Source organism: Protopterus annectens, chromosome 9.part0, assembly GCF_019279795.1.
Source record: "Protopterus annectens isolate FY-2018-M chromosome 9.part0, PAN1.0, whole genome shotgun sequence".
Lineage (NCBI taxonomy): Eukaryota > Metazoa > Chordata > Ceratodontiformes > Protopteridae > Protopterus > Protopterus annectens.
Window position 1 is genome coordinate 1,707,789,513 of NC_056743.1, and position 144,179 is coordinate 1,707,933,691.

Genomic DNA, 144,179 nt, shown 5'->3' on the forward strand with positions numbered 1-144,179 from the left:
ATTGTTAGCATTTATCCCCAGTTGCTTTGTAACCTCTCCTACTCTTATTTAAACCTTTCACCCCCTGTGGAATGACAGTCAACCATGGGAGGCCATTGTGCAGGTAGTAATCGTTTTTTTTTTTTTTTTTTTTCTTATTTAATCCTAGCTCCTCCCCAAGCAGCTAATTTGCATTCTTATAAATGTGAGAGATTGTAGCAATTTTTTTCTGTGGGAAGCATGTCTTTGCACATGTCTCATGAGTGCCAGATACACACATCCTAGCCTCTCTGCTACATGCCATGCATATTTCTATCCCATAGATACTGGTATTGCAGTGACCTAGACCACCGCCCTCCTTCCAAGGTAGACAAGCTGATTTTGGCCACTCAGTGCCATCTTCCTTTTCCTGGCTCATCTAGAAGCCAGTCCACCAAGGTATCTCAGTTGTAGTGTCAGAGTTTCATCCCTTTATGTTACAGAGACAGGGATTATATGGCTTCTTATTTTTAGCTAAATGCTCCTAAGGATATTCAAAAATGTATAAACCTTTTAGAAAACAAACAGAGCTAGGCTACCATGGAGAAACATGTATTAACTAATAAAACTGCATAAAAACAGCACAGATATAGAAACAGGGATAAGCACTTTTAACTCATGGAGCCTTCATCATATCTGAGCTCTGCTTCTTTTCTAAATATTTTTGTTTGGTTGAGCAGCCTTTAGTGATCTGGAGTTTATATATTTCTACAGTTCCACTATTTTTCTACAAGTCTGTAAATCTGCCCAGGACAAGCCAGAGGTGCCTAAGTGGTTAAGTGAATTTCCCCAGCTGATGAGTTCCATAGGTTAAGTTACAATAGGAAAAAGGGTTACTGATCTTTAAAATCACCAGTAACCCACCATCAACCCCCTTTTTCCATTTTTCATGTGGTCAGGGTATCATGTCATTTGTTGCCACCTGTCTTGATTCAGAGCCATTCTCCTACCTTCTTTGAAAGTCAGTTGATTAAATTCCATAGTGTGCCTTGACATCAGAGGTGTAGTGAGTGTGGGACAAAGAGGGCCATTGCCCTGGGTGTAAATTTATATGGGTCTCGACCAGCAGATGCTGATTGGTCTTAAACATAATATTAGCATTCAGAAATCAATGCCAGTTTTGCATTTGCAGTCATAAATGAAACACTTTAACACTCTGTGACATAAACTGTAGCAACTGTTTATTAGAATTGTGTCAACATAAGAGTTTTGCATCTCAACTCTGGAGCACAAGTGTAAATGGATAAGAACGGATCTATAAGGAGCCTGGCTAATGGACCTTTTTTGCGGGGGGGGGCTCTTCATTGATGGGTGGCACCAGATCAAGGTACAGCACTGAGCTCCAGAACAGCTAGGTATACCTCTGCTGGTCATCCCTTACTTTGCCGTGTTTTGAAGCTTGAAAACATTGTTTTGCATCTTTTTTCTTCTGTAGGGTTTATTGCTGCAATATGTGTTACGTCTTAATACCTTCTTTTTTACCTTGTTATTATGGGTATGAATGTAACATTTCTTAACTGTTAATTTTAAAGCATCTGTTCAGAAGTTGGGTTTGAGATCCATTCCATGTTTGCAGGATCATTCCCTTGTATCACTCATTTGTATTCTTCAGAGCAGTCAGACCTGTCTGACCTACAGCCTTAAATATCAAGTAGGGTCTGTTGAAACTAACATGTACTTTAAACAATTTTTTCCTTGTAAGTACAGTGTGAAACAATGTGTTTGTAGTTTATCATTCTGAATGAAGGAAGTAACAACTCATGTTTCTTATCTTCTTTCTCTGCAGATTTATACATTGATGAAAAGTTGTTGGGAGAATGAAGCTTTCTGTCGGCCTAAGTTTCAGAACCTCATTCCACTACTGAAGTCCTTGTATAACAGGTTTCAGCCTGTCTGTGCTCCTCCTGTGGTCAGTGTATGTTAGGACATCCAGCACTACTCGGTTTCCATTCGTACCTTATTCTTATTGGCTAACAGAGTGAGGACCATGTATCTGAACATGCACAGGCTGCGTCAGTGGTAGCAGAGCTACCAAAAACTTGGTTAATTTTGTCAAATTACAGTTGTTTCTCTGGCTGCTATGCTAAATTTGAGCCAAGTAAATCTGAATGTAATTATGGACAGTACAAACTTGGAGCAGAACGTGCAGATCTTTTACCTTTTTGAGAGAACCATTCATTACTAAAGGGAATGATGAAAAGATTGTCCCTTGTAGACATCTGAACAACAGAACTGCTGCTAATGGAAGAGTGTAGGATTTTTAAAATCCCTGTTTCTTGACAAGTATTAACTCTTGAAGCGTTTTGTACAGTGCTGCTTCAGTCCTTCCAAAGAAAACGGTTACTTTGTCATGTGCGAATATCTTTTGTATATCGTCCAGCAGTGATAGTTGTTTGAAACGTGGTGGTAGCAGCCATCTTGGAACTTTTTAAATTTTCCAGTCCAGTTAAACGTTTCGGTGTAGTTTGCCAAATTTGATTGTGGAAATCACACACTGGAGTTTTGGCTTGATGAGAGTTCTTTCTTAAAACTGCCTCAAGTCATTAATTTTCCATGAAAAGAAACATCTTGGCATTGACTTTGAAGATAATTGCCGATTTTAATATAGTGTAATATGCCTTACAGTGATAAAACTGCACATTACTTTAGACTCCTTCAGTGCTGTTTCATTTTGGGGCAGCACTATTTTCTGTTATTACAGTGCTTAATAATTGTAAAAATGTAAAATAAAATTGGGATAGTTTGGTGCCAGTGCCTTGTCCTGCAGCATTTACAGTTGACCAAGAAGGAACCTTGTACCTGTGAACTTTGAAGGAAAGTTTTTCATTTAAACGAGTTGGCACATGCATTTAAAATGGTTGTACAGAAAAAAAGCATTATAATGTTCACTTTTTTGTATTTTATTTTTTATTGTTTGTTATTCATGTCATTTTTGTTAAATATTTCTGACCTTTAAAGCATCTTTAGACCTGTAGCTCAGGTGTCTGCAGTCAGTTTTACTTTTTGGCACCTGGCAGCACAGCATGCACATGTTGCTTCATTTGATGATACTAGTAACTGTAAATGGTGTGTGACCATAGCCAGCAATAGTACTGTGTGTGTTTTTTTTTTGTTTCTTTTGTTACTGATGTCAACAGTTGTGTGTGGTTTGTTTTGGTGCTTGCATGAGCTACTTCACAAGTGAAAAGGGCTTAGTCTGAGTATCTGAATCACTTTCTGAATTGTATACCACACAGACAGTACCATCCTTCAAGGAAATCTGATGCCTGAAAAAGATATGCCATACTAGCAGCATAGCTGTTTAATTTTTACAGCAACTTTAATAGACGTTGCACAGCTTGGTACCATGGCACTTGAAGAGTGAATTAATCTTACTTCTAGGAGTGTCATTGTAATAGTCAAACATTACTTTTCAGTTTACTTTCAGCTGAGCTGTGTTTGTCCATCTGTTTTTCCACCCATATGCCTCCATACCTGCAAAGAATAATTTCAGACGTATGTCAACAAAGGTACTGATGTAGTTGTAGGCAGCTTCTTGCAAAATAGCACCACCATGCAGGCTTTTCAGTTCTCTTTACATGAGACACTGCTGATCAAACAGATGTGAGTCAAACAATATTTTGTGGTGTAGTAGTCATGCAGGTAACTATGCTATGTCCACTTTTTGATGATTTTGTGCTTATGGTGGACAGACTCTCCACAAAGATTACCCAACTTGTTGCTTATTTTGTGTTGAGCCTAACCACAGATTAATCCTGCTGTGTTGAAATTTTTTTTTTAAACACCCTGTCTTCCTACTTAACCGAGAGCCTTACAAATTTAGGAAAAATGGTCCAAAAAGAACCATTAAAACTCAAAACATCTTCTGAAATGATGAGAAAAGAGAAAGGAACCAGAGGCATGTTCCATAAAAGTGCCAGCTTCTGGTAAGTCAAAAAATGTTAAGTCCTACTTAAGTTTGGGAAAAGGTGCTTGACTTTAATGGCTGCCAGTACAGGCAATTATGAAGGCCAGTCTTGTAATCATCAAAACACAACTCTTCTATTCTGCTGCTACAGCTGGTAAAAATTAAAGCAACACTGATAATGGAAACTACAGTAAATAATAATACAAATACAGGAACTTCATTGAGACAAAAATGTGCCATTTTATAATTTCCTAAATCTTTTCACTTTTGAGTACAGTCTAGAGGAGAATTCTGAATTTCACCTCTGCAGATTTACGTGCATCTTCCAGCTTAACCCTGGTACTTATTGCTTGTAAGTTGCTTAACAAGGTACATCGGTCATGAAATGTGACTTCTGTCTGTTTAGAATAGAAACTAGGGCACATTTACCATTGCCAGTAAATGTAATTGAGGCGAAAAAAAAAAAAAAGATTATAATTAAGACATGTGTTTTCATAATCTTTGGGCTTCCCAGAGAGAACATAAGGTTATCTGTAACTGTAAGCATATGTGAACTCATTTTTATCTGGCTTATAGAGGACCTTCATCAAAAATAATGCAAAAGCTGAATCTTAAATAGTATTATTTGCTTATCTTTATGATGAACTATCCCTCCTTCACTTTTTCTTGACTTCTAAGGATGTCATCTAAATACTCACCCATTTCCCAAAAAAATACTAGACAGTCTAACAGGATTTATATAGTAGTCATTAAGCTTAATCCTGGACTCTCTTTTCTTCTCTTTCTAGGTTTTTTTTCTCTTCATTTAAAGATAATCCCTTTGGTAAGAATTCAAGGTGTTGGATAAGCATGGCAAAAAACTTTTCTGCGTCAATTACTTTGTCAGTGAAGCCCCTTAGTTGCTTTGTACATAAGATAAACTGTCAGAGCTTTATTCTTAATACGTCAGTTGTAAGTAATTTCATCAGCCTTTAACTTATACTGTCAGAAAAGGTTTCTTCACATCAAAGTCTGAAGGAAATGAAAGCAGTTTCCAGACCTCTGTTAGCTTTCCTGGACAGTGTTTTTCCAGTTTATTTACAGCAACATAACATCATGGTGTTGTGGCATATCAAAAAGCAAGGGGGCATGACATTTTTCAATTTTGAAGAGACCCTTTTGATTTAGGGTTCAGCTATTCAGCATAATTTTAGCAAGCAGGTATGTTCAGCTGTTGAGTGGGGTCTTTATTCTGTGAGCTGATATTGAACAGGTCCATCTGTAATAATCAGAATGATACCCCAGCTTTTAAGTTGAAAGATCTAGACCACCTGCTGCACACATTCATATCAGACAAGCTATTTGAGAAGAGCATGTACAAAGTGAAGTGCAGGAAACCATGGGGTTCAGTTGGCTGTACAGGCAGTTTAGTAAAATGCCTGTGCTGTTTGCCTCTTGTTTTGCAGTTTGTTTACTGACCAAATACCAAAGACAAACAAAGGCCACAGAAACTGTAATCACTTTGAAATGGGACTACTGAAAACATTAAACATTTAAAACTAAGAAAACTGTAGGGAAAAAAAGCTGTTCCATTCTTGACTTCTTGTTCAGATGGCCTTCCAATAACCTTGTTTCATTCCGTATTCCAAGCTGACAACATTACAAGTCTATGCCATATGTATTTTATTGTGACCCCCCCCCCCCTTAGCCTGTTGCTGTCAGACTGTGCTCAGTTACTAAGCCAGAACTGCATCCTTTACTCCAGTATCTTACAAATACAACTCAAGAACAGTTGGAAAAAAAAAAAAAAAAACGAAACGTTGAGTAAGTAAATCAGTTTCTTACCTAAGCACAAGGCAGATGTTCCAGACATCCTTGCATAGCTGTATTGCTGCTAACTTTTAAAGTGCTGCTTGTTGCAAAGAGATGTGATGCATGTGAGTTTGACCTTAGGCATGTTGCATAAATGAATAATACTTCCTGTGGTGATTAATGCACCATAGCTAGATTGCAGCAATACAGATGCTGGAAAAGTTGTAGGAAAATAAACTTTTATTATTTGGATGTCCATTTCACGGTGGCAAACAGATTGGCAAGTACTAGCCTAGATTCTTCATCGGTACTACAACTTGTGTCCCGTCTACAGTAACAATCTATAGCTCCTTTTGGGGGATACCAAGGCTTTCTCAAGTCAGCAGAGAAAAAGTCTTTCCAGTGTGTTCTAGGTTGTCCTAGTAGGTTGAATATAATGTACCTACTGTGGAAGGCAAGATTCCTAGACCACACTGGTTTACTCCAAGATCCTCCCAGGTTGTTGAAGTCCCCACTTTGTAGCACAGCAACAAAACAAAGGTACCTCATTTCTGTTGCTTGTGTTCATGATGTCATTCTTTCAGTCATCACCCATAGTTTATGACCATAGATGATGATGATATTGACTAGTAAATTGCTGAGCTTCCACCTAACTGCTACAGTTCAGTACAATGCATGTAATACTGTCACAATTGCATCTCTCTGCTGCTTTCTCAGCAGGACCAGCTTTAGACTGATTGGACCAATTTGGTACAGTAAGCCCCATACTTGCCAGAACTGTAGTTAAAAAATGTAGAAGACAAAAAAAAGGACTTTGCTATGTAAAATGTAGCAAGCTGCTTGTTACAGATGTAAAAAGTACCTGGTTACAGTTGGTCTACCACACACTGAGTGCTTTAGTGCTTCAGATGTGACCATGTATGCAATATCCATATTTGCTAAAGTATCAGTATTGTATTAAGAAATGTACTACATACCATACCTCTCAACTGTCCATAATTTTGCAGAGAATTTTGCCTCTTATTTTTGGTCTGTTTCTTAGAAAATATTTGGTTTTCTGGCAGATCATTGAGGACTGAAGTCACTAAATAATGAAAGACATTTCAATGTTAGATTTCAAAATTTTCAGAAAATACATGAGAAGTACGATACATTCCCACATCGGAATTTACTCACTGTAACCCCGGATAGCTTCAGGTGCAAGGAAAATAAAACCTTAAAGACTACAGGGAGTTAAATTTACCGTCAGTAATGCCAGGCTCTTTAGAGCTTCATACTTATTGTTCAGATAATGCGTGTTGATGAAAAACCTGTTATTCTGTTAACTTTTTAAATGAATTAGAAGAGTAATTAAAACAAATCTCTAATTTTGGACATTTGTTCCCTCATTATTTTTGTCTTTGTCAAAAAATCTTGACAAAGGTAAGAGGTATGGTTGTGGTTCTGGGACAACCAAACAGAAGTGTAGCTAAGGTAGTATGGAAGGGGATAGGCATGAGGTGTTAAGGGGCATGATTGGCAAATACAAATTGGTTGGTAGTGCTGTACATTTGTTTCTGTACTGGCATTTCTGAATGCCAGTAAGGAAATGAACCATGATACCCTTGCAGTGTGTGGTACAAGTTGTTGCAAATGGTTTGCCACCATTTTTAAAAGTATAAGACTATTTGTTTTTTGCTTCTCATCTTTGAGTTTAGTGGTGCTAGGTCATGGTCATGGAGCAGCACATACTGGGCTTCACGGTTTCTAAGGTCAACCTTGTATAGGAATCAGTATAGCATTCCCTTAATAGGAAATAGAAATATTCCCTTGCCCGTCCCCCCCCATGAAAGTTTAAATATGTATTATAGGCAAGATACATTTTCTTTATTCTAGTTTTGTTCACACACTCATTTTACTCCTGCAACTATTTTTATATTCTTCTGAAAAATTGGTTATTCCCGTGTTATTCTTTTACTTGTTTTTGGATGCCTTGGCATGTGGTATTCTGTCAAGTTTCTAACTTGTAATGGCACATGTCTTGGAATATGCCATTATTAGAAACTTGACACAGAATTTCAGTTTTTATCTTTGACAGACTCAGATGTCCTCCTTTCCATTTTATTCATATTGAGCTTTAATTTCTCTCTTTTCCGTAGCAGAGCAAGTAAGCAGTGATTTTGACAGTCAGCTACCATAAGTAGTTTTCTCCTTTAGGTAGCACCAGGCACACTAAGATATTTCCTTCATTTTCTAAATTGATAAACTAGTTTTCTTTTTCCTCCATACTTCCCTATTTGACTTAATATTATTTGGTCAATTTTGGTTTCCTTAGAATTTTTTCCTTTATGCAGTCAGTTTCAGTTGCCATTTTACCTTCAGACCAACCATTACAGGCCTCTGTACTTAACACTGCTATTAACTGTGCAGCCTTTCATTAATTTTATTATGAGTTCTTATGGTTTTAAAGCCAATGGTGTTAGTTATTTCAAGTTTTGTTGTAGTAGAGCAGTGATGCAACTACTTTCTTACTGCTTAGTGTTTTCTATGTAGTCTTTTTGTTGTCACCCCTACTTGCTTTTTGGCCATCCTGATGCACTATTCCAATTTGTAATGTAGTTTATACTGCATTTCTGCTGCTGTTCTGGCAATAGGAAGTCATACCACCCCCTTCTTCTACATGTTAAGTAATTTAATACTGCTTCCTTGCATCCACTGTTGCTATCTGTTTGAAGTCTGTAGTTATCCTGTCCATTTTAGTAAATTTGTATTGCTGTTTAGAACTTGGGTTTTGCAGAGTTAACTAACTCTGAATTACAGATCCATATTTTTTTTATTGCTGATTGGAATGTTGGTTGAGCTTACTTGGTTACTTTATAGTGTTAATCAAAGCTGGGATGTTTTCTGTTCTGTAGTTAGATGATGAGTCCAGGCACATGAATAGCTGATCAAGACTTTTTTCAGGAGACCGAGCCAAACATCTGTTTCTCTACAAGGACATCTCTTAGCTAGTGTCCCAGAAGGCAGGTGCCATCACCTGAATCACTGATGTGTCAAATGAATAGTCAGTTTTTGTGGAGAGCAGGTTCAGGTGCTTGCATCAGTAATGACCTTAGTTACATAATTTTCATAGTGGGAAGCAGACACAAATGCCTGGGGTTCAGGCACCTAGGTAGCGAGACATTTCCCTGTGGTACATTTGACTGGGGACATGGCTGAAGTGACATTCAGCTGCAGAGAAATATGGCTGTTTGCAAATTCCATGGGCAAAGAGAAAAATATGTTGCCATACCCACAACTTCACTAACCAAATACACAGGAGGAAAACAATATCCATGGTCCCCAAGGGAACATGAGCCAGCAGGCAATATGGAAGGCATCAGCAGCAGGCTGGCCAGAGGGCATGTCAGTGGCAGTAAAAATGCAGTGCACAATGGGCAGTGTCATTATAATTGGTGTATGTGGACCACTGCTCCCTTCACAGTGTCTAGGGAACATTACCTAAAATGCATACTGAAACATAAATGTGACTGCAGTAGCCTGCAGGATTTCCTCCATGCTGTATTACACTTAGTTACATAAGCATGTACTGTACACTGAGCACGACTCTCATTACTTCTTCTTCCTCCATGCATTTGGTTATTAAAGATGTGAGCATGGCAGTGTGGGCTTCTCTTTTCCCACAGGGAATTTGTAAACAGCCATATTTCTCTGCAGCTGAATGTCACTTCATCCATGTGTTCCCAGTCAAATGTGCCACAGGGAAATGTCTTGCTGCCTAGGTGCCTGAACCCAAATGCCTGCATATGGAAGGAGGTAGGTACAGATGGCCTGCATCACTGATGATCCCCATTATGCTGGACAAGCAATCACATTTTCCTGGAGAGAGAACTTGGAGGCAAGTGCAGCTGCATGCATTACTGATGACCTTGGTTCTCAGTCCTCATACTGTGAAGCAGGTAGATGGGCTGGCATCCCTGACAATCTTGGTGTCTGTTCCTCCTAATAGAAGACACACAGACAAGTTAGCTCCAAATCTGTATTACATTGGCTGGTCGAAGGTGGAGCTGCTCTCTTCAGTATCCTTTCACATATGCAGATCCAGGTTGTTGGGTTAAACTTTGAGGGTTACCCTCAGTCTGGAGTTTGAGCTTGACATCTGCCTCATTGGACGAAAACCCTTTCACTTATGGTTTTAGACCAAGCAACACTGTTAGTAGTGATCCTGCTACTTCTGTTAGTTTCTCCTGGTAATTAGATGGTCACCTAACTGGATCACAGTGCTGAAGCATTTCATTGCCAGATAACAGTTCCTGGCATTAGCCACTAGTCATAACTTGCTTCTGAATAAGTAGAATCTGTCCTTCATTTTTAATGAAAGGTCTGCTTATGTTAATGTCAACCAGACTAAAATGTAGGGCACATTTTGAACTGAATAGCATTTGCAAGACTATCACACATTGCAGCCATGTCCAACATTTCAGACCTTAACCAGTAATGATGTCTGCCAAACTAATCCAGGGAACTTCTCTGTATTTTTATTACCTCTGTCAGTTTTCCTTACATACCATCATATCTCTCAACTGTCCAGACTTTTACCTTATATTCTTGGTCGGTTCTTCATAAAACTTGTGTTTTTTTTGGGTAATCTTTCAGGACTGACATCACTAAATAACAGTCATTTGAGTTTCAGACTTCATATGCTTCAAAAATGCATACTAATGCAAAACTTGTTTTTTCTAGAAGCTTTCTAAGTTTATACAAGCAGTAATTAAAATCTGTCCCTATTTTTGAGCCTTTGGTCCCCCAAGTAGAGGCCATGGATGTAAGGACATATAGTCCATAATACCACTGTACCCCATGCTGGGATTACTGGCAAACTCTTCCAACTGAACATTAAGCTATAAGTAGTCTGCCAGACAAGCTAAATAGCTGTTTTATAGAACTCATACCATAAACGTTTGGGGATTTTTGCTCTAGACAGAAAAAAATGCCACAGTCATGTCCCCAGAGCTGTGCCCTGACCCCTTCTTGTATGGTTTCCCAAGTTTGATGATGATGATGTTACAGAATCTTGTTCTTTTACTCAAGTTCTACATCAAGGCTAGATCAAACAAATGATTGACTTGTTTATTGTGGGCTAACCCTCAATGCCATGAAAGGCAGCATTGTTAACTGTGGTAAATCTAACATAGCATCATCCCACCATATACTGTATAGGTGGCATTCTACTTAAATCTGACCCAGGGACTTTGATTTTCTGATGATGACAGAGATTAATCATTCCGCCTTGGACATCTTTCTTTATGGTATCCCTTTAAGGTCAAGAGAAGTTATGGATAGTCCCGCTTTATTCCTTCCATATTAAGCCCATCATTGAATGTAGTACCCTTCTGCATATGCTTTAAGCCCCTAAACCAACTAAACAAACCTCATCATTTCCTCATCAGAAGCAGCTCTGGCAGGGTAGAGGGATCAAGCCCTCACTACATCCCAGCCGAACCAGGTTCAAATAGTGGCCCAGGCAGCTAACAAAATAGTGGGGAGAGGGATAGTTGGTTACGGTGGTGTTTTATTGCTGTGCTCCCTTGTGGAATCTGGGGATATTGCTCTGAATGGGCATTGTCCAAGGAGGGGAAAGTTGAGCTGCCATAAAGGAAGGATAATACACCATATGTCCCCACTGCATGCATGCCTGTTGGACGCAACCACAAAAAACACAATGGGAGTGGAGGAATGACAAGGTAGGCCTAAGTGTTAAAAAAAATAAATAAATAAAATTCGGATTGTAATGACCAAGACCCCCAGGACACGCTTAGGTTCCCTGACTGTTCACAGCTTTATCGGAGTAAATCCAAGAGGATGGAGAAGCTGGCAAACCCAGCATGGGCATTAGGCACTGGGTAGAAATGCCATAGGATAATGAAGGGGGTCAAAAAGTGCTCAAAAAATCATTTTCAGAAAAATCTCAGGTCCCTGATGGACTGAAAGCCATGTCCTTCCACTCACGTTTGTAGGCTGCTGAGAGGGTTATCTCTGCTTAGCTGTCTTTGCTTTAAATTATCCTTTTTTCTTTGAATTCCTTCACCTAAACAGAATCTGTGAGAAAGCAGACTGTGCCTCTTAGTTGTACTACATTAACAAGACCAAACAGCAATACAGGTTCCTTTGTTCTGGAATAGGTTTCTCTTACATGTCTAGCTAAGTACTCCTCCCCCCAAGCCTACCCCCATCTCCCTTCTGCATTGAAACACCTTTTTCCAGGGCTACTGTTAGTGTGTGTATGGATGTGTGGCTAGCTTCACCCCCCCCCCCCAAGGATAGGCCTGCCCATCTGCCCTGCCAGTTTTGTCAAGAGCCCAAGCTGCTATCTGAAAACAGGTTGCTTGAGCCATAGTCAGGACTTTATCACTTTCTGCCTCTGGTGCTTGGCATATCAAGCAGAGCATTTCTCTTTGTAACCTTTTAAGCCTGTCTGGATGACTGGATGGGTGATCATAAGCTATCACCTGTAGTATGTAGGAAAAGTTTTCTTATAGGTTTATAGGTAAGGACTAGGCTAGCTGCCCTGCAGGACATTTTGAACCTATTCAGTTTTCGTTTTTCTGCTGGATTAAACCTTTCCATTTAGAGATTGGCTTTACCCGTCCCATGGTCTTACAGAGCTCATAACATTAAGGTTTGGTAGTATTTGATGTAGATAGGAAAAATGGCATCAGTCATGTCCCCAGGGCTGTATCTGACCCCTTCTTTATGGTCACTAACTATATATAACTGGGATCTTTCATGGATAATTTGAGGGTTCCAATACATGGGATAAAGCATTTAGGAGCTGCTTCTGTCCATTAGTAGTACAGGGGGCACTCCTGTGATATTTTTCCCCCCTCCATAGATCCAAGTTCGCTTAAATATGAACAAGGATGAACTTTGTTTTATGTGGATGAGGAGTCCATCCCAGCGCAGCAGCAGTAACCTCTGTGAGATATACCTGTCTCTCCAGACCTTTCTGTTGATGTTGCAGAAGAGGTTTAGATTCACAGGCTGAGTATATCTCATACCGCTTGACTTGCTGATGTGCAGTAAATCCATCAATATTGGATCGGAGGCTGGCTTCTAAGCACAGGTTGCCTCTTAGCAATCAATATGGTCTTGAGTATAGTGACAGGGCTTTGAGTCTGTCCATATAGGACATGTTGTTTAGGCCTTGTTTCCTTTTAGTAAAGTATCTCAGTTGTTGCGTGTGTCTGGCCAGATACATGGCAAATGGGGAATTATATTTCAGTGAGTCGCCTACTGAGGCCTGGGTAAAGGGAGATAATGACGGCCCTTGATCTAGACACAGTGCTATTGTTTATAACCTGTGCAGTATAGAGGGACTTACAACAGTAGACACAAGTTGGTCAAAAGTTAGGTCACTGTCCATGCAAGCTCCCAAATCCTGAACAACTGGGTCAACTCTTTGAGCCATCATTTTTTTTAAACACCTTTATTGAATTATCACTTGTGACGCAGGCAGACTTATATAATGTAATCAAACCATATTAACAGGTTCACATTTGCAAACATTGTATATCATATATATTTTTATATATTCTATACTCCTTATATTGCATAAATTATTCACTTCCCTCCTTCTCTTAAACCTCATTCCTCCTCCAAAACAACATGTATTGTTCCCACAGTTTCCCTTTCTATATAATTTGCTTCTTCCTCTTTCCAAAGATCCCACTTCCTATTCTCATGTCTGTGTTGTAATATTCACTACTTCAATTATAGTTGGTTTAGATTTCGATTTCCATGTTCTAGTAATTGCTTTTTGACAACAACCAGAATTAAACTTAAGGCCTTACTTACATGTAGGCATTACAGATCCTGTATCCCAGCTCAAAAAAAAATATTTTTCCTTAGTTACACTCATTTGCTCGACTAATATTCCTGACAGAGTACTGTGGAGGGAAATTTTAAAGTCTGCCAGGTGATTGCCAGCTGATTGCACCCCCAAAGCACATGTTCACAGTTATCAACTCTTAGGGACTTGTCACTGTGGTAGTTTTGTAGGGTAAATGTGTTCCCAAAGGAAATAGTAATGCATTTTTTGGTATTTAGTTTCAGTACATGATTCTGGTACCAGATACTTATTTGGACAAACCTTCCTGTAGGATGGCTAAGTCATTTGGGGATTCAATGACTGCCCCTAGTATGCAGTCATCTGCAAAATTGTTAATTTCCTGCCTTCGCTTAAACCTCATTCCGTTCCAAAACATTTTCTGCATGTATTGTTCCCAAAATCTTCATTTTCTTGTATGTAATTTACTCCAATCTTTTCCCTCCATCCACTGCTGTGGTGGCATTTTTTCAGAAAAATCCACCACGCTGAGTATGCATGTCATGCTCTTGACTAATCCAAACTGAAACGGATCCAGTGTTTGAGATTCCCTATATCCTGATTGATTAGTTCTGTGACATGTCTTTCTGTGGCTTTGCATATGAGGCTAGTCAGACGTATGGCTCTGTGGAGAGTCCTTCCTTATGCAGAGGAATGACTGTAGCTGTTCTCCATTTGCTTTACACAAAACCTGTTTAGAGGCTGGGATTGAACAGTGCTGTTAGGGGTGTGGCTTAATCATGATTCATACTATTTAAGATGCATCCAGAGATATTCGTATTTTAGCTTTTGAGAGCACTTTTATGACTTAGTCTTGTGTGATAGCTGGAGGTGAGCCAGTTTGAGGTACATCTTAAGGGACAGACAGAGGGGTAGAGTTATAGCTAAATGTATCAGCTGTTAGGTTCACTGTATCTTCAGCTTCAGTGTAAGTTACATTGTTCACAATCAGCTCAGCAGAGTTCTGTGTTGTATTTCTGAGATTACAGACATAACTAAAAATGCCTTGTGATTGCTTTGGCTTGGGTAGCTATTTTGGTGTCAAATTTGGCTTTGATGGATTTTATTAAGCTTCTGAGTTTGTTTCAGTGACAGGGACTCTAACATTCTGGGAATTACTCTTCTAACTTTAGGTAAAAATTATTTTCCTTTTATTATAAAACTTGTTAATGTTATGGTTCCACTGTGTGGCTTTGTTTCTGGGGTTTGCCTGAACTTATTACAGGTTACAGCTGCATCAATGCAGTTGCTTACCTGGTAATATAGTGTGGTGGTGTTTGTGTATTCATTGGAGTTCACTAGGTTTTTTGGAGTGATTTGCACCTTGCCAGTTTATCATTTAAGAGTAAGTAATTTGTCTGAAATAAATTTCTGAAGGTACCTTGGGTGGAAGGGATCTCTGGTTTCAGTTTTATTCCAGAGGAGATTGCTTTATGGTCAGACCTAACAAGTGCTGAAGATATGCAAGGGACAGTGCAAGATGCTCCCACATTACTAAGGACAAGATCCAAGATATTCCTCCAAAGTGGGTACTGAGACTAATTGCTCCAGGGCATTTGTATTGCCAAAGACCAGGAATCTCTGTGTTTGTGCACTAGTGGTGATTTAGGTTTCCCAGGCTATAGTTTGATAGCTTAGATCACCTAGGAAAATGGTATTGGGTTTAATACTGAGTGAATCTAGTTCCTTTAGATAGATGATGTGGCTTTCTTGTGACAGAGGGTGTTCTGAAGCTAGCTAATATATGATACAGAACTTTTCTGATGGACATAGTCTCCCGTCAGTACTGGGTAATATGACTAAGCTTCTAAATGGTTGTGGCTGTAAACCTAATTAGAACCATTAAACTATGTCTAATGTGACAGGTACCTTTTAGGCAGTTTTCATATCTTCCCTATTCCAGATTCTGCCTTTTTGTATTTGTCACACCTCGTGGTATTTATGCCTGGAGAATAATTTGTATTTCTTTTCTTCATCAAGCCTCAGTTTATACTTTTGTCAAGCATTTGCAATTAGGGCGTTAAGACAATGCTACTGCACAGGTATTCTTTTAAGAACTAGAGAAATGAACATAAAAGATGAATTTTTGGGGGGGTATGGCCTTATTTCTTTAGCAGGCCTGTACTTTATCACCAGCAATCTCATAAATCATGTGTTCCTATAAACTGTAGTATGTGCTAACCTATGTATTTACTTACTTGTTTGACATTTGTTTACCAGGAAAATACGACTGGGTAAGTGCCCATTTTCAGCGGAGGCCTAGGGAAAAAAGCACCAAAAGGACATTAGCGAAATTACAAATTTACATTGATTACAGAGTGTTTCACCACAACAAAAAGTGCAATATATGTGTACATGAGATATAAACAGTAAAGTTAGATTACAAATTTATATTACTTATAGTGACTATTGCCTGTACAAATAAAAGTATAGTATATGGATACAGGGTGGAAATAGAATAAATTTATAACATGCTATATACATGCATGCTGAAGCATTTTTCAGTACATACAGTGGATTTTAAAAATGTACACACCCCTGTTAAAATGCCAGTTTTTTATATAAAAAAAGAGACCACAGTAAATAATTTTAAAACTTTTCCTACCTTTAATGTGACCTATAACTTGTACAATTCAATTGAAAAAACAAATCTGTTAGGGAAAAAATATAAAACATGTACAATACACTGGTTGCATAAGTGTGCACACCCTTAAACTAATACTTTGTTGAAGCACCTTTTGATTTAATTACAGCATTCAGTCTTCTTTGGTATGAGTCTATCAGCATGACATATCTTGACTTCACAATATTTGCCAACCCTTCCTTGCAAAAGCACTCCAAATCTGTCAGATTGCGAGGGCATCTCTTGTGCACAGCCCTCTTCAAGTCACCCCATAGATTTTCTATTGGATTTAGGTCTGGGCTCTAGCTGGGCCATTCCAAAACTTTCATTTTCTTCTGATGAAGCCATTTTTTTGTTGATTTGGATGTATGCTTGGGGTCATTGTTGTGGTGATAGGTGAAATTCCTCTTCAGCTTTCTAGCAGATGCATGAAGGTTTTGGGCCAAAAGTGACTGGTATTTGGAACTCCTCATAATTCCCTCTACCTTGAATAAGCCCCAGTTCCAGCTGAAGATAACTGCAAAGCTTGATACTGCCACCACCATGCTTCACTGTGGGGATGGTGTTCTTTGGATGGATTGAAGTGTTTTTGCGCCAAATGTACCTTTTGGAATTGTAGCCAAAAAGTTCAACCATTGTCTCATCAGACCAAAACCCATTTTCCCACATGCTTTTGGGAAACTTGATATACTGTTTTGCAAATTATAGCAGAGCCTGGATGTTTTTCTGTTTAAGAAAAGGCTTCTGTCATGCAACCCTACCCCATAGACCAGACATATGGAGAATATGGGATTATTGTCACATTTAGTACACAACCAGTACTTGCCAGAAATTCCTGCAGCGCTTCAGTGTTGCTGTAGGTCTCTTGGCAGCCTCCCTGACCAGTTTTTGACTGGTCTTTTCATCAGATTTGTAGGGATGACCATTTCTTTGCAATGTCACTGTTGTCCCAAGTTTCTACACATTTTGATGACGGTCTTCACTTTGTTCCATGGTATATCCAATGCTGTGGAAAATTTTCTGTACCCTTCTCCTGACTGACACCTTTCAACAATGAGATCCCTTTGATGCTTTGTAAGCTTTCTGTGAACCATGGCTTTTGCTGTAGCAGGCAACTAAGTAAATGTCAAGAAAATCCTACTAGGACAGCTGAACTTTATTTGGGGTTAATCAGTCTCTTTAATTGATGGCAGGTTAAGAAGAAGACTGAATGTTGTAATTAAATCAAAAGGTGCATCAACAAAGTATTAGTTTAAGGGTATGCACACTTATGCAACCAGCTTATTGTACTTTATTTTTTATATTTTTCCTCCTAACAGATTTATTTGTTTTTCAATTGAATTGTACAGGTTATAGGTCACATTAAAGGTGGGAAAGTTTTGAAATGATTTATTGTGGTCTCATTTTTTTATATCACAAAAACCTGGCATTTTAACAGGGCTGTGTACACTTTTTATATCCACTGTACAGTCAAGATTTCTGGAAAGAGACAGGGTAGAGTAAGAAAGAAAAAGGCAGGAATACTTGATAGATGAGGTTTACTGATGCAAATCCTTGCAAGAGAAAGGGAAAGCATGAGGGGGGTGGTAGGAAGGGTCTAGAGAAATTGCCATAATATAACTTCAGAAATAAGAAAAAAAGCCAGATGGGAAGTTAGGTCAACAGTAAGTTAAATATATAAAATTAGAAATGGGTGCTAAGTTGGCATGGAGCATTGGTGGATCCATTTGTTGTACAGATGTTCTTTTAGCTGAGATTTGAAGGAGCAGTAGTGAGTTATTAGTCTGATGGATTCTGGCATACTATTCCAGGTGTTTGCAACACAGTTTGAGTACAGACTAACTCCATTAGATCTTTGAAGTTTGCAAATAGATAGTAGATGCTTATGAGAGGAACATAAGTTGTGAGATGGAATAGAACATTGAAGTAATGTTGAGGTTTTTTGTGAGAATGAGGAGTTGTACAGTATTTTGTGCATTAAGATTAGTTGATTAAATGTCAACAAGTGGGGTAGCTCAAGCCAGTGTAAGGTTTTGAGAGCATAGTGAGAATTGAGAGGCTGACTGGGAGCAAATTTAGCTACTTTGTTGTAGCATTGACTACGTTTTGCTTTTAGTGAAGATGTAGGATAGGGTAAGTGTATAGAAGGGATGGTAAGAGAGAAGCTGAAGCAAGAGTTACTTTTGTGGAGTTGATGAATTTTTTAACTCTATACAGCATGCCTAGTTTTTGATTGGATATGCAGGTCAAATGTAAGGTTATTGTCTATTGTTATACCTACTAGTTTAGTATGTGAAGCAACGTTGAATGTAGTATTAAGAGAATTAATTGTAAAGTTAGATTAATTAAGGAGAAGTTGTTTGGGTAAGAATAGCAAGAGTTTAGTTTTATTGGGATTTAGTAGGAGATGGTTGTTAGCCATAACTCAGTGGAACTGAATGCCTTTTGAGTTGTGTTTTGAAGATGGGTATGGTTGTTAGAGGAGCAGATTAAAGTAGAGTCGTCAGCATATTGAATAAGTGTTGCTTGTTTAGTGGTGGTATGAAGATGGTTAATAATAATGTTGAAGAGGAGTTGTACCCAGAATTGAAGCTTGAGGTACCCCAGTGTTAACTGGGTAGATAGGAAGAAAAACTGGAATTCCATCTGACTGATTGATATCTGTTGGAGAGGTAACTGGTGAGCCATTGTAAGGTTGTTTATGTCATTCCAAGTAGGGGTTGCTGGGACAGGAGTTTGGAGTGGGAGATAGTGCCAAAAGCTTTTGATAGATCTAAAAATAGAGATAAGGCTGTGTTACCTGCATCACAAGCTTTATTTAGTGTCTCAGTGAAGGATAGAATAGCAGTGGTAGGACTGTGCACAGGTCTGAATCCGTGTTGTGTAAGAGAAAAAAGATTATTGTCAAGTAGATATTAAAGAAATTATGGATGCATTTCTCAAGAATTTTGGAAAGAGGAAAAAGGATGGCAATAAGTTTATAGTTGGATATGTCTGTGGAGGTCCCACCTTTGTGAAGAGGAAGGATAAAATACTTTTTCACAGGGTGGGGACATGGGCTTCCCTAACAAGTCCCGTTAATATGTATAGTGTCAGCTGCCATTCTTAGTTACTCATTAGGAAGAGTATCAGCAGAGGAGGAGCAAGGTTTGAGTTCCCTTAGCAGGGACTTAAAGGAAGTGGGTACTGGTTGCATGGAGAAAGTGGAGGGGCAGCTAGTAGGAGGATGAGAGAAAGTAGAAGGTGATGTTAGGAAGTTGTTGGAAATGGAAGCTATGGTATTGATGAATTAGGTGTTAAATTGGGATGCTATATCAGAAAAAGTACTGTTACTGGAGGTGTTAGGGGAAGAATTATTTTCTGGATGTATAATTCTTTTGAATGCTTTCCAGAAAGTCATTGGAGTGGTTTTATGCAGATCTTGAGGCTTTGCGTAAATTTTTTGTAACTAGGTTCACGTTTTTACTATGTTACGCAGTGTTCTAAAGTGTTGTAGATTGTTGTTTTTTTCTGTTTTGAGTAGCATATTCAGGTCTTATCTCTTTTTCCCATGAGAGATCTGGTATTTATAGAAAGACAGGGAGAGTAGTTATTATTGGCTGTTTTCTTTCTGGCAGGAGCTAATCTGTTTAATGAGTCTAGGAATGAAGACTTGCATTTGTCTACTGCTTCATCAAGGGGTAAGTATTTAAGGAAAGACCAATTAATAGTATTTAGTATATCTGTAAAGGTCTGCTGGTTAAAGTGTGTTAGGTTGCATACTGTTTTGTAAGTATGTTGTTTCTATGGGTGTAGTTGTGCAGATAGGGTGGAAATTACTAATAGAGTTTGGTAGAATTTTAGATTCTATTTAGTTACTAGGGTGGGAGACTAGAATCCAATCAGTAATTGATCCCCTTTGCTATGATGAGTTGGTGTAAGTTGAGTGGGTTATGAGTTGTGAAAAACAGAGAGGTTGATGCTGTCTGTAGGGAATTGGGAATTACGTTTCCCCCAGTCAGTATTGATGTCCCATAGTATTATGGTTTCTATAGAAATATTACTTGACACCCAGGCTAAGGTATTTTCAAGAGCTGATAGATTTTTGCCAGATGGTAAGTACATTGCAATAATGCAGAGGCTTTTTTTTAATTGTTTAGGTTAAGATAGCTGATGATTAGTTTGCTTTGTCACAGGAAAGTATAGGATGGTTTTAGGACTTAAGGAGATGGAGTTTGGATATGGTATGACTACACCACCTCCTTTTCTTTTGAGGTGGTCAGCTCTAATCATGTTGATCCCGGGGGAAGTACTTTGGAATCTTTGTGAGATTTGAGCCAAGTTTCAGCAATTACTAATATGTAGGAGTTGTAGAGTTATCCAAACATGTAGTTTGTTTACTTTGTTGCAAATGCTAGGTATGTCTACTGAGACAAATTTGAGTTTATTGAGTGAATCTGGAGTTTGCTAGGGATGGGGATGGTGTGAAATTGGGACTTGGGTTAGAGTGAATGTCACCACAGAGTAGTAGAAATTTATTAACAATACAGGAAAAAATGCTTTAATTTTGGATGTATAGTAAGTCTGTCTGATGTTGGACAAGTAAAGTGGTGTTTGATAAAGTTTAGGTTTAACTAGAGTCGAAAAATAACTGGACCACACCAAAAACAAGCTCACATATAATTCTTTATTACTAGTAATCAATTTTGTGGAACTACCGCTTCATCAGACCATAAAAACACATTAAAAATGTACCTTATATAAAAAAAAGCATTAACATATTCTACACTGCCATTGATGAGTACCAAACATAATTAGCTGTGTAATAATTGATGCTCCTTAAGAATAGGTTTTTAAGGGAAAGTGATGTTAAGATCCAGGTGTTCTGTGCACCTGTAGTGCAGTAATCCATTTAGTTTCAGCTTTCTCTATCCTGTTATTAAAATCTCCACCTCTAACATTCTCATGGATAATTTGTAAAACCGAAAAAGAAAACTTATGACCTGCAAAAGTAATAGCATGCTTCGCTAAAGCATTGGAATCAGACTTTCTATGTATATCATGTTCCAAAATATGCTCTCTTAGTTTTCTGCTGGTTTTCCCAACATAAAAATGTGAGAAATCCTAACATAATGCTGAGTAAATCATAGCTGAACTTCTGTAGTCTGCATAAAACCATGGTTCAAATTTATGTCTGGTTACAGGTTGAATAAACTATTTCTGCTGTCTGATAAAATTACAAACCTTTCAATTCTGACATGAAAAGGTTCCTAGTCTATCAGAAGTGGGGCTATATATCACAGCTGAACTTCTGCAGTCTGCATAAAACTGTGGTTCAAATTTATGTCCAGTTACAGGATGAATAAGCTATTTCTGCTCTCTGATAAAGTTATAAACCAAAGGTTCCTAAGTCTATCAGAAGTGGGGCTATGTCTACATTTCTGACTCCCATAACATAGAAGACTTTTTAAGGACAAATTATTCCTGAAGATAAAACTAGGCTTGGAACCCACTACAACTTTCGCGTTATCATCGGATAGGAGAACGTGTCAATTCCTCCTTATAACATCACACAATAAACTAACTTTGTTAGAATATCTAAAAATAAGTTTAGGGGCAGAGGTGGTAGCTGCTTTAGCAGGCATACTAGGTTTCCTCCTCTGAGATGAATAGTAAGGGGCAGCTGTAGCCTTCTTATCCTTTCTAATAACATCTGCATGCTCATGCAAATTATTGGCGGTATAACCTCTGTTAGCGAAGTTACTAAAAAGGTTTCAAAGTTCTGTTTCAAACATTTCATCATCATTGTGTAAACTAAAAACATGCATAGACTGACCCTTCACTGTGTTGGCAAAGATATGCCTGGGATGCATGCTACCACAATGTAGCAGCTCATTCTTCCAACAAGGTTTCCTGAATAGCATTGTATTCAGGTCTCCAGTGCCATTTTCAGAAAGTCAGTCCTTTCCAAAGAGTAATTCAAGGTGAATTTCAGGAAGCTTGAACTACTCTCCAGATAACATAAAAAATCATATAGGTCTCTCCAAGGACCATGCCATACTATAAACAAAAACAAATCTACCATTAATATTTTATATATGCAATATATATATATATATACACCAGTGAAAATGGTATCCTCTTCCCACTGTGCCAAAACCAAATTAGTGTAGTTGTTGGCACAGGGTGTCCACAGTGCTTCACCAAGTTTCTGTAGGTAGAATTCACCTTCAAAAATAACCAAGAAAATCTTTGCACAAGCAGTATGCAGACAATGAGAGCCAGTGAGCCCTAAAATATTCCAGTGTGTGCTTTAAATCAAGCTAACACGTCCAGTTCAGTACAAGGATGCTTTTTTTATTTGTCTTTTACTACCTTCAAAAATAAGCACATTGAACTCAAGTATTAATTCCAAGAGAGAGAGAGCAAATAATAGTGTTCTGAGATTAATTACTATGATGTATCAAAACCAATCTTAAGTCAACACCTTCTCCATTAGGTATGACTGTAAATAACGTTTGAACATCTAAAGTAACAAGAAGATAATGAAATGCATGAAGTCCTGCCATACTGTCATACATCATAGTAAGAAAATGCTCAGCATCTTTTAAGACAGCTGGTGCATGAGTTAAATAGGTTTAAGTTTGCTCTCAACATATGATGAAAGGGGCTCAGTTAGCTAGCCACACCCAGAGACTATGGGGTGCATAGCAGGTCTTAGAGAGTCTTTGTGAATTTTTGGCAGGCCATGTATAACTGGAATCACAAGTTCAGCAAACTAGCAGGCCATAGAAAATAAGTCCACACATCAGATGGTCATACAAATCATTATGCACTCTGTTAATAATAGTGAGCACCTTTGTCTTATTAATTTTACAATCAAGTCAGAGTGACTGAGAAAAGTTCTTTCATGCTAGAAATGTAGGCACTGTTGTCCATAACAACATCTCCTCTGCCTTTATTAGTTGGCTGGATACATATGTTACTTTGATTTCTTAATTCTTGTAAAGCTCTATAGTCAGAATATGACACATAAAAGTTATGAACAGTTGGTTCATTAAAGAAGGAGTAAATATGTTCACATGCCTTCAAAAAAGCCTCCAATGTTGAGTTCAAAGGGGGTGTTAAAAGTACTAACCTTTCTTGGATAATTAACAGAGGCCCCTAGGCTAAAAGAACTGCAATTGAACAAGCAGCCCAACATAACCTGGTGAGCAAGCAGCCTGAGATCCATGATGACATTCATAAGTTCAGATTCTGTCGCAGAAACAAAGGATAAGCCATTATTCAAAAGACATTTCTGTTCATCAGTTGGAGTATAAGATGTAATACTGTGGAGTAAGCCGTCAGTTTCACCTGAGTCTTCTCTCTGTGCAGAGAAGTGCAGTCATTGGACACCTTTCTTATTTTCCTTCCTGTGCTGGTTGAGCAACTCCCTGTGGTGGGCACTAATATCTTTCCAGGCAGCGATAGAGAAGTAAGGCTTAAACTGGAGACTGTGGTCCATGTGAAATAAATGAGGAGTGATGGGTAGGAAGTAGTGATGTGTGAAAATGGAGTAAGAGGCAGTGCCTATAGTAGGGAAGAGTGCAGATGGAATTAGTACTAAGATGAAAGAGGAGATGGGGAAAAAAGCATAAATGCAAGGAGGTTAAGGAGAAGCATGGTAGAATTAGGACTGGAAGAACTGAGAAATTGAAGGAAAAGAAATGAGTAATGGATATTGAAGAGTATATTGTGTGTAGTAGGAGGGAAGGGTATGGATAGATTAGAAGTAGTAAATTGGCTGTAGAAGTAGAAATGGTGTATGGAGATTGAATAAAAAATAGTGAGATAGTTATTTTCTGTGATGGTAGTAAGGCAAGTAGACATAGTGGTAGTGAGCGTGTGTGTGTGTAGTAGAGTATGTGGGCAATATAGGTGATAGCCTAGATGGGAGAGGAGTTAATGGAGAAAGGAAGTTGATAGGAAAGTAGAAGTGTATTATAAGGTAAAGAGGGGAGGGTTTGTACAATTTGGTGGTAAGAAGAGATGTTCTGATTGGATGGAGTACAGTGAGACGGTGGAGTAAATAGACTATAGGTTTAGGTGTTGTGGGGGTGAGTGGGATTTGGGGGCAGGGTAGGGAAGCAGACTGAGTGCGAGTGGAGCAGGCTGAGCCATGACATACTGAGCAGCCAAAAGCAGACTATCTTTTATCAGTGCCAGAGTTTGAGGTGTTATCTAAGTATGATAAGCTAAGCACTTTGTCAGGTACAAGGTTTCTGAGCTGCAGGTACAATATTTCTCTTGACTTCATATGGCAGCAGACAGTTTATAGTGGTAACAGCTTACAAATATGCAGAAAATAATGAGTGATGGTAAAGTGGAAGGAGATGGGAGGGCTAATTATATGTGAGCCGGTAAGTGTGCACACCACTACCCTCGTTACACAATTGCAGAAGTTAAAAAAATAGCAAAAGCAATGCAAGAGTAGAGGGGGTAGACATACGCTTGGTACTGCTTAAATTGAGGCAAGGTTAAGAGACAATCATGCTGTACACAGGGTTTTTTCAGAGGCAGCCATTTTCACCCAAGTGGGAAAAACAGTCTTGACCATTGTATTTCTAGGGTAACTGTGTGTGTGTATATATATATATATATATATATATATATATATATATATATAAAAGTAGTAAGAGTATTCAGGAACAAACTTGTTATAAATATCAATTAGATTGAGAAACGGAGAGGAGCTAAGGTGAGGAAGGCAGTTATAAACTATGCGTTACTAGGATGTGAATCAAGTCAGTGAACAGTATCAATTAATAGGACCTGAAGTAAGTTCAGTGAACAGTATTCAGCAGGAATATTTGATGAACAAGTTGTATATTGCAGCTAGTTATAAAATAAATTCTATGATAAAGTCTATAGTAGCTATGTTTCTTATCAAACAAGTGAGATAGCACTATGAGTACAAGTATCCAAGTTCAAACATAAAATTGTTGTATTACAATGCAGTCTGTAACCATATCATCAAACACAGACAACAGAACTATAATGTGAGCAAACAGCTATTTTAACTTTGTCAGTGATAATTTCCATGCTAGATGTGGATGCAGAAGCACCAATGTACTACAATCAACAGAATTTAGAATATCACCAATGAGACCAATGACAGGTCTGCTCTCTATTGCATGAATCGGTGCTTTAAATGTTTTACATATGCTTGTGTGTACTTTGTAAAATGGGCTCATACTTGGCATTACTTTTTTCCTTCAAGCTTTATGCTGTCAGTTTTTTTTTTCTCTTTGTGTACATACCTATCTTTGCATAGTGATGTATTTATATGAGAATATCTGTAAAAGTGCACACACACACTATATATATATATATATGGGTCTAGGACTATTCACTGAAACACATTTGACTGTGCGCAATTCACTGAAAGCTATATATGCCCTTTTCCCCACTGTAGTGTGACCCTGGAGTTGGTATATATAGTAAGGGGGTGTGGGGAGCACTACCCCCCACCTATTTTAAATAATTTGAACTATATACATGGATACTTGCAATTCCTATAAGTTACTCTTTTCTGAACATAATATATATATATATATATCCAAACTATGTGAGGAGCAGTGCCCCCCCTTCCTATATATACTAACTCCAGATTTGCACTACAGTGGGGAAAAGGCCATATATAACTTTCAGTGAAATGTGTTTCAGTGAATTGAGCTTTCAGTGATATGTGCACAATCATTTGACTTTCAGTGAAATGTGCTTTCAGTGAATAGTCCTAGACCCATATATATATATATATATATATATATATATATATATATATATATATATATATATATAAAATATGGTATGCCTTCCCTGTGTTTATACTGAACTGCACTGTAGTACTTAAGTTGGTGTGTCTGTGTGAGACATTTCTTTCACAGACACGCTGATTTATGTTCATGGATTTGATGAACAAATACAAAGCTTGTTTTGCAGTCAAGGAGCTTGATATCACAGATACAATTTGGAAGTTATAAGTGTCCAACATAATCATCTAGTTCCTTTTGTAAAGACAAAGTTGTGGGATGGAAGTCTGAGAAGTTGCAGCATTTGATGGTATGGCTGCTAATACGTTTTATTGCAGTTGAATGCCCTCTTTTGTTTAGATCACCAGTGTTATTTAGGCATGGGTCTCCTCTAAAAAGTTAGGATCACACAGGTAAGAGAGAGAGAGAATTATAGTTTTTGGGTATAAGACAAATTTTTAAACCCTTCAGTTTGTTAGGAAACTTTATACCTTCTCCAACTGTACTGCTTTATTTGAATAGGTTGCAGAATGTCATGCAGTATTCTATAATTGGTCCGATAAAAGCTGTATACAGGTGGGGAGTGAGCTCCTTTGCACAGATCTTGAATCCATAAAGGATCAGGTGGGCAACTCCATATGCTTTCCATCTACAACATCTCAGGGTAATTTATTTTGTCAACTCTTATCTGTTGCCCATCAGTACCAGTTAAATTCAGCTGACTGGGGAGTGGTTTCTGAATACAAGAATGCTGCATTTTATCAATTTTGAAGGCAAAGTCATTTTGGGGCAAATTCATACTACACCTTTCATGTGTAATGTTAAGTGCCATTTAAAGGGAGGAGATGTCAGTAGTGGCCAGAACAATGTCCCTAGAGTAACAGTCATCTGTTGATCCAAAACTGGAGAACACTTTGACATCTGAGAAAAAGATACCAAAAAGAACTGCCTGCATGGGATAACCTTTGTAGACTCCACTTAAACAAGGTGATGGCTTATGGGATAACCTCTGTCGACTCCATTTAAACATGGTAATGGCTTAGAATGGATTCCTGCTATTTCTTCCTGCTCTGTATGATCCTGTAACACGTTCTGAACCCAAGTTACTTCAGCTTTGTGTACCTTTAGATCCCTGACTTTGTATCATTTTCGTATCAGGTGTACTGCTGAGTGCTTTAGTCAAATCATTGTAAGCTGGCTGCAGGGACAGATAGAACTTCAGAAAGGCAGTGGTTAACTGTCAAGAAAACTTGAAATTATGCACATATCTACCTTTGACAACACTATATTGGAGTAGGTCATGGAGAATGTTCCTTAGTCCATGATTCCCTCCATGGCCTTGCTCAATATGTTTGTGAGGTTAACCAATCTGCAATCACCTAGGTATGCGAGATAAAGCTTTTCTTGTGGATTGGGACTACAATGGCTTGCCTCAAATACCAAAGAAATATACATTTCTATTACCTTAGGAGTGTATATAACTGTTAATACTGGGCTATTTTTGTCCAGTTTAGGCTACTATCTCATCTGGTCCCATAGCAATAGTGTTTCTGATCTTACTGAGGAGGTTCATGGGTTTTTACTAGGCTAATGACCACCTGGCCCCTTACAAACCTAGCCCATGCCCCAAACCACTTGGGTCCCAAGCACCTATCATACATGGGATCATGTTAGTAGGCAGGTAGCTAAGGATTTCTGTGGGGAGGTGTTAGGATAAGACTTTTCTTACTGATGGTCTCTGTCCTTAAGGGACATGGGGGCCAGACAAGGGATAAATTGACGATTTCCCATCCAATTCTCAAGGTTTTGTCTGAATAGGGTCAGTGGTGAACTCTGTTTTACATGGATCGGGAGTCTGTTCATAGTCATTGACCATTTTGGCTGTAATTCATCATCCAGACATAATCTAAAAGGTAGGTGTATGACTTTAAAGAGAACAGATAGGACTTCCCCTTTTTGTTTTTCAACTTAATGTTGGAATAAAGACCCTTAACTTGTATGCTAAATGTGCACAGATTCATAGGCATTGCTTTTCCTGTTTCTCCCCATAAAAACTTATAGGATGCCCATGATAGTGCAGGAATTCCACAGTGGTACAGGTAGAACCAGCCATTGGACTCAACTTTGATAAGTTTCCTTCACTGACCTTGCTACTACATCCTCATTAAACACTAGTGTCATTTATTTATCCTTTTTACACTATATCTCCTCCAAAACATACTGCTGTTCTTATCTTCTGAAGAATGACCCCCCCCCAATTCCAGTTAATATTTGCTTGCTCCCTTTTCCAGGGATACAAAGGTATGTGTTCGTTCCTGGGATTGCAAAGCATATGAGCTTAACCTTTTCCTACTTCATGTCTTGATTGTTATACCAGTGTTAGATGTCCTAGTAGTTTTTACTTTTTTTTTGTATTCATGCCCTTTCCTCCTCTTCATTTTCCACTACTCCTTATGCTAGGGAGGATTATGTCAGACTGCACAGCTTTCTTTCTATCTATATCTTGTAAACCCTGTAGGAAAGAAATCTTTTTCACCTTTCTCAGTTATTCCAGCACGAGTTGAGTTTATATACTGTAGCAGGCATCCTACTCATAGTCCTTGTGTCCTTCAAAGGATGGTAGGATTTTCTTAGGTGAGTTGTGTAATAGAGCTCCAACACCTCCTTAACAGTTGCAGTTGGAGGACTCTTCTTTTCAAATATTACAAAAAAAAGTGATATTTCTCGGGGCTCCTTTCTTTTTCTTCTAATTTTGCATACTGTTGTCTAATTGCTTCTGCTTCAGTTCTTTTTTTTTTCCCTTTTAAGGGTTTTTTATATCCCTTTTGTCCTATTTCCTTTTGTAGTTATCCCATTAGGATTCTAACTGCAGTGTAACAGTGTCTCCCTTTCAGTACTTCAGTTAGCTTCCTGATAGACAGTTTATTCACAAATTACTTAAAACATTTGTATTCATTTAACTATCAATTTGTCCTGCTTTAAGGGTGGGATACCATATTCCTGCATTCCCTTATTTAAAACTTAACCTTTTTAGGTGTGACAATCCCTTAAGCCATTTTAAGGCATTTTGCCCCTAGTGGGCTTTTTTGGTCTCATCCTATCAGTTTTGATTTACTACAGTGTTTACAGTTACCTTCTGGCACAATTTGCCGAGTCACATTAGAATGTTTGTTTTATGTCACCTTCTTAGCATGTTGATAGGAGAAAATTATATTTATGGCTTTCATTTTTTCCAACCTAGGATAGCTACTTGTGTAACCGAACCAGTTTGATTTCCTGTATTATTGAACAGCTATGCTGTCCAACATGAATTATTCTAGTCTTATTTTGCTATATTTCAAATAATGTAGCTTTTGCCACAATACCAGTGGCATATGTTAGTCTGTCCAAGGGCATATTCTTTAAGGGTTTTCTGTATTTGTACAGTATTCTGTAGAACTTCTACCCTAGACTGAGGCTGTTGCAGAGCAGCTACATCAGTGTTTCTACCTATGTAAGATTTCTATGTTTGACGTACTTTTCTATATGTAGATCTTCCAAGGTGCCTCAGTAATAGTTGTTTTCATAATGATAGCCACACAGAGGTGTAAGCTCTCTCATAGTAATTTCTGCAGCCAGAGAGCTACAGTATAGGACATGAAAGTTCAGAAAGCTTAGATCAGTGAGTAGAGGTTTGTCTGCAGGAACCAACTCTGTTGCCTGCATTTTTTCCCTTTAGAGCATGCATTTCACTTGATCCAAACTGGAGACAAGGGGCAGTGTGGTGGAATAACTTAATGTGATGGGGCCTGGGGGTAGAATTTGAATCCTAGGAAAAATTGGATGTGCCTACTGGAATAAATCCTTGTAGTTCCTGCAGCTAGAGTTCAATTCACAAATGTATCATTATGGCAAGTGCCTGTAATTTTCACTTACTGTATGTATACCCACACAGTTGTACTTTTGCTGCTTACCCAGAATGTATTAGTGTTGGAAGAAGTCCAATCTGTAAATAAATACAAATGCAAATTTCAGCTACGCTATATCGTCATTAAAAGAATGTAATCTAAAAATTGTGATGTTTATTAAAGCTGATGTATGTCAGATATTTTTTTTAATCTCTTGCAGAGCTAAAGTCTCACAAAACAAGTGTATGTTTGCTCTTGAACTCCATTACATCATAGGGAAGACTTTGAGCTCCTTGGATACTCAATAGATATTCTGGGCCTCCTCACCCATACAAAAGGCTTGTATTTGGAAAACACCCACCTCAATAAACTCACATACTTGATATGGTCAGGATTTGTTTAGTACATCATTAATTTTTTAATGGATTGCAGTCAAATGGACATCTCATTATCCTTGCTTCATGACATTGAGGGATAAAGCTCTGACTATAACTCAAGCAACCAGAAATCAGTTAGAGGCTTGTTTGCTGGAGTAACTGGGCTAGGTAACAGACACCATCATTAGCTGACCTGTCCTTTGGGAATGGAGGTAATCTGGCCCTCTGCAGTGTAGTACCTGCTGGAGCAGAGGTGTATGGCATGTGGTATATGGGCTAGGAAGTATGCTTCATTCTGCCAAGTCATGTTTGTGTCAGTGTCTTCTAGGGGCATGGGTGAAACAGGTTGATTTCAATTGGTCGACAAATGATGTTGAAATCCACGTGGTTGAGACTCCATGAGTGACAAGTTTGTTAACCATTGTGACTAAGATTGAGGTACAGTGGGGATTGGGAAATGTACCTTTTTCCTCCACTGTAGTGTGATCTTGACGTTGGCTTGTATAATTAGCAGGGGGGTGTAGGGATGTAGGGGGGGGGCTTGCCTCCTTGCAGAAACATTGTTTTTATGTTGCTCCCATTGATCGATGAATTGCATTGTTGATTATGTTGTCTCAACCATGTGGGTTTCGACAGTCTCATTTGTTAATCAACTGAAGTAGATCTGGGTTGAATATGCATAACCAGCGAGGAAGTCGTACCAGCCCATTATGTGTTTAAGTGCACACATCAGCCACTAGGGGATGAGTTAGGCCATACAAAGAAAAATCATGATGGCTGCCCAGATGCCAGCCTTCCAAGATAGTTGCGCATAGCATGAGAAAAGAATGCAATGATCATGTATATAAGAAATGCCAGTAATATTTGGAATCTTTCTTGATGGTTCCTTGTTTAGGTATATCTTTTTCACCATCCAGAATTTAGCAGTTTTGCATTACAAAATCCTGCATTTTAGGATGTCTGGGAGTCCTGACTATGTCATGGTATGCATCAGTGTACCAGCTGAAGAAGCACATATTTTCAGAGCTTATCAGTTCTTTTGTACCACTGACATATTTCAGTACTTACTATCATCTGTAAAGTCTTGTCTGAACATGGCTAAACAGCACAGTTGTCCAACATTGCCTTTTCCTTTCATGGGGAAGAGTAGAAAACAGCTGTAAGCACCAGGAATTCATCCTGGCTGTTCTGTGCTAAAGGTGGAAAATGTTTCTGTTTTACTTTATGATTAGGGAAATGTTAGCAATTGGCAGCATGGGAGTTTTCTTCTCATAGCCATAGGTATATGTCGGAGCACTGATACAAGGAAAAAACTTGGAGAAAATCAAGGCCTGAGCCTCCTCAAGCTAAGTCTACTGCCCATTTGGACTTTGGCCTGTACACGTGGCAAGTTTGCCCTCACTGTTGAAGCCTGATCATTACTCAGTCCTCTGTTTTGGTTGAGGAAGAAAAGAACAGGATGTGTTCTCTTGGCTCCCAGTCTAGTATCCTGCACTGTTCTTTCTCCAGGTATGACTGGTTTGAACCAATGGTCAACCACTCTGATCCCAAGGATTGATCTCATGTGTCCCCTAGTTATGAGTAGGTGTATTGCACAACAGCTATCTTCCAGAGACTGGCTTCTAGGCCTGCATGGGTCAGCCGGCCTCAGTCAAGAAAAGAAAGTTTCATAGGTTGCTACTACATGATAGACCAGTTAAGCATTTTTAACCATGCCACTGAAATCTGTCTGATACACCCAACTAGTAACTTCCTCTGACCACAAGGGACAAGGAGCTAAGCCTGCAGTAAATTTATGATCTTCCATTCATTTGTGTGTTATATTTGAAGATCGGGCCATGCTTTACAGAAACTGGGATTTTGTTCTACAGGTGAGGAATTATTTGATAGACATATTTATTATGCCAACAAATCCTTTTTATGTTATAATATAGATGCAGATCTCTTGATCTTGTAATTGTGTTAATACCAGTATTATTTACTTTGTAGACCAAGAATAGCTTGCCATTTAGGGGTCTGTAGGAAGGAAACAGGACATTTAGGCATGCTGGATAAGTTAGGGAGCTCATACCCATGGTTTTGTAATAAGGAACCACTATTTTTTTCCACTTTGGATTAGTTATTTCAACAAGTACATGCCAAAAAGAACACTATTCTGAAATGGATCTGGTGATGGAACAGCAGGGGGGGGGGGGGTGCTGACCTTTTTTGACCAAAATGAGATACCCTTGGTAATCAGTTGGGTGAGGAAAAGGCTTTCCTAATGTGGAAGGTACATAGTGGTTAAAAAGAGAGTTAAGTATCCCAGGTAAGTTAATCAAGGTGTGTTAGGAAACTGAACTGCAGTGTTATTATTTTTTTATTTTACATTTGTTGATCGGGATAGTCCAACTGGATACATGTCCATTTTCAGCGGAGGCCCAGGGAGAAAAGCTCCAACATAGAATACATTAGAAAAATGTTACATATAGTAAAATATTTATGAGAAAAAATTTACAGACTTGTTCAAACATGCTAGATATAGCTATAACAAATACAGAAATTCTATTACAGACTTGTTCAAATATGCTAGCTTAAGATACAACAAATACAGATTATGAGTTTAGTTTCTATCCATAGATCCTGTAGGGATTACAGGCCCCATACCTCAGGTAAACATTTACAAAATGATATAAAGGCATCTATTTATAGTCAGATTATGTCAAACAAGTATAGAGTTAGATCATTTCCATAATTAAAAGGTTTAGATCTGAAGTAGTTAACTTCATTTGTGCAGCAACCTTTGGGAATCGGATCCGACAATTTTCAACAGCTTTAGATCCGAGCTCCAAGCTCCTCCCCCTACCCATAATCCCCTGCCAACCCTGACTGACCTCAGATCTAGTTTTCCGCGGTTTCGTTCAGCAGCTTGATCCTGAGTCTCCTGGTGTTCTTGTCTCTTCGTGAGAAAAAAAATTTAACTTTTTCAAATCTTTTTCTTTAATTTTTGGTGTGTGTGTGTGTTTAACCCCCTTATAGTCTAAACTCTCTTAGTTTACCTTATTAGTTTTCCTTCCCCTACCTTCGTGGTTCTGTCAGTGTTGTGTGTGTGTGTTGGGGTGTTGTGTGTGTGGGTTACTTTCTCAGTATGTCTGAGGCCCCAAAGTTGATGTTCTCTAAGTGCACCGAGTGCGGCCATAAGCTGTCCCCAGCGGATGGCCACACTCTGTGTGTATTGTGCCTTGGGGTTGAACACCTGTCCTCTGGTTGTACCATTTGTGCAGCATTCAACCCCAGGGCACTTAAGGACCGGAGGTCTAAGCTGATTCTGGCGGGTCTTCTGCCTCCGGATTCGGCTTCTACCTCCGGTCCTTCCGTGGCTCCCACAGCGGCTGCCACTCCTGCTTCCCTCCCCCCGGCCGGGACTCAACTTCCCGCCTTAGGCTCAGAGGAGAGGGAGGCTAGGAAAGAAAGGAAGAGGGAGAAGCACCACAAGCAGTGGGCCAAGGCCTCCGCTTCGCCCCCCAGCTAAGCGGTCTTCTCCCTCTAGGTCTTCTGGTTCTCCTCCTTCTCGGATCCGGTCCCCGTGCTTTTCACTGGGTCCTGAGGAGGAGGAGACCCAATCTCTGTCGAGGTCATCAAGGCGACAAACCCGCCCCGCCTCGGTGGCCTCGTCAAGATCCACAAGAAGTCTCACTGATACAGATTTGGACCGGATGATGAGAAGATTCCTCCAGGCCCAACTGCAGAAGGGAGTGCTTCTGCCTCACCCCCCCCCCTCCAGGGGGGGAGCTCGACCCCCTTCTTTGCCTCGTTAGCTCCTTCTCTGACCCATTTCCCGGGTTTGGAGTCTTCGGAGCCGGGCAGCCTTGGAGCCGGGGGTGTGTCGGCGCCGATAGTCTCGGGTACTTCGGTGCCAACACGTCCCTCTAGTCTGTTGGGTCCATTTTCTTTGGATCCAAGCTCTCGGAGCCGAGGGCTGAGCTTTGGATCCAGCAGTATCGGTATGCCTTCGGCTCCATCCGGGTCGGACCATGCTGGTCTGTCGGATCTGATCGCTTCGGCGCCGGCCCCGTTGGATCCGAGGGAGAGTCTGCTTTCAGATCCCAGAGAGAGCAGCTCTCCCTCAGCATTCGACGTGGTGGAGAGGGTTCTGTCGAGGAATTCCAGGCCCCCGACCCTTGCCACGGCTCCACCCTGCACTCCTTCTCAGTTGGGCCCGGCTTCCATCACCCAGCCCCAGGGACAGCCTGCTTTGATGTCCCAGGTAGTTCCGGTGGAACAAGACATTGCTGGTGAGACCTCCTCGGACAGCCCCCCCCGAGGAGGTCCCTCACAAGCGAAGGTGCAAGAGGAGGCACCTGGACTCCCGCGAGTTCTTGACTGAGGACACGGATTTGGAGGAAGGGGAAGGCTCCCCAAGATTACCCCCCAAAGATGTCTCATTTGGTGACATCATGGAGATGCTTAGAATAAAGGGTGGTGGTCTGCCCCAAAGCCTACCTCGGACAAATCTGTGTTCCTGGAGGCATTTGAAGCAGGCCTGAATACCTCTTGGGTGTCCCCTCCGGCTTACCCCCTGGTAGATTTGATCACTACCAGGGCGTGGAAGGAGCCGGACACTGTGGAGCCAGTCTCCAAGCGCCCAGACAAGATCCTTAGCCCACCCCCTGACAAGTCACACTGGAGTAAGGGTCCCCCTGTAGATGCCATGTTGGTGGTGGCGGCCACCAAGAGGGAACTTGCTCAGGAGAGCCCCTCAGTTCATCCCCCGAGCAAGGAGTCTCGATCGATGGACCGCCTAGGGAAGTGGGTGTTTAGTTCAGCGACCTTCTCAGTGAGGTCACTGAACTACATGGCACATGTGCTCCGACTGCAGCGGGACCTTATTAAAGAGTATGCTACGTCGCCCCCTGAGTCCATTTCGGCGGAGGACAAACAGTTGCACTCCACCCAGATGGCCAGTCTACGATTCATATCTAACACCTCTATGCGGCTTCTGTCTCATGCCATGGAAGGAGCCGCTAGAGCCGGCAGAGTGGGCCTCGTTATGAGACGTCAGGCCTGGCTCTGACACTGTGATTTCGCAGAGCCCTTCAAGGCATCGTTTGCTAATGCCCCTTTTGATGGTTCTGCCCTCTTTGGCAAAACCGTATGAGATACCTTGGTCCAGAGCGAAAAGGACGGGAAGACGTCTGCTGTCGGGGTCCGCTTCTCTGCTCCCCAGAGGTCCTTTTCTGAGAACTAAAAGAGACAGAAGAAGATGTGGTTCCAGAAGTCGCAACAGTCCCGTTCCGCTCCGGACTCCCAGCCCTTCCGCGGCAGAGGAGGGCAGGGTGGATGCCGCCCTAGAGGCAGAGGGGGCCTGCGGAACTTTGGATCCAGAGTACCCTTCTCGGACCAACCCACACAACACCCCTGAGGGGTTGCCCGACTGCTCCACTCTGGAGGCAGTCGGGGGCATTTCTCGAAGCACCCAGCAGCTTGGGAGTCCATCACGTCTGACCGCTGGATGCTTCACATCATATCCAGAGGATATCAGATTCCCTTCTCTTGTTACCCACGCAGCCCCAGATACCTCCCCGATGTCCCACCCGATCAGAGGGAGACCGCAGCAATGGAAATCCAACATTTGCTGGGAAAAAGAGCCATCCAACATGTCCCCCCAGACCAGTGTGGGTCCGGGTTTTACTCCAGGTTCTTCTTGGTGCCAAAAAAGACGGGGGACTTAAGACCAATCCTCGACCTTTCTTCCCTGAATCTGTCAGTAACCAAAGAGAAGTTCCACATGGTCACTCTTCAATCCATTCTCCCCCTCTTACAGGAGAACAATTGGATGTGCTCTATAGTCCTCAAAGATGCGTACTACCACATTCTGATGGACAGGCGATCCAGGAGGTTCCTCCACTTCCGGCTAGGAGCCAGTCATTACCAATTCAGGGTCCTCCCCTTTGGTCTCACCACAGCCCCCAGGGTGTTCACCAAAGTGTTAGCAGTAATAGCGGCCCACCTGAGGCTCCAGGGAATTCAGGTCTTCCCGTACCTGGATGGCTGGCTCCAGACCACCCCAACAAGGCATCTACCCTGTTCAGCCAGAAACTACTTTCTCCGTCTAGCTCCCTGGCTGGGGATCACTATCAACATAGAGAAGTCGTCTCTTACTCCAACTCAGATTATAGACTTCATAGGGGCCAGATTGGACACAAACAAGCTCCTAGCTTTCTTGACCACAGACCGGCTACTATCCCTGAGGCTACATGCGCAGGCCATTCTACAATCTCCAGCTTCCCTGGCGGAATTGGTCCTGAGGGCTCTCGGCTCTATGGCGGCAGCGATCAACCTACTGCCAATGGCACATTTGAACATGAGGGTCTTACAATGGACCCTCCATGTCCAGTGGTTCCTTCTTCACTACCCTCTGAGCCATCCCATCCCCTTCAGCAGGGCCTGCAATACGGCCCTCCTATGGTGGCTCCAATCTCCAGACCTTCAGCAAGGACGCCCCTTTTCTACGACCCCTCCTGTAGCCACGGTGACCACGGATGCCTCCCGCCTAGGGTGGGGGGGGCATTGTTCGGGCAGGACAGTACAAGGCACGTGGGACCTCATGGAGACCTCACTGTATATCAATGTCCTAGAGATGAGGGCAGTGCTGTTAGCGTTGCAAGCACTTCAGGACCTTCTTCCCGTAGGAACGATTGTGATTCAGATGGACAACATGTCGGTTGTCTGGTGCATCAACAAACAAGGGGGAACCAGGTCTTACCCACTCTGTCGAGAGGCCATGAGAGTGTGGGAATGGGCTGTCTCCACCAACCGCTTTCTCATAGCAACGCACATTCCGGGATGGTCCAACATCCCAGCAGACAAACTAAGTCGCACCATCCTGTTACCATACGAGTGGTCTCTGAATCCCGAGATAGCGAATTGGATCTTTGCCAAATGGGGTCAACCCTGTTGCGATCTCTTTGCCTCTCCCTTGAACACAAAATGTTACGACTACTTCGCTCTCATTTCCCCCTCCGGGGAAACCCCGACAGATGCTCTGGTGCATGCTTGGCCTCCCGGTTTTCTTTATGCTTACCCTCCTCTTCCTCTAATGCTGAAGTTTCTTCAGAAAGCCAGTCAGTTGGGGAGCAGGATAATCCTCATTGCCCCAATTTGGCCTCGTCAAACCTGGTTCCCTTACCTTTGGTCTCATCTCTTGAATCCTCCTTGGATTCTGGATGCCCGTCTGGATCTAATATCCCACCCCCTAGATCTCCCAGTCCTAAACCTGGACAACCTCAAGCTCACGGCTTGGCTGCTCCAGTTCCACTCATAGCTAGGACTCTCGGTATCTCTTCCCCAGTTAAAACCATTCTAGTAGCTGCACACAAGCCTTCTACTAGAAAGATCTATAGCAGCAAATGGAAACGTTTCTCTATTTGGGTGGAACGCAAAAATTTGGATCCTTTTACAGCTCCTCTGCCAGCTGTATTAGACTTTCTGTCAGTACTGTTTCATCAAGGAGCTAGTTCCTCCACAGTCAAGGTCCAACTAGCAGCTAACTCTCATTATCACGTTGGAAATGAATTGGGCCCTTTCATCACCATGAAATTGTGTAAGACCTTTTTGAAGGGCACCTTTTTGCTCAGACCCCCAGTGAAGGAGGTGGTCCCTCCTTGGGATTTAACGTTGGATTAACAGCTCCCCCTTTTGAGCCTGCAGCCTCCATAGATCTTAAATTCTTATCATGGAAAACGGCCTTTCTTGTCGCTATCACCTCGGCTCAAAGGGTCTCTGAACTACAGGCCCTATGTGTAAAACCTCCTTACTTGACCTTTCACAAGGATAGAGTTTACCTCAGGACCAATCCCTCCTTTCTTCCCAAGGTTGCCTCTGAGTCAAATATTAACCAGTCCATCAAATTGCTGGTCTTTTTTCCTAACTATCATAACAAAGGGGAATACAAATTACATTCATTGGATGTGCATATACAACTTCGCTTCTACATCCACAGGACATCTGGTCATAGGAAATCCGACCAGTTGTTTGTCTCCTTTGCCAAATTTAACTTGGGTAAACCTGTATCAAAAGTCACACTCTCTACATGGATTTCACAATGCATCCTTTTAGCATACAACAGTTCGGGCAGGCCCGCACCTCAAGGAGTCCATGCCCACTCTACTCGATCTATGTCTACCTCTGCGGCTTTCAAAGCTAGAGTTTCTTTGGATGATATTTGCTTGGCAGCCACTTGGGCTTCATCTCATACTTTTATCAGTCACTACAAATTGGACATTATCTCTAGAGGGAGAGCATCCTTTGGCTCTGCAGTGCTCCGGAACATCCTTCCATAAAGGCCGCCCAAGGTTCAGGTAGCTGGGGACTCTGTCCCAAAGGTTGCTGCACAAATTAAGTTAACTACTTCAGATTAAGAAGTTATATACTCACCATAACGTTCCATCTGAGTAGGTAAACTTCATTTGTCAGCAACCGTCCCTCCCTCCTGCCCCCTCACTTGCAAATGTTCTCATACTTAGGTCCATGGGTTTTACCCATTTATCTTGGGATTAGTCATTGCTAGCAGTTTTCTGCTGTTGGGCAAACTTGATCTGAGGTCAGTCAGGGTTAGCAGGGGATTATAGGTAGGGGGAGGAGCTTGGAGCTCGGATCTAAAGCTGTTGAAAACTGCCAGCTCGGATCCGAGGTTGGATCCGATTCCCAAAGGTTGCTGACAAATGAAGTTTACCTACTCAGATGGAACGTTATGGTGAGTACATAGCTTCTTATTTCTCTACTAGAGTGAGCCAGAGGATGTTTGGCAGACATCCTGTCAGAAAAGAGTCCTCAGAAAACTAAACGTTGCTTTCCCCCACCTCCTGCTTGCTCTTCTAGGGAGAAAGAATGGATGGATTATCTTGTAAATGATACTAGTGAGGCCAAGTCTATAGGTGTCAGGATCTATGGTGGGACCTTCATTGTGTAGGGAAACTATTATGGCTGTTCTGTGGGCTATCCAGTGCACAGGCTATGATTAAATTTAAGGTTAGATGGGAGTGTTTCATATTTTCCAGGAAACAGACCAGTATGTTATCTAGACCCTTAGTGCTGGTCAAATGTTTTTAACATCTGTACAGAGGTAATTTCTGGGGAAATGACTGGGTATTTTATATTGGGAGGCTTGGATTTGACAGAAGGGAGAAGTTGGAGCTGAATTTATCTGCAAGGATATTTAACTATATCCTAATGGTTTGAATGGATAATGCCATTAGGGGTAAGTATTATTACTTTTGGTGTTCTTTAAATAAAGAATACCTTATGGTTATACTTTGACAAATTTTTGTTCACAATTAGTCCTGCAGGACAGTCTTGCTCCTGAGTTATGTGTTAACCATTTTAAGTTTGATTATAACATGCTGACTTTTTGAACTATTCTTTATCAATGTGAGCTTCTTTTCTTTTCTTGTAGAGTTTTTTTTATAATTTCCCAAAAGGTTTGTTTCTAAATTTAGCACTATATTTGCAGTTAATAGGAACATGGACTTCTGTGTAAGAGTTGAGATGAGAAGTATACACATTCTGAATATGTTGCTGCATTTTATGCAGTCATCAGAAGGTGGGAACTGTTGAACTGCCTCAAGTCATCATTGAGCATGAGGAGCTTGACCTTGGAGAAGTCCCTACAGATGGCTGGGTTGGTTGTTGACCTGTACTGGGACTTGTATGATAAATAAAACCATAGTGATCAATGAAGGTATGCCAGAGAGTGTGGAGAAGGCAGGAGTTATGTTTATTAGAACAAGATCAGAGTATTTTGGTGCTGCTAGTGGAGTAGGGCACTGTTTGACTTGAGTTTGCAATTATAAAGTCAAGGAAGCACTGAGTTTATTTATTGTTAGAGATTTAGGTGTGCCGAAATATGGAGAGAGAGTCCTCTAGAAGAATGGCATTTGGGTTAATGGAGAGAGACATTTGTTTAGTAAACTGTTTCCTGATTTGCAGGTGTCAATAACAGGGTTGTGTATTTGACCAGGATGTGGTTTGTCTAGTGATAGCATATAAAGGAGATTAAGGTTATTGCTTGTCAGTTATCCTAGAGGGTGAAGGTGTTTTGGATAAAGACAGGCAATTGTTGGCCTAAACAAATAGTTGTCAGAAAAGCCAGATGTCACTGGTCTTGAGCTAGGTTTCATTGACACAAAAATTACCCATGTTTTCCAGAGTTTAGAAGGCCTTGAGGGAGTGCATTTTCTTATGTATACTTTTAGCATTAAACAGCACTACAGAGATATTTTTACAATTTTAATTTGTACTTACTAGGATGTTAGCTTGCATAGACTGGTGTTGTCTAGAAAAGGTGTTTTGGAGACTGATAATGTCTTAGCTGGTATTTAAAAGTACCAAAGAGATAGGTGCTGTCCTCTTGCAAAACAGGTGAGGCAGTTTTCCATCACCCTCCAGTCTAACATTCAGCCTTTCAGAATGGCACAAGTAAGCAAGTCAGTTATCCTTTGATTATTAGGTGGCATCACTCTCAGTGACAGTAGCAGTTCTGCTCTTTCCATCTTTAAAGACATACTCAGACAGCTCCATCATCCCCATCTTAAGAGTCCACAATGGAGTGCAAGTCTTATCTCTGTGTTTGGATATAAAACAGATGTTTGTTTTGGTGGGTGCTTGAATTACAAGTGTGGCAGTAGTACTTTAGGGCACTCTGTATGAAGCCAATCTCAAACCAGGCACAGGCTACTGTCTACTGTGTGTCACATGTCAGCATTGGCTAGTGTGTGTAATCAAGTATCAGTTCTTAATCTTGCACCTTGTTCTGATCTTTTGGTCACTCCTTTATGGTTTTGCAAAAGAACTTGCATCTCTGGTTAGTAAGGGCATACTTCTGCTTCATGCACCAGATCCTGGGGATACAGGGGATTGGGTGCCTGCTGTTTCTGAAAAGGATATGGATAGTGTTTTCTTCTTCCATATGCCTCCCCATTAGACAATCCCTTCTTTTTAGATGCAGCAAAGCTTATGAGGAATGACTTAAACAGGCTTACCCCACAGAAGCCCTTGGTGGAATTTATAAGGAAGAAGCTGGAGGAGGACCATTTATCTTCCCTTTGGAGCCAGTAATTCAGGATGCCATCAGTATAGCCTTGCTGCATCTCAACTCTGTCCCATTGGTCCCAAGAAATCAGGTGCTTAGTGAGTTGTGCAACTTTCTAAGTATCCTTATTTTGCAGACTGTGATCTATTTGGTCTGTCACCAGTCCCAGAGACCGCCTCATTTTGCTAACTTACAGTCAAACAAGAAGTCTGAGATGTTGGACTAGGTGTGTTAAAAGAGGTTGTTCATCTTGTGGGTTGTGACTTGAGGCCATCAGTTGCTTACCTCACTTGTCTCAGATTCATACCTACTTAGTGGGATGGCTCTTTTTTCCCCAATAAACATTTTATTAAAGTATCACGTATGAGACAGGCATATTTATATAAATGAAAACCAAACAACATTGACACTACTTTAGTTGCAAACATTATACATCATAGACACCAGTGAAACTGTAGTTGCAAACATTATGCATTGCTTATAATCTAGCCAGTCATTGTCAGTTAAGTATTACATGGCTCACTCAAATCCTGCCTCTTAAACCTTGTTCTTTCTCTGCATATGTTGTGCCCATAATTCCCTTTTTTCTCTATGTAGTTTGCTCCGTCCCTTTTCTAAAGATCCCAATTCCAGTTTTATCTCTGCTACTATAGTCACTACTTTTAGTAAAGGTGGTCTAGACTTTGATTTACAGTTTCTAGTTATTGCTTTTTTGGCAGCCACCATAATCAGACTCATCAAGGCTTTACTATATCTAGGCAATTCAGATTCTGTATCATAGCTCAAAAAAATTTTCCCCAGTCAATCCAATCCACTCATCCAGAGCAGAGCAGTTTGCAGGGAATCCCTAAAGTCTGCCAGCTCACTACACCCAAAAAATATGTTCCCAGCCACATCTTTCTTGCCCACCACACCTCCAACATTTGCTATCCAGCTATCCACGCGCCAATTCTTTGGAGTCTACTTAGGGTATAAAAATACCTATGTAAACACTTCCAGTCCTAGATCCTAAATCTTCTTGACTTTGTTGTATATTTGGGAGATATACATTTATTTTCCCATTGTCTCTCTCTGAATTGCTTATCCAATCTCACTTCCTAATCCTTTCTAAGCTCCTCTGATTGATTCTTTTAATAACCATGCAATATTTTATATGCTCTACTAATTATTCCTTTTTTAATGGCAGCTTCTGTTCTATAGTCTAGTAAAAACTCTACCAGTGCCGGTCATTCATTTAGAATCCCCTATTTCTTTCTCTTTGCCTATACTCTATCAATCCTTGATAGGAAAGGCAATCTCTAACTTGCTGTCCAAAAAATTCATGACATCTTCCCATTCTGTTACATTTCCCTTTCTAGTTATTTGCTCCCAATACCTTGGTTCCTTTGCCAGATTTCTCCAATAAATTCCAGCCCCCTCTTGACTATTATCTGTATCCCTGACCTCAGTTATCCCTATCAGCAACACTGTAATGTCCCTTTCTGGTTTTGTCATGCACAAAATAATATCTGCACTCCTACTCCTAATCAACCTTATAACTGTATCAAGGAAAGCAAATGCTTCAATTGCCCTGCTCATAAAGTCCTAGTGTACTCTGTCAAATACTTTCTATGCATCAAGACCCACCAAAAACAGTGGCATTTTCTTACATCTGCTTCCCTCTAGATCATCAATGATCTGTTAATATTGTCGAGTTTGCCTCTCCTCCACAAAACCACATTGATTCATATCTATCAATTTTTGGTATCACGTTTGCCATTCTTTTAGCCATTATAGGCATAAACACTTCATAATCATGGTTTATTATTGAAATGGGCCTGTATGAAGCTGGATCTGATGGATCTTTACCTTCTTTACATATTACCATTACCACCACCTTCTTCCAGGATGCTGGTACTTCTTCTCCTCTTAAAATACTGTTAAACAAAACCTTCCAGATCTTTATCACTTTTTTCTCTCCTAGCCTTCAAACTTCTACAGCAATACCATCCATTCCTGGGGACTTTCCTGTAGATTGGTTATACATAGCCATTTTTATCTCATCTCTTCCTATCCTGTTAGAAATTGAGCCTCATCTACCTTTAACCTTGGCATATATTTAATTCTTTCATAAACATTCCCATCTGTACCTTTTCTTGATTTCCTTATTTCTCTGCTTTATACAAACTTTCATAAAATTTTCAAAATATTTCTAATGGTTCTACAGGATCTCTTGTTGTCTTCCTTGTTATAGGCTCTCTAAGCTTGGTGACAGCCCTTTCCACGTTCTGTTGCCCAAGTCATTATGCTACCAGTTTTTCTGCTCTAGAATTATTATAAAAAAGCAGTTGCTTAATTGCAGTCTTTCTAAACTCATGCATATTATCAAGGAAATTCCTTATTTTCTGTTTATCATTCTGCAGTTGCTCATTTTCTTGTTTTGGGAGATTTCTCTATTTTTCAATACTTTAACATCTGACAGTCCCTCTAAATAATTCTTGTTACTTCTTAGCCATATCTCCCTTTCCTTTATTTCCAACCTAGTTTTAAACTCCACTTTAATTTTATTTCACTTCCTAGCTATATTTTCAGAAGAAATTTCTATCTTTTCTAGTAGTGCATGAATTAATTCCAAAACCCATTCCTTAAATTCCTTTCTTTTCAGTAGATAGGTGGGAAAGTGCCAGGATCTCATTTTTATTTCATTACCTGGCATTTTTTTATTTTAGTTATTATTGATACATAATCAGAAATAGTAATTGGGTGCGTTTTAAGACCTTCAATGAAATGCACATGTTCCTGTGAGATATAAATTCTATCTAGCCTAGCCCAGTTTTTGCATCTTGGAGAATAATATTTACATTCACTCCAAACTCCTAGTACTGAATTCACATCTTCCATGCCAAACACGTTCATACAATTCTTCAAACAATCTGCCCTTCTTTGATATATTTTCTCTTCTAGGCCCCCCAGATAAATATTCACTGTTACAAACCAAATTCCATTCTCCACCTATAAGTAATATTCCTTGCTGAAAGATGGTTATTTCTCCCAGAATTTTTTTAAGCCTTATTATAGCAGTTTCAGGTGGAATACAAATGCATGCTAGTATAATCCTCCTTCCCTTGCCAGCAGCCCTTTAGTACTATATATCTTCCATTAACATTTTTCCCCTTCTATCACTATTGGAGTTTCTCTTGCAATTAATATACGTACTCCTCTTTTTCTTTGCCCCAGATATTCTGCTGAATAACCATCCTGAAAACCTTTCTTTATCAAATTCACATTTTCAGTTCTTTCCAGGTGTGTCTCCTGTAGCATGGCTATTTGCAGTCTACATTTTTAATACAGTTGACTATTCTTTCTTTTTTATATTTATCTGTAAGACCATTCAGATTGAAAGAAATTACAAAAAGCATCATTTTCTTATATAGTTATCATTACCACCTTTTATGTATAACTGTTTTTTGTTAAATGTCTAGTTCCATCTTTTATGTTAAATGCATATACTGTTCAGCAGGTTGGTCTTTTGTACAATTGTTTCTTGTCATATCTATTTGAGCCTATGTCACATCTTGCATAACTTTTTTTTTTGGAAGCACTCAAACAGAACAAACAACCCCCCTCTAAAACCTAGTAACTTAATAATAACACACAAAACTATGTACATCTTCAAATGTTGCAGTTTTTGCTTCCTAATAAGAACAAAAGTTCTAAGTTGATAGCCACACAGACAGGCCAGAGTTAAGCAAAAAAAAGAAAGAAGAAAGAAGGACACATGGTACAGCCTGTGTTATTAGATTTTGTCTATCTTTATAGCTCTCCCAGCTGAGAAAACATTTGAATACTTTCAGTAAACCATTTCTCTTTATCAAATTATCTTCTAGTGACATGGAAACCAGACACAAAACTGCTAAAGGTACCTTGTTTACCAGAAAAAAAAGCCTTATAATATTTAATATTCTTTTTTATTTGCATGCTTTGTAATAAACTTGTTACTGGATAACACCTAGGGTCTTAACCCAGTAATTTCCCTATACAAGCATGGAAAAAAGCACACAGATTTTTATTTTGTCATACTGTCTTAACCAGACCTTTCTTCTCTCCCCCACTTCTCCTCCGCCTTTTTTTACAATATAGTGCCTACATTTCTTAAAACTGAACAAAGAAAAAGAAAGAAGGGAGAAAAAACACCTGTTTATATTAGTATCCCCATTGGATTTAAAAAACTGAGAAAACTTTACTTCAAGTCTAATTGGTTTTGTCTTTTCTTTAAAGCCCTCTCAGCTGGGAAAAACCCTGATTGCTTTCACAGAACATTATGTCCTAGCCAACTTCTCTTTTTTTATTTTCCCTCAGCCTATCCCCTTCTACCAGACTGTCTCCAGTTTCTCTTTATCAGAGAACCAGACAGCCAGTTTCTCTTTAACAGATTATTTCCATGGAAACATGAAGGCCAGCTGCAGAATTGCTACTATGTATGCATGCATTTGCTAGAAAAAAACTCAAAATATTCAGTATTCTTTTTCATTTACTTGCTCTCTCTTAAAACTAATCAATCTGAGGTCCCTAATACAGTCATTTCTCATTGCAAGAATGAAAAAAAAACATTAATTTTAACTTTGTTATGCCTTTTAACCATGCTTTTTTACACATTGCATTGCCTATGTCTCAAAACTATACAAGAATAAAAAGAGAAGGGGAAGAAAAAAACAGCACCTGTTTGCAATCCATCAGACTTACAAATAGGATGCAAAGAAAACTGTACACCAGAAATACAGTACTATTAAGAAAAGAAAATGATTTCTTTACGTATTAGCTTTCGGCCCTCTCTTTCCCTCCCCAAAGCATTTTTAAAACATTAATGACATGAAGTAGGGAATATGCTTTAGAGTTCCCCACAAATCCGAAAAATTTTGAAAAAGTCCAATATTTCCAGATTTTCTTGTTCTGACATATTTCACAAATATAATTATTGCATTGTAATCCCACATCGAGTTACTGGTTTTATTACTACTGTTCTCCATTGCCCAAATCCTGTCTCTGCTTCATTTCCAATCTATTCTCAGTTCTTCTAGTCAACTCTTGTGGTTCTTTTCTTCTCTCCAACATTTTCCATTGAAATACTGAAAAGGTTTCAAAGGTACAGTATCTCTGTGGTCTTTCTTACTAGAAGAACAAGAAGCAAAATCTCCTTCTGTTTCACAGCTTTTTGTTGGACAACCTTTTGTATTTCCTCATTAGCATGCACTTCATCAAAAAAATGATTTTGCCCCTCCGGAGAAGAATACTTTAACGACAGCTGGGTATAGCAGTTTGAATCTCACACCTGTGTCTTGACATTCCCTGAATAGTGGAATGAATTTACTAATCTTCTGACTGGTGTACAGTGAGTAATCATTCTCCACAAATACTCTGCTGTCTCCCACTTTTAGTATTTTGTCCTTCTGCCACAGTTTTGTCAGAATCAACTCCTTCAGCTGGTAGGATTGCATCTTTACTATTAAAGGTCTAGATTGCTTTCTTATAGCTAGGTTCACGGCATACACATGATGTGCCCTTTCAACTAACAACTCCTGCTGTGGAATACCAGTCTAGTTGCTTATTTGTGCTTTCATAAAATTATTTATTTCCAGTTTGATGACCGAGGAAGTCCACTGGGCCCAAGGAGTGTGTTTTCAGTGGAGGTCCGGGGAGAAAGCTCCAAACTATACAAAATACACTAAGTATTCAAAATCCAAGTAGTAATACAGAAGAAACATAACAGGTGTAAAATACAAATATAAGCTTATTTACAAATCAACAAATACAAGCATAGTTACAAATCAAAAGAAGAGTATTTACAATATTGATCTAGGATAATTAATTGTAGTTATATGTTGTTGACACTAGTAAATTTGAAGCCATATTACAAAATCTGTTCTAGTCTGTTCCTTCCAGCTTTTATGGTATAGCTGAAAATCTCGGGGTTTCCCTACGTGCTATCCCCTCTAATTCTATTATTTTGTTAAACATCTCTACCTGAGCAGTCTCATATTCAGCCAGCCTTTTCATTTAAACTTCTGATTTTTGCAGCTTTATCATCTCATCTGAATATCTATTTAAAGCTTCTTCCATTTTTCCACTCTTTTGTTTGTGTTGATATACATCAGTGTTTTGTTTAGTTTAACCAGATAGGTATGCAGTCTTATGTCTTCCTGTAGGTTATTGGAAGTCATGTCTGAAGATTGCATTGCTTTTTGCTGAACAGATGCAGAACTTAACCCAGTCAGTGTTTCTTCCTCACTTTTTGTAGATGATTTTTTCCCCAGGTCTTCTGTATTTCTTTATTCCTGTCATACAGGCAGTGCACTTACTAGACAGTGACTGAAGTTTACCCATAAACACAAGTCTACTGGCCTTCTCTGCTCAGTTTCTGTTTTCACACTGGGAGATTTAGAAACAAGCAGTTACCCTGTGGGCAACCATCTTAGATTTCCTTAGTGAAATGGCTGTTGATGTGCTTGAGGACCTTCCTCATTCAGGGGTTAGAGAGAAGCTTTATGAGTTCCATATTTTTGAGTTACCATTTGTTTTCTTGTAACTTCGACTATGTTAATGCTTTGGTCACAGCACCAAGCAACATTGTGTGCCTTTGCAATGTGTCATAGCAGAGATGGCCCACCTTGAAGGAAGAACTCAGTAGCGGAATCTTGAATGCACATTTCTTGGGCAAGCTGCATTCCAGTCAGAATTCTAAGGACTTAATAATTGACCTCTTGGGAAGGATGCATGCTCTCACCTCTGAAGGCCTGTACAAATTCTCTTGCTACTTCTAGTCCTCCTTCATCTAGGCCTTGCAAACACTGAAAGAGGAAAAAAAATTCTTTCCACTTGAGGAAGGATACCCAAGAATTACATTGTCTTGCACCTTTGCTATTGCTTAAGGCACAAGATGATGACTCTACCTGCTAACCCACTACAGTCTTGACACTGCCTGTGTAGAGGAGAGTTTCCTGAGTTCACCCCAGCTTAGAGAACTTTCTTGCAAGACCATAAGGCACTAGATGTGGTTATCCTTGGACATGTTTTTCAACTCACCTGTCTAGAAACAGCTCAAGGAGTGTACAAGTCCTCTTCAACAGAACTGTAAGCTACTCAAACAGTGCTGCTCATTTTTTTTTGAGGGTCATTTTAATCTTGGCTCTTGCTAATCTCAGAAAGAACAGTTTGTCTCATAAGTTCAGTTCATAGGAGATTACTAGGCCAATGGCTTAAGGGCCCTTACATGCCTAGCCAGGATAACCCAATTTTATCCAATGTATGTCTCCTAGGGGCAAGAGGATGGCATGTATTTGTGCCTGTGCATTGACTATTTTAAAGATTGCTCCTGTCCATAAGTGACATAGGCATTACTCCAGGTGTGAATTTGCAATTCCTCATCCATTGATCCAAATTGCATTTGAATAGGGCCAGGGAAAGGCTCTGCTTAATGTGAGTAGGAAGCCTGCTCCTATGAAGGGGCAACCTCTGAGATGCATAGCTGTCTCTCCAGCATCTTTTGTTTGAGTTGCTAAGTTTAGATCCTAGATCAGATGACTCTCATGCTCTTTGACTTGCGGATATGTAGCAGCTCCAGCAGGGCTGGATTTGTGAGTGTCTTGTAGTCAGGCATAGGTCATTCCTTAACAGTTGGTAGGAGAGAGAGTAAAGGGATAGCTCTTTTAGTCTATCCATATAGTTCATGTAGTTTACACCCTGCATTTTCTTTATGAGGAACCTCTGCTGTCACTCCAGCTGCTGCAAGTGCCTTGTCAAGTATATGCCAAATGGCGCACTGCACTTTATTATTGGTCTGATAAGGGCTGAGTACAGTGGGACTATAATTTCTTTCAATCTGTTTGCCATACCTTTACTTATAAGTTGTGCTACAAAAAAAAGTATTTCCTCACCACTGTGGACATATGGCTGTCAAAGTTCAGGCTACTATCTGTGTACCTAGATCTCTCACCTCTGAGCCTATTCTAAGGGATGTGCTGTTGATGTTGTAATTTGCAGGTGTATTTGACTTCCCAAAGGGTAAGATAATGTATGTTTTGCATTTAGTCTTAGATCATGGTTCTGACACCAAACATGTGTCTACACGAGACCCTCCTGAAGGATATCTACATTGTTGGGGAATTCAGGGATTGCTCCCAGCTTGCAGTCATTGGCAACCTTTGTCATCCAGATGCCTTCCACATTTCCCTTGACTTCAGAGAAGTATATTCCAAACAGGAGTGGTCCCAGTAATGAGCCCTGTGGCACACCACTAGTAACTGGCCTCTTGCTGGATCTGGATTCACCCACTTTAACCACGTGTCCTGTCAGTGAGACAATTGGCTATCCACCTGGTGACAAAGGAATTCATGCCCAGTTTTATGAGTTTATTTATAATACCTGAGTGAGGAATTGTGTCATATCCCTTAGCCTGGTCGAGGTAGGCAGTATGCAATATTTTACTCTCATCCATGGCCTTAGTGACTTTCTCAAATCCACCAGATTCAGAAGGCATGACCCACCCTTGACAAAGTCAAATTGGGTCGGGCCCAGTGTTTGGTGGTCTCCTATGTCATTATTTGTCAGGTAGATGATTATTCTTTCCATGGCCTTACATGTAAGACCATTCAAACGTATGGGTCTGTAATTTCCGGGTCAGTAGATGGTCCCCCTTTATTCAGAGGGATGACTGTTGCTGTCCTCCACTCTATCTGTTCGACTGTTGCTGTCCTCCACTCTATCTGGACAAAGCCAATCTGGAGGCTGTGGTTAAATAGAGATCATAATAGGCCTGATAAGTCCTGACTTAAGCTGTTTAAGAGGCAACCTGGGTATATTGACAGGCCCCACTGAAGCCATGTTTTTAGCTTTAGAGAACACAGTGGCAACTTGTTCTTTGGTGATGATTGGAGATGGAGATGTGGAGGGTATTTTTTGGGAAAACTAGGGGTGATGAGGAGGTGAAATTTGAGCTGAATTTGTCCTCCAGCAAATTTTCTATGTCTTCTGGCTAAGTATAGGTAATGCCATCTACAACTAATTCCACACATTGTTGGGTGTTCCCCTTAAGACTGCAGACATAACTGAAAAATGCCCTATGGTTATCCTTAGCTTTGACTGTTTTTACTTCAAAGTCTGCTTTCAGAGACTTGACTAGTTCCCTGATTTGCTTGTTTAGCCTAATGAGGGACTTATTTATCTGTTGTGCACATTCCCTCAGTTCTTGACGGGATTTTCTTTCTTTTGTTGTACAACCTATTAATACTAGGGGTCCACCAAGATGACTTGTTTTTGTAGTTTGACCTGGGTTTATTTCAGTCTGGTACTGCATTTTTATGCAGTTGTTTATATGGTCATACAGGGCTTTTATGTATACCTCTGCATAGGTTTCTATGTTTTCTGATTTTGGAGGAGCTTGGAAACTAGCTATGCTGTCCCTTAATAGGCGGTAATTTACCTTAGAGAAGTTCTTAACATTTTTGGGGTTCAGTGTGGGTATTAGTTTTACCTTTCTTTCGAGACAGACCTCTTTGTCATATGATCTTACTAGTGAGGACATAACATTGGGGGGGGGGTTAAGCACTTTCCCATACTTGTGAGCACCACATCTAGGATATTTGTTACCCTAGTGGGAGTGCAGACTAGCTGTTCCAGGGCATTTGAATTTAAAAAGTCAAGAAATCTTTGGTGCTACATATTAGTGGCCATGTATGCCTCCCAATTAATAGAGGGGTACTTAAAATCATCAGTGAGACCAGTGAGTATGGTATTCAGCTTAATAGTAAGTGATTCCAGTAACTTCAGGTAGGATGTATGAGTTTCCTGGTTTATAGTGGGGGACCTGCAACTAGCAAGAATATGGTAATGGATTTTTCCCGTGGTTAGTTGGACATAGGAGTAGCTCACGCATGTCATATTGTTTGACCAGCCTTGAAGTGTGCTTATGCTTTATGTAGATAGCTATACCTCCCTTATTTAGGGAGGTCTTGTTGACTTCATCCAACACACTTCATGCACTTATTTTCCAATAGTCACCCTGATGGCTAACCTATCAGGGTGCCTGAATGGCATCATTTAGACATGATTGATGCCTTTTGGCACATCTGTATTTAGTACTCACAGATATTCTGATTAACTGTATCATTTCTCTTACAAATTGTTACAGTATGGGTTTCCTTCAGTAACCACAGTCTTCATCAGAGTATTGTTTTTGGTGGCTGACGTTTTGTGAGAGTAGAATTTCCAAGTATTCCCATGCCTATCAGACTGGCTTCTGGGAATACCATCCATTGACTTTATGGAGTATTTAATGTACTTTTTGCTTGCTTTAATGCAGTCCATAATGATAATGATGATGATGTCCATATGTTGAAGTAAGTCCTTAGATGGTCTGAATTTGATCTTAATTGCTAGTTATTTCTGCCCTTGATGACTTGGCTTTGCCCATGGCCAGCTGAATGATGATAGTGCAAAGAACACAGGCTTTGGACTCTGATGTATCTTTTTGGCTTGATGGCTGCCTTAATATTCAGTGTGCTGTTTGCACATTCAAGGATGCAGGTGTTGCAGTTTACTGTGAGGTATCAATTACTTCTAAGCCATTTTACACTCATACACCTTCTTTTGATATTGGACCCTTGTTTTCAAACCTAATAATAATGGATCATTCTTGAAAGAATAATAGTAACTGTTGCTAGCATTATTATGAGTTTGAATAAAAAGCTGCAAGAATTATATGAAATATAAAGGGTTAATTTAGAAATAGTATACAATGCTGAAAAATAAGAAGTAGTAACTGTGCTGGCATAGATATTGGCATCCATGTAAAGGAGTATGCTATTGAGAAACAAAGTCTGTAAAAATAAACTGCACAGATGGCAGCTGGAAGGACATCAACAAAGTAAAGAGATGTAACATCAAGCAAGATAAAATTGGAACATCAAGCTTCAGATAGTGCTAGAACACCATGTTTCAGATAATGCAAGACTGAACATGGACAAAGAACCAAGGACAAGGGAACAAAGGAAAACTGTTACATCAGATTTTGAAAAAAAAATAGAGTTTTTGGTATAAATATGAGTGTGTATAAACAAGCTTTGGGGAATTTGCCATAGAGAGCTGACAGCATCTGTGTTGCATGCTTGTAGATCTGAGAGGAGAATATAACAGTAAAGCATATTAACTGAAGTGGTGTTTCTGTGTATTTATTGTACTCAGTACAATACAGTAATAAGACTAGTTAATTACAATAAATAGTTAAATACTGTGGTATGCATGCATGTAAATGCAAGTAACAGCAAGAAACCAACAGAAGGCAAAATATACTTTTTCAATTCTCATTAATCTTTTGTAACTACAGCCGAGCACATCAGTTTCTGACAATAGATGTGTTGCTAATAAGATGGAGAGCTCATCTAGATTTCCACACTGTGCAAGGATTATGGTCCTCCAACAAAGGGGGCTCCCACACCATGCAAGGATTATGGATCTCAAAGGAGGGGTTGTAGATCAGTGCTTCTAGCCCCAAAGCCTTGAAAAGCTACCTCTTGGGCTTCTCTTCATGTGGTGAGAAAATCAGTCTCTCTTGTGTTTCCTAGACATCCATTGAGGTGTAAGGTCATACATCATCTTCAACTTGTAGCTGTTCAACTGGGATAGTAACATAATCAAGGGAATCACTTTCTCATTATTTCATATTCCTGAAGAAATAAATAAGCTGACTTGTTGTTAGCCATCCGGTCATATCTTAAAGTTGCAGATCCAGAGGTTGTGGCTGATCATGGTCTTCTGAAAGTGGCACACTTCAGAAACTGACCTATCTTCTTTTCAGGTGAGTGTTCTTCCCGATAATGCTTATTTCAGCAGCACTAGTAGAAGTAATGGCAGGTGTGTTGTGCATCTTGTAGTACACTAGATTCAGCATTTACTCTTTTTTTTTTTTTTTTGGTCATTCCACTGTTCATCACAAAGTCATTTACTTCTGCTGACTTGGCTAGTGAAACTTGATATATAATCTATTTTAGGGGATACCTAAATATATATATATATATATATATATATATATATATATATATATATATATATATATATATATATATATATATATATATATATAGCGAGAGAGAGATAGAGGAGAGCTGGTAGAAACTACCAATTTTTTTTAATATGTACAATGAAATCTTTAACATGTAGCTAAGCTATTGCCAAATCATGCTGGTGGGACCTCAGTTTAATGTCTCATCCAAAAGTCAGCACACCCTAATGCTACACTGTAGCCATTAGTACTGGAACATAAATCCAATCAATTTGAACATAGAGATAAGTCTCAGCTTCCAAGCAACAAAGACTCCTCCCTGGTAAGCCAGTAGGTGGCAGAGCTGTTATTTTTGTATGTTTTTTAAATCACATTTATATTTTTAACAAGTATATATATATATATATATATATATATATATATATATATATATATATATTTTTTTTTTTTTTTAACAGGTTATGGTTAGAGGAAAATTGCTAGATGTTACCCATTTTAAGTACTGGTTTTATAATCCATTTTTTTTAAGTTTTGAAAGACAAAAATGTACTCTCTTTTGAATACTTGGTTTATGCCCTCAGGCTTGTACTCCTTAGGAAAGGTGATTTACTGTTCACGTGACTCTAAAAGAGTTCTTTAAAAACTGTTTTGTATGTAATTATTTATCTGATGAATTCTTGGGGTAACTAAGACAAACGTGTGCATCTTTTAAATTTTTGTTTTACACTGGAACTTAATAAATGGTTGAACTGTTTATTGCTTTCTGTCTTCTTTCCTTCTGTTCAGTTCTTCCGGGTGGCAGAGCTATACTAACAAGTATCAAAGTGTGCAAGCTGAAGAAAGTCAGTTTCATTATCCTTTGTTGGTCAAGAATGGTCTGGTGTCAGATATTAAAGTCAATGGGAATGCAGAAAACTACCATTCCTGGCCAAAGATGTCCCCATGGTTGGTACAACATCTCGCTCCAGTTTGGGATCTGCTGATGTAGATCCCTGATCTATTCAGCATTGCTAGCTTGAGTATAATAGATTATTTGGGTGGTTAGCAAATCCCCTGTTCAGAAGGCTTATACTTCCAAGTGCAAATGGTCCTCAGTTTTAATGGAGTGGTACTCTGTACTACATTAGTCATTGAGCTTGAATGTATTTTGTTTTTTTTGTCTGCCTTTATTATTCCATGGTTAAGATGCATCTGTCAGCTATTTCTAAACATCTTGATCTTGTTGAGTACAGAAATAAGGCCCTAAATGGCTGCTGAAGCACACATACCTAACCCGCACCCTAACTCTAACTACCCTAATCCGCACTCAATCACACACTTACCTGAACCCGACTCGTAACTTTCCACCACAGCGCTGAAAATATTGAAGCAACAGAAACGGACAACCAAATTCTTTCCCTCGGAAAAAAATTGATTTTCTGTTGCTTCGATATTTTCAGCTTTTACTGAATAGGGTTCGATATTAGAACATTCAAAGTTTTGAAACTATGATGTTCTAATATAGACCCTAGCCTATTATATGACCCTGAGACAATCCATATTTCAGATTTGGGAAAAATATTTATCCAGTTTTAACAGTCATGGATTTCATCCGTATAAGAGCTGCAGATCAACCCCATCTCTTTTATAATACTGAAAAATGCCAGTATAGGATGTAACCTTAACTATGCCAACTGCTAGACAGCAACTTTCCAGCTCAGCAACTAGTCTTCCTACTGTGCCCCCCCCAAAAAAAAAAACTAGTCTCATCAACTTATGAAAAAAGTACTTGAAGATCTTATATCCTGTTCCAGTTATCTTTTGTAAACCTCCTGTACACACCAACCTTACACTAGTTAGGAGGATCAAATACAAACCAACTCTTAGTACCATGACACGCAAAAAAAGATAGCCACACAAAACTAAAAAATCAGTCAGAACAGCAGAAAAAGCTTCAACTGGAAACAACTTGAAAAAATCACAGTAATAGCGTATAATGAATTTAATATCCGCTTTCGTTAGTAAAACTTCATCAGAAAACATTAAACGTGAACAAACAAACCATTTAAATACATTAATCAATCAATACATCACTTAATTAATTAAACAAATCATTAAAATTTAAAAGAAAATGACCATAATTCTGAAATGGTGTTAAACCATTTAAAAGCACAGTTATAACAATAACTTTAATAAACTGCTTCTGTCCGTATGTCTAGAAATAGTTAACTTACGATGTTTTAAAAAACATTTTAGATTAACTGATTCATTTAGTCCTGGTGGGTGGTCTGAAAACAGTCTGATCTGCCATAAAGATTCTCGTTGCTCTACATAATTCCTAAAATCCCCAGCTCTCCCATCATGTTTATAAATTTCCAAAACAGTGAACATAAATTTTTAAAAATTTGCACAAGATGTTGAATGCTTGTATAAAGCGTTATTGAAATTTTTTGTCTTGATAGCATATAAATGCTCCTTAATACGTTTCCCCAAGCTTCTAGTTGTCATACCCACGTAAAAAGCTGGGCAAACGGAGCATAACGCAATATATACAAGCCCACTACTGGTGCAATTAACATAACCTGGCACCTCTAAAATTCTTTCAGAGGTAACAACATTAATGCAGGGACCTTCAAAGATAAAACGACATACTGTACAGTTGTTACATCTAAACATGCCGTTTTTACTACTAGTAGTGGACATCGTATTATAAGTGTTAGTTCTCTCTAAAATCATTTTCAGTGTGTTATTTTTTCGAAACACAAAGTTAGGTTTAGAACCAACAAATTTAATAATGTCTTGATTTCCTTGAATGACTTTCCAATTCTCTTCTAAAATCTTCCTGATCCGAAAACAATCGGAACTCATTTCAAAAGAACAATAATGTTCAAAATTAGCTGAATTACTAGACTGAATGTCCACTTCGTTATCTTTTTTGTGATTTTTAATAATACCTTTTGTCAGTATTGGTGGAAAAAATAATGACCGCTTGTTAAAAATCTCAGAACCAGTGTCCATTAAAAACTTCTCTTCGTATCCCCTATGAATAAATAAATGCACAATATGATGAAATTCATGTATAACATCAATTTCCCTAGTGGTCATGCGGCTGGCTCTTATGAATTGTCCCCTAGGGATATTTTTAATAATATATTTCGGATGACCACTGGTAAAATGTAAATATCCGTTTGTAAAAGTTCTTTTCCTATGTATTTGACTATGAAAACAATTGTCAATAAAGTCCCACCAAATGTGAACGTCCAAATAATTGACAGATAGTCCTACATCCCCCAATGTGAATTTTAGAAAACCTGACAAAAAGTTGATTTCATGTACCATAGCGTCCACAGTCTCACTGCTTCCCTCAATGACAAAAATTAAATCATCAATGTATCTACCAAAAAAAATAATGTTAAAGTTAGTTTGTAAAGTGGGTAGAAATTCCCCCTCCCACCAGGCCATAACTATGTTGGCATAAGCCGGAGCCGCTGGGGACCCCATAGCAACTCCCCGTCTCTGCCTATAATATGTGTTTTTAAATAAGAAAAAATTGTTTTCCAATATGATATCCAAAAACCTGCAAATTAAAGAAATCTGAGAATTATTAAAGAGTTTTCTTTTTACCAAAAAACTCCGTACCGCTTCTACTCCCTCCTCGTGGGGGATACAGGTGTACAAAGAATTAACGTCTAAGGTAAAAATAATATGTTTTAAAGGATCAAAAATCCTTTCTTCCTGAAAAGTTCTTACTTTGTCCAAGAAATGCCAGGAATCTTTAATATAAGACGACTGGTTTTCCAATAAAGGACCTAACAGGGCATCAATAATTAAAGAAATACCTTCAGTGACTGAGTGAGGGGATGAAACAATTGGACGTAATGGTGGATTTATAATGTCTTTGTGGGTTTTAGGAATCCCAAAAATAACACCTATTTTTGGATTTTCAACAATACAGAAATTGTACAGACTAAAACTGATTTCACCACACATTAAGGCGTCATATACGTGTGAGTGCACATCACCAAAATGTTTCAATATTTCAAAAAACGCAATAGGTTCATACTCACAAGTGTTCCCTAGAAGTTCTAGCATTTTCTGATCATAACTGTCATGCTCCATAACTACAATGTTCGAACCTTTATCACTTTTCATAAATCTAAGTGTTGCAGTTAACTCTTTTAAATGTTTTAACGCTTTTCTTTCTAAATAATCTAAATTATCATGATAAAGATTTTTTAAAACATCGTAAGTTAACTATTTCTAGACATACGGACAGAAGTAGTTTATTAAAGTTATTGTTATAACTGTGCTTTTAAATGGTTTAACACCATTTCAGAATTATGGTCATTTTCTTTTAAATTTTAATGATTTGTTTAATTAATTAAGTGACATATTGATTGATTAATGTATTTAAATGGTTTGTTTGTTCACGTTTAATGTTTTCTGATGAAGTTTTACTAACGAAAGCGGATATTAAATTCATTATACGCTATTACTGTGATTTTTTCAAGTTGTTTCCAGTTGAAGCTTTTTCTGCCGTTCTGACTGATTTCTTAGTACCATGACTTAAATTTGGAAGCAGCCTTCTACATCTTGTTAGCTTGTCCAATTTTCCATGTATCAAACTTATATTAAGGTTAGGGCAGCACAGTAGTGCATAAGTTAGTGTTGTCACCTCACAGCAAGAGGTTCTCCGGTTCGATTTTTGGCTGTGGTGCCTTCTGTGGGTTTCCTCTGAGTGCTCCAGCTTCCTCCCACATTCCTAAGACAAGCTACATGTGGCTTGGACATTCTAAATTGACCCTAGGTGTGAGTGGGTGCATATGTGTGCATTCTGAGGAAGGTTGGGCACCGGGCCAGCAACTTGACACTGTAAAACTCTACTACCACTTGTTCTGCAGACCTGTGTTCCGCTGTGGCAAGCCCTAATGGGAGAAGCCAAAAGGAGAAGAAGAAACAACATACATTAAGGGGCCAGCAAGTCAGTAACTATTCCAGTATCTTTATCAGTTAACAACTTAGGCTCCCATTGAACTCAGCAACAGGTAACACAGTTGATAAAATAGCCATTCCACTTTAAACAAATATCTTGTAAATCCCCACAGGAAGTATATTTATTAAACTGCAAAAAAAGTTAAGAAAAAAAGTACTTCAACACCTTACTCGTTCTTCCAAAAATAGACAAACTGATACAGAAACTGTCATATAGAACAACTTAATCTAATAATGGATCCTGAATAATGCACATCATAATGTCACTTCACATAGCTCTCCCAGTCTCAGCCAAGCGAAATATCTAAGAGGTAATAAATAAGATGTCCAGAAATGGAACATATTCATATATACTAAAAGGCTAAAACAGAAAATCACATATTTTTTTTAAACAACATGCATCTTTATTAAATTATGACATAACACAGGCAATCATATATTTATATAAATGAAAACTAATTATATTGACATAATCTTAGTTGCAAGCATTATACATCACAAACTATACTGACATAATTTTAATCGCAAACATTATACATCACTTATAATGTACCCGATAATTTTCAAACATTACTTAGCTCATTCAAATCTTGCCTTCTTTTAAACCTCATTCCTCCCCTGTATGTGTTCTTCCCACAACTCCCATTTTTTCTACCTAACTTACATTTCTAAAGATCCCTATTCCAGTTATTTTATCTGTGTTGCTATATTCACTACTTCTAGTACACTTGGTTTAGACTTTGACTTCCATTTTCTACTAAGTGCTTTTTTTTGGCAGCCAGCGTAATTAGACACTGCAAGGCTTTACTATGTATAAGCAATTCCGATTCTGTATAGCTCAGAAAAATCATTTCCCTAGATACAGCAATTTGCTCACCAAGTATCTCTGATAGAGTAGTCTGCAGGGTATCATTAAAGTCTACCAACTCATTACACTCCCAGAAAATATGTTCCCAATTACCTGTTTCTTTCTTATCACTCCTGCAAAATTTATTGTCGAACTGAGGAAAAAAATCTCTGGAGTCTAAACATTTCAAAATGAAAATCCTAAATATTCTAGATTTTGTTATATATATATATATATATATATATATATATATATATATATATATATATATATATATATATATATATATATATATATATATATATATATATATATATATATATATATATATATACACACATATACACACACATATATATATATATACATACACACACACATATATATATATATATTTATATATACACATACATATATATATATATATATATATATATATATATAATCCCATTGTTTCTTTGTGAATTGCTTATCCAATCTCTCTCCCCAATTCTTTCGAACCTATCCTGATTGATTTTTATAGTTATCATGCAATAGTTTATATCCTCTACTAATTATTCCTTTTTTAACAGAAGCTTCTGTTCTAGATTATACTAAAAAAACTCTACCAGTGCTGGTCTTTCATTTAGAACCCCCTATTTCTTTCTCTTTGCCTATACTCTGATATCAGCCCATGATAGGGAAGACAAGCTCTAACCTGCAGTCCAAATTCTTGACATCTTCCCATTCTATCATCTTTCCCTCTCTAGTTATTTGCTCCCAATACCTTGGTTCCTTTGCCAGTTTTCTCCAATAAATTCCAGCCTCCTCTCACCTATTGTCTGTATCCCTAATTGCAGTCATCTCTATCAGCAGAATCTCTTTTCTCTCTTCTTGTGTTGGCTTAGTTCTTAGAATACTTTCTGCTACTTTATGAATATAATATTCTGTATGATTATTGTTATTCTCCTCAAAGATTCACCCAAAACCCCCATCTCTACTTGTTTCTTGAGCTTCTCCTTATTTAATCATCATCCTTCAAATTTTGATTCTGGTATGTATAGAAGCCTTAACTGTGTAGCTCTGAAATACCCTTCAAATCAGGTAATCCCAATCTGACTTGTTTTATTGGAAGAATCAGTTTATCTCACTTGACTCGTGCCATCTTCCCCTCCCAGATAACATATTTCTGCTTATTAATTGTTATCCACAACTTCTCCTCTGGTTAATGAAAATATGACTGACCTGCATATAAGACTAAAGGGACTAAAAACATTTTAACTGCTTGTATCTTATTATCCATATCCATATCACAGAGCTTCTAATTTCTCGTTTTTTGTTATCTTTGTTTAGTCTCTTCCCACATATCCTTAGCTGCCACACTGGAATTATTTTTAATCCATACTCCTAACTACTTCATGTTATCATGTCCCCATAAATATGGATATTCCTGAACCAATTCATATATGGGCACATCATTTACAGCTACTGCCTTTGTTTTAGCTTCATTAATTTTGCATCTCAAAAAGATACGAAACTGTCTCAAAATGTTCCACAACACTGTAATGTCCTTTTCTGGTTTTGTCAGGTATAAAATAATATATCATCTGTAAACAGAGCCACTTTTTCTGACTACCATACCAATTGTATCTTAAATTTCTAAGTCCCTTATTTTATTTGCCAATGGTTCTAAATGTAACACAAATAAACAATGGGTTAAGAAGGCACCCCTGCCTGGTACCTCTGCTCAAGCAGAAATTATCAGAGATGAACCCACCCACTTTAATTTTCACCGTCAGTCCCTCATATATCCTTCTAATCAACCTTATAATTTTATCAGGGAATGCAAATGGTTACATTGCCCTGCTCATAAAGTCCCAGTTTATTCTGTCACATACTTTCTTTGCATCAAGACCCAACAACAACAGTGATATTTTCATACATTCTGCTTCCTTCTGGATCATCGCTGTTCTGTGATCAAATGTTTACCCCCCCCCCTCCACAAATCCACATTGATCCATGTCTGTCAATTTTGGCATCACTTTTGCCATTCTGTAAGCCATTACAGACATAAATACTTTACAATCATGGTTTAATATTGAAATGGGCCTGGCCTGTATGAAACTGGATTTGATGGGTCTTTACCCTCTTTAGGTATTACAGCCACCACCACTTTTTTCCAGGATGTTGGGAATTCTCCTCCTCTTAAAATACAACCTTCCAGATCTTTATTGTTTTTTTTTTTCCTCCTAGCTTCCAAACTTCCATATGAATATCATCTGTTCCTGGGGACTTTCCTGTGCATTGGTTATACATCACCATTTTTATCTCATCTCCACATATCCTGTTAGTAATTGAGGCTCATCTACCTCTAACCATGGCATATTTAATTTTTCCATAAACATTTCCATTTGTGCCTTTTCTTGATTTCCATATTTCTCTGCTTTATACCAACTTTCATACAATTTCCAAAATATTTCTAGTACCTCTACATGATCTCTTGTTATCTTCCTTGGTATAGGCTCCCTAAGCTTGATAACAGCCCTTTCTACTTTCTGTTACCTGAGTTGTTGTGCTAAAAGCTTTTGTGCTCTAAAATTATTATAAAAAAAAAACAGTTGCTTAACAGCAATCTTTCTAAACTCATGCATATTATTGAGGTAATCCCTTATTTTCTGTTTAGCATTCTGCAGTTGCCCTTTTTGTTGATCTGTGAGATTCCCCCTATTTTGCAATTCTTTAACATTTGTCAGGCCCTCTAAATAAGTCGTTACTTCTTAAACACATCCCATCTTTTATTTCCATCCTATTGTTAAACTCCATTTTAATTTTATACCGCTCCCTATCTATATTTGCAGGAGAAATTTCTATACTCTCTAATATTTCCTGAATAATTTCCACTACCCATTCCTTAAATTCCTCTCTTTTCAAGAGATATGTGGGAAAGTGCCATTGCCTCATTTTTATTTCATTACCCCATGTTTTTATTTTAGTTTTTATTGTTGCATGATCTGAAATAGTTATTGGGTATGTATCAAGACTTTCAATTAAATGCACATGTTCCTGTGAAATGTAAATTCTGTCTAGCCTAGCCCAGTTTTTGTATCTTGGGGAATAATATGTAAATTCACTCTGAACTCGTAGTACTGAATTCACATCTTCCATGCTAAAAGTTTTCATAAATTTCTTCAAAAATATACCCTCCTTTGTTAGATTTTCCCTTCTGGGCCCCCAGACATATCTTCACTCCTGCAAATCAAATTGCAGTCCCCACCTATAAGTAATATTTCTTGCTGAAAGCTTATCATTTCTCCAGGAATTTTCTTAAACTCCATTATAGCAGTTTTTGGTGGAATATAAATACATGCCAGTAGTCCCTTAGTACTGCAAATCTACCATTATTATCTTTTTTATCCTCTTCTATCAATATTGGAGCTCCTCTTGGAATTAATATAGTACATCTCTTTTCCTTTGTCCCAGGTATTCTGCTGAATAACCATCCTGAAAAACCTTTCTTTATCAAATTCGTACGTTCAATTCTTTCCACGTGTATCTCCTGTAGCATAGCTATTTGCATTCTACATTTTTAATATAGTTCACTACTCTTTCTTTTTTGTATTTATCTGTGAGACCACTGACATTTAAAGACAGTACAGAAAGCATCATTGTGTTAAAAAGTTATTGTTCTCACCTTTCGTGTGTAACAGCTTGCTTGTTAAGTATCGAGTTCCAGCTTTTGTGTTACATGTATACACTGTTTGGCAGGTTGATCTTCTATATAGTAGTTTCTTGTCATAGCCATTTCAGCCTATGTCACATCTTGCAAAACATTTTGTTTTATTGAAAGCCTTCAAACAAAAACACAAACATACCCCCCAAAATCTATTAACTTAATACTAACACACAAAACTATGCACATCTTCAAATATTGAAGTTTTACCCTCCTAATAGGAGCATTTCCCAAACTAACAGCCACACTCATAGACTTAGCTTAACCTAAAATAATGGTTATCCATGCTAAGACACATGGTAAAGCCTGTGCTTCTACTAAGCATTGCCTGGTTTGCCTTATCTTTATAGCTCACCCAGGTAGGAAAACACTTGAATACTTTCAGAAAGCATTATCTCCTAGCTGTTTCTCCTTATCACATTGTTTCCATGAAGTTATGATGACCAGATATAAAGTTGCTACTAAAGCATTTATTTGCTAGAAAAAAAACTTTATAATACTCAATGTTCTTTTTCATTTACTTGCTTTCTCTTAAAACTTGTTACTAGATCAAGCTAATCATGTCATTCCCCTATGCAAGAATGAGAAAAGGTACATCAGTTTTTGTTGTTGTTTTGATTCTTTGTTGGATTACGCTATAACTCATTATTTGGTTGTACATCAGTTTTTCTTTTGTCATATTCTTTTGACCAGGCTTTTTTTTTTACATTGCAGTGCCTACATTTCTTAAGAGAAAGAGAAAAAGGGAGGAAAAAGGAGCACCTATTTACATTAGCATCCCTATTACACTTAAAAAGAAACTGAGAAAACTTTACGCTATAGCATGCAAAGACAATTATATAATATAAAAATATTATTTTTAAGAAAAAAATTGTTTACTTATAGTTAATTTTCTTCTTCTCCTTTTTCCCATCTCCTTAGTATTTTTCTGAAGATTAATGACATGAATTAGGACATAAGCTTTACAGTCCCCTACAAGTTTAACAAAATCACAAAAGTCCAATATTTCCAGATTTTCTTGTTCTTTCATTTTTCACAATATAGCTATTGCTTTATTATCCCATATTTGTTAATTTCCAAGTTACATATTTCACAAATATAACCATTGCTTTTTATCCCATATTTGTCAATTTCCAAGTTACCAATTTTATTCTTGTTCATCTACATCTCCCAAATCCAGTCTCTGCTTCATTTAAAACATACTCTTGATTCTTCTAGTCAACCGCTCATTTTCTACTCTCAAGCATTTTCCACTGAAACACTGGAAAGGATTCACTGTTACAATCTCTCTGTGGTCCTTATTACCAGAAGAACAAGAAGCAGAATCTCTTTCTGCTTCACAGCTCACTTTTTGTTGGACAAATTTTTGTTTTTCCTTCTTAGCATGTACTGCATTAAAAATGATTTTGTCCCACCAGTAAACAATATTTTAAAGATAGCTGGTTACAGCAATTTGAATATCACACCTGGTTCTGGACATTCTCTGAATAGTGAAATACATTTACTCCTCTTCTGCCTGGTGTACAGTGAGTAATCATTCTCCACGAACACTTTGTTGTTTCCCACTTTTAGTACTTTGCTCTTCTGCCAGAGTTTTGTCAGAATCAACCTCTTCTGCAAGTAAGATTGCATATTCACTATTAAAGGTCTAGGTTGCTTTCTCATGGCCAGGTTGGGAGCATACACACAATGTGCCCTTTCAGTTAACAGCTGTTGTAGAATACCAGTCCAGTGGCTTATCTGTGCTTTCATAAAATTAATACAGCCTGTTTCTTCCATCTTCTCTAGTACAGCAGAAAGTCTCAGGTTTTCCGTACATGCTCAGTCCTCTAATTCTATTATTTTTGAAAGAACTCTTTTGAGCAGTCTCATATTCGGCTAGCCTTTTTTTCCTTTAGACCTCTGATTTTTATTACCTCATCTGAATATTTGTTTAAAGCTTCTTCCTTTTTTCCTAGCATTTTGTTATTTGTGTTGATATACTCCATCAGTTATTTATTTTAATCAGGTCTGTGTGCAGTTGTCTTATATTTTCCTCCAGGTTACTGAAAGTCATGTCTAGAGCTTGCACTGCTTTCTGCTGAACACCTCCAGTACTTTTCCCAGTCAGTGTTTTTTCCTCACCTTTTGTATCTGATTTTTTGTCAGGTCCTCTGTATTTCTTTTTTCCTGTCATCCAGGCAGTGCACTTACTAACCAGTTACTGATATTTACCCAGAAATATAAGTTCACTGACTCTCTTCTGAGTTTCTGTTTTCACACTTGGAGAGCTGAAGTTAAGCTGGTGATCAGTGTACAGCCATCTTAGAACTCCCCAACAGACAATCACATCTTGAGAAGCCATTACACCGAACCAGCCTAACCATCTCCATTCAGTTAATAAAAATACACTTATAAACATAAAAATAAAAAAGAAACTAGATATTAAAGGAATAATATTGTTCTGGCCTTTGCACACAAGCTATTACTTAAATTATTCATAATACTTTAAAGGTTAGTATCTATCCAATGACTTATGGACATACCCAACTATAAATGTCCAATTTGGCAAATTCTTCTTTACAAACTGCTAGCAAACTACAAACCACAGTACTTCTAAACATGAGCATGTTTAAACATGTAAATTTACTAAACAGGTATATAACTGCATTTGTCGCCACAAGTTCATGTGGCAGAGAATGACTATGGTTTTACAATCTCTCACTACTGCAGCCAAATAATATGCAATCAGTGGTTGGCCTTAAGAGTATACAGTAATTGTGTCCTAGTGTAAAAGCCAACACTTAACCACATCCAACTAACCTTTACATTGTCCAAATGCAGAGCAGAGAATTAGAATAACTGGCTTACTGAGAGTTTGACCATTATATTCAATACTATCTTACCAACAAAAACTGAAATTTGTTAAAAATATTTTTGCATATACAAGTTTTCCAGGTGGGATTAATGGCATCTCTCCAGTATCAGCTCTCCTTCCTTAACTTCACAATATCACATTAGCACCAGTTAGACCAATCTGGTACACCAAAAATACAGCTAAGGTTTGCCCTTAAAATAAGTGAACAGTAAAATATCTGTAATCATAGGATCATAGAAGATTACTAGGCTATCTGTAATTATAGGATCATAGAAGATTACTAGGCTATCAACCCAGAGGTCATTTTAAGGCTAGCCATTTCAACCCAATGTAATACCATAGAAGCGCTAGTCAATACCCAAGACTGCATTTAGTGATGACTGCCCATGTCCAGGAGGATTATGGATGCTATCCCCAGTAAGAATTTATAGTGGCCCATCCATTCATCCAGGTTCCTCTTGAACATTGTCACAGAGGTGCTCTGTTTCACATGAATTGGTAGCCTGTTCCAATGATGCGGCAGTCACTGGGAGATAAATCTATCCCTCCAGCATGTCTTATTTAAGGCGTAGGCCATATTTAAGTCCCTGGAATGAGGTATCCCTAGACCCATTTGATATATGGATATGCAGCAAGTTCATTAGGTTTAGGTCTTGGATTGCTCTGTATGCCAGGCACAAGTCTCCCCTAAGAAGTCTATATGCTACGGAGTATACTGACAAGGACTTTAGTCAGTCTGTGTAAAGCACATGCTAGAGGCCCTTGATCTTCTTTGTTAGAATTCTCTGAAGTCTCTCTAATTGCTGCAGGTGCTTAGTATGGTACATGCCAAACCGGGTGTTATACTCAATTATGGGCTGGATAAGTGGCAAGTATGGGAGGTTATAACTTCTTTGCTCTCGAGGTTATGCCTTTATTAAACAAGTGTGCTATGTGGAAAGCTTTCCTTACTATGGTACACACATGGTGGTCGAAGTTAAGGTCACAGTCAACCTGTGATTCCTGGACCCTTACCACTTCATGGGTACTTAGGGTATTGTTGTTGATTTGATAATGTGAAGGGACATTGTTTGTGTCAAAGGGAATGATGATGATGCACTTGTTTGCATTCAGTTTGATACTGTGACTAATATACCAGTCATTGGTTTGTGTGAGACCCTCCTGGAATATACTGACATTATTTGGGGATTCAATGACTGTACCTAGTTTACAGTGGTTTGCAAACTTGGTTAGCCACAGCACCTTAGTTTTGACCTGAACTTCTAAGAAGTATATACCAAAGAGTAGGGGGCTCAGCACTGATCCCTGTGGCACCCTGCTAGTAACAGGTCTGTTGGTTGAAGTGGAATCACCCACATTGATAGTGTGTGTCCGGTTTGTTAACCAGTTGGTAACCCATATTACAAAGAAGGGGTCTACATTCAGTTTACTAAGTTTATCGGTAATGCCTGAATGTGGGATTGTGTCGAAAGCCTTTGCCAAGCCGAGGTATGCTGTGTGCACAGATTTGCCTTCATCAATGGCTTTGGTCACACTTTCAAAGAAATCCACCAGATTTAATAGGTAGAATCTACCCTTCATGAAGCCGAATTGGGTAAGATCCAGGGTTTGGAGGTCACCTATGTCTTTATTTATGAGGTCCATAATGATACATTCCATGGCCTTACAGATGAGACTGGTCAGGCATATGGGTCTGTAATTCCCCGGGTTAGTTGCTAGGGCACCTTTGTGGAGGGGAATAACTGTAGCTGTTCTCTATTCCACAGGAACAAAGCCTGTGGTTAGGCTATGACTGAAAAGGGTACTTAGTAGTGATGCTAGATGCATGATTTAGCCTGTTTAGAAGGCAGCCTGGGATGTTGTCTGGTCCGATAGATGTTGTGTTTTTTGCCTTGGACAAGGCTTTGATGACCTGATCTTCAGATATATAGGGTGGAGGGAAGTTTGGGGAAGGTTTGTAATAGGTTTGGAGGGGATAAGGGAGTGAAATTTTTTCCAAACCTATCTGCTATTAGGTTTGCCATCTCTGTGGGGTCAGTGTGCATGATACCATTAACCACTAGCTCTGCACATGCTTGGGTCCTATTCTTTAGGTTATGTAAGTAGCTGTAAAAGGCCTTATGGTTATCCTTGACAGTACTTGCTAGGCTTCTCTCAAAGGAGCTCTTGGAGGATTTGACAAGTTGTCTTATTTGCCTACTGAGGCTGAGGGGATGCTCTTCCATTGTTGGGGTCTTGCTTTTGTTTTCTTGGACAACAACATTTTGCATTTATTGTACAGTTTGTTGATGCTGGGATGTCCACCATGACAGCTTGTTTTTACTTGGGGCTCTGGCTTTGATTCTTTCTGGTACAGCCGAGTTTATACACTTATGCAAATGATTGTACAGGGCTTTAGTGTAAGCTTCAGTGTAGTTACCACTTTCAGCTTGGGGTACATTTGGAATGCATTTATACCTTCACCTAAGAGAGTATAGTTTTCCTTGCTGAAGTTTATTAGTCTGATTTCACCCTTTGTAAGTTCTGGTGTTAGTATCAGTTCAAAAGTGATTTGATTTGTAATCAGTTTTAACTAATGAGGGTCCAACAGTTGTGGCAGTGCACCTGTTTGACATGTTGGTGAGGACTAGATCTAGAATGTTTGTTCCTCATGTCGGGGTATGGACAATTTGTTCCAGGGCACTTGAATTCACATAGTCAAGGACCTTTTGTTCTAGAGAGTTTGGGATAGCCTAGGTTTCCCAGTTGAGGGTGGGATAATTGAAATCCCCCATAACCAGTGTGTTTGGTAAAATTTGGATTGTCATCAGTTTGGTTAAGTAGACTTTGTGGGTGTCATGACCAATGGAGGGGGCTCTATAACTGGCTAAGATTTCAATGGGGGTCTTACCCACTGTAACCTGGACCTGGAGTAACTCCATGGAGTTGTCCAGTCTAAATGGATGGGAGGTGACTGTATCTCTATTATAGATTGAAACACTGCCTCCTTTGGTTTTCACATGTTCATTTTGTGGTCTAAAGATGTGGAAGACGTTGTAGCCTTGCAGGGCTGGGGTACTCTCTGAGGCCTTAAACCAGGTTTCTCTGACTACACAGACATTTACATCTTCTAGTGATAGAAGTGCTTCCAGGGAGTGCAGTTTCTGGTTTAAGCTCCTAGCATTTAACATCATGACGCTTATTTTGTTCTGCTTGGGTAATTTCACATTGGTAATGTTGTTTTCAAGACCTTGCCTAAAAAAGGCACTATGGTGGAGACAACAGCCTTTGCTAGCAGCTGTAATGTAGATGAAGCTTTAAGCAGTCACCCTTCAAATGGTGGATGACAACAGTTCATATGTCTTCATGTCTATAAACTTGTCTTCATATTAAAATAAAAGTTCCACCCACAAGCTTTTGAAGTTAAACTGTAATGAACGGTAGTGTATTTTCTAAAATGAAGCATACAAATAGTTGTTCACTTGCACAATGAAAATAGAAAAAAATAGATTTTTAAAAGATAAATGGCACACAGAAGAAATGTAATAGCTTATATTTTCCTATTGCTACTAGGAGCTAAAGAATTATTGAGATGGTCATCACGTGATCACTGCTGCTGTAGCCTTAGGTCTACTGGTTATATCCTGCCAAGGATATAACAGCCAGTCAGCTTCCAAAGCTTATGGGCACATCCAAACTATTACCAGTTCAGGCAGAGTTGAAGAAAACAGTTTGGGTAGCAAGCCCTTCAGAGCTTCCCTACCGCCAAGGTGTGTGCCTCTTGCAGGCTATCAAGAATTGTCAGCCAGCTAATGGTTTTCCATTGCTCGGCAGATAAATTCCCTTAGGAAAAAGCCTTCCATATTTTATTTTTGATTTAGACACATAACTTTTTTCTATGAAATAACTTATTTTAAGCTAGAAAAAGGTGTTTTTGGCTTACTTACCTTCTTCACCAACTACTGCTGTCAGCCTTACCTGGGTTTCAGACATCATTTTCAGCTTCACCGTGGAACAGCTTACCAGTCTTTACATTCCTCATTCTTCAATCCAGAATAAGAAGACATTTTCCAAGCAACCTTTGTCCCTTCAGTAGGTTGCAGATGCCTCAGTCATAAATGGATGACGCTACTGTGGCCAACTCTGGTTCCTCAGTTCATTCACATTTGTTTTGGTTCCCTCTGGTGTAGTCCCTACAGCCACCATGGATTGGGGAAATAGACATGTTTTCTGTGGCTGTTGGAGTGTCACTGATAGGCAAGGAATAACCATTCTTGTCAGTCTCTATGGAAAGGGCAGGGCATGCCCCACTGCTTAGCTTGACTGAGATGTCTATCCCTTGGGAAGACATGCCTGGCAGAGGCTGGACTGTTTCTAGAGAAATAAACATCAAAAAGAAGCAAAAGGTTAGGCATTTAACATCCCCGGTCTTTGTTACTTTGGACAGGAATGATGTATTGAGCTTAGCTCAGGCTCTTCACTCTTCCAGTTCTCATGTTACTGGTAAGAAAAAAAATCTTCATTGTCTGAAGATTTTCAGCATATAGAGCAGGAAAATGATTGTGGAGGGACAACTTCTGTTTTTTCTCCTCTGCTATCTGGTTCTGATGTTAAAACTGCACTTTTGAATTCTTCTTTGGATACAGATATATTTTTATCTGGTTCTGACTATGAGATGTGTTACTTCTGATAGTCCCTTAGATGGATTTTCTTTTTCTAAAACCATATCTAGAATGGATTAGTTGTTGCAATTGCAACATAATGATATTCCACTGTTTGTAAAAAAATATGATTTATTACAACTGGAATTTCCTGAACCTGTTCCATTTACTCCTGTGCTTCCAGTATTGGAAAATGTTTTGATTACAGCCTGTAACATTTCTGATAGCCACTCACAGCAAATGGTCCTGAAAGATTGTATAAAGTTCCTCAAAGGTTTTATACACACATACACACACACACACACACACACACATATATATATGTATAAAAAAAATTCTAACCCCAGATCTTGACTCAGTAATGATTTCCTTGGTAAATACCATTGCTGCTAAATATCTGATAAATGTTAATCCCTCACCCTGATATGGATGAGAACACCTTTGAAAGATTTGAAAAAAGTGTGTTCTTCTGCAACATTTTTTGGAATCCTTAACTGTCAAGTTCATGTGAAAGTTTATTCCTGTTTCTTTTGCAAGTATGAGGTACATTATAGCTTCTTTTCCCTCTTCTGAGGAAGAATCATCTTTATGTAATCTGATTGCTTGTGGTTCTCAAGTAACTAAACACTCTCTAAAGTGTGCATGTCATTCAACTGATTTCTCTTGCAGGGCTGCTTCTTGTTGAACTGTTATGAGAAGATTTGCATAGGTACATACTTGGGTAAGAGATCTTCTTCTCAGACTGGGGGTTTCAGGAGAACATCCAAAAGTTTTGGTTGAATCCTGCCCACAAGAGGATGTCCCTAGATATCTCAATTCAAACAGCTTTTTCCCACTGGAAAAAGGAAAAAGTAAATATATATCTAGATCTACTTCTGTGTTTTTCCACTCAGACCAGGGCCTCAGGAAGGCTCAGGGTACTAGGTTTCATGATATTTATGATTCTACTGATTCCCCTAGCCAAACTCCACATGAGAAAATTTCAGTGGTAATTAAAATCATTGTGGTTCCAATATCAACATCCTCTGATATTCCAGATTCCTGTCTTGGGATTTGTAAAACAGGAACTCCTTTGTTGAAGAGACAAGTTTTATCTGAACCCAGGCCAACCATTTTTTCCTTACAGCTCCAGCACAGTCTGTAACTACAGAGGCCTCCAACTTTGCTTAGGGAGCAGTGTCTGTGGAAGTAAAACTGTAGGATCTTTGGAACAAAAAAGACAAACCAAAATACAGAAAAGTAAAAGAGATGGGAGTAATTAAATGTTCTCAACTCTTATCAATCATCTGCGGTTCCAGGCAATTACAAGATTGCAGATAACACCACAGTAACTAGCCATGGTAACCTGGGATATAGCTTTTCATCACAATCTTACTACAGGCATTTTATATCCTGTTTGAGCAAAATCAAGCCAAACCATTATAAATGGAAATTGAATTAAGGTCTTCTAGGATTTGACCCAGCTGTGGAGAATACCTCAGATAGATCTATATGGCTCCATTGAAAATGGTCAACTAGCAAAATTCTGTTGCAGGATTTCATGCAGGAAGTCCTGGAAATGTTGTATTGCTGTATGCGTTTCCACCCTTTCCACTGATGTCATCTCATTCTGAATATTCAGAAGGATATTCTCTAAAAATGTTCACCATCGTCAATGTTGCAGTAGTGATTCTTGGGTCTTTCTGCCATGCAGATGCCTGCAACCATCTTGATTTCCACAGTCCTTGCATCATCCCTAGCTGAAGGATATCTGAAGACCAATGCCTGGATGTCAGGGTATTAAGACGTCCATCGGCATCATCACAAGTCCTTTCTTGCCATACAGTCCGATGTACTGCAGATGTACACAGTGTGCTCGTAGAATGTCATTTGGCTCATTTTCAAGAAAACTTCTTCTTCCAAATGGATAAGTACCCCATTGTGGAAACTTCTCTACTAATTTAAGGTTCAAAAAAAGTCAACAATTGCTTGAAGTGTGGGAAGCAAATACCACAAAGATTTTCACTTGTTTTCTCTGTTCGGCTTGGGGCCTCAGCACAATGTCTCTAACTGTCCTGACTGTAAAATTCACACATAGGGTGAAGGTGCTAGATACCCAGATGGTGTTCTTCTCTTTGACTTCCTCAGTGGTGTCACAATCCATTGCTGCCACAGGGCCTCTGGAGACTCTGTCATACACTAGCTTCATTCCAAAAAAACATTAACACAAAAAGACAAGGACGATGACATTACTGAAAAAGCTCCAACCATAGATCTTAAGTTGAAAGACAGCCTAGGTGAGATGCCTTTGCAACCCCCTGGTCCAGTGACTGCTAGGCCTGAATCCTCTGGCACAACCCCTTGGAAGGCCACCATGGTTTCTGGCCTACCTACAAATGTTACCATGACACACACATTGCTCAGGTCTGAAGTCACTCTGTAGCCCCCCCCCACTTCTGACGTCCACACTATGGGTCTTGAGGCAGGCTTCTTGTTTTCCTCAACTGCCGTAGCTATAACCGGTCATGGTCAGACAACCACATCCTCCATCCAGCCATCCATCCATCCCAGTCACCTCTTTAAAAAAGACAACTAAACCAAAGTAAACCACTTTTTTTTTTCCGCAACAACCTCTGACTATGTCTTCTCAGCCTGAAGCCCAAGACCCCTTATAATAGCACAGGAGTTTATGGCCTTCATGAAATATAGACAGCCCTCTTATTTTCTACCTCCAAGGCCTCCACATGTAAAAGGCACAGGGAAGTAATTTTTCAGAAAGAGGAAGATTCCTCTAGCTCTGATAATGAGGAGTAATTGACTTACTCTGGCCACTTACAACCTTAAACTTACCCAGAATCAGATGACACTCTCTCTTCACCTCCCCTGAGGACCTTTCCTTTGGGGGGACCCTACATAGAATAATGGAGGTTTTCAGTTGGTAAAGTAAGCAGTTCTGTCAGGTCCAGACCCACTACAGAGAACTGCCAAGCTTGCCTTTATCCAGGGCAATGGCTATTCCTGCAGTACATGCTTTACTTGATAATGCTTTTGAAGATATTGCTTTATTCCCTGACACTCTACCCCATACTCCTAAGAAACCAGACATGTTTTACAGAGTGCTTGAATCTCACAAGCACCTCTACAAAAACCTGAAGGCTGACCCTTCTATAGTCTCTACGGAGACCACAAGAGGTATACCTGAGGGACCAACAAGATATCCCCTGCCTAATGACAGGGAATGTACATTGACAGATTTGTGAAGACAACTTATCCTGTTGCCACCCTGACAATGAGAGCTTTGAATTGTTAATTCCATATGCTAAAATACCTAGAATCTCTTCAAGGCAAAATGCTAGCTATGGTAAACTCTGTTGCAGATAAAACATTATCAAAGAAAATCCAGTAGATAGCCAGAGAAGCTTTACAAATTTCCAGACACTCCCTAAAATGTGTTTGTGATGCCTTAGATGCTTCCTGCAGAGCGGCTGCCACAGGTTCTTTAATCTGCAGGCATGCATGGCTCAGGAACCAGCCCCTGTTAATTCAGATAAATGCTGAACTACTGCATGCCGCACTGTTCAAGGAATTTCTTTTTGGTCCTCCAGCTGAACAAGTTTTTTAGAAACTGGACACAAAAGTAAAGCAAATTAAAACTGTGAAAGGACTGCACCCTTCTCTGATCCCAAAGTACAGTAGGAATTGCCCTTCTAAACCTTGACCTTTTTCACCTAGACAAAACAGGGGGAGGCCTCCCCATGGCAAGGAGCAAGCAATCTAGGAGATCGCAACCAGCACAATCACACAGAGCAGGGGACTCCGAAGAACTGATCTTGCATGGAGAATAACTGACTATATTCTACCCCTTACCCTTACTCCTTCCCATTTTCACCTCTAAGCATCTGGCAGGAAGACTCTCCTTCTTCCTAAACCAGTAGAAATCTATAACCAGGGAAAAATGGGTCCTCAGGTATCTTACAGAAGAGGACTATATTCAATTCAGAGAAATACCACCCTTCTTAGGCATTCCAAAACCATCAAAAGAACAAAAAACCCTCTTACAACCTATCCTCAGGGAGCTATTTCCCCAAGGATTCATCAGGAGACCCATCTAGGACAAAGGGAAAAGGCTTCTACTCAAGGATATTTCTAGCTCCAAAAAAAAGATTGCATCTGGAGGCCCATTCTGGAACTCTCAAAGCTAAACAATTCCTTAACATGCAGAAATTACTGCTCGTGATCTTCCCAGAATTCCTTCATGGTCACTGTAGACTCAAAGGATGCTTACCTCCATATTCCGACTCCAGACAGTCACAGAGAGTAATCAAGATTTGTTGCAACAGGATCCCACTTCCAGTTCTTTTGTTACAACAGGCTTCCACTTCCAGTTCTGTATTTACCATTTGGGTTAGCACACTGCAGATGTCTAGGGGTTTATATTTACCCATACTTAGATGTCTGTCTCATTTTGTGTAGCTCTACTTTAGAGATACTAGACAGCTTATGGATCACTGTAAACTGTTTTCAAAAAGTAGATCTCACCTTAAACCTTAAAAAATCCCAAACTCTCCCTCAAACAAGGATCCTCTTTCTGGGAGCCATCATAGATTTACTTCAGAGAGTCTTCCTTCCCCAAGACAAGAATGCTTTCTTGACTGGCCTGCTTCCAAAGCATCTCAACACTGCAAGAGACTTCCTGAGGATACTGTGGTACACCATCCTCCATTCTCAGGATCCCATTTGCAATGTTGCACATTAGGAAACTCCAGTGATTTATGTAAAACATTTGGGAACAGCATTCACAACTCCTGGAAACCCTACTGCATCTCCTTCCATGCCTAAAAAAGGAAGTCTGTCGTGGATGACCATTATACAAAGGAACCTAGGGGCAAATGTCACTTTGCCAGAAGCAGGCAAGATCATTACCATGGAAGCCCACTTTAGTCCCCTGAAAGTGCAGGCATTTGGTCCCCACAACAGATAAATTTGCATATAAAGCATGAGTTGCTAAGCAGTCAACCTGGCCATAAAAGCCTTTACCAAAATTAAGCCCAGAGACCTTTGTCTTACCTTACTGCAGCCTTGCCAGAAAAAAATTGGATGCTGGCTCAAGAAATTGAGTTGACCCTCATAGCGTCTTATATTAGATTTTCTAATCATGGACCTTCTACTCCCCATCAATGGATGCTGAAAAGCAAGGTCTTCCTGGATATAACCATAGTGTGGGGGATACCCTAAAAAGACTTATTGCCTCCCACCACAACAAGCAACTACAGAAGTTCTACTCCGGAACACAACAGACAGGAGCTTGGAACATAGACACATTCTCCTTTACATGGACAAGTTGGTTCCTGTATTAATTTCCACCCTTACCCCTGTTCCCCAGGGTATGGACAAAATTCAGGTCAGACAGACCCAACATGAGCCTAGTGGCCCCCTTCTGGCTGAGACAATACTGATTCTCCCTCCTCATGACTCTCAGCAAGGGACATTTTACACCTTACAGCAGAAGATAAATGTCCTCAGCCTAGTCAAGGGGTCTGTCCCCACCCTTGCCTAGCCATCTTCAAGCTAACTGTCCCAAGGATTGGGTTTTCACATTAAGGACTGTATCCTATCCCAAGGAGGTGCTCTACATTCTAAGCAAAGCAAGAAAACCCAATATCAGCAAATCATACCTGGCAAAATGGAAAAGATATTCTGCTTGGTGTCATAGCAATGACACAAACCCTGCTCAAGTGCACATCAGCTCAGTCTGGCAGTGCCTGTCAGGTCTCTTTACATTATACCTTTCCTATTCCAGCATTAAAGTACATGCATCTGCAATATCAGCTTACCTGCACAGTGCTCCACCTATTCTCTCACACATCCACATTAAGCTTTTTCTAAAAGTGGTGATTCACTTGAGACCACCCAGAAGGGACTCTATTTTGTCAAGGGATCTGAATTATATGTTAGAAAAACTAACCTTTCCCATTTGAACCTGCTGCCACTCCCTCTCTAAAGATGTTCACCTGGAAGACCACCTTTCTTATAGCTGTTACATCAGCTGGGAGAGTTTCTGAGCTACACACCCTCATGTATTAAGAACCTTTCTCTGTCTTCCACAGGGAAAGGGTCACCTCAAAACAAACCCATGTTTTATGCCTAAGGTGGTACAGAATTTACTTTAAATCAGGCTATCCACTGATTAGTCTTCTACCTAAATCCACAGATCAGGGTAGAGCAAGTCCTCCACTACCCAGATGTGACAGGCAGATCAGGTACTAGCTAGATTAGACAAAATCTCCCTAAGAGAGCAGAGTAATTGCCAGTGGCTTTTGCAAAGGATAAACAGGGCAAGCCTGTCTCCAATCCATTTCAAAATGGATGGCTAACTGCATTAAGTTCTGTTACTCACACCATGGAAAGGATTTACTTGAGCATATTAAAGCCCACGTCAGCAGACATGGGGTGACTACCACTGCTTTCCTCAAAGGAGTCCCCATCCAGGCCATCCTAGAGGCAGCCACATGGAACTCAGTGGACACCTTTACAAAACACTATAACCTAGGCAATGTCTCCAACAATTGAGCAGGTTTTGCTACTGCCATCCTGCAAAATCCTATTTCCTAAGATTATACAGATGGCCCATCATAAGATTTGGGAGTCCCCAAGAATCAATATTGCAATATTGACAACAAAAAGCATTGCATATTTGTGTCCCACTTACCATAATTATAGATGTCTGAGTAGATCAGTGCTGCAGTACATAGCCCCACCCTCCAACCTCTCTATCAGCTGACCACTTGTTTCCCTCTTGCTGGGCACAAGGGGTAGAGGAAGTTTTTTTTTTTTTTTTTTTTTTTTTTTTTTTTGTAGATACTCCTCTTATCACCACCATCCACTCATTTCTTCCTATGTTTTTTCTGGGTCTATATCACTTAATCAAAAAAAACGAATGATAGAACCACTGTTCATAGAACCCTTTGCATCAAAACCTCAAACCATCAAACAAACTTTTAATCAAAATATTTCCTAGGACAAAATAACACTCAGCCGATCTAGCGACTGTCAAAAAAATAATAAAATTTAAAACCCACCCATGTGGGGGGCTGCACCCTACACTCCCCATAACTATATATACCAACTGTAAGGCTGCACTACAGTGGGGAAAAGGGCATATTCCTGATGGTGGCCAATCATTGTTTTGTCCTGGGAAAATTTTAGATTAAAAGTCCATTCAATGGTTTGAGGTTTTGCTGTGAAGGATTTGATGAATAGTGGTTCGATTGTCTGTGTTTCTGATTAAGTGACACAGACCTGTTTTTTCCTTCTTCTCACTTAAATTCAGATAAATTGGGAGGTTTTGCTCTCCTCAAGCAAGAGACTGTTCATTCACTGCTTAAAAAGACCTGAAGATGGTGCTGACATACTCCATTTTTATACTTTGATGTCTAGATGTCAGTATTGAGATGTCTGTCAGCTATGGATGATGGAAAGACTATAAAAAATAGGCTGGTCACAGGTTTTTGCATGGCAGGTAGACCCAAGAATCAGTTCTGCAACACTGATGTACTGTACTCAAATATCTACAGTTATGGTAAATGGGATAGCGTGGTTCTCCCTTCTTCTGGAAATGGCCAACAACAATTAAAAGCTTTGCCACAGACAAGTGCTACACACATAAAACAGCGTATTTGATACACCCCATCTTGAAACAAGTCTAACAGACTGCCTGGATGATAAGAGTTTTAAAACCTTTTATGCACCTGTTTTCTGAGAAAGTGCAGCAGGTATTAAAAGGGGCAAAAGAATCTGCTATGAAATCATATATTAGCAAATGGAAAAGATGTTTTGGTTGGTCCCAAGTCACTTTAAAGCCAACATGACTGGTTCTACAATATTTATGTCAGTTATTAGCCACTGGCCTTTCTTACTCTTTTATTAAGGCACACTTGTCAGCCATTTCAGCATGTCTGTCCATGGATCCTTCCCTTTCAGTGCATTCCCATGTTAAAATGATTTTGAAAGAAGTATTACTGGCCCCCTAGAAAATATACAACTCCTTCCTGGAATCTTAACTTTATTTTAGAAAAAAAAACAACTCTTACACCATTTGAACCAGGTCATTGGGCTGATATGAGGTTCTTAACATGGAAAACTGTTTTGCTGATTCTTCTTGCAAAAGTCAGAACAGTGTCTGTTTTTCAAGTTCTTATGGTGGATCAGTCTTATCTCATTTTCCACAAAGATAGGCTTTCTTTGACAAATAACCCTTCGGTTCTGCCTAAGTGGTATCTGAGTTTACTTTTTTAACACCTTTTATTGAATTATCACTTAAGACACAGACAAACATACATTTATGTAGAAGAAAACAATCCACATTAACATGTTCTCAGTTATATTCATTACACATCACATCCAACGTTACAGTAATTGCTCATTTTCCACCTCCCTTAAACCTAATTCCTCCAGAACATTATTTTACTTATATTCATTTACTTCTACATTATTTGCTCCTACCCTTTCCTAAAGATCCCACTTCCAATATTCGGTACTTCAAATACAGTTGGTTTAGACTTCGATTTCCATTTTCTAGTAAGTTTTTTGGCAGCTACCAGATCTAAATTTAACAAGGCCTTACTATGTCTAGACAATTTAGATCCTGTGTCTCAGCTCAAACTAATTATTTCCTTATTTACACCTATTTGCTTACCCAATGTTTCTGACAGAGTACTCTGTAGGGAATTTTTAAAGTCTGCCAGCTCATTACACTCAAAGTATATGTTCCCAGTTCCTCTCTCTCCCATCTCACCTCCAACATTTGTCATCTACCTTGGAATATAAAAATTGCTTATACAAACACTTTCAAGCAAAAATCCTAAATCTTCTAGACTTTTGTTGCATACTTGGGAACCACACATACGTCCTCCCATTGTTCCCTTATAAATAGCTTTTCCAGTCACTCGTCCCAGTTTTTTCTAACTTCCTCCAATTGAATCTTTTGGTAATCATGCAATATTTTATATGCCATACTGGATCTACTTCATATGGTTGACAGTTCAGAATGCCGAAGACCATATGGCCGAGACCATATGATCGACATTCGAAATGTCAACCACTGAATAAAAAAAAAAAACACAACAAAAACGTACCTTCACGCTGCTAGCGAGGGGGGGCTATGCCCCCCTGCAACCCCCATGGGGGGCTCCACCCCCCACAACCCCCAGAACTTAAATATACCAACTCCAAGATCACACTACAGTGTGGAAGATGGAAATCTTTCCATTCCACACTGTAAGAAGATGCCAGTTCCGAATGGTCGACATTTCAAATGTTGATCATATGGTCTCGGCCACATGGTCTTTGACATTCTGAAATGTCGACCATGTGAAGGGGACTCACCACACTATGTATCTAAGTTTACTTTGAGCCAATGTATCCATCTCTGTGTCTTCTTTCCAGAATCTCAAAATAAGGGAGAAATGATTCTCCATACTCTGGATATACACAGAGAAGCAAGATAGTACATTGACAAAACAAAGACTTTCAGAAATTCTGAACTGTTATTTTTTGAGAAGGTAAGAAAAAGGAACAACCTGTTTCAAAGCAGGCTATTTCAAAATGGTTGTTTCATGCTATTACCTTTTGTTATACCCACCATAATAAAGCACTTTCAGGCAGGGTTGATGCTAACTCTATCACAACATCTGTAGCTTTTTGGAAAGGGGTGGATTCTAGAAGCAACAACTTGGTCCTCTGTACATACCTAGCACTAGAAACTAGATTTCCTTCTCCAAGTCTAGAGCAGGCTTTTCTAGGACCTTTCTTCAGGGGCTCCTGGACCCTCATCCTTCCGCCTACCAGTCAGTATAAACTATAGTAGTCTACCCACATAGCTAAGGCTACTGCAGCAATGATCAAATGATGAACATAATACAGTTGTGCAAGTAAAATTAATATAACAGACATTTGATCAGTGCTGCAGTAGTTACTTCCCCATCCCTTTATTGTTGCATGTTTTTGTTGACAGTGTAAGAACTTTCATTTTTTTCCATAGCACTGACCTCCTTCAGGGCTCTGTCCTTCCTCCAAGAATTAGCATAAAAGGTCTGAATGGCTTGGCATGCAAACCATTGTTTTTCTTTAGCTCTGCTCAAGCTGGTCTTGGTTTGGGCAAGTGAAAGGTGCCCTTAAGCCTTGGAAGCTGGACGGCTGTTATGTCCTTGGCAGGGCATAATCCATATATCTAAAGTTACTGCAACAGTGATTATTTGAACATCTACTCTTATGGTAAGTTTATTTGCATAACTGTACTTTCTAGCTACTTGTAACTTGAATCAGCAGTTTCATATCCTCTGAGGTAATAATTACAGGACTGAACTTCTGTCCTTAAAATGTCTCCTTCAAAAGCACGGCAAAATCTAAAATATCATCAGCTATCTCTGTCGCTGTCTCTCTCTCTCTGATCAAGAGAGGACTAGGTTCTGTATTTTCTGTATGTCTTTAAGTTTGAATGCAAGCTCCTTGCTTCCATAGCCATGTAACTGTGATGAAGCTATAGTACATGAAGGTAATTCACCCTTTGACCTGGAGTAAAATTTCAAGGAACACTGAGCTTTCAGGCAGTGCCAATATATACGAGTCATTTTTCCTTTTTAATGGATTTATTGCATTGTGAGTGACAGCAATTAGTTAGTTCATATAGTTCACATTTTTGCATTCTGCACAATTTACTTAAAGCACAGCTACAGTGTTTATGAAACATTACTTACTTATAACCTGACTTGGTACTGTGGTAGCGTTGTCGCCTCACAGCAAGACGTTGTCACGTTCGATTCTCAGCTTGACCGTCTTCTGTGTGGAGGCATGCGTGAATGGGCGTGCCTTCGTTGAAGGTTGTGAGTCAGGGCTGGTAACTTGGCATGTAAAAATCCACTACCAAACATTAGCGGACCGGAGTTCCGCTGTGGTGACCCCAACCGGGATAAGCCGAAAGACACAACAACTTACATATAACCTGACTTAATGCAGCTTCTCTGTATGTTTTACTGAAGGACATTTGTCATACTTCTCTGTATGTTTTACTGAAGGACATTTGTCATACTTCTCTGTATGTTTTACTGAAGGACATTTGTCATACTTCTCTGTATGTTTTACTGAAGGACATTTGTCATACTTCTCTGTATGTTTTACAGAAGGACATTTGTCATACTTCTCTGTATGTTTTACTGAAGGACATTTGTCATACTTCTCTGTATGTTTTACTGAAAGACATTTGTCATACTTCTCTGTATGTTTTACTGAAGGACATTTGTCATACTTCTCTGTATGTTTTACTGAAGGACATTTGTCATACTTCTCTGTATGTTTTACTGAAGGACATTTGTCATACTTCTCCTCATTCTTAGACTCACATGAGGTGTTTGTAACACCATAAGAAGTGAAGCTTGGGGGCTACAGATGCATGCTGTTAAGCTATCCAATTACCATTCTTCAAAGACCATCTGTGTTTGCACTGATGAAAGGATTCAAATACTGGATTGTAACAGCATAGGCCAAACTCCATCTAAGAAGCTTTTCATTTTATCCAGTGACTCTGTCTAAACACTTTAACTGATTATGCTCTGTAACTGCAGAGCTCTTTCTACTGTGTGTGTATATATATCTATATATATATATATATATATATATATATATATATAGAGAGAGAGAGAGAGAGAGAGAATGCTGATTCTTTGGCAAATAGCAAATTGTTCCCAAATACTCATTCTCCACAAATGCATTAAATTTTTCTCCTGATTGGAGACTACAACTAAAGTATACTACAGGATGCAGGTCTCCCTTTGAAGAAATCTGGCCAAGTACAGCCCTCAAAGTCCATTGTTTGGAACGTCTGCCTATAAGATAGATCACTGGCTGTGATCAGGGCTGGCTAGTGCAGGAGAGCCACTCAAAGCCTCCTTAAATTTCTGGAAGGTATATTCATAGGTAGATAGGTAGATATAGGCTATCAGTCTGCAGACTATTTCAAGCCTAACCAACAACCAGAGGTCAGAATCAAACCTTATACCTTGTATCTGTGAGGTAAAGACCGTAACCATTATGCCATCCCCTCCCCATATTCACAAACTAGTGTAGCTAAGCTTATCTATCCTACTTGTAGGGTAAAGTCCATGAGATGTGTGGCTATGATACGGTAGTGAGGGACAAACTTTCTGTAATACTCCACTGTCCTGAGGAACACCCTTACCTGCTCTATGTTAAGAGAGTGAAGCCATGCCTAGAAAGCCTCAACATTAGCAAGCTCTGGCCAGATTTTGCCACCCTCACCAGATGACCAAGATAAATTACATCTATCATTCTTGTCTGACATTCATTTGACTTAATATTGAACCCTACCTCTATTATTCTGCTTGGCACATTTTTGATATATTGCATATGTTCCTACTAGGATCAATTACAGATCTCAATATTATTCCTGCCAGGATCAACTAAAGATCTCAATATTATCTATGTAAAGTAGAGCCAGCCCCTGCTAGGATGTGATCTACTGACCTCTGACCTCTGAAAAGTTACTGAGGCATTCTTCATCCCAGAAGGTACGGTGGTACATTCCTGCAAACTAAAGGAGTTGAAAATGCTGACTTTACCCTTGACAGAGGCTTCAATGGTATCTGCCATTACCATAGGGTCAAAGGTTGGTACTAGGCTATCGGCCCTAGGGCCTATACAAGCCTAGCCATAACAATTCCCTGGCTATTTCTTCCCATGCTATTTACTTCCCTGGACCCCTGTCTAGCAGGGTGACTGACGTGATCCCTGGGGTGAATTTCCTTTCTTCCATCCAATCGTCAAGGTTCCTTTTGAAGAGGGCCAAAGAGGCACTCTGCTTGACATGTATGGGCAGTCTGTTCCAGAGTCTGGGGAGTCTCTGGGTCAGGAACCTATCCCTCCAGCATGTTTTGTTTACTGTGATGACAAGGTTTAGATCCCTGGAGCGTGTGGCTCTGAGGGATTGGGATTTCTTTAAGTGTAGCATGGCCAACAGCTATGGGCTTGACATGGCTTTGTATGTTAAGCAGAGATCGCCTCTGAGTAGACGATATGCCACAGAGTATAGCTGGAGTTTTTTAAGGTGGTCAGCGTAGGGCATCTGCTTTAGGCCTGTGATTCTTTTAGTGAGGTATTTCTGTGGCCTTTCCAGTTGTTGCAGATGTCTTGAGAGGTACATACCAAACAGGGTGTTGTATTCTATAATGGGTCTAATGAGGGATGAGTACAGTGGGACAATGGCCTCCTTTTTTCTGGATGAAAAGCCCTTAGTGATGAGGTGTGCCACATAGAAGGATTTCCTGACTGTTGTGGCAATGTGGTTATCGAAGGTGAGACCACTGTCCACCTGTGTCCCTAAGTCTCTTATCACACTTTCAGTGTTTAGTGTACTGCCACCTATGTGGTAATTCATGGGTATATGTTTTTTCCCAAAGGGGATAACTATACATTTCTTGGCACTGAGCTTGAGACCATGGCTCTTGCACCAAGCATCTGTTTCTGTAAGGCCCTTTTGGGGATTCAATAATGGCTCCCAGTTTGCAGTCATCTGTGAACTTTGTTAGCCAGAGTCCCTTAGTGTTGGCCTGTACTTCAGAGAAGTAGATACCAAACAAGAGCGGTCCCAGGACTGAACCCTGAGGTACTCCACTTGTCACTTGTCTGGAGCTGGATTTGGAGTCGGCTACTTTTACAGTGTGGGTTCTGTCAGTAAGCCAGTTGGCAACCCATCGAATGACGTAGGGATTAATGCCCAGCTTAGTAAGTCTATCTATGATTCCAGAGTGGGAGATGGTGTCAAAGGCCTTGGCAAGGTCCAGATAGGCTGTGTGGACCGCCTTACTCTTGTCCACAGCTCTGGAGACTGATTCAAAGAAATCAATCAGGTTCAGGAGACAAGATCGGCCCTTCACAAACCCAAATTGGGTGGGGTCCAGTGTTTGAAGGTTGCCAATGTCTTTCTTCATAAGTTCCGTGATAATACGTTCCATAGCCTTGCAGATCAGGCTCATCAGACTGATGGGGCGGTAGTTTCCGGATCCACGGTGGATCCCCCCTTGTGGCGTGGTATAACTGTAGCTGTGCGCCGCTCAGGTGGCATGAAGCCTGAGGTGACGCTATGATTAAACATGACACTCAGGTGAGGTGCCCGTTCATTTTGTAGTTTATGTAATACACAGCCTGGGATGTCATCTGGCCCCATGGATGCTGTATTCTTAGCTTTGGAGAGTGCATTTTTTACCTGTGTGGCCATTATTACCGGAATTTGGCAGTCTTCTGGTATTGAGATGGGCTGTTTAGGGGGTGACATTGGCACTGAATTGATCTGCCAGGATATTGGCAATATCCTTGGGATCAGTATATTTAATGCCATTCTGTTGTAGCTCAGAGCAAATCTGAGCATTGGCATTTAGATTCTTGACATAGTTATAGAATGCCTTGTAGTTGTCTTTGGAATCTTTGGCAATTTTATTTTCATAACTAGCTTTGGAGGATTTTATGAGGGATCTCAGCTTCCTACTGAGGCTGGTAAGGGAGTTCTTTGCATCCTGGGATTTTTCTCTTTTCTGCAAATGTTTCTTCCTTTTGTTGTAAAGTTTGTTTATGGCAGGGGACCACCAGATTGGCTTCCTTTTTTTGGAGGAGAGCATCTGGGTTCTATTTGGGATGGCACAATTCATGCATGAGTGGATGTGCTCATACAGTGCCTTAGTGTAGGATTCAGAAGTCGAACTTTCAGTTCCCGTCTGCATGGGTGTCATGAAGTTTGTCACTTCTGACTTGAGTAGCATGAAGTTGGCTTTGGAGAAGTTTTTTATGGAGGTTTCCTTACTGGGGGGTGGGATGTGGATGTTAAGGGTCATTAGCTTATGGTCAGACCTGACCAACGAGGGGGTGACCATAGGTGTGGAGCATCGATTTCCCATGTTAGTAATGACCAGGTCTAGGATATTGGAGCCCCTGGTGGGACTATGGATTAGTTGACCCAGGGCATTGGAATTTATGAATTCCAAGAACCGTTGGGCAAAGGTGTTGGTACACGAGTAGTTTTCCCATTTAATGACAAGGTAGTTGAAATCACCCAGTATTAGGGTGTTTGGTTGCATCTTAATATTTTCCAGTATGTTTAGAAAGGGCTAGTGAGAATCTTGGGGCATGGTGGGGGATCTGTAGCAAGCTACAATTTGGATTGCAGTCTTACCTAGTGTTAGTTGCACTTGGAGAATTTCAGATGCATTGTGTTGGGCAACTAGCCTGGTGGTGTGAATATCCTTGGTGAATATGGACACTCCTCCACCTTTAGTGTTTCGGTCCTGGTTTGGTGGCCAAAAAGTGTGGTAAGAGTTGTAGCCTGGTATTGCAGGGGTGCTCTCTGGAGCCTTCAACCAGGTCTCAGTTACTGCACAGATATCGATGTTCTCCATTTTTAGGAATGCCTCGAGAGAGTGCATTTTGAGGTTTAGACTTCTAATATTGAGTAGCATTACCTTCAGAATTTGCATGCTTGTACCTGTTACGGTTGTGGTTTTGTCCTTTGAACTTTGCCTAAAAAAGGCACTACAGGGGTGGCAAGAGCCTTAGCCAGTAACCTGAATCCCAGGAACGACAGATGCACACCATATCTGCAAAACATCGTGGTATGTCAATCATGTCGTCCAGGCAAACAGATACTGGATCCCCTTTGAATGACACCAGAAGCTTAGCCAATTGTTGAAGTCAGTTATTTTGTCCTTATATTGTGGTATCATTCTGGGCGAAGGCAGGATGCTACTCAGGGCTAGGGTCATACCTGCCTGGGCCACATGATCTGAGAGCTCTTCCATGTCTCTTTTCATGTAGTCCAGGGAGGTACGTCTCAAATCATTCACTCCAACATGGACAATGACAGAGTCATACTTGTACTTGTACTTGTTGTGGAGTGACTTGAGTGCATGCATTATTTGGCGGATCCTGGCACCCGACAGGCAGCTGACTTTTATTTTAACAGTGACCATACACAACCCATAAAGATGCTCTAATGTTTTATCTGTCCTGGACATGGGTACACATCTGATTCTGTGTAACTATTTAGTTTCCAAGAGTCTATACTAAACTTAAAGCTCTCATCTTTTTCTGCCACTAAAACTACAAGCGAAGCCCAAGAACTGTTGGATTCATGGATTTCCCCCCACATTCAGCATGTCCTGCAGTGCTTTACAAATGGTTTGCTTGAGTTGCTTAGGTGCAGTGTAAAGAGCCTGTTTAATTGATTGTTAGGTTCCTGTATCCACATGGTATTCTACTATATGAGTATGCTCTTGTTTTATCAGTGAACATGTCCCCATATTCTTGTAGAACTATTCAGTTTTCCTGAACCTCAAAAGGATGTAGCTGTTCTGATAGTACTCCTTCTTCCACTCACTGCAGAGATGCACCACATCCTACTCTATTCCCTCCTGCAACCTACAGCATATACTAGTTGCTAGTCTAGATATATAATGGAAGGGCTTCATCATACTGACAAGGTACGCTTTTGAATTGCTGTCTCCTGTCTGACACTGCCACCATATAACTGACATCACATAGCTTCCTCACAACAGTGAAGGGACTCAGCCATATTTCCTCCACATTACTTCTTGAAAAGCAATAAGTACTATTACCTTTTGTCAGATTATATACTCTTGCGCTATTATCCTACCAGATGATTTGCTAGGTTCTTTTCTGCCAACTTCATGATCCCCTTAAGCTTAATCCTGTAATGCAGGACATTCTCCATTACAAACTCCTTGTGACAATTTCATTCAGCCTTCCACTTATGACAAATTAGGTCAACAGGCCCACTTCACCTTATAATCCATCAACTAACTCAAAAATCTGTGGAGCTAGGCATCTTTTTGTATACATATAGGACAGAAGTGCAAAGTGCTCGTCTCACTCCCACTTTAACTGGTCTTTGAATGGTGTAAGTATTGTCTGGAGTGTAAAGTTCAACCACTACAAGCTATTTTTGGATGACAGGAGTAGTATTTTACTACTTAACATCGCAGCACTTCCACTAATAAGTCAGCAAGCTTGAAATGAATAACCAAAAATATATACCAAATATCCGCTAAAAAGGACTGTAGTCAGGGTTGCCAGATTTCCAACTGGCCAGGTAGGGACAAAAAAAAGGTCTTTCACGCTAAGACCAAAAAAAAGGTCTTTCACGCTAAGTGAAGACCAAAAAAAAAGTCTGTCTTTAAACACGGAGCTTACTTGTGTTTAGTGATTTTTGATTGGCCTGCCGTATGCTGGTATACGAGCCAATCAAAAAATCGCAAAACGGAGCTACTTGTTTAATACGGAACTGCCTGATGTTCCACATTAAACACAAGTAGCTCCGTGTTTAGGGATTTTTGATTGGCCCGTATGCCGGTATACGGGCCAATCAAAAAAAAATGGAGTCTGTTTCGCCGGGATTTAAACCAGCAGTGTGGAACTCAGGATCGGGCTGCTGATCCTGAGACAATCCCGCTCAAATAGGGATGTCTGGCAGCCCTGACCGGAGATCACTGCAAATGCTTACTTTCAAAAAATCACTTTTAATAAAAAACAAATAAAAATGAACGCCTGAGGGTTAAAACTATTTTGCACACAGGTTAAGTGCTTTCATCTTCTAACTGCAGACTTCATCAGAACAGTGAAATGTGTGTTGCTCCCCCCATATAATACATTTTTAAAAAAGTCAACATCCACTGGGAATGCTCAATCAATTAACCTTCTCATGAATAAAACATAACCTTATGAATATTCATTAATTCTGCTCATTCAACCTGCACAGTTTTGTATTTCACCCTGTTGTCATACAGCTGGGGGTTATTCGAGGGTTACAAATGGATAATGCATACTTGAGTAGATGTCTTGAGTTAAAAAGTGTGCCTATGGGGCTTTGATTTTTCAAGATACCAATGGGAATGGAATTAAATGCAGAAAACAAAAAAGAATGCAATTTGTTGTTTGACAGTTTTGGTTTTAAATTTATGGAGTTTTTAATTAAATGTAATGACAATAAGTTATGTCATTTGTTAAAGGATGTTGAACAATTGAATGGAAAAACATAGAAAGATATGTTATTTAACCAGTGGGAAAATGTATATGTGAAGTAATATTATTTTGTAGATGATAAGAGTAAGAAAATATTTAATAATAATTGTCGCAAATTACAAAGAGATATTGAACAGTATGATAAACAAATGGCTTATACATGGAAGAAGGAAGACAGAGCACATAACAGTACTTATGGTAGAGGTAGGAATATTACCCTTACATGGATAATAATAAAAATAGAACACATTATAATGGTGAAAAAGATTTTTTAGGCAGGAATCAACAATAGACAGGGGAGCACAGGGATGCATGGGGGAGGAGAACAGAAGAGAGGGGGGTGCACTATTGGCAGGAGAAGGAAGGATGGAGAAATGAGGCAACGAAGTGGAGATAAAGCAGCACAATGCTGTACAATTCAGTATAGGGCAATTTAATATATACAATTACACACAATTAAAGCTTGAGAAAACACACTGTGTTGTTTACAAAAGGCATGAAATATGTCCCTTATGAAAAATTCAGTGTAGTAGATACCTTATTGGATTTTAAATTGTCCTTGAGGAAATTAAATTTGGCCATACACTTTCAGGACAACTAAGGAAGTGTACAGAAGAATGTGTTTAAGGAAAAAGTAAATATATGTCCCCTTTACGTCCTACATTAGACACATATGAGAGGTTGGTCACAGAGGAAATCTATAAGTTACAAGAGAAGTGTATGAAAGGAAAGAGAAGATACAATTTAAGTAGGGAGGAAAACAAATTATTAAACGAAATATGTTATGAGGCTGACATTTGAGTTATGAAACTGGATGGGGGGGGTGTAGTACTAGTAGAAACACAGGATTACAGCAACAAAATATTTGAAATATTACATAATGATAGTAAGTATATGGTATCTTCTATCAATGAAGTAAACATCGAACATAGAAGGATTGATTTATATCTATAGGAGTTCCCTTTGGACAACAGGACAGATATGAATTTGTACAATTTTTTGAGAGTGGAACATCCAGTACTTGCCACCATAGTAGGGATCATAAAGATCCATAAAAGTATTGAAGATCCCCCATATAGGCCCATTATTTCCGGTAGTAGGTCTAAGACATTCCCATATGGGAAAGTAATAGATGGATGGTTAAAACCAATATATGATACAGTGCACCATATAGTGAAAGACTCATGGGACCTTTTAGGAAGGTTGAAACTGGAAATTTGGAAGGAAGGGTTAGTGTTTGTAACCACTGATGTGGTGGATTTGTTCTGCTGCATCCCAAAGGAAGAAGGACTAGAAAGGTTTAGTAATAGTATTCAGAAGTACATGTATTTTGAGTGGGAAAAAACAAGTTTAATTTGTGAGTTTATGTCTATTGTACTGGATTCCAATTACATCTGGTTCAAGGGTGAATACTATAGACAAAAAAGCGGGGTAGCCATGGGGGTGGCATGCACCCCCATATATGCAAATATGGTGTTACTAGATTGGGAAAGTGTTTTGGATAGTCAATATACTAGTAAGTGTATATGCTACACTAGGTTTTTGGATGATATTTTTATTTTATGGGATGGTACAACAAGTAAAGTAGATGCATTTGTGAATTATTTGAATGACATCAGTAGTTATTTAAAATTCACTCATAGTAGTAGCACAACAGGGATAGCATATTTAGACACCTTTGTTTCTAATGGGACAGCAAGATTTAAATCCAGAGTATATAGAAAAGAAACCTTTAGTAACTCATATTTAGAATACACTAGCTGTCATTTCAAAGATGGCCGCCATTCTATAAGCACTGCAGTACTTCAGCTCTCCAAATACCAGAGAAAAAAATCAACCCTGTGGATGTACACTTGGAGTTAATCGACTAATTGGCAGCAATTATTAAACTACTAGAAGTCAGTTGTCTTTCCGAGGAAGAAAAATTGAAAGAAAATACTTGGTGACAACAGGATTGGAACTGATTGTTAGGTTGACTCTGAACAGAGCACCAAACAAAGGACTGAACTACCTCACTTCTGAAACTTTTCCTTGGGAAATAACTTTATCTGCAGCATTGCAAAATGTCAAAAGAAGATAAAAATATGGATACTACAACTACCAAAACTAAGCTGTCAGCATTACAGTCTCCGGAGAAGGAATCTATAATTAAGAGACAGAAAACAATCAAACAGCAAGAGACTGCAAAAACAGGGGTAACAACGAAACCTGATCAACAGGTCACAATGGAAGAAATTAAAACTGCATTACTACCTATACAGGAAGCCTTAAAAGATCTAACATCCCAAATACAAACATTTAGTGACACATGCAACCGGATTCTTGCAAGAATGGAGAAAGCGGAAATCAGAATAGCAGCAAATGAAGACAACATAACAATGCTCACTAAAAGAACTGACTCCCATGAGGCTGACATTCAAATGATGCAAAACAAAATTCTGGACTTGGAAGCAAGATCGAGACGTAACAACATAATTATCAGAGGGATCCCAGAATCAATCCAATATAATGATCTGACCAATTCCATTATACAAATATTTGAAATACTGCTTAAGGACTCCGTGGCTGTTAAGCAAATTGTCATAGAAAGAGCGCATAGAGCATACAGGGACTCTCAAGCTTCAAATACACCCAGACCTGTGTATGTCAAAATATTAAACTACCAAGATGCGAGCAAAATACTTCTAACCATTAAAAAATCTGGTGGATCAATAACATGGCAAAACTATAAAGTTTCCATAGCACAGGATTTACCAACACAAATAAGGCAGTCTAGACAAATGCTGGCTCCATACTGTAAGTTTCTGATTGATAAAAATATTAGATTCCAAATGAAATATCCCAATAATTTAATTTTTACTGTTGATGGCATTAAATACTCTGTAAATATGAAAAAAGAAGCAAGACCCACCTTTTTGAAGTTGTTTAAGGCTTTACCATCATCAGAAATGTGAACTGTCCATCGAGGATTCCTGCAACACCAGCGTGAATGGGTTTCTTTATTTACGATGATCCGAGGCTTTAAAATCCTTTGTCTGTTCTGGTTTTTGCAGCAGGCCTGGAAAATCTCTTTTTTATCTCTTCATCTCGTTTTCCCAGCTGAAACACGAAGATTACACGAAGTTTTATGACTGTAGCGAGCGCTTCTATCCCTCGAGGCATCAGGAAGTCTGCTAGAGGAAGTAGGGGTGCGATTTCAGCGTGGTACAGCCAGGAGGTCCGTTCGCGAATTAGGTCCCCCGTCGCGAGCGCGAAGCAAGGAAGTAGGACTGTTCTATCTGATCTAATTGCTGGGAAGTAAGAAGAGCTGCTGGAGAAACAAAACAAAGTTGTTTCTGGACTTAATTAAATGTAAAAAGACTGCAGGATGTACAATGAAGCTAGAGTGGGTAAGGTAAAGCTGACTCAGTGTTTTGATGTTTAAACAGGAGATTGTAAGTATAGTGGCAGGTTAAGGTACTGTAGTTTTTTCTTTCTGTTTCTTTTTCTTTCTTTCTTTCTTTCTCTTCATTCTGGTCTTTTTTCTTTCTATTGAATTATTCTTTATCCCTTATATTCCTTCTTTTTAGAGAGAGTTTAGAATCTGCAATTAGATATTGATGCAAGCATGCTTAGACTAATAGGGGTAAAAAGTGTGATGACAATAATAAAGAATACAAAATAATATGTTTCTAGATGTGTAAATTACTGCATTTTTCTCTCTTCTTTTCCTTTTTGTGTGTGCTCTCTTTCTGATTTTTTAAACTCTTTATTTTTCTCTTTGTTACTGATTGTTATAGTAAGTGAATGTACAACTATGGTTTTATTTTAACTGCATTGATTGTTAAATGTTAGCATATAACTGTGTAAGATTGCTCTGGAGGAATATAGCAGACTATAATAATCAGATCAGTTAAACAAAATGTATAACAACTGTGTGCTTGTTATGTTAACTAATAGTTTAAATGGTATAGAACAAGGAAGTATAATGTTAGTATACTAGTGTTGAACATAAAGGCTGAAAGAAGTGAAATATTTGGAATTTACAACACAATTAGTGTATATGTATACTGGGGAAAATATGTACAGAGCTGTAGTTTCTTGTAAGCAGTGTTTAGTAGGGAATGTCTGGGTTAGGCTTTGTAGAAGTAGACGTAGTTGGTGTAGGTTTTTTGCATGACTTAGTATTGTTAATTAGTAGATTTGATAGATTAGTCACTCGGAGGGTTTCAAATAATGTGAAAAGCCTATGTTCATCCTGGTCCAGAGGAAGAGTGGATAGGCACTGGGTAGGGATGGGATGGCAGTTTTGCTTCCAAATAATTTACGATATGCCAACACTTGTTCATCTAAGATGGTCAAAAAAAACGAGATATCGATGTACATGTTTAAGTAGCTTTGAATGTGGATAATAGAATCTTGGAATGTTAAAGGACTCCAGAACATGAAAAAAAGGAAGCTGTTTTTGCATCTATTTTTTAAATCAACAGCAGGATTTATCTTATTATAAGAAACGCATTTGACTAATGACCAGTGGGAGACAATGAAGGATAAGAAATGGATTAGGAAGATTGTAGTGGCGGAAGGGACATCGAACAGTGCAGGGGTAGCAATCATAATTAAGAATCACTTTCAAGGAGAAATTCTGGATATTAAAACAGATCAAGAAGGTAGATGGTGTTTGGTGGTTCTTAAATCCAATTGTTATGATAAGCCTATAGTGCTAATGTGTGTATATGCCCCTAATGTGAACCAACATCATTTTGTGACTTCAATTTATCCCATTTTACAGTCATATAATAATTGCTATATAGTGATGGGGGTGACTGGAACTCATACCAAGATCCTAAATTTGATAAGTTAGGGGCTTCTAGAGGTTTTAATAAACAGGCAATGGTAGCGTTGAAAGAACTGAAAACTGATTTCAAACTGTATGACCCTTTTAAACACACACACAAACAAGCAAAGGCAGAGAACTTTACTTTCTATTCTAGCTGCCATAAAATGTGGTCGAGAATTGACTTTTTTTTAATTTCAGAAGTATTGATTTCAGTCGACCCCAAGGTGTCTAATCAGGCGCGGCAACTCTCAGACCATTCTAAGATAACTTTAACTCTCAATACCAATAATATGAATACTAAAAGACAGCATGGATATAATTGGACCTTAAACCCATACTTATTGACCAAAGAGGATATATTAAAAGAAGTTAAGGAGACACTTAAACAGTTATTATACAACATTCCCCGAAATAGTCACCCAATAGATATAGAATGGGCTACAACTAAAACGTTGGTAAGAGGATTATTTATTCAAAAAGCTACATATTATAAAAAATTACAAAATAAGGAACAACTGGATCTGGAAACCAAAATACAACTATTGGACCAAGAGTTGATGAAGAACTATAATAAACAGACAGAAACTGAGCTATTAAGATGTCAGAAAGAGCTGTTTCTACTACATAATAGGAAATTGACACTGTATGAACAAAGAAGTTTAGTAAATATGCAAATCATATTCAAACTCCCTCGAAAGCTTTAGCCCGCATTATTAATCAGACAAAATCAGCACGATTAATTACTGAAATAAATCATAACAATACTATATATACTGATAAGGCAGATATCATGAAGACTTTTGAACTAATCTTTAATCAGATTTATGGGGAGCAACAAACACATTTACAAGATAAAGAAAGAAAAGATTTCCTTCAGAAAATCATTTTCCCTAATATTGACAAGGACTATCATAGAGGGTTAACTAAACCGATTACGGTTGAGGAGGTTTTAGAGTCAATTAAGAAGCTGAAGCCCCATAAAGCTCCGGGACCTGATGGTCTGACTTCGGAATTTTACAAAACCTTCAGTGAGATTCTGAGTAGTGTACTGTCACAGACCTTTAATCATATTATTCTGAATGGGTGTAAGGATCCTCATTTTAATGCCTCAAGGACAATCTTGATATTGAAAGAGAATAGTGATTCCAAAAATCCAGATAACTACAGGCCTATATCACTTCTGAATATTGACATGAAAATCATGACATCCATTCTGGCTAGTAGACTGAAAAAAGTAGTAAATTTAATAATATCAGAGGAACAGGCGGGGTTTATAGATGGGAGACAGACCACGGACAATACATTAACACTTCATACACTAATTTCTTATGCGAAATATAAAAATATGAACATATATGCCCTAATAGTCGATGCTCAGAAAGCATTCGATAGGGTAAATCTGGTTTATTTATTTGATATATTACCATGTTTTAATATACCTCAGGAGTTTATTTCAACGTTAAGGAAATTATACAATAATGCATATACAAATTTATCCATAAATCACGAATGCTCCAAAAGGATACAAATTAAAAATGGTACTCGCCAGGGATGCCCATTATCTCCCATGTTATTTAATCTGTATCTGGAGCCTTTATTTTTACACATTAAACAAAATGTCTTTTATAACCCTCCAGTACTTTTTGGGACAAAGATTAGGATGGCTGCCTTTGCAGATGATTTAAATATATACTGTACTACACCGGTCTCTGATACTGAAAAAATATTAACAGCAATACAAAACTTTGAGAGAATTTCTAATTATAAACTAAATTTCAAAAAATCCAAAATATTCCCTCTGAAGACACCCACACCCTTTTCAATGCTACCATTGATAGAACAAGTAATGATGGAAGAAAAGATAAAATATCTGGGGGTTACATTCTCAACTGAAAACAGAGATTTCTTTATGAATAATATTAAAGCAACTGGAGATCAAATAACATTGGATCTAAAAAGATGGAGCAAATTGAAGTTACCAATGATGGCAAGAGCAGCGATTATAAAAATGAATGTTCTTCCTAGAATGCTATATATTTTTAGAGCTACACAACTCAATATCACGAAAACATTTTTTAAACAGTTCCAGATAGGATTAGGGAGATTTCTTTGGGAACCCAGAAAGATGAGAATATCATATGAGAAATTGATGGCTCCAAAAAATAGGGGGGGGGGGTGGATCTTCCGGATTTTGAAATGTACTATTTAGTGATTCAGGCTAATAGGATTTTAAGGGTGGCTTACATGGACAGTAATATTAGAAAATGGATACCCAAATGGGTGCTTCTAACTTCTAAACACATAAGCGGAGTGGGAATTAACATTAAAGCGGTACCATTTTTAAATAATCAAACACTGACCAAATATGATCTAATGGAGCACATTAAGAAGTATGTAACGGCAACTCAAACTATGTTTGCCTCTCTAAACTTACTAGGCTATATGATGGCTTTTCAACCGTTTCATGGGAATCCAAATATGACTATTGGTACTCAGCTGATAGACTTAAAGAAATTCCCCCTTATTAAAGATTTAACTGTGCTTGATTTATACCCCTTCCTAGGAGTAGCAGTACATGATATCTTAAAAGAGATGAATCTTCCCATTTCTTATTTAATTATAATGAGGCAGCTAAAAGATCTGGCTATTAATTATTTTAGTAACTCTGAATTTAAAGAAGAGGACCTAGTTATTTCTCGTAATCTGTGGGAAGCCCTGTTACAAGATAGAAAATACATAACCTCAGCTTATAAACTGATAAAAGAGAGGAAATACAATAATTATATTCTTTTATCGAAATATTGGAAAGAGAAATTGCTATCGATAGATGACAGTAAGATATTGGAGGCGTTTAGCTTAACATTGAAGTCAGTATCCCTTCAAAAACTGGTCTTTACTCAACTGATGATATTCAATAACGCTTATTATACTCATCTCACTCTTCATAAATTTGATTCAAAGAACACACCCAAATGTCCACAGTGTTTAGATCAGACAGCGGATCTGCTACACATGTTCTGGAGTTGCAAGTGTATCTATAAATTGTGGAACTCGTTAAAATTGCAATTACAAAAAATGGGTTACCAAAACTCAACACTCTCCTGGGAATTTATGATTCTCCACATTCCACCGGAGAATTTAGATAAATCAAGGAGGATCGTAATTATGAATATCTGTTTACTAATGAAATTATACATAGCCACAAATTGGTTGAACCCAGCCCAGACATCGTGGGATAATTTCAGATTGGTAGTGATAAGGCATATTTTAGCGCATAAGTTATTAATTAGTAACAACAAGAAAAGCATAAACAGTATAAAAATATGGGAGCAAATTTTCAACATTGTGTTGGCCTAGAGGTTCCTATCCACTTTCTCTCAGGATTTATAATAGGAGAACAAAATCAATCTTAGATTAGATAGAGGACGTAGAAACATTACAGATTGTTGGCTTTGGTCTGTTACGAATTTTCTCTTAGTGTTTTTTTTTTCTCTTTCTTTTTCTCTGATTAGTACTAGATCTATTGTTAAGACATGATGTTGATACATGTTGTGAAGTTAACCATTGGAAGCAATATTGTATATAATGTAAATAGTGTGTGGTTTGTATTATGATTTTGAAAAATAATAAAAATGATTATCGAAAAAAAAAAGAATACACTAGCTGTCACCCAGCAAGTCAAAAACAGAGCATCATTAAGGGTCAGTGCATAAGAGCTGCGAGAATGGCATCCGATTTCAATGAAATGAAATGAAGAACAAGTTAGAATATATAGGAATATTATTTGGGGAAAGGGGTTACCCCAGATATTCAATTGATGATGTCACTCAATATGTACTGAGAGAATGGGGGGAAAATACAAACCACTTCTTGGTATTGGGTTGGAGAAATACATGGGAGAACATGAGAATGAGAAGGAAAATTCATACCATAGGGCTTGTGTAGTGGAGTGCAGTCCATATGCCAAAGACATAAAGAAAATAATGAGACAAAATTGGAATATTCTAAGAAGTGACAACTTGGTTTACAGCAAAGTGGGTACAGGGCCCATGTATGTTTACAAGACTGGGTCCAACCTAAAGAATATGTTTGAGAGAGTGAAAGGCAGAATAAAGGGTGACACTGGAGATGGGCACACCAAAAAATGTGGGCAGTGCCAGCAGTGTAAGGAGATTATAGAACAGAAATCAATTACATTAGGGGATGTAAACCACACTAGAGTAAGGTTTAAGAAAGGGTGTTGTTTATCCCAACATGTCATATACTTGGCCAAGTGTATGGCATGTCCGAGTTATTATGTGGGCAAGACAGGCAGACAATTGAGGAACAGGATATACAATCATACCTACTGTATAAGGAAAAATGATAAAAACAATGCTTTGTGTAGACACATGCTTAAATATGATGCAAGCCATGTGTTTAAGTTTGGGAGTTTAGAACAGGTAAAGATGGATTTAAGGGGAGGAAATGTCAAGGTCAAATTAGCTGAAAAAGAGGTCAAATGACAACTCAGGTTAAATGCAACCAAAGAACCTGTATTGAATGACTATATTCCCACTAAATCAATCTTGGATGCAAGGATATGAATGACATGTTGTAGTAGGGTATGTACACAAGGATATGAATGACATGTTGTAGTAGGTATATGTACACAAGGATATGAATGACATGTTGTAGTAGGTATATGTACACAAGGATATGAATGACATGTTGTAGTAGGTATATGTACACAAGGATATGAAGGACATGTTGTAGTAGGTATATGTACATAAGAATATGAATGACATGTTGTAGTAGGTATATGTACACAAGGATATGAATGACATGTTGTAGTAGGTATATGTACACAAGGATATGAATGACATGTTGTAGTAGGTATATGTACACAAGGATATGAATGACATGTTGTAGTAGGTATATGTACACAAGGATATGAATGACATGTTGTAGTAGGTATATGTACACAAGGATATGAATGACATGTTGTAGTAGGTATATGTACACAAGGATATGAATGACATGTAGTAGGTATATGTACACAAGGATATGAATGACATGTTGTAGTAGGTATATGTACACAAGGATATGAATGACATGTTGTAGTAGGTATATGTACACAAGGATATGAATGACATGTTGTAGTAGGTATATGTACACAAGGATATGAATGACATGTTGTAGTAGGTATATGTACACAAGGATATGAATGACATGTTGTAGTAGGTATATGTACACAAGAATATGAATGACATGTTGTAGTAGGTATATGTACACAAGGATATGAATGACATGTTGTAGTAGGTATATGTACACAAGGATATGAATGACATGTTGTAGTAGGTATATGTACACAAGGATATGAATGACATGTTGTAGTAGGTATATGTACACAAGGATATGAATGGCATGTTGTAGTAGGTATATGTACACAAGGATATGAATGACATGTTGTAGTAGGTATATGTACACAAGGATATGAATGACATGTAGTAGGTATATGTACACAAGGATATGAATGACATGTTGTAGTAGGTATATGTACACAAAGATATGAATGACATGTAGTAGGTATATGTACACAAGGATATGAATGACATGTTGTAGTAGGTATATGTACACAAGGATATGAATGACATGTTGTAGTAGGTATATGTACCCAAGGATATGAATGACATGTTGTAGTAGGTATATGTACACAAGGATATGAATGACATGTTGTAGTAGGTATATGTACACAAGGATATGAATGACATGTTGTAGTAGGTATATGTACACAAGGATATGAATGACATGTTGTAGTAGGTATATGTACACAAGGATATGAATGACATGTTGTAGTAGGTATATGTACACAAGGATATGAATGACATGTTGTAGTAGGTATATGTACGCATAGAATACAGTTAGAAACAAGTGAATAGTAAAATAAAAAAAGAAAGTTGGTACAATAAGAAAGGAGGCAACATGTCAGGATACAATGTCTAAATTACAAAAGTGCAATACTGAGTGTTAAAGATGTACATATTTTTTAACACAGCACATATAAGCATTTTTATATGTTATACACTTTTTTTAAATGTATAAATGTGTTCTTATACTATATAACAAAAGTGCACTATTGTGTTCTAAAGAAGTACATATTTTTTTACCACAGAACACATTAACATATCTATATGCTATATAATGTGTTTTTATACCTGAATGTGATATATATAAGCACATGCGATTGTTTTATAGGTATATTTAGAAACTATATGGCAACAGGGTGTAATACAAAACTGTGCAGGTTGAATAAGCAGAATTAATGAATATTCATAAGGTTATGTTTTATTCATGAGAAGGTTAATTGATTGAGCATTCCTATTGTATCTTGACTTTTTTAAAAATGTATTATATAGGGGAGAGCAACACACATTTCACTGTTATGATGAAGTCTGCAGTTAGCAGATTAAAGCGCTTAACCTGTGTGTAAAATAATCCTCAGGGGTTCGTTTTTATTAAAAGTGATTTTTTTGAAAGTAAGCATTTGCAGTGATCTACGGTCCTTTTTACCATATATTTGGTATATATTTTTGGTTATTTGGTCGTATATACGCTTACAACTTGGTATTTAATAGAAGTTTGAAATTAAGTTGACTCTTATCTCTTCTGTTTTTCAGTATTCTCTGGAAAAATCTGCCCTGTTTAGTATTTTATATCAACTTATCTGATTCAGTAAGGGACAACACAACTGCCTCAGGGTGAATAATAACAGACCATTACCAAAATATATCATTTACCTGTTGTGCTTATAGTACTAAGAGCCCCCACAATGTTTATGGCTACCTTCTGAAACAGTTCTTCAGTAAGAGACAGCTTCAACAGTGCAGTATCAGCTTTTGTCTTCAATGCTTTCCTGCATTTTAGCACTGCTCAGATGTCTTGCAATACCCACTCATATCCCATGCAGAGCTTCTACTATAAACAAATCTACACAAGCCTCTTGTTTGCAGATATTATGCTAAAATGGCTTGAAAAACATGAGATGTGTCAAGAAGTGACAGATGGTAAGCCTCAATTTCTGTCAGCTGCTACATTATTTTCCCTTTAGTCCTCCTTCTGTAATCTGTTCACTGTAATAGTAAGCCCTTGTCCAAGTGTATAGACTCTCCTTGTCATTTAATAAACAGAAGCCTCCTTGATTACCTCCCTCAGGTTGTTTGAGATGGTAGTGGTATTTGCCTCATCTCTCTGTGATCTGCCCTAGGTTTCCTTCCAAAGAAGTAACATTCTCAGACTCATGCTTGTTGCTACAAACATCTTTTCCCATAAAGTATCCCCTCCCAGAGGAACTTCAGCACTTCAACAGCTGTGGCTCACATTCAGGTGTACTGCTTTTACCCAGTCCTTACCCTGAAGTAGTCACATCACTTTATATTGGACGTTGGGGTGTTGGCTGCTTTTCTCACATGATATTCTCCAATCTTGCCTGCTTGTAATTGCAAATACATTAAATACTATGTCATCAAAATCATTATCTGTTAGAATATTTGCTGTGATATCATGTAACATTCGCACCTGCTTGTGTTCTTGCCCCTTCCTATTCAGAGTGAATCCTGACCCACGGTCCCCTGAAAATGTATCCCTTTCACAGCCCTAACTGGAAAGGACTGCTTGGGGAGGTAATGCTCCTAACAACTGCAGGCTAAACAATAGCTATATATGATGCAGTATCCCTTTTAGCAGTGCTTTTTAACTTCCACCAGAATACAGTGCAGTCCTTTCTGATAATCTGGATCATCTGCAGTTTCTAGTTATCCTATCACTACTGTGGTACTCTCTCTATTTACCTCCATTACATGTTTTTTGTTCCCCATCTTGTCACTTTGGACATTTTGATCATACATACCCAATTAGATATACTGGAGATATGTAAATGGAAGAATTTAGCATATACTAGATCCAGTTGTTCTCCCTTTGCATGTGGAACCTGCTGTAAAGATTTAGAATGCCTCGTGGGGTACTGCTGGGTAAACCAGTTTTGTCCATTTCTGCCCTGCTAGCCAGATAGAAGTTCCCCTTTTTGCCCATTTCTTCAGTAGTGTTACACTTCTGATCTGTCAATCACAATATCATGTCCTCAGGAAAAAATAAGTGCTTGCACTCTTACAAGGTCTCCCAATATTTCTAAAGTATTTAATTTGTCACCTACTCAACCACCTATTAAAGTAAGTGATAATTTATGCAATCAAATTACTGTTCTCTGGTTTTCTGGTATGCTGTCTAAATGTTCAGTAAACTTCAGGTATAACATAAAAACATTCAAAAAGAATACTTTTAATTTTCAAATATCCAAACAGTCAGACATATTGGGGTCTATATCGGTTTATCGAAAACTTTCTTTGTCGAGCGTCTTTTCATCAAAGCCTATTCATCAAACCACTTTTCAGTGACCTTTCAAATCAGTGAAACTTTTTCCCAGGGAAAGGAGATAGGTGGCCGTTGTTACACATTAGCTGTTTTCCCCAATTTAGTGTGATCTCAGAGATGGTATATATAATTAGGGGGTTGTGGGGAGCGAAGCCTCCCACATTGGTTTGTTTAAAATGATGTTGTTTTTGTTGCTCTGGTGGCCAAGTAGCTTTTTTGCTGGGTAAAAGTTTCACTGATTTGACGGTTTGCTGAAAAGTGGTTCAGTGAATAGGGTATGATGAAAAGGCGTTCGACATGATATAGACCTGACATCTTGACAATGTATGTATTGCCTTACTTGAGAACAGGTATAAACCATACCCATTTTCCCTGGTCAGTTTGATACTGATGGCACACATGTGCAACTATCCAAATACAACAGTCTTATCCCCCTCTAGACTGGGGAAACAATTTACTACTGATCTTGGCTTCCAGGTCTCTGTTTTCACCTTACTGTTTACATTTGGTATAGCATGATCATTTCTCCTTCAAATCGGTGCTGCTTTTTTCATCTCACTCTCTCTGCAGTTTCAACTTCTATCTGCTGTTGCTCATTTTGTACCTCAGGCAGTTTAATTCTGTCAGTCGCATTGAAGTTTCTCTGTTCCAGTTTCATCTGTATTTTTTCCAGTACAACCTTCATTCAGGTTCAGTAAACTGCAACTATTGTAGACCCAAAGCTGCTATCATCTTGGGATTTCCAAGATGAAACCACACTAACCAACAGGTTGAACAAAGCTCTTCCAGTATGAAAACTCAAAAAAATAGCCAGTAAAATGTACTAATATGGGTAAAATTCAGCTGCTTGATGGTAATTACACAGCCTAAATGAGAGCAAATAAATCTGGAAAAAAACAAGAGAAAATCTATCAGAAAAAAAATATCTGTCTGGCAAACACCTTGCAAGCTGTTTAGCAAAAGTAGTTTGAGTTTCAGCTTTGGTACAGGAGATAGCTTCCAGTAATTTATAAGAAAAATAAGTCAAGTGCACCCAGGCATGTTTACAATAAATGAGATGCCGAAGGAACATATACATCCAAATAAAAGGCTGGAAAAATAAAAGACACTAATTATTCAAGTGAACTGATAAAACTGCAAAATCAGAGGGTGAAATGAGACAACTGCTGGCTGGGCATGGGGCGTCTCAAGAAGAGCTGCTGTAATAAAAAAATGGCTCAGTTTGAAGACAGACCATCCAGAAAAAATCTGAGATTTTCTTCTGTACCAGAGAAACTGAACAGACTACACTCATTTTATGAATGAACAAGTAAGCAACTAGACTGATGTTCACAAGGTTCGTTAATTGAAATTGCACAGCATATGTATTCTCCAACTATGGCGGTGAGAAAACAGACAATATCTATATTAGGAAAGATGCAATCATACCAGTGGAAAGAGTTGCTCCTGACAAAACTTTGACAGGATGGAACAGTATTAAAAATTAGAGACAGCAGTGTGTTGGTCAAAATAATTATTCACATCAGGCAGAAGAGAAACAAATGTATTGCAATCAGGCATTTGCAAGATTCAAGCTGATATATTCAGTTTTATTCAGAATTTTTTTCCTGGAGGATCAAAGTAATTTTTCAATGCAGAATAGAGTGAGGAGGAAATAAAAAAATGTTTAGTCAGCAAAGAGTGAGCCAGCAAACAGAAATGGACCATGCTTCTCAATTTTCTTGACAAAAAAAGCCCACAGAGAGACTTTGCCAGTGAATTATTTCCACTGTTGCACACCAAGATGCTTGAGTGACTGAAAAAGCACATTTGACTAGAAGAACCAGGAGTACCTGGGACATGAACCATTGACTAGTATTGGGAAAATTAGAGGATCAGGAAGAAGACCAGCAACATTGTGAAATGAGTGAATAAATGAGAGACGAAAGTATCAATCCCATTAGCTATAGAAATAGAATCATAAAGTGCAGCTTTGCAAGAATTAGACAAAAAATTGAACTTTGTTGATTTTATTAAACTTGTGGGTGAACTGCAAAGCATATGCTCCACTTTATGTCCTTAATGTCTAGAAGGACACTGAAAGGACTAAAAGAAGTAACTGTAGGAAAACAATTTTTGTTTTTACCAACAGCTGTATAAAACAATTTATGATGAAAACTGAATGTTATGCTGTAAAGCAGTTTTATATAGTGTATAATCAGGTATATTAAATGTGAGGTGGGAGTCTTATCAGTGACTGCTGTATATCTTGAAGATATTAAAATAAAAAAAGCACTTTTGATTAGTTGTAATATGTCCAGAGTCTATACTATAAAAGAAAGGCTGGATAGAAACAGTTTAAAGTAAAAAAAAATGCTGTGATCTTTATCTAGATCAATGTCTTTGGTTTAAGTTATATAAAAAAACAATGAAAGTCATTGTGGTTCTGTTTTTTTTTTTTTTTTAGAGCTGTACATTGTGTTCTTTATTCTGTGTGATCTTGCATCTGTAAAGTCAATAGCTGTTTTTCATTACCAACCTGGAGACAAAAGGTCTACAGGTACAGCAATTAACCATGAGCAGTCTGAACACTGATAAGTAGATAGTACAAGATACAGAGTGATTAACATTTAAAAGCACATTGGCAAGCAGTTCGGTGAAAAATAATGAAGTGTGAAACTGTGGGAGGTGACTGCATTATACAAGTAGTGATTATTAGTTCTTTAATTCATTTAGTACAATAATGCACAGTTTAGTTAATGATTGTTTTCTTAGGACTAAAAGTTATGTTTTCTAAATGCATGCAGGCTGTTTCACACCTGGGAGGGGAAAACAGACAAAAATATAGATAGTTATTGTAAATGGTAAGACCGTCTGCAGTATTCAATCCAGCATATGTTACCTTAATCTTAGATTAGATCATGCCTGTGGGTGCATCTGTTGACTTGTGGCAACTGCTTCTATCTGGAAATGTAAACTTCATTTTTTTGAAAATATATAATTTTGTCTATTTGTTCCAAGTAAAAAGGGAACAGGTGGTATGAGAGTTTATTTTTCAATTGTTTCCACTGAAGCAGATATTCTTTAAAATGAGACATTAGTTCAAGTAAAGAGGAAAATAAGCAACTGCATAAGAATGAGCCTGTCAAACACTGGAAATATCCATTTGAAGGAAGTGTCATGTAATAGGTGGGAAAACCCCTTTCTATCATAATGGCTACTCTGTCCATTCTATCATTAAATGTGAATGGGCCTATAGGTATAGACAAAAAAGAGGACACTGAATTATATTAAGAAGTGTAGGGCCCAAATAGTAGGTTGCAGGAGACAAATGTGAATAGAAATGGGCATACAAATTTGATAAAGAAAGGACTTCACTGAGGACATTCAATAGAATATCAGTGACAAAGGAAAATGTAAGTAATAGTGCCAATTACTACAGGGGCTACAATGGAAAAAAATGGTAATGGTAGATTTGTGATAGTAAAGGGTTATTGGCAGGAGATGAAGATTACATTGGAATGCATTTATATTCCTGCTAAAATTGCTAATTTGAAGCTTAAGAAAATTTTGGAAGAAATAACAGATTTCCAACACGAAATGTTATTTATGGATGGGGACTGGAACTTAATTTGCAATATTGAGGATATAGATATTCATAGGTGTGTACTACACTAATGGCCCTGGAGCCTTTACAAGCCTAGCCCATAGGATTACCCTGGCATTGTGCCATGCAACCTTAGTTCCCAGTTCCTCTGTCAAGTAGAGCCACTGGAGTGATCCCCAGAGTGAATTTTCTATTTCCAATCCACTTATCAAAATTTCTCTTGAAGAGGGCCAGTGAGGTGCTCTGTTTGACATGTATGGGAGTCTATTCCATAGCAAGGGAAGTCTCTGGTTATATACCTGTCCTTCCAGCAAGTTCTGTTGACTGTGGTAATGAGGTTGGGGTCACTGGAGCATGTGGTGCAGAGGGACTGGGATTTCTTTAGATGTAGCATTTCTAACACAGCTGGGTCAGACATGGCTTTGTAAGTCAAGTAGAGATCACCTCTAAGTAGGCAATATGAGACAGAGAATAGTTGGAGTTTTTTTAGTCTGTCCATATAGAACAAGTGTTTAAGGCCTAAGATCCTCTTTGTGAGGTACTTTTGCAGCTTCTCCAGTTGTTGCAGGTGTCTAGTGAGGTACATGCCAAATGGGGCATTGTACTCAATGATTGGCCTAATGAGGGAAGAGTAGAGAGAGACAATGACCTCTTTCTTCCTGGAAGCAAAACCCTTAGTAATGAGATGTGCCACATAGACAGACTTTCTGACCACAGTGGCAATGTGGTGTGCAAAAGAGAGGTTGCTGTTAACTTGTGTTCCCAGATCTCTTATAACGCCTTCTGTGTTCAGTGGACTACCATGGATGTGGTAATTCATGAGAACTGGGTTTTCCCAAAGGGGATGACAACACATTTTTTGGCATTGAGCTTAAGGCTATGGTTCTGACACCTGTTGATGGTCTCAATGAGGCCTTTCTGTAGGATGTCAGCATCACTTGGGGAGTTAATAATGGCTCCCAACTTGCAATTGTCTCCAAACTTTGTCAGCCAGAGTCCCTTTGTGTTGGCCTGGACTTCTGAGAAGTAGATACCAAACAGGAGAGAACCCAGGACCAATACCTGCAGGACTCCACTTGTGACTGGTTGGCAGTCTGAGTTGGAGTCAGCTACTTTCACACTGTGCATTCTACCTGTAAGCCAGTTTGCAACCCACCTAGTGATATAGGGGTTGATGCTTAGCTTAGTGAGTTTTTCTATGATTACTGCATGGGGGATGGTATCAAAGGCCTTGGCCAGATCAAGGTAGGCTATATTTACCCCCTTGCCTTCATCCACAGCTCTGGTGACTGACTCAAAGAAGTTGACCAAGTTGAGTAGGCATGATCTACCCTTCACAAAACCAAACTGTGTGGGATCCAGAGTTTGGAGATTCCCTATATCCTTGTTCATTAGGTCCACGATGATGCATTCCTTAGCTTTGGAAATCAGACTTGTCAGGCTAATGGGGCAATAGTTCCCAGGGTCTGTAGTTGCTCCTCCTTTGTGGAGAGGGAGGACTATAGTAGTATGCCATTTGGTAGGAACAAAGCCTGAGGTGAGGCTGTGATTGAACAGGGCACACAGGTGAGGTGCCAGTTCACTCTGTAGTTCACATAGAACACAGCCAGGGATATTGTCAGGTCCCATAGAAGTTGTACCATTGGACAGTGCTGTTTTAACCTGTGCAGCAGTAATACTGAGTGCCTGGCAATCTACTGGTATTGTGATTGGTCCTTGGGGGGGGTGGGGTAAAGTTGGCACTGAATCTGTCGGCCAGTATAGTGGCAATATCTGTTGGCTCAGTATTGGAGGTACCATTGTGCAGTAGCTCAGAGCAAATCTGGGTATTGCCATGGATATTCTTTACATAACTATAGAAGGCCTTGTGGTTGTCTTTACTATCTGCTGCAATTTTGTTTTCATGGCTAGCTTTAGAGGATTTGATGAGGGATCTCATATTTTTGTTGAGGCTGATAAGGGAGTTTTTCCAGTCTAGGGACTTCACCTTATTCTGCATCAATTTCCTCCTTCTGTTGTAGAGTTTGTTTATGGCAGAGGACCACCAGATTGGCTTCCTTTTTTTGGAGGAGAGTGTCTTGGTTCTATTGGGTATGGCGAGATCCATAAATTTGTGTACGTGTTCGTACAGTATATTAATGTATGACTATTCTCCATTTTCATTGGTGCCGTGAAGTTAGCCACCTTTGTTTTTAGGAGCCCAAAGTTAGCTTTGGAGAAGGTTTTTATGGTGGTTACCTTTGCAGGGTGGGGTGGGGTGGGAGGGATGTGGATTTCCAAGGTGATTAGTTTGTGGTTTGATCTAACCAGGGAGGAGTTGACTATTGGTGTAGAGCAACAGTCGCCCATGTTAGTAATGACCAGATCAAGGATGTTGCTACCTCTAGTGGGGGTAAGATGAGCTGGTCCAGGGCATTGGAATTAATGAATTCCAAGAAACGTTGGGCAAGTGTATTGGTACATGAGTACTTTTCCCAGTTAATGGAGGAGTAGTTGAAGTCACCCAGTATGAGAGTGTTAGGTTGGATCCTAATATTTTGAGTGCTTAGGAATGTGGAGTGTGAGTCTTGGGACATGGTTGGGGACCTATAACAGGCTATGACCTGAATCTCTGTCTTACCCAGTGTTAGCTGCACCTGAAGTATCTCTGATGCATTATGTTGGGCTACCAGTCTGGAGGTGTACGCATCCTTTATGAATATGGAAAGATCACCACCTTTGGAGCTTCGGTCCAAGTTCTGGCGCCGAAAGGTGTGAAATGAGTTATAGCCTGGTAGTGCAGGGGTGCTTTCTGCTGCTTTGAACCAGGTCTCTGTTGCAGCACAAATGTCGATGTTCTCCATTTTAAAGAGTGCTTTGAGTGAGTGCATTTTATGATTTAGACTTCTAGCACTGAGCAGCATGACCCTCAGATTGCATTTGTTTGTAGCTGTTACGGTGGTAATTTGGTCTTTGGAACACTGCCTAAAAAAGGCACTATAGGGGTGGCTAGAGCCTTGGCCAGTATCTGGAAGCCCAGAGATGACAGATGTAGGTCATCTTTGGCAAAGCATCGAGGTCTGTCAATCATGTCATCCCAGGCAGACAGATACTGGATCCCCTTAGAATGACACCAGAAGCTTAGGCAATTGCTGAAATCAATCATTTTCTGCTTGTACTGTGGTATAATTCTGGGTGATGGTAGGATGCTGCTCAGGCCTAGGGTCATACCCGCCTGGGCTACATAATCTGAGAGCTCCTCCATGTCTCTTTTCCTGTAGTCCAGGGAGGTACCTCTCAGGTCATTCACACCCACATGTACAGTGACAGAGTCATATTTTTACCTGTTGTTGAGAGACCTGAGTGAGTGCATTATGTGGCAGATCCTGGCACCTGACAGGCAGCTGACTGTTACTTTCTCCTTATTCAACCTAGTGAGTGGGACATCAGTGTGCTTCACTATTGAGTCACCTATGACTAGTGTGCTGGGCATGCTGTTTTGCCTTAGGATGTTTGGTTGAGTGACACACTGTTTAGGAGAGGTATGTGTCTTGTAATTAGTATTGTGTTGTGGTGGTTGAGTGTGTTTCTGCCTTGGAGGTCTCTGCTGTTTGGGTAGAGTTTTATTGAGAGCCTCCATGAAGGTGGGTGTGTGGTTTGTGTTTTTATGTGAAGGCAGTGCTGGTGTGTGTTCTGGAGGGCTATGTGTTCCATGTGGTGTGGTGCAAGTGTTGACCTTCTCCTCTTGACCAGCTATTCTGGTCTTGGCTGGAGAGTGCGTGGCTTCCAGTTTGGATATATAAGTGCATTTTTCGCAAGTCTGAGTGTTGGGAGGTAAGAGGAGAGGGTTGTCAGTGTACATGAGGCAGTTGCTATATTGCCTCAGGATGCCCAAGTTCACCAGGTTAATAGGAGAAAGCACAAGGAACTGGCCTTTAGACATACCTGGAGTGGTGGGCATTAATAAGTACTGGAGCTGTTTCCTTGTAGAACATTTAGTGCTGGTAGCACTTTTGTGTGCTACAATAATTGCTACAAGAAGTCTGGTATGGTAAAGTGCTAGACTAATAAGCTAGTAAAAGTGCAGGAGAGCAGAGAACTAGTAGATCTAAGGGAAAAATTGAAGGCCAGACTTTGGCACCCCTCAGAAGCTTACAAACAGTCCTGGATACAGCAAATCTGTATCTGGACTAGACTAGTTACAGGAAATGCGGGAAACAAGAGCAAACATGGATTTGTAAACCAGAAAGTTGAAAGGGATGGAAAACCTGCCCAAACGGCCAATAAACTACAAATTCTGGGACAGAAACAACTCCTCTTATGTTAGATAGGTTACCTAGTACTTACCACTCCCACTGATAAGCTAGAAGGCTTCCCTCCAACACAGAAAGGCTTGGGGAGCTCAGAAGCTTACATACAGTCCTGGATACAGCAAAATATATGAGAGGATCTACAAATGAAGGGAGCAGAGAGCAGTGTTGTAAGAGAAACATTTTGGATATAAACAAGCACTTATGTTTGACAAAGAAAGCATTTTAGGCGAGACATTTTGAAGAACATTATGGACAAAGGAAAAGCAGATAATAACTCTTATTATTAGAGGGACTCCAATAGTGAAAGGAGAGGAAAAAATACAGTAATGGAAGGTTTGTCATAGGGGTTAATGTCATGGGAGGAGTATTATGTTGGCATGTATTCATATTCCATCTAAGACTGCTATTATGGAGCTCAAGACAGTTTTGAGAAATAATAAACTTTCAGCAGGGAATATTATTTTAGGGTGGGGACTGGGACATTTGCATTAGTGAATGTGTATCAGGAGGGGCCCAGAATGGAAAATATAACAAAAGAGTAGATTTCTGAAGAAATATATATGAGAATTTTTGGTATGGAAGATATAACTTCAGTAGTATGAACCCAGGCAAAATTTACATATTATTCTGCAAGATAAAAATAAATGGACTAGACTGGATAAAAATGAGTAATGTAATGTACTTATCATAAAACCTGATCCATGTTGTCTTTCTTTTTTTTTTTTAATTTCTCCAAGTCTTTTGGGTTTCTAATACCATGACAGGAATGGACCCCATTCCTAAGTCAAAGTATAATTAAAGTTCATGAAATTAGTATTGTTTCAATCTTTGATGTCAGCCAGTTGTGGTATTCGCAGCACTCGCAATGTGCCCAGTAATGACTCCTTCTGCAGTTCTTATGGAGTTACATGTATTGGTAACATAGCCAAATATGACTGTAAATTCTATTTAAAAGACCTGTTGCTCCTACTACTATTGGAACTATCTAGGTATCTTTCTACCACTGTCTTTCTCTGTCTGGCTCAATGTATGGCTTATCAGGTCTGACCAGCTCCAATCTTTATTCCGAGCACTTGGTTTTGGGTGGGTTCATATTACATTATCAAAAAATAACGTAATCGAGCACTCAGAACTTCGAAACGGCCGCATATCAAAGCTTTTATTGTGGGGGGCTGCGCCCCCCCTTATCCCCCACTAAATATATATTCCAACTCCAAGATCGCACTACAGTGAGGAAAGGGCAAAGATCCCAATGTACTGCGATCTCACAATGCGATCTTCGAAATGCAGCCGTTTTGAAGTTCTGACCGTTCTATTAAGTTATTTTTCGATAATGTAATATGAACTCGTTTTGGGTCTTAGGCTCCTCTCCTACTCATACTTCCCTCTTGTCCCAAGAAATACCTCAGACTGAGTTTTCCCATTTGTATCTAATATGCTAAGAGACTCAAATGGAATTTTTTTGTATCATACCAATAGTGATAAAGGAGAGAAGTCAGCTCAGAGGCTGAAAATATGACAAGGCCCTGGACAGGTCCCATCACTCAGTCGAGAGCCATTAGTGACAGTTTCAGTAAGGAGGAAGGAGGTTGAAACAGGAGAAAGACAACACAGATCTAGCATTATGGTAGGTACATAACTATCAGATATTGCTTTTCTGAGTGATTCAATGTATGGGACAGATATTCCGGCTACTAGAACTCTGGGGTGGTCTCATGGAATGATATTCTGAAGAATGGTGGAGCTGAAGGAAGCATGGGACCTAGACTGCCTGTCCAGCATATAGTGAGATACAAAGGTATGAACAGTAGATCAAGTAGCTGCTGCACAAACCTCAACTATGGGAACTCTAGCAAAATAAGCAGTGGAGAATGCCACTGCTCTGGTTGTACAAGCATGGCATTTGTGTGGAAGGGCTAATCCTTCCCCTTTATAGAGAAAGGTAATGCAGTTAGAGAGACACCTAAACAGTGTTGCTTTAGAAACATCTTGTCTCAATTTAGCCTTTGAGAAAGAGAAAACTTTGATCTATTTTCCTGAATTCTTTGGTATGACATAGATAAAATCTCAATTGATGGTGCACATCCACATATAAGATAAAGTCACCTTTGTTACATAAATTTGGAAAGAAAACTGGTAGGTTAATTGTTTGATTAAGAGATGTTTTCGAGGCTAGTCTGGGGGTAGTTTTAAGGACGCAATAGGATTGTGGTTTTCCCCAACATGAACTCTAGATATGGCTGTTATTTGAACCTTCCTTAGTGGTTCAGAAACTAGCACCTTTTTGGAATAAGTAAAAACTAACACAACCATGGACAAAAAATTAAAAAATGGATACCGATCAACTGCAAGACAATGCTTGTTTATTGAAAAAAAATAGTTTAAAACATGAACGGACTGAGCACTTTCTTCTTAATAATTTGATAGACTTCCTCAGAGTAATGAGCTACTATAATTGGTGAACTTAATACTGAAACAACAACCTATCGGGTGGCAGAAATTACCATAAGCTCAATGTCATGACATCAAATCCAGGTTAAAGTGCTATGACTAAAAATACATAAAAAAACAGAGCTGAATAAAAATGATGCTTTCCATGTGATTCATATGTACAGAATAAGAAATATAATGTTAAAAAATATATAAATCGCATAAAATTTACATTGTATGACATTTAAAAGTTCAAGACTAAATACATTGTCAAAGTCATGGGAAAAAGTATCAAGGCTCACGATACTGGCCCTCTTTGTCAAAACACAAGACAAGGACAAAGCATTGTTGATACTTGGGGCTACCGAGGGATTAAGTCTCAGTTGCCAAGTTAACTCTTTGTATTCCAAATGTGTGTCCAAATCACCCAGAAAAAGTTAAAAACCACTACTCAGTCAATAACAAAAACCAGAAACTTCTTAAAATTAGAGCATCCACAACTATGTCTATAATAAAACATTACTAGACTTGTTTTTCCTTATATCATGTAAATGTTCTTGGATCCTTTCTATTCATTTCCTGCTTGTTTTCCTCACATAAAATGCATTGTAGGTACTGCAGAGAACTAAATAAACTACATGGGTGGTGTTGCAAGTAACCATCCCAGGACTCATTTTAACAAATCCTTCAACTGCAGCATACGGTCCTTCATGAATAAACCTGCACATTTTGCAGATACCACATTTTCTCATGCTCGCCTGTGCATAAGTAACTTTCCTGTTACCAGTACCAATTTCTAAATGGGGTTTACTATTTTTCCTTTGCTAAAAACTACAACAGGGTTGACACCCAAAAGACATTTCAACATGTCAGGAAATATTAACTTCTAGTTACTTTTAACCCACTTAATATACTTAAAAACATCCCTACTATAGGGAAGTGTAAATATTGGGGTGGATGTATCAAAATTATAACTGTTTCTCCCACAAACCATATTTCCACTAGTGTGTTGCTCAGTGTGGGATTTAATTTTCCGAATGGGTGCAAAGCGATCCTTTTGTAAACCCACAACCTCATCCTTGACATCCTTCAGGAGCTGAATGGGATACCCCCTTCCAATATACATGCAAATTAATTGATGACTCTCCTCAGTAAATAGGTTGTCATCAGAAATTAATCTAAAAAGTCTCACCATTTGATCCTTAACAACAGATCTCTTTTGGTGAAATGGATGACAACTATTAAAATGAAAGTATGAATTGGAAAACGTCTCCATTCTAAAACCAGTGGAGGAGTAACACCCATGTGTATAATTCTTCTCAAGTTGGACATCTAAATAGTTAATACTATCAGTTCCAATTGAATATGTACACCTTAAAAGCGATGTGGATTCCTGCCACTTAGTATATAAATACCCCATTGGTCAATGGCGTCTTTTCATAAGATTAATACATCATCTAAAAACCTGTAATATCCATGAACCAATGACAAAAATTCAGAGGTAAACACCATCTTCTCTTCCCAAACTGCTAATACAATATTAGCATACAAGGGGGTGCACACAGCACCCATGGTTACCTCAGATACCTGGTGAAAGTATTCACCCTCAAACTGAACAAAATTATTGTTCAATGTCAAGTACAGGAAGGTGGTAATTAATAGTGTGTCTGGGATAACCAAGGAAGAATGTTCATGTAGAAAGTTAAAAAGACAATCAATTCTGATATTTTGGGGAATAACTGAAGAGATCAAGAACATCCACAATGATAAATAAAATACTAAAATTGAACTGCAAATTATTCAAAATCTCTAATAGGTGCCATGAATCTATCAAGATATGTGGTTTTGACTCTAATACACCCTTGCATTTAAGAGCAATATACTTTGCCAAGGGTTCTGTCTTGGATCATTTAGCCAAAAGAATAGGTATCAGTGGGGGAATCATAACTGGACTTGTGAATTTTTGGTATACCAAAAATGGATGCAATCCTAGGTTTCAAAGCTGGAACATTTTAACAGAATAATCTAAGCTGTTAATTTTCTCAACCCCCCCCCCAGCTCAGATTATTCTGTTAAGATGTTCCAACTTCTATCCAATGAGGTGACTTACAAGAGAATTTCTCTCAATGAGATTAATATTGCTTATGCCAAGTTGAAATTTTTGCTTTTGGATATGGTTATTCAGCGAGAGGTGGACCATGAAAAGTGGGAGTACCTTAATGTCTTGAAACCTAGGATTGCATCGTATCCCAAAAATTAACAAGTGCACCTATGATCCCTGCTGAGACATATTATGGATATTACTGATCTCTTTTCAGTTATTCCCCAAAATATTGGGATTGATTTTTTTTTTAACTTTCTAAGTGAACATTCTTCCTTTGCTATCCAAGACACTTGCCTCCCTGTATGCTAATATTGTATTAGCAGTGTGGGAAGATGGTGTTTACCTCTGAATTTTTGTCACTGATTGATGGATATTACAGGTTTTTAGATGATGTATTAATTTTATGGAAAGGTACCATCAACCAATGGGGTATTTTTTACACTAAGTGGCAGGAAACCACATCTTTATGGTTTACATATACAGCTGGAACTGATGGTATTTGCTATTTGGATGTCTATCTTGAGAAGAATTACACACGTGGGTGTTACACCTCTACTAGTTTTAGAAAGGAGACCTTCTCCAATTCATAACTTCATTTTAACAGTTGTCATTGGTCAAACGGTAAGACTTTCTAGGTTAATTTCTGATGACTACTTATTTGCCAAGGACAGGACAGCCATCAATTAATTTGTATGTTTATTGTGAGAGGTATCCCATTCAGTTCCTGAAGGATGTCAAGGATGAGGTTGTGAGTTTACAAAAGGATTGCTTTGCACTCATTCTGAAAATTAAATCCCACACTGAGCAACACATTAGTGGAAATATGGTTTGTAGGAGATACAGTTGTAATTTTGATACATCCACCCCATTATTTACCTTTCCTTATAGTAGGGATGTTTTTAAATATATTAAGTTGGTGAAAAGTAACTGGGAGTTAATACTCCCTGATAAGTTGAAATGTCTTTTCCCTGTCAACCCTGTTGTGGTTTTTAGCAAAGGGAAAATATTAAATTCCTTTTAGAAATTTGCACCGGTAAAAGAAAAGTTACTTATCCACAGGGGAGCATGAGAAAATGTGGTTTCTGCAAAATGTGCAGGTTTATGCATGAAAGACCGTACGCTGTAGTTGAAGGGTTTGTTAGAATGATTCCCTGTCCTTGGAAGGTTAACTGCAGCACCACCCATGTAGTTTATTTAGGCCTCTGCAGTTCCTGCAATGCAGTTTTGTGTGGGGAAAACAAGCAGGAAATTAAGAGAAAGGATTCAAGAACATTTTATGATATAAGGAAAACAAGTTTAGTAATGCTTTAGATAGACAGAGCTGTGGGTGCCCTAATTTTAAGAAGTTTAAACTTCGGAGTGTGGAGGGTGTAAAGTTCACTCCTTGAAATATGTTATGCATCTAGTTCACCAATAAAAATCGAACTTTAAAATATGTACTACAAAATAATAAAATAGTAGGTAGTCCACAGTTGAGTTAAAAATGGAATACCCTTTATTGAAACATACAAACAAGCAATTATAGTTGAGCATAATGAAAAGTATTAAAGGCATTCACTATAAGCAGGTTATTTGGAGCAAGGGAGTGGTTACAGAGGGTGGTTCTGTTAAGAGCAGTGAAAGCATAAAATTCATTCCTTTAACCAAGTCACCCTTCCCCTTAACACCATAGTGTAAACTGAGACTGTGCTACCTTAGAAATGAAACTAAAAAACTAGAGACAAATTAAAATATAACAGCTTATTAAGACTAACCTACTAATCTAGACTTTCTTAATTGGGAAACCAACTCACTAACAAAATGACTAACTAATGAACTAACAAAAAGATCTACCACTAGACATCTATCAGAATAAATATTAATAACTTATAAATTGAAACACTTTTAACAAAGATTGCTTTTGTACCAAATAAATACTGCATCAGGTTTGTGTGTAAAAAACATATCATAATATTAATGAATGTGTATAAATCTACAAATTTACAAGTTTATTGTTAACATTTTTTCACTGTATTTTCACGTTAGCAATTAGAGCTATGGTTTTCAGTCTACTTAGGTGTTCACTTGGGGAAGGGAGACTTGGTTAAAGGAATGATGACAATGAATGCCTTTAATACTTTTCATTATGCTCAACTAGGACTGCTTGTTTGTGTGTTTGAATAAAGGATATTCCATTTTTAACTCAATTGTGGACTACGTACTATTTTATTATTTTGTAGTACGTATTTTAAAGTTTGATTTTCATTAGTGAACTAGGTGCATAACATATTTCAAGGAGTGAACTTAACACCCTCCACACTCCAAAGTTTCTGCTTGGTTTGTTTTTGACCCAGTATAGGTTGCATACTGGGTATTCTGAGACTTCGCAGGATACCACAGATTTTTCTTTTTGCAATTTTAAGAAGTTTCTGTGTTTTTTTTTTTTATTGACCAAGTAGTGGTTTCTAATTTTTTGGGTCAGTTGGACACACTTTTGGAATACAGAATTAACTTGGCAACTGAGACTAGACTTAATGCCTCAGTTGCCCCAGGCATCAACAATACTTTGCCTTTGTCTTGTGTTTTCAGAAAGAGGGCCAGTATTGTGTGAGCCTTGATACTTTTCCCCATGACTTTGACAATGTATTTAGTTTAAAACTTTTAAATTTCATACAGTGTAAATTGTGTGTGATTTATATATTTTTTTAACATGTTTCTTATTCTGTACATATGAATCACATGGAAAGCGTCAACACATTTACACATATATGTTTATGTATTTATTATTTTTAGTCATAGCACTTTAACCTGGATTTGATGTTAGGACCTCATTTAGCTTATAGGTTTATAGGGTCATTGGTAGGTACTAGGCTATTGGCCCTAGGGCCTATATAAGTCTAGCCAAAAGGTACCCTGGCTTTTGCCACCCAAGAAAATAATTTTCCTGTGCTACTGTTGAGCAGAGCCAAAGAAGTGATCCATTTCCTATATCCCATCCAATCATCAAGATTTTTCTTGAAGAGTGCTAATGAGCTTTGTTTGATATAGATAGGTAGTTTGTTCCAGAGTATGGGAAGTCTCTGGGAAAGGAATCTATCCCTCTAGCATGTTCTGTTTATTGTGGTGACAAGGTTTAGGTCCCTAGAGCGTGTAGCTCTGAGGGATTGGGACTTCTTTAAGTGGAGCATGTCCAAAAGCTCTGGGTTTGACATAGCTTTTTGTGTTAGGCAGAGATCGCCTCTGAGTAGGCGATATGCGACGGAGTAAAGCTGCAGTTTTTTGAGATGGTCTGCATAGGGCATCTATTTGAGGCCGGTAATCCTCTTTGCGAAGTGTTTTTGCGGCCTTTCCAGTTGTTGTAGATGTCTTATGAGGTACATACCAAAAGAGGCATTGTACTCTATAATGGGTCTAATGAGTGACGAGTAGAGGGGAAGAATGACCTCTTTTTTCCTGGATGAGAAACCTTTTGTGATGAGGTGTGTCATGTAGAATGATTTCCTGACTACTGTGGCAATGTGATTATCAAAGAAGAGACTACTGTCCACCTGTGTCCCAAGGTCTCTTATCACACTTTCAGTGTTAAGTAGACTACTGCCTATGTGGTAGTTCATGGGTACAGAGTTTTTATCAAAAGGAATGACAATGCACTTTTTGGCATTGAGCTTGAGGCTGTGGCTTTGACATCAGGCATCTGTCTCAGCGAGGCCCCTTTTGTAGGATGTCCACATCTTTTGGAGTTTTGATTATGGCTCCTAGTTTGTAGTCATCTGTGAACTTCGTTAGCCAAAGACCTTCTGTGTTAGCCTGTACTTCAGAAAAGTAGATACCAAACAAGAGAAGACCCAGGACTGAACCCTGTGATACTCCACTTGTTACTGGTCTGAAGTTGGATTTGGAGTCTGCTACTTTCACAGTGTGGGTTCTGTCAGTGAGCCAGTTGGCAACCCATCTTGTGACATAGGGATTTATACCTAGTTTAGTGAGTTTATCTATAATTCCAGAGTGGGGGATGGTGTTGAAAGCCTTGGCGAGAGCTAGATAGGCTGTGTGAACCACCTTATCCTCATCTATGGCTTTGGTGACTGCTTCAAAGAAGTCTATCAGGTTTAGGAGTCATGATCTGCATTTTACAAACCAGAACTGGGTGGGGTCCAAAGTTTGGAGATTACCAATGTCATTGTTTATAAGGTCCATGATGATACGTTCCATAGCCTTGCAGACCAGGCTCATTAGGCTAATGGGGCCATAGTTCCTGGGGTCCATGGTGGCTCCCCCTTTGTGGAGTGAGATAACCGTTGCTGTGTGCCATTCAGTGGGCACAAAGCCTGAGGTGAGGCTATGATTGAACATGGTGCTTAGGTGGGGTGCCAGTTCATTTTGTAGTTTGTGTAGAACGCAGCCTGGGATGTAGTCAGGTCCCATGGATGCTGTGTCCTTGGCTTTGAAAAGTGTGGTTTTTACCTGTGCACCCATGATTACAGGAACATTTCATTCTTCCAGTATAGAGATGGGCCATTTAGGGGGTGAGAGAGGGGTAAAGTTAGCACTGAACCTAACTGCCAGGATGTTGGCAATATCAGTTGGTTCTGTATATTTAGTGCCATTGTGCTGTAACTCAGAGCAGATCTGAGTGTTGCCATTGAGATTCTTGAGATAGCTATAGAATGCTTTGTGGTTGTCTTTAGAATCAGTGGCGATTTTGTTTTCATAACTAGCTTTGGGGGATTTTATGAGGGATCTCAACTTCTTACTAAGGCTGACCAGGAAGTTCCTCCAATCATGTGATTTTACTCTTTTTTGCAACAGTTTCTTTCTTCCGTTGTAGAGTTTGTTTATGGCAGAGGACCACCAGATTGGTTTCCTTTTTTTGGAGGATAGCATCTTGGTTCTGTTAGGGATAGCATGATCCATGCACTCATGTAAGTGCTTATAAAGTGCATTTGTGTAGGATTCAGCAGTCATACCTCTATTGTCCATCTGCATGGGTGTCATGAAGTTTGCCACTTCTGTCTTAAGAAGCATGAAGTTGGCTTTGGAGAATTATTTTACGGTGGTTTCCCTAATGGGGGGTGGGGGTGGGGGCGGGATGTGGATGTCTAGGGTGATTAGCTTGTGGTCAGATCTGACCAACGAGGAATTGACCTCTGATGTGGAACACTGGTCGCCCATGTTGGTAATGACCAGGTCTAGGATATTGCTGCCCCTGGTGAGGGTGTTGATAAGTTGATCCAAGGTGTTGGAATTTATGAATTCGAGAAAACGTTGAGCACAAGAGTTGGTACATGAGTAGTTTTCCCAGTTAATGGTGCGGTAGTTGAAATCACCCATTATGGGGGTGTTGGGTTGTACCCTCATATTTTCCAGTGTATCAAGAAATGAGGAGTGGGAATCCTGGGGCATAGTGGGGGATCTGTAGCAAGTTACAATTTGGATTGCGGTCTTGCCCAGAGTTAGTTGCACTTGGATAATCTCGGATGCATTATGCTGAGCAACTAGCCTGGAGCTGTGGATAGCCTTAATGAATATGGACACGCCTCTGCCTTTAGTGTTTCGGTCCAGGTTAGGTGGCCGAAAGGTGTGGTATGAATTATAGCCTGGTAATGCAGGGGTGCTCTCTGGAGCCTTGAACCAGGTCTCTGTCACTGCACAGATGTCGATGTTCTCCATTTTAAGGAGTGCCTCGAGTGAATGCATTTTGAGGTTTAGACTTTTAGCATTGAGTAGCATTACCCTCAGAGTTTGCTTGCTTGTATCTGTTACAGTGGTGAATTTGTCATTTGAACCTTGCCTAAAAAAGGCACTATAGGGGTGGCAAGACCCTTAGCCAGTATCCGGAATCCCAAGGGTGACAAGTGCAGGCCACATCTGGCAAAGCATCATGGTCTGTTGATCATGTCATCCCAAGCAGACAGATACTTGATCCCCTTAGAATGACACCAGAATATAGTCAATTGTTGAAGTCAATCATTTTGTCCTTGTATTGTGGTATCATTCTGGGTGTTGGTAGGATGCTACTCAGGGCTAGGTTCATACCTGACTGGGGCTACAAGATCAGAGAGTTCCTCCATGTCTCTTTTGATGTAGTCCAGGGAGGTACATCTCAGGTCATTCACACCAACATGGACAATGACACATTCATATTTGTACTTGTTGTGGAGTGACCTGAGTGCGTGCGTTATGTGGTGGATCCTGGCACTCGACAGGCAGCTGACAGTAACTTTCTCCTTGTTTAGCCTGGTGAGTGGAACATCAGTGTGCCTGACTGCAGAGCCACCTATGACTAGAGTGTTGTTATGCCTTATGGGCTGTGGGTGAATGGCACACTGAGTTTGTGGGCTATGTGTCATTTGGGTTGTGTTGGGGGGTGGAGGTTGCTTGCACTTCCACTTTGGAGGCCTCTGTTGCTTGATCAGATTTTTATTGAGAGCCTCCATGAATGTAGGTGTGTATTTTGTGTTTCTATGTGTCTGTTTTGGTGGTGTAGGTTTTGAGGGACTGTGTGATGAGTGTGGTGTGGTGCAAGTGTTTACCTTCTCCTCTTGACTGTCTGTTCCAGTCTTGGGTGAAGAGGGCTTTGCTTCCAGCTTGGCTATATAAGTGCATCTTTCAGAGGTTGTAGTGTTGGGTGGTAGGAAGAGAGGGTTGTCTGTGTTTATGAGGCAATTGCTGCATTGCCCCAAGATGCCCAGATTCATCAGGTAGACAGGAGAAAACACCGGCAGATGACCCTTAGACATGCCTGGATGGGTGCTTATTTATTAAGTACTAAAAACTATTTTCCTCTAGATAAGTGAGGAAAGTTGAGTGCTGTAGTCATTTGTAGCTTATTTAGTGCTTAAACGAGTTCTGAACAAGTGCTGAGCTCAAAGAAACAGTTTTGAGTGCTAAAACTAAAAAACTGGCTTGTTTTAAGGGAAAATTTAAAGAGCAGACTTTATGGCGCCGGGAATAGTTTAACCCTAGCTAAGCAGTGATATATAGAGTGTATTTCTTACTTTTTTTATATATATATAACAGTAGCAAATGAGCAAACTGATATAAACAAATTAACCAATTAACCAATAAAAAGCTAAAAACTGAGCCCCATTCCAGCAGTCTTTAATCAGACAACTTCTAACTGCACACTCCTGCCACCAGGGTGCAGGGGAACCTTCTCCAAAAAAGATGGTCTGGATTAGTGCTCAAGTTATACAACCAAAGCTAGATTCAGCAGGTCTGAATTTAGTCTATGCTACAGTAAACAAGGTGTACCAGTTTCAGAAAGAAACAGTTCAAATAAGCAGGCACAATAAGCCTTTAACCAGAAACTCCGAGCTCAAAAGTGCAGAATCTACCCTCTCCTCCCACAAGAGTGCAGACCACACCTTCTTAATGTAAAATAACTGGCCCGAAGCCCAAGTGCTTAAACCAGAACTAATGCACTTTTAGAATAACAGACACTAAGCCTTCATTCAGCAACTCCCAACTTAGAAGGATGTAAGCTACCTTTCCTGCCACAACAATGCAGACCACAAACCTTTTTAATGTAAAACAACTGGTCTGAGGCCCAAGTGCTGCAACCAAAGGCTTAGAATAACAGTTACAATTTAATCAGGCTACTAACAAGCAGTAATAAATGCAGAAGAATACATCTTTTCACCTTGACAGCAATGAGCACTGTTTTCAAACAGGGCAATCAGCACTTCATCTTATGATGTGCACATTTTTTGTTTTTATTTTTCACATACAGTCTTCAGATACACTGCTATCATGTTACTTGGCTGGCTAATATACATATCCTTGTCTGTTTCTGCCTCTATGCTATCTGGTTTTCATAAGATAAGAATCATATAGCTAGAAGAAATAGCTTCCCATCACAGAAATGGAAGAGACAACCTTGGCTGCTCACTCTCATTTCCCCAGTCTTGTCCTGCAGTATCCAAACCTGCTAAATACCCAGGTTGCATGGACCATAGTCAGAGTTCCACCCCAGTGTACCACAGAGACAGCAAATGCATAGTCATATTAAATCAACAAAAGCATTTATTATAGGATAGTTCATTTTTCAATATTACTGCTTTAGATTATATTTCTACTCAGTTTATTGTACAAAAAAAATCATAAATGCCATATAGATTGGACTCCTACCAACAGCGTTTTTATGACAAAGCCATTTAAAGTATACTTTCCTAGTATGAGTGACCATCTCTGCTCCTTTAACTTTCACATATTTTATAAAAAGGGAAAACACTTCCCTGGGAAACTATATCCTATAGTTGTTTCATTATCCATGCACAAAACTTTTTGCTTCTGAAACTTGGAACAACTAACTGACAACTGGTACTACTGTAATTCAATAGTAACACTGACATTGATTTGTTTCCCCTGAGTATAATGATCCCCTTACACAATAAGTACTTATCTAAAACCATTAGAAAAACAAGCAATAATCATACTGTCTGGATCACACCACAGATTTGCAAAACAATAAAAAAACATAATGCTGTATGATTAAAATTTAATGCATCAGCCCAACCCTTTTGGTGTAGAGTGATAAAACTCTCACTGCAATGTGAATTAGTTTATCAGCATAAGTGCTGGAATGGCTAGACAGAAGAGAATGAGAGTAAGCAGCTTCTGACAGCTCATCCATGGAGGTGGACTGTGGTGGTCTCACTTGGACAGCTACTTCTTTGCAAGCAGACATCTGTATGACATCATAGGTCATAGGAACAAGGGATGTGGGCTTGTGGGCTTAACAATCCTAAACCACCTCATAGGTCCTCATAGATGTGTGTGTGTGTGTGTGTGTGTGTGTGTGTGTGTGTGTGTGTGTGTGTGTGTGTGTGTGTGTGTGTGTGTGTGTGTGTGTGTGTGTGTGTGTGTGTGTGTGTGTGTGTGTGTGTGTGTGTGTGTGTGTGTGGTATATATATATATATATATATATATATATATATATATATACATACAATATATAATGTGTATATATATATATATATATATATATATATATATATATATACATATACACATTATACATTGTATGTATATATATATATATATATATATATATATATATATACATATACATATACACATTATACATTGTATGTATATATATATATATATATATATATATATATATATATATATATACACACACACACATACATATATATGTGTGTGTATAGAGAGAGAGAGAGAGATACATATAGATATACAGATAGATATAGATATAGCCATAGATATATAAGGGGAGGACACAGGATAACCTTGCACTGATATGGGTGCTCATGTCTGCCAGTAGGGGTGGGTTATGGCCATAACAAACATGCCATCAGTACCAGGATGCCAGTGAGTGCACAAACTAACTACCACAATAACTGCTTATGGTAGTCTCTGGCCAACTCTTTCTCTCCCTGGGGAATTAATAAGCTAGGCTCATGGGGTAGGTTAAATGGTTGTCAGGCATGGTAAGGAAAGTCACTTAGGAAGTAAATTTCAAAGCATCAGGTCTAAGCAGTGAATGGGAGACCTTGTAGAGCTTTGTAACTATACCACCAAAAGTTCTAAATAATTCAAAACTGTAGTAAAACACAAGAAACAGAAATTTGTTTAAAAAACAAATTATCTTGCAGAGATTATGTTGCCCTTTGATCTTGTAATTCCTTCCCACTTCACCAGTCTAGTGGCTAATAACTCTGCTGCCTCTTACATTACACATAATTCTGAAATAGCTGTCCAGTTCTCCCAAACATCTACTCAAAGATCTCTGCAAACTAAAATTATTCCTAACGGCCATATAACTGAACACCTTTTTGTTTTTTAAGCCCTCAGTCACTGTCACACAGTTTCTAATACAGACGCAAACAAATTACTGAAAATGTTCCCAGTTATATAAAGGAAGGATAAGATGTCTTATATGTAAAATTTCCAAAAGTTTGCAATTCCTTTGTTTTATTCTTCTTATTCACATGTTTAATTTGTTACTATATTTCCAGACCTATAGGGACCACTACCATTAGGTCAGTTAAATCCAGTCTCTCTACTTTCTCTTATAAATTGTTAGAGACCATAGCTACAGATCACGTAAAATAATTTGTTTCCAGCTCTGGAGTGCTATGTGAGGCTCATAACAGATTTAGAAAGTTCTACAGTACTACTACTGTTTTTTAATATCTCACAAATGCAATTCACAAAGCTGTGGTTAATAAATATCCCACTGGCAGTTTTATACTTCTCCAAACACCTTTCACTACTATTGCGTTGCAGCATACCATGGCTGGATACTCTCATTTCAGTGGTTTATTAGCTGAATCAGGGCCAGGTTTATCAAGGCCATGGTTGAAATTATCTACTTGCCCTCAGTCATGCTTAATGTGTTCCCAAAGGTCAGTTGGGGACTCCTGTTTTTTTCCCCTATTCATAAACTCACCATCTTTTAAACACACCTCATTCAAAAGGCTATATTCACACAAGCAATCTGTAGCATCCAGTGCCATACTTACACTCAAAAGTCTAAGATTATAAAATACATAATTCACTCTTTTTGAAATGAGAACATGAGGACATCTGGGTCAGAATAATGTATTAGCTAGTGCTAGTGACAACAAATTGTATTGTTAATTAATTATATTTATTGACCAGGAACCATCTCAGAAGACCCATTTTCAGTGGAATTCTAGAGAGAAAAGCTCCAAGACACAGTAAAACATACAGAATGAACATAAAATAATTACAGATTAAGACATAATATACAATAAATTATAAATAAGAATAATGGTGTAAAGACATGAAGGGGAATTCAGGAAAGCTTACATGAATTTTTTTTGGTGTACACATTATGATGCGTACACGAGTGTGAACAATTTTAGATTCATTAAGTGTCGCTTAGCAGTGCACAAGCACTTGCAAAGAAAGAAAGTTCCAGGTAATGCAAATTACTTCATAAGCAAGAGAATCTTATGCAAATGACCCAGGTTGAGTGATCCAATAAGCAGAAAGGTATCTGTGTAGATCCTGTGTCTGTAGTGTATGCATAATATTTCCATGTAGAGGACTCTACATGGACAGAAGGGAGGATGTAAAAAAATCAGAAATATGGACACATAACTTCCCATGAAATGTCAGAACACATACATATATGTACAAAAGGTACATTGTGGATGTCTGAAAAACCAAAGGAATATGTAAAAATATATATTTTTTTAATAATTTCGGCATGTTTGTTCTATGTGTTACAGTGCGCAAACATGCCTAATTGATAAATAAAAAAAGCAATAGGAATAAAAAGTAGTTTAGAATATTTGTCACAAATTATGCTAGGATGTTGCATCGGGTCCACACAATGGTGCATTGGTGCTGTTGCCCAGGTCAAATGGCTATGAACCATGTAGTTACCAGGCTGTCAGCATGAATATGTATGGAAATGAGGTGAATTTGTTGAATCGGTAAAAGGAGCAACCGTGTCTGCAGATCCCTTTCGTGTAGGCTCCTACTCCATGTTGATATTTCCACTGGATGTGGATGTCAGCAGGGGTATGTGTCCCATTACTTGTAAGAATTTTTTAATTCCTGGTGCACGTGTTTGCACTGTGCACCACATAGCATGAAAAGACCACCTAGGTGACAGTAATGAAGTAGGCAGCAAGTAATTAAAACCGGATGTATTCAACTATAGGTTCTGACTGTTGTATAAGCTTTGCTTTGTGGCACGTGCCACAAAATAAAGCAGGTTCATTAAATGAGGTTAATTACAATCTAAGCAGGTGAAATGCATAATAGGTAGCCAATCACACATGGCGGACCTACAGCAGACCTGTATAAAGTATGCATACACCCTACGATCTGATTTTCCCTCAATACTCTGAACCATTGGAGTACTGACTTGGACATTTTAACTGATGAGATAATGCTATGGGCTGTTGCAGCTATTCTACATCTGCATGTACTAGAGGCTGAAGTCAGTGCTGCTGGTGCTGCTGACAATAGGCCTAGGCTGAGAAGGAGAAGAGTGTACAGGCCCAGAGTAACCTCAACACAGAGACAGAGCTAAAAGAGGGGAACCCATCCCAGTAGAAACAAAGGTATGTGTAACCCTTAGGATACTAGCTACAAGTACTTTTCAAAGGCCAGCTGGGGACATGATGGGGGTGTCACAGGCATCTGCATCCAGGATATTCCACCAATTTCTGGATGCTATGTTACCACATGCCAGTGAGCACATATCTTTTCCCCTCTCCCCTGAGGTGAGGGCCAGCAATATGCAACAGTTCTACCATCTATCACACTACCCTGAAGTACTGGATGCCATAGACTGCACTCATGTACACATCAAGGCACTACCTGCTGAGCAGGGTAGAATCTACATCAACCACAAGGGGTACCACTTCATCAACTGCCAGGTCATGTGCAATGCCCAGGGAATTATCCTGAATGTGTGTACTGGCAGTTATTATGACTCCCATATCTGGCACACATCACATCAGTACCAGATGCTTGCTAGGGGACACACACCACATAACCACTTGCTGGGGATGCTGGCTATACCCTGTAACCATGAATAATGACACACATCAGAAATGCACACACATCCACAGAATGCATTAATGAGGCACACGCACAAACTAGAAACATCATAGAGCATGTGTTTGGGCTTCTGAAGTCATAATTCCGGTGTCTTGATATAGCTGGTGGAGCCTTGCAGTATTCTCCAGCCACATGTGCACAGATATTCACAGTATGGGCTATGTTACACAATTTGATCCTGTGGAAACAGCTGCAACAGGATCAGCAAAGGGAAGGGATACACAGCCTGCCACCAGTGCCTAGGTCACCACAGACACAGGAGGACTCAGAGGAGAAACCCCCTGGTGATGTCCCAGTAGGTAGACATAGGTGTGCTCAGTATGCCCTGGCTTTGGCTAAGAGACAACGCATGGTGAATTCACTGACAACCTAGGGACCTAGGGACTTACACCTTCCCCTACTCACATACAGAAATTAAAACAGATGCCAGGCAAACACATCCTATATCTATCCATGTATTAGTTGTGTACTGCTTGCATCTCACAGAGTCAGCCCTAAACTACAGTTGTGTCACCTGCTACATTTGCAAGGTAAGTGCATAACCAACACAGTACTCATAAGGATTATTATGATATGACAGTGTATGTATGGATCTGGTACATTTTGCAAGTAAATGTGGTGGGCCACCTGGACAGACATTACATCCACATGGGATTACAGATATAGAGCTGCCATATGTCCGGGTTTCCCTGGATACATCCTCTTTTTGGGCTCCTAGCTGGGCGTCTGGGTGTTTTTTGAAAATTCTGCGATTTGTCTGGGTTTTTCAAAAACCCGAACAAATTACAGAATTTTCAAAAAACAGACGTCCCTTTTTCAGCGGGATTGTACCAGGATTGGCAGTCCGATCCTGAGTCCCACACTGCCGGTTACAGTCCCAGCAAAACAGCCTCCACTTTGTTTTTTTTTTTTGGCCCATATATTGGTATACCAGCCAATCAAAACAATTGCAAAACGGAGCTCTGTTCAATGCAGAACTGCTTGATGTTTCGCATTGAACAGAAGAGGGTCCGCTGTGCGAGTTTTTGATTGGCTTGTATACTGGTATATGAGCCAACCAAAAAAATCAAAAAACGGAGCTCTGTTCAATGCGGAACTGCTTGACATTCTGCATTGAACAGAAGAGGGTCCACTGTGCGAGTTTTTGATTGGCTCGTATACCAGCATACGGGCCAATCAAAAGTTGCCAAACACGAAGCTACTTGTCTTTAATGCGAAACTGCAATGTTCTGCATTAAAGACTAAAGGTTTTTTTTTTTGGTCTTCATCTAGTGTTAAAGACCTTTTGTCCCGACCCGTCCAGTCAAGAATCTGGTAACCCTAAAAGAGGACGAAAAAATATGTGCTGGTATAATACCAGCACATATTTTTTGTCCTCTTTTTCATATAACTAAATATGGTAACCCTATACAGATACCCATTCCACTATCATGTTTCCATTACTATTTACTAGGCCTCATGCATGGAATAATCATGCAGTCCTACTGCAACGGACTACAGGTACATCAGTCAAGGGAGATGTTTGACAGTGGAATGACATGATCCTGTGTATCCCAGCACATGTGGTGTTCCTCCACTCCCAATACAACAGTGTCTCCTTTAACTGCTGTAACAGTAACTCAGCAATGGTTTAGCAGCATGCCAGGCAGGCTCAGGACAGTAACATAGAAATTGATCTTACACTGTATGTCTTACTTAATGCAGGAATAACAATGTAAATATTTATGCAGTGATTGTGTGATGAATGACCCCTGTCTGTCAAGCTGCTTGTGTTGCTCAGTGGACTAGGGCTATTAGCTTGTGTGATGGTGTTCATGGTTCTAATCTAGAAGTATCCACTTCTTTTGGATGTGCAGTGTTATTACTTTGTGTTTTAGAGACTGTCATTCTGTGTGTGATGCAATATTATTAACCTCTGTCAAATATTAATTACATTAAACATCAATCAAAAAGTCATACCCAATGTGAGTGAAATGCAGCAGTGCAGAAACAGGGACAGATGTCATTTTGTGTAACACACAAAATCCTGGACTGGAGTACAGACAGATGTGGGCTGGAGTCAGTTTATAACTAGCGAAAATCACACTGATCATGCTCATACACTTAGGATTTCACTCTGCTTAACTGTTTTTCCTTTCTCAAAATGACTTTTTATATATAGACATATAGATATGTCTATAGATACATACATATATGTATACATATCTGTCTATCATTCTCTCTCTCTCCCCCTATAAATGTATATCTGTCTCTATACACTTGGGCTCACTCTGCTCCCTTACCCTACCCACACTTCCTCCAACATCTTCCAATTATCAGTCACGTCCTCTATACTTCTAACAACCCCCTCCACCTCCCAACTTCCTCAAATCATCAATCACTACCTCCATACTTCTTAAAACTAATCCCACTAAAGACTATATCTCATAATGCCCACTACTAGTCTTAATTACTTAACCTTAGAACCTACTCAATCCTAAAGCCTTTTGCAACACTATGTTTGCCTTAAAGACAGCTCATTTCTTATTATCATCTCCACCTCCATCCTCTACTTTATCTACAGTGCCACCTCTTATCAGTACACCTTTCCACCCAAAACTTCTAGCTATCCCCCATCCAGTGTCACTACCACCCACACCTTCCTTATAGCCCTCTACACTACCTGATATCCTAAGTGATCACCATCCCACTTACATACTTAGACACTCTCCTCAACTATGTAAACCCCAGCAATATAAAGTATGACACAACCTCTCCAGTTTTAATCCTGAAACTTTCAACCACTATCTCTCTTCAATTAATTGCTCCTCCCTCCACAATATCCCCCTAGAGGAAGCTGTACTAGCATTTAGTAACAGATTTCTAGACACACTCAACTCCCTGGCTCCCACCAGGAAACTAAGAGTAAAATCACATTATGCCCCCTGGCTAACACAAGCAACCCAAACCCTCATGAATAACAGAGATAGTGTGTGTGGGAAAAATCCAAATCCCTCACTGATCTTCAAACCTATAGAGAGCTCCATAACTTAACAAAAAAAAGTAGCCCTTGGCAAACAAAGCTTTTTCCATAAACCATTCAACAACCCCCACTCTAAACCTTCAAAATTCTGGCACTCAGTTAATAAGCTGCTGCATCCTGGGAACCCATCATCCCCTAACCCCTGCGCTACTAGCTCTGCCACTGCCACTGCTAATCTTCTAAACACCTTCTTCACTGACACTATCCGCAGCCTTAACAAGAATGACATTATCACTCAACCCTCACTCTCTGCAGCTACTCCATCTCCAATCTTTTCTCTTAAACCCATCCCCACATCCTATACTAAATCTCTTCTAAGTAAACTTAAAAAGCTTGCTCTCCATGAGTTGATAATCTTCCTCCAGAGTTCTTAAAAATTTCTGACAACTCTTTCGGTTTTCCTATCTCCATCTTGCTCAATAGATCCATTATGGAAAACACTGTTCCTAACACATGGAAAAAATTCTACATCATTCCCTTGCATAAAGGTGGCAACTCAATCAACCCCTCTAACTTCAGGCCAACTGCCATCTTATCTCCTCTATCTAAAATTCTAGAAAAATGCATCCACAAACAACTTAACAACCTTCTATAAGAAAATCTTTTCACACCCACACAACATGGTTTCTGGCCAAAACATAGTACTGTTACTGCTCTGACATCCTTCATAGATACTATTGCAATTTCTTATGACAACAATAAGTCTGCTTGTTTCTCAATCTGTCTAAAGCCTTTGATACAGTATTCCATAGATTACTTCTGTCCAAACTAACTTCACTAAATCTCTCCAACACCACTTTATCCTGGTTCTCAAGTTACCACTCAAATAGATACCAGGCAGTAAAATGGCAATCCAATTTCTCTCCTTTCCTACCCATTCAAACAGGGTTACCTCAAGGTTCCATCCTTGAACCCCTACTTTTTAACATCTTTATCAATGACCTCCAATTCTCTTGCCCATTGTCTACCATTTTCCGATATGCTGATGACTTTACAATCATCTCCTGTTCCATCACTCACCTCCATACCCTCACGCAAGAGTCCCTTTATGCAGTCGAAAAATAGTTTACTTCCAACCAATTACTACTTAACCCAAAGAAAACCAAACTTCTATTCCTTCCTACAACTCGCCAAAATCACAAAGCCACCTCTACTGTCTCCTCCCTCAAAAACACAACCATCTCCACTGAACCTCATACTAAACTTCTAAATGTTATTATTGATGACCAACTAAAGTTCAATCTCTGCACTCAGCATTGCATTAAAAAGACACATCAAAAGATGGGTCTGCTATGCAGGCATAAAAAATTCCTCACAAATGCTTCAAGACTCTCCCATGCACAAGCTTTCCTACTTCCCACACTTCTCTATGCAGCCCCAATACTCACAAATCTCCAATCCAATCTTCTGTCCAAGCTTGAACTCATTTACAATAAAACTACAAGATTTTCCTCCAACCAACCTTATCATATCCACCACTGCATTGCTTTAACAAGCCTACAGCGGCTGGAATTTCATCACCAAATTAAACTTCCCCCAGCTTCTCATGGCACACTTTATCCTTCATGTACCCTCCTCATGCCCCTCTCTCACTCTACTCTAACCCAACCTTACACACCTAACTTTGCTCTCCATAGCTCCCAACAACACCTATTGCAACTCTATAAGCCTAATAAAAATATTGGTAAACTTCTTTACAGTTACTCTGTAGCTAATGCCTGGAATAAACTACCTTTAAGTATCTATCACTAACCCTAAGTCCTTTAAAACAACCCTGATGAAAAACCTCAATAAATCTTGCTCCTGCCTATATAAGGACCCTACTTAACATAACCTACATTCTTTTACAATCTTCTTCCTCCTCAAGTCATCTCAAGATATCTTCCCTCCTTATACCTTTGCCACTTATCTCTCTCATTTCTCTCTGCAGCTTTTTTATACTATGCTAATAGTTTCTGTGCTTCCTGATACTATGATAACACTTTTCTGTTTCTACTCTCAGCTTCCTAAACTGTTATCTGGACACTGGCCTTTTACATGGAGTTCAACCTCCTGTATATATTATGTGTCTCTAATTCTTCTGCTTCTCCTATAGCTTCCACTAGCTTATGACCTCTTATGATATTTTCCTATATTGTTTTGTTTACAAAACTGACTGTACTCTATAATGCTGTACATATTGCACATTATTTTTGAATGTTATTTGTATGCTTTTTCCGACATTCTTGTACTTTACACTATGTATGCTTTGTCTAGATACAATCTGCTCATTTGTACATTTTTCTATGTTATTTACCTTTGGTCAACAAATCTCAAATAAATAAATACACACACACACACACACACACACGTATATATGTGTATATATATATATATATATATATATATATATATATATATATATATATATATATATATATATATATAGGTATAGGCATAGACACATACACAAACACTCACACACACATATATAAACACATATATCTACATAACACGTGTATATATCATACACATATTGACATTTATATATACATTCCTGTTATATACATAAATATGCATAAATATGTTTATATGACTGTGTATGTATGTATGTATTGTCCCACATACCCTGATAATGGTAAGTAAAGCTGGACTATGACACATATATACTGTTGCTCAAAGGAGCAAACATAAGGGCTCAACACTAGCTAATGCACTTACTTACAACCCCCTGTGCCAGCTGGATGTCACCACACATACATAAAAACATGAACACGTGGTGTAATGTATAATGTTGTCTACACATTCATTGACAGGGCACATTGTGCTTGTCCATCCAAATCTAAATGGCCACATATGGCCAAAATGACTACTGTAGCCACATACCTAGGGTAAGAAACAGTTATCTGACTGTTAGGCTACTAGATGCAGAAAACAGAAAGAAGCACATCACCCTGCTGGCTACACACACTGTTCAAGACAAGCCTAGTTTATGTACTCCACAAGTAGTTCACCTGCAGTCATGTATAAAACAGACTTCCGCCATGGTGTGTGTGATAAGTGCTGTGATCTGTAGTGTGTAAGACTAGATAGTTAGGGGTTCTGATCTCACTCCAGGCCACTTGGTGTGTGTGTGTGTGTGTGTGTGTGTGTGTGTGTGTGTGTGTGTGTGTGTGTGTGTGTGTGTGTGTGTGGGTGTATGCGCGCGCATCTCCCTATAAAATACATATGATTGCCACACTGACTTAGAAAGAGGTAGGGTTTTGCAGTATTTTGGTTGTACCAGGTGATGTGGACCAAAAAGCTACTGGACGGCCGGTTCTAGTTGCCCAGCCTGGGTTACCTAGGATAGCTCTGTTGAGTGAAAGCTGGATGTAAAACCGATCAACCTGCCAAACATGAACTAAGAATTGCTACACTCAATGTGGGTTCACTAACGGGAAGCAACTTTTAAGTGGATGACATGATGATACGGAGGAGGTCGGACATCCTATGTATCCAAGAGATAAGATGGAAGGGCAGTGCAGCAAAGCCACTTGGCTTGGGTTCCAAAATCTACTACTGAGGAGGGGGACAGGCTAGAAATGGTGTGGGACCTGTGGTGAGAGAGAGGCTTCAGAAGGCAGTGAGGGGATTTCATCAGAATTAGTGACAGACTAATGGTAATCAGACTACAGTGTAATGATAGGTCAGTATTCATAATCTCAGTATATACCACAAAGCAGGGTTGTGATAGTGGGGAAAAGAGTGCATTCAGACAGCAGTTGCAGGACCTACTAGATAAAGCAGGACAACATGAATTGGTGTTGATAAAGGGTGACTTGAATGCACATATCGGGACAGACAGAACAGGATGCAAGGACTGCCTGGGTTCACATGGGTGGGGTAACAGGAATAAAGAAGGAGAGGCCATTCTAGACTTCTGTCTAGCAAATGGCTTGATAGTTACCAACACATGGTTCAGAAAGAGAGACAGTCACAAGATCACATACAACAGTGGCCAACATGCAACTCAGGCAGACTTCCTCCTAGTAAGGAAAAGGCATTGGGGAACAATCAGTGATTGCAAAATCATACCCAGTGAAACAGTCAGCCCACAGCATAAACCATTGGTTGCCACAATCAGCTACCAGCAGTGGTCAGAGAAGGCTTCAAGGTCAACAGAGACCAGGCTGAAGACCTGGAAGTTGACTGTTGAGAAAATACAACAGTTCAAGGATTTACTCATGGCTCTAGCACCCCAAGAAGAGGAGGAAATAGGTGGAGTTGAAGAAGAATGGAAGTGCCTCAAAACAGCATGTGTGAGAACTACAGAACAGATATGTGGCCAAGTCGGGTATGGAAGTAAGATACATAAGGAAAGCTGATGGTGGAATGCAGAAGACCAGGAAGTCATCAAAAGAAAGAAGAAGTGCAGGAAAAGTGGGAGATAGAATAAAATGGCCAGGCTAGGAAGAATTACTGGTTGGCTAACAAAGAAGCTAAGAAAGGAGTTGCAGTAGCAAAGAATAAGGCATCAGAGGCACTCTACCAACTTCTGGAAAGTGACTCATTAAGTGGCACAAAGAAACTATATCAGGTTGCAAGGCAAAGACAGAAAGATAAAGAAGATAGTCAGACACCCTTCGTAAGAGATGCCAGCAACAACCTGCTCACCAATCCACAGGACACCAAAGGCAGATGGAAGGAGAAGCTTCTGAATGACGAAAACCCCACAGAAGCTGTACTGCTCCAGAAACAGCCTACGATGAGAGAAGAGCAGGAGCCTACCCTAGAAGAAGTAAGAATAGCACTAAGGAAATTGAAGTCATGGAAAGCAGCAAGCTTAGATGAGGTCACAGCAGATGTGATAAAGATACTGGGTGAGATAGGGGAGAAATGGCTTCTGATGGTATTCATAGCAGTGTGGAGAGAAAGACATATCCCAAATGACTAGAGAATAAGCATACTCATGCCAGTGTACAAGAACAAAGGGGACATCCACAACTGTGGGCAGTACAGAGGAATCAAACTCCTATCACATTGCATGAAAGTTCTAGAGAGGGTGGCTGATAAATGGATACTCATAGTAGTAGAATGCAAGATGGGAGATGAACAGTTCAGATTCAGATCAGGATGCAGCACAACTGGCCCAATGTTTGCAGTGAGACAGATAATTGAGAAGAAGTCAGAGATGAGGAAAGAGTCCAAATGGTTATTCCTAGACTTGGAGAAAACATATGACAAGGTCCCATGAAATCTGATCTGGGCAGCACTGCAGTGGTTTGAAGTCCCAGAAACTCTGGTAGAATTAGTGCAGGGTATGTGCAAGGACCCATTGATTCACATACGAACAATGTTCGGACTCACAGATGGGTTCCTAGTGGGAGTAGATGTACACTAGGGTTCAAATCTGAGCCCACTGCTGTTCATACTGGTGATGGACTACATTAGCAAACAAGTTAGAGGGGACAGATTAACAAAGTTGCTGTACGCAGATGCTGTGGCATTACAGGCAGACTCTGAGCGAGAACTCCAGCAAAGTATATAGCAATGGAATGCAAACTGAAGGAACATGGGATGAAACTAAACACAGATAAGACAGTGGTAATGAGAGCAAACTGGGGAAATCAGAAGAAGCTGAGAATTGAGATAGAAGAGAAGATAGTGGAACAGGTAAATAGCTTTAAGTAGCTGGGAGGGGCGGTTGAGTAGAAGGGATGTCTGAATGATGAGGTCAAAGCTAGAATCAGAGGGGCTGCAGCCAACTGGCATAGAGTGTCAGGTATAGTCTATGACACAAGAATGCCAAAAAAGTTGATAAGTAAGATGTACAAGACAGTGGTGCGACCAGTACTACTGTATAGTACAAAAATTTGGGCAGTAAAGGCAGAAAAGATGAAGAAGCTAGAGGTGATGGAAATGAAGTGCCTGAGAAGGGTGGTAGGATGCACTCTGTGAGACTGATAAAGAAATGAGAACATAAGAGCAGAAGCCAAAGTAGCTCCAATTGCGATAAAGATCAAAGAGAACAGATTACAGTGGTTTGAACATGTGCAGAAAAGCAGAAGACAATCTGATGAAGAAGACTTGGGACAGACAGGAAAAAGGTAAGAGGAAACAAGGATGTCATGCAAAGAGGCGGATGGATTGTGTGAAAGAAGACCTGTGATAGCCAGGCATGAGTGTCGAAGAAGGCAGGAGTGTGGCATTGAATTGAAAGAGATGGTGACAGTTAACACGATTCCCCGACCCCATGTAGAAAATGGGAAAAAGGGGGCTGATGATGATGATGATGATGATGATGAGGTGACATGGGGCTCAAATTCCTGACCACAACAAGGCCTGCTGATGTCATCTATCTTAGGATTACCTAAACAGAGCTGTGGTGTATGCGTTAAGTACTGTGATCTGTAGTGTGTATCATAAAAGATCGGTAGGCATTCTAATCTGATTACAGCCAACTTAGAGTGTGTGTGTGTGTGTGTGTGTGTGTGTGTGTGTGTGTGTGTGTGTGTGTGTGTGTGTGTGTTCTGTAAACATTAAATGGAAGTGGTGCTATTCTCACTGTAGCCATGTGTGTGGATGTGAGAACATTTTACAGCAGTGTGTGGGATCATAGGCTCATTAGACTTTACTAGCATACTGGCCCTAGGGCTTTTACAATCTTAGCCAAATTTTTACTCTCATTTACACGATCAGCATATACTGCCCCTGTCCACCAGGGACACAGGCAGAAGGCCTGTGGTGAAATAACAGTCACCCAGCCATTCAGATTGCAGCTGGGGAGGGACAATGAGGTCCTCTGTTTGGCATTAGGTGAGAGTCTGTTTCAAGGGTATAGAGTTTGTTTCAAAGGTATTTTAAAGTCTGTAGACATCTCTCTCTCCCACCAGCATGTGATAGTAATGTCACATACCAGGTTAATGTCCTTACAGTGAATAATCCTTGTACCATTCCACAAACATATATGCAGCATTTCCAATAAAGCAGGGTCAGGCATTGCCCCCATATGCAAGGCAGAGATCACCTCTGAAAAGTATATTTCACACAGGCTACAATGACAGTTATGTCAGACGATCCCCATAGGACAGATACTGATGACCTGAAGTTCCCTTGTGAGGAACAGTTGTGTTATGTGCAATTGCCACTAGTGCTTGTAAAGGTGCCTGACAAAATAGCCATTGCACTTAAATACTGGCCTGCTGAGGGAAGATTACATGAGATTATATCTATGTCATATTACAGTGACTGTGCCCTCAGTTATGACATGACCAATATATAATCCCTTTCTTACCCCAGGGGAGGCATTGTGATGTAAGGTAATGTAAGTGTAAACCTTTGTGGCCAGGCCTGTGTGCCCAAGTCTATCACCCCTGAGTATGTGTACATCAGGTGTTGCTACTGATGTGGTACTTACATGGCACATTGGTGTTAGCAATGGAAATGACACTACATACATATTCACATGGAGTTTATGCCCATAAGTATGTCAATAAGCATTTGTCCATGAAGACCCTCTTGTAGGATACTGACACAACTGGGAGATTCTATAACCAGCCACAGTTTACAGGCATCAGCCAACCTTGTCAGCCACAGACATGTATGTTGTGCTTGTACTGTGGTTAGATGGATTCCAAGCAGTAGAGGAGCCAGGATGAAGCCCTGTGGTACACCGCTGGTTACAGACCAGCTATTGGAGGTGGATTCCCCTATTTTGAGTATGAGTACTACCAGTGAGCCACTTAGGGACCCCTCTAATGACATTACTGTTGATATCTACTTTGGTGGTGTCAATGATGCCTGAGTAGGGGACAATGTCACACGGCTTGGCTAAGTCCAGGGAGGGTTGCATGCAAAGATGTCCCCTCATCCAGGTCCTTGGTGTCTGCCTCATACATGTCTACCTGGTTTATCAGGCAGGATCTTCATTTCAGAAATCCAAACTTTGTAGGGTCAACTGTTTGTAGATTACATATTTCTTTGCTGATCATGTCCATAATGATTTGCCCCATGGGCTTACAGATATGGCTACTCAAGCTAATAGGTCTATAGTTCCCATGGTCAGTGGATGCATCACCTCTGTGCAAGGGGATAACAGTTGCCACTTCCCAGTCAGCTGGGATGCAGCTGGTGATTAAACTATGATTGCAAGGAGTTCACAATGCTGTTAGCAATCCTTGTCGGTTCTCATGTAGGATGCAGCCTGGGATGTTAGCAAGTCAAATAGATGATGTGTTCTCCTTAGAGAGGCCATTCATAACCTGCCCTATAGATATAGAAGGTATGGGATAGGTTGTAGGGATGTCATGTGGTATATGTGGTAGGGAAAGGGGAGTGATGTTGTCACAGAACCCGTCAGACAGCAGGCTAGCTATGTCTACAGGATCATTATATGTGGTATCATTAGGTACAAGTCCATCAACAATCTGGGCCTTTCCTCTTGGGTTACGGATGTAACTACACTATACCTTGTGGTCGTCCTTTGTGGAGGAGGTTAATTTTGTCACATACTTTCTTCTACAGGATGTTACTACAACACTATTTGCTTGTTTTAGCTGAGGAGGGTGTGTTCCCATGTTAGGGGGCTCCCTCACTCCAATGGTCACATAGCAATATTGACCGCTTATTGACCAGCCTGATAATGGCACTTGTCCACCAGGACATTTGCTGCGCCATGAGGAGTGGGATTACCTCCTGTCAGGTACAGTTAAGTCTATGCAGCTGTACAGGTGCTTGCATAAATCATTGCTGTAGAGTTCAGCACAGTTGCCTGTTCCATCTAAGGGGGATGGTGCAGTCAAGGTACTTATACCATCCCATAGGAGGTTATAATTTGCTTGGTTGAATTATATGACTGTAATTGCTGCAAAGGGGGTTCAGGTGTGATACTTACTGTTAATAAGACCGATTTGTGGCCAGATCTCACCAGGGAGGACCTCATATTGGAGATGCTGCACTGGTCACCCATATTGGTAAGCACCTGATGCAGTCTGTTGTCTCCCTTTGTGGGAATGTCACTGGTCCAGGCATTGCAGTTAAGGACATAGACTAACCTTTGGTTAAATGACATTGAGCATGACTAACCAACACAGTTGGTGAGTAGTGAAAGTCACCCCAAACCATGGTGTTGTGATGTATTGTGATAGACACGAGTACATTCAAATAAGCACAGTGGGTGTCCTGCAACATGGAGTTTCTCCTATAGCTGGCAGTCACTTGATTAGGTGCAATTCCAGCAGTGTAAACCATCTGCAATGTTCCCAGGGAAACTGCGTACCCAATCTGGGTGCATTTCTATCTTTATTGAGTATGTATACACCACCATTACCTTGCACACTGTCAGTTTGAGGTCTGAACACATGGAAAGCTGTGTAGCCTGGTATGTCTGTGGTGCTGTCCACAGCCTCCAATCAGGTGTCTGTGACTGCACTAATGTCAGCATATTCCAAGGTGGGGACGCCTTCCAGTGAGTGTAGGTCATTGTTGGCATTGCTAGAGTGTAGCAGCATAACTGTGATGTTTGAAGATGAAATTTTCTCAATGGAAAGTTTTCTCTGGGGACACTGCCTATAGAATGCACTATGGGGATGTCAACAGTCTTGGCCAGTACATTAAATCCCAGGGGAGACAGGTGAAGATGATCTCTGGCAAAGCAGCAAGGTCTGTTGAGCAAGTCAACCTAGGCTCACACATTGTGGATCCCCTTACAATGACACCACACGCTAAGCCAATTATTGACTGAAATCATTTTCCATGTGTATTGAGCCATGATCTTACATGAAGGTCAAATTCAGCTGAACACTGAGCATACCCATCGAGAGACACAGAGTCCATAAGCTCATGATGTCTCTGCATACAGTCCGGTGAGGTAAGTCTCCAGCTGTACAAACCAACAGGAACTATGAAGTTGTCATATCATTACCTGATGTCGACAGACTTACGTGCATATGTGGTATGGCAAATCATGGCACCTCACTGACAACTAACTGTGAACTCTCCCATATGTAGCCTGGTGAGAGGGACATTGATATGTCTGATGTAGTCACCTATGACTAATAGGTTTGATGTTGTGATGTGCCTCAGGTGTGTCACCAGTGAGACAGTGGTGCATGAGCTATTATATGTACTGTGTTCTACAGAGGTCTGATTATGTATAGTAGGCTTCCATTTGGGTTTCTGAGGTGTCTGTTGTTTGTGTGTGTGTGCGATAAGGAGTGCCACACAAGCAGGTGTGAGTGGAGTAGGAGTTGAGGTGTCCATGCTGGCAAACTACTCATTTTCATATGTACTGACTGGTGTGTTAGACACAATGGAATCAAGGTTTGTAATATAGTCTCATCTCTCACATGTTGTGTTTACGTGGAATATGAGTAAAGGGATGGGGATGCTTTCCACATCCTGTCTGCAGTCATTGATAATGCCCTTACCAGTACAGTCTTGCTTGTGTGTACATCACAGCAGGCCATTGTTAGGCAGTGGCCTGACAGCTGCTGAAATGTAACATGTTACCATCTTTATATAGTTCTCCTAAGATAAAACCACACCTGACAGTGTGCCATAACATGGTTGAGTGAGTGCGATGCTTTGCCAAGCATGTGGGCCTTGCATTACCCACAATCCTGTTATTAGATATGGTCACAATACCATACCTACAAATGTGACAATGTTCAACTCCAGCAAAGTTAGGGTCATGCTGCTACACCCTTGGGGATGACAGCATCAAACACTGTAGGCAGTCTTTGCAATGAAGATGTGAATGTCCGTACATGCACTGAGAACTTGTTCAACATTGCAGGCATAACTCTGGACTTGCAAATCTGCAATGGCTGTCAAACAAACACACAGCAGAGAGGATATAGTGTGACATGATGTGGGAACACAGACATCTGTTACAGTAACAGAAATGTACAGTATGGCATACGCAGGATATGCTGGAGGTACACATACTTTGGCGAAAGGCAGCCAACAATGTGCAGTAGGCCTTGGATCCATGTCACACAGATGTCCGCCATTAAGCTGTTGAAGGTCAGGCTGTGTGCATCGCTGTAAAATTGGAGTCTATATTAGATGAACGAACGATCAAAATGTCAAGTACAACATGCTCAACACACTTTGATCAATCGTTCATCTGATCAAACTCTGAAAATGCCGAAAACTGGAGTTTTGAAAGGTTTTAGTCCCACACCTTCCCTATACTAACATGCAACACACACACATACAACTAATACATATAAACCCCAACATGCTCACATCATTCAACAACTTTAAAACATAAACGCAATCTTCTGCTTTTAAAACAAAGTTGGGGGCTGTGCCTCCCACACCCCCCCAACTATATATACCAACTCCGTGATTGCTCTACATTGGAGAAAGGGCAGTTTCCTGGTAATTGCAAAATGAATACTTACACAAATAAAGACTTGGCTTAGCTAGCCATTTCAGACAGTGTAGTGTCTTTACATCACAAGCTACACTCACTACCATGACCAACTAAAACTTTTCGAAATTCCAGTTTTCGGCATTTTCAGTTTCCGATTAGATGAATGTTCAATCAAAGTGTGTCGAGCATGTTGTACTTGACATTTTGATCGTTCAGTCGTCTAATATAGACCCTACAATTGTCACCTAAGATGGATTACTGCTGCTGTGGTGCTTGTTTGAGCAATCTTTGATGTGTATGTAACCTGACATTGAATGTTATATTGTGACGCTGTAGCTGTGCTCCTAAACACCATCTGGTCAGTACCCTAGTGAAATCCTAACATCCCCAGAACACATGGCATAATACATGCATACTGACATGAGTGCTCTGATTGCTAATCGAGGCATCTACCTGGAAACTGGTATGTCAAGCCTACAAAGCCTTGCAAGACATGAGACAACTATGTGGATGAACAAACAGGCTGTGGCCTGCTTCTCATCTAGAGGTTGGTACTCATGTCTTGATTCTGGTGAGAAGAAAAGTATAGGCACATAGTATTCCAGGGGAGAGTGGTTGTGCTGAGACCAGCAGTGGTAATTTCCAGGCACCAGCAATTCAGGGGACCACCCTCTTTTTCTGCATTCTTCACAAGGTAATTGTGTCATTGCAGTACACACTGCTTGAGTAGTGTCCAACTGCAGAAGAACTGTGTAAACCCCCCTTCCTAAGCTTCACAGGATGTATGTATTACTTTCCCATCCATTTTCTGCCTGTGCTCTGTACAGACATAAACACCTTGGATGACTATTTTCTTGGGAATCATGAAGGAATCAACTGCAGTACTGTGTTGCACACAGGACAACTAGCATGTAGTGACAAGCACTGTCTCCAGATGTCTCATATGTAAAGCCATTAACAGAAATATCATGGAAATGATCAGTAACAATGTAGTTACCCTACAGACAGTGTACTAAACCCAGTTTGTTTGGATCATGGGCAGATCATGCCTACCCTAACCAGTGGACCTCATTGATTGATAAACTATGCAATGGATGAGGGGAAAATGAGTCACTCCACCTACCATGGCCTGCCATGGCTTTTGAAACTATTAGGCCATCAGGCATTGTTGACAACTTCTACAGGATATCTTCAAACTAGTATGTTAGCCGGTGGATAACCAAATGTCTGTCCATCATTTTCCAGAACAACAGCATTCGGTAGTCCACCGCTACAATGAAGTTAGTCTAGCACTTTACCAGACTTCTTGTAGCAACTACTGTAGCACACAAAAGTGCTACCAGCACTAAACATTCTACAAGGAAACAGCTCCAGTACTTATTATTAATGCCCACCCCTCCAGGCATGTCTAAAGGTCAGTGCCCTGTGCTTTCTCCTATTAACCTGTTGAACTTGGGCATCCTGAGGCAATGTAGCAACTGCCTCATGTACACTGACAACTCTCTCCTCTTAACTCCCAACACCCAGACTTGCGAGAGATGCACTTATATATCCAAACTGAAAGCTACGCTCTCTCAAGCCAAGACCAGAATAGGTGGTCAAGAGGAGAAGGTCAGCACTTGCACCACACCACATAGAACACATAGCCCTCCAGAATACACACCAGCACTGCCTTCACATAAAAACACAAACCACACACCCACCTTCATGGAGGCTCTCAATAAAAATCTACCCAAACAGAAGAGACCTCCAATGCAGAAACGCACTCGACCACCACACCAAAACACTAATCACAAGGCACATAACTCTCCTAAAAAGTGTGCCACTCAACCAAAGCCCCTAAGGCAAAACAGCATGCCCAACACTCTAGTCATAGGTAACACGATAGTGAGGAACACTGATGTCCCACTCACTAGGTTGAATAAGGAGAAAGTAACAGTCAGTTGCCTGTCAGGTGCCAGGATCTGCCACATGATGCACGCATTCAGGTCCTTCAACAACAGGTACAAATATGACTCTGTTATTGTACATGTGGGTGTGAATGACCTGAGACATACCTCCCTGGACTGCATGAAAAGAGATGTGGAGGATTATGTAGCCCAGGCAGGTATGACCCTAGTCCTGAGCAGCATTCTACCATCACCCAGAATTATACCACTGTGCAAGCAGAAAATGATTGATTTCAACAATTGGCTAAGTTTCTTCTGTCATTTTAAAGGAATCCAGTATCTGTCTGCCTGGGATGACATGACTGACAGACCTCGATGCTTTGCCAGAGATGGCCTGCATCTGTCACTCCTGGGCTTCCGGATACTGGCCAAAGCTCTTTCCACCCCATAGTGCCTTTTTTAGGCAGTGTTCCAAAGGCCAAATTACTGCTGTAACAGCTACAAACAAATGCAATCTGAGGGTTATGTTGCTCAATGCTACAAGTCTAAATCTCAAAATGCACACACTTGAAGCACTCCTTAAAATGGAGAACATCGACATTTGTGCCATAACAGAGACCTGGTTCAAGGCAGCAGAAATCACCCCTGCACTACCAGACTATAATTCATTCCACACCTTTCGGACCCAGAACTTGGACTGAAGCTCCAAAGGCGGTGGTGTTTCCATATTCATAAAGGATGTGCACACCTCCAGATTGGTTGCCCAACATAATGCATCTGAGATAGTTCAGGTGCAGCTAAAATTGGGTAAGACAGACATTCAGATCGTAGCCTGCTATAGGTCACCAACCATGTCCCAAGACTCACACTTCACTTTCCTAAGCACCCTGCAGAATATTAGGGTCCAACCTAACAGTCTCATACTGGGTGACTTCAACTACTCCTCCATTAACTGGGAAAACTACTCATTTAACAATACACTTGCCCAACGTTTCCTGGAATTCATTAATTCCAGTGCCCTGGACCAGCTAATTTTTACCCCCACTAGAGGTATCAACATCCTTGACCTGGTCATTACTAACATGGGCGACCATTGCTCTACACCAATAGTCAACTTCCCCCTGGTTAGATCCGACCACAAACTAACCACCTTAGAAATCCTCATCCCCCCCCCCCCCAAAGGTAAGCACCATGAAAAACATCTCCAAAGCTAACTTTGGGCTCCTAAAAACAGAGGTGGCTATCTTCACGGCACCTATTCAAATGGAGAATATTTGCATGACTGCCGAATCATATACCA

General features: G+C 39.4%; 1 protein-coding gene across 2 annotated transcripts in view; it reads left to right on the top strand.

Annotated features, from left to right (window-relative positions):
- The window catches only part of TYK2 (tyrosine kinase 2), a 2,798,586-nt gene extending 2,795,597 nt beyond the window's left edge, over nt 1-2,989 (top strand). For both annotated transcript variants that reach the window (XM_044084572.1, XM_044084573.1), the window contains one exon: nt 1,805-2,989. In XM_044084572.1, coding sequence (XP_043940507.1) covers nt 1,805-1,942 — 138 coding nt within the window. In that variant the 3' untranslated portion in view covers nt 1,943-2,989. The remainder of the gene's footprint in view (nt 1-1,804) is intronic.
- Nucleotides 2,990-144,179: the final 141,190 nt, after the last annotated feature.